The following is a 121,896-nucleotide window of genomic DNA, read 5'->3' on the forward strand; positions in this document are numbered from 1 at the left end:
ACTACAGTTTAAGACCTCAACCATTTTAAATCTCACACCTTCCACTGCCAACTCTACTGCCATTGGCCTCCCATCTTCCTTTGCCCCCTCTTTTCTTCTAAATAACACTTTACTAGATTATTTCACTCTGGCTTCATCTGTCTCTGGTCGGACCCATTGTCAGTAAGACTGAAACCTAGGGGAAAAAAATTCGCTGAAGAAAACAACTCCCCAAAAAAATTAGTATAAAACCTCAAGCAAAAAAAGACTTACTAAAAATTAGAATGGGACAAATGGAAACTAATGACTCCATAAGACACTGGGAAACAATAAAACAAATTCAAAAGAATGGAAAAATAGAAGAAAATCTGAAATTCTCATTGGAAAAAAAAAAACTGACCTGGAAAATAGCTCAAGGAGAAACAACTTAAGAACCATTGGACTGTCTGAAAGCTATGATCAAAAAAAGAGCATGGACACCATATATAGTAAAAGAAATTATCAGGGAGATCTGCCTTGATGTTCTTGAACAAGACGGGAAAATAGAAATTGTAAGAATCTACTGATCACCTCCTGAAAAAGATCCCAAATTTAAAAGTCCAAGGATTATTGTAACCAGATTTCAGATCTCCCCAGCCAAGGAGAAAATGCTTTAATAAAAAATCCACCCAACAATTAAAATGCTATTGAACCACAGTTACGATTACACAGGACTTAATAGCTTCCGTATTAAAAGCCTAGAAGGGAGAATATGATATCTATAAGGCAAAAGATCTAGAACTGTAACCAAAAATCATCTACCTAGCAAAACTGAGCATAATGAATATTTAATGAAATAGAAGACTTCAAGTATCTCTGACAAAAGACCAGAGCTGAAAAGAAAATTTGAAGCCAAAAAAGAAGCATAAAGGCATTAAATGAAGAGAAAATTTAAGGAACTCAGTGGGGTTAAACTAATTACATTCCAACATGGCAAAGTGTTAACCAGGATACTTAAGATATCTATGACAAAAAAGACACTTCAAATATATAAACTACTTAAGAACCTGAGGTACTCAAGGGAATCAGTGATATCAAACTGATTACATTATTACATAGGAAGGTGATAATTAAGATTTTTAAGATATAAGACACTTTAGATACTGAATATACTTAAAAACTTTATCACTATTAGGACAATGAGTAGGAGCATACGTGGAAAGAGATTAGTAAACTGATTCTGAGGGGATAATATAAAAATTAAGGGATAAGAAAAATGAGCACATTGGGAAAAGAGAAAAGGAGAGGAAAATAGGGGCAAATTATCTCTCATGATGAAGTGTGTAAGAGTCAATATAGTTAAGGTGAAATGGGGGGGGTAGAGGGCAATGCTTGAACCTTTCTCATCAGAATAGGCTAATATCCTATATATGCCCTAAAATGGGCATAATATCCACTCTCAGTTGGTGGTAGGAACCATTCTTTCCCTATAGGGAAATAAGAGGGGGAGGGGAATAGGAAAGGTGGGAATGTACAAAAGGGAGGGTGAACTAGGGAGTCAGTAACCAGAAGGAAAAGATTTGTGAATAGGGAAAGGTTGAAAGAAAAGAAAGAAGATAAACAGAAGAAGAATTAGCTAATGGGAAATAAATAGTAATAACTGTGAATGTGAACAGAATGAACTCACCCATAAAACCGAAAAGGATAGCAGAGTGAATTAACAGCTAGAATCTGTGAACTTTAGATTACTCCACCCTACTTAGTCTAATACTCCAGAGGTTCTCCAAATCATAAATCGTGAGATCAGAATGGTAGAAGATATAAATTACCTTGTAATAGCACAGATGGAAGTCCTTCAGCCAAACTCTAGCATTGTGAACTTTAGATAACTCCACCGTACTTAGTCTAACAAAATCAGGAATGTCTATACCCATACTTAAGGATTAAGCATCTAAGAGGATGGCCTTTGATAGACATGTGCTGGCAAATGTGAGATTTAAAATGGTTGAGGTCTTAAACTGTAGTGATTAAAGTAGTGGAAGATATAAATTGTGATAGATATAAGAGAAGGTGAATAAGTTTGACCGCAGAAATATGTTTCACTACAGTGTCTTGGGTTTTAAATCAAATATAAGGTGGTCGCCAGGGAAATATTCCCAATTATTCAAATACCCAAGTCAATTGGGTTTTATAGAGATTTTAATTAACAATACAATGAGTAATCAAAGAAAGAGAGAGTAAGAAAGGAATAAGTATGAAGGGCCTCAAGCCAATATGGCCTAGACCTGAGTCTTAAAAGAGAAATCAGTCAGTTTTTTCACACTCACCACAAGGTCTGACTAAACAAGGATACTAGTGACACCAGGCCAGCGTCCTTCCTCAAAGAGTCTTCCAGCCAGAGATTGTTTCAAAGGGCCTCTCTCAAGAGCCTCCAGAGCTCCTACCCCAGAGGGCCAGAGCCCCTCAGAGGAGCTCCTCAAGGAGCTCTCTTTCAGAATGAGAGTCAGAAATCAAGATCCTTTGCTCTTCTCTGAACTCTTATTTTTAAGGGCAAAATCTCCTCTGTCACCTCCCCTAAGTCTTTACATCTACCAATCACTGTAGATGTTTCTAAAGGACCGCCCATTTTGAATTCACAGCTGAGTAGTTTTAATCTCTTTAGTAAGTCAGGAAAAAATGCTGTGTCGACAAATTTCATTAAGAAAAAACCTCTGAATAAGTTATCACCCTTTTAGGTTTAAGTAGTTTACAAGTTGCCCCACCTTTATAGGTACTTAGTATCCCATTGTATCAATTCTAAAATAGTCATGACTCAAAGAACTTCCTGTCCCTTCCATAAGCATGGATCAAAGTACTTTCATTGTTTAGCAAGCCGTTTTCTGTCCTAAAGCAGTCTTAAGTAGGGTGGAGCAGGAACAGTCCCATAGCTAGGAGCCCCCACACTCAAGTAGAGTTCTTACCATCTGCTAGGGAATTTTTTTAAGTAGAAGATTTCCCAATGAGGGAAACCCCTAACATTCATAAGTTTGAGAAATTTTGAGGTTTACACAAATGACAAATCAGAAACAGCTGACAGACCCCTAGGCTGTCCTAAGTCAAGCTTAAGCTACCATTGGTACAGATGAGACACAGGAAAGTGAAGTAAAACCGTCTATATATTTGGCATGACTTCCTCTCTTGGGGCACTTGGATGGCAGAGAGGTGGCTGGCAGCAGTGTGCTGGACATTTTGACATCTTGGTGTGGCTGCAGCTATTGTCTGATTTGGCAGTGAGTTTTCCTTGATACTATACTGGGAGTAGCTAGTTCAGGTTCAGGCATCTTAGCTGAGCCCTCTTAGAGTTTAGGCTGATTCTTTCTCCTTTACCTTCCAAAACTATCCTCTTAGAGAAAGCCTCTAATCTTCCCCCCGGCACGGCCAGGCGGGAGAAATCCTATACCTTTTCCCTCTCTCTTCTCCTTAATTTCCTTCCTCGATATTAATTAAAATCACCATAAATTTCCAGCTGACTTGGGTATTTTATTTGGGATATCCCCTGGTGACCAAAATTAATTTAGATTAGGTCACAACTCTAAAATTATCCTTACAGTCCCCACAAAAAAAAATCCTTACTTCCCCACAGGAATCTCATTTAAAGCATTTAAAATACACAGAATAAAGGTAAAGGGCTAGTGCAATAATATATTATGCTTCAGCCAAAGTTAAAAAAGCAAGAGTAGCAAGTATGATCTCAGACAAAGCAAAAGTAAAAGCTCATTAATTAAAAGAGTTAAGACACTTTCATCTTGAAAAAAGGTATAATAGACTATGAAGTAATATTAAAACCAAACCTATATGAACCAGACAGCATTCAAATTCCTAAAGAAGAAGCTACATGGGTTACAGGAGGAAACAGACAATAAAACTATATTAGCAAGGAATATTAACTTTCCCCTCTCAGAACTAGATAAATCAAACCAAAAAGGGAACAAGAAAGAAACTAAGGAATAGAATTTTAGTGGCCCAAAGAATCTATATTATCCTATATCCTATATCCCCGACTATTTGAACCTAAGACAAAAGACTACAAATGAATTCTCCTCTGAGGTAAGCAAGGGCACAGAAATCCTCAAATTTACTCCAAGAGCCAAGAGACTCTACAATAACACCCCAATTATTTCAGAAACCCCTACAATATTCATGTGAGTCCATCTGTGGAAATGCAGAGGCAGGAGATGGAAAAACTCACATGCAGAACAGAAAGTATACCAATTTTCTGGAGTGTAGGAATAAATAATAGGAAATATAACATAAAACTGGTGTAGCAAGTGGGCAGCTAGGTGGCTCAGTGGACTGAGAGCCAGGTCCAGTGTGAATCTTAAAATTTCTCAGACTTATGAATGTTAAAAATTCTTAGACTCTACCTTAGAACATTTGGTTAAGACCATTCCCCATTTTAAACAATGAAGGTACTTGATCAGGAATGTGAGAACTCTAACATTACTCCACCCGTACTTAAGCATACTTTAGGGGAAGATAAAGTTGTGAACTCCTTACTGAACAATGAAAAAGTACTTAACCCATACTTATAGTGAGGCAAAAACCCTAAGCTAGGTCTATTTTTAGATCTAATACTAAAAGGTGCTAAGTACCTATAAAGGTCAGGCAACTTGCAAACTTGCAAGGGACAAGCTTAAGACACAAAAGAGGTGTGAAGTTTTAGTCTACCCAGAGAAGTTGAGAACTAAAGAAGGTGTGAATTAAGAATGGTCTGTCCTTTGGAAAACGTCTACTGTGATTGGTAGATGTGAGAGCTATGGGGAGGTGACATAGGAGAAAATTCTCTTTAAAAGGAGGTCAGAAAGGCCTCTGAGTTCAGCTTGCCAAAGCTGAATTGGAGGGCTCGGTGGCTGAACTTAGTGGAGCTCAGGAGCTGAACTGGTGGGTCTCTCTGAACACTAGAATTTTGCTTGGGACAAATCTTGTGGTGAGTGAATTAAAGACTGACTGGTCTCTCTTAAGGCTTAAGCCTAGGCTGGCCTAGGCTTTTTCCTACTATTCCCTCTTACTCTGTTTCTCTCCCTTTCTTTAATTCCTTCATTTGTATTAATTAAAATCTCCATAAAACCCAGCTGACTTGGGTATTTCATATTTGGGAATTTTTCCCATGGCGACCACTTTATTTTTGATTTAACGCAAGACACTGTCTTGAAACCATATTTTCTCAGTCACAGTTTAAGGCAACCGCTCTTTTGTCGCTAACACCAGAGAGTAGAGGTCCTGGATTCAAATTTGACCTCAGATACTTCTAGCTGTGTGACCCTGGGCATGTCACTAAACCCCCATTTACCTAGCCCTTATCACTCTTCTGCCTTGGAACCAATACACAGTATTGATATCAAGATGAAAAGTGAGGGTCTAAAAAAAATTGGAGTAGAAAAATAGGTGGGAGATTGGGAAAGAACTTAAATGTCAAATGGAGGAACTTGTGTTTTTTCTTAGAGGCTTCAGGGAGTCATTGAAGCTTCTTGAGCAGGGGAATAATGGTTAGATCTGTACTTTAAGAATAACAATTTGTCATCTGTGTGGATTTCTATGATGACTTCCTGCGTAGAGGTAGGCAGATGAATTCTCCTATATTACTCCAACAAAAACCGAAAAATCACACCAGGACAAATGATGGCCAAGAAATCCAAAGAAAAGTCAAGTCACCAGGCACTTATTAAGTACTGATTATGTACCAGAAACTATGCTAAGTGCTAGGAATACAAAGGCAGGCAAAAAAACCCAAACCCCCAAAAACTTATTCTGCAGGAGCTGACAGTCTAATAGAGGAAACAACCTGAAAACGCTATGTAGAAATAAGACAGAGTGGAGATAATCTAGGGCCGAGGACACTATGATTGAGGAGGACTGGGAAAGAGTTCTTGCAAAGGCGAGATTTTAGCTGAAATTTGGAAGAAGCCAGGGAAGCCGGGAAGCAGAGGTAGAAATGGAACGTTCCAAGCATGGCAGATACCCAGCGAAAATGACAAAATAAAAATAAGTGGCCTTGTCTACCCCAGAATTGTGTGAAACACCAGAAAGAATCAAAAGAAAAGCCAGTGCCAGTATAGACAAAGTCACTTTGTCATTTTCACTGCTTACAAAAATATCTAGAAGAAATAAAGCAAGAGATTAAAAATGAAATAAAGGATCTGGAGGAATGAATGAGGAGAATAAACAGCTTAGAAACTGGGTAAACTACCCAAGCAAGAGACTCCCTGAAAACTAGTATAATCCAGATAGAAATCGACAACTCCATAAGACAGCAGGAATATTAGAGCAAAATAAAAAGATTGAGGGGGGTATCTGGGTAGCTCAGTGGATTGAGAACCAGGCCTAGAGAGAGGAGGTCCTGGGTTCAAATCTGGCCTCAGACACTTCCCAGCTGTGTGACCCTGGGCAAGTCACTTGACCCCCATTGCCTAGCCCTTACCGCTCTTCTGCCTTGGAGCCAATCCACAGTATTGACTCCAAAATGGAAGGTAAGGGTTTTTATTAAAAATAAAATAAATAAAAAGATTGAAAATTTTAAGAAAACAATATGGTATCAAAAACAACTTACCTGAAAAAGTAGCTTAATAAAAGATAATTTAAGAATCTTTGGACTCCCTGAAAACCATGTATTTAGAGAATATTACTTACTTCTTGTCAGATGATTGTTCAGAATGTTCAGAAATATGTAAGTTAACATTTTAGACATGGTCACACTATAAATTTGTTTTGCTTGATTATGGTTTTTTTGTTATAAGGTTTCCCTCCATTTTAAAATGGGGTTGGGCAACTCTAGCAATAAAAAAAGAGTTCACTTGAAATCTTTTTTTTAAACCCTCACCCATCATGGAGTCAATACTGTGTATTGGCTCCAAGGTAGAAGAGTGGTCAGGGCTAGGCAATGGGGGTCAAGTGACTTGCCCAGGGTCACACAGCTAGGAAGTGTCTGAGGCCACATTTGAACCCAGGACCTCCTCTCTCTAGGCCTGGCTCTCACTCCACTGAGCTACCCAGCTGCCCCCTTGAAATATTTTAATGCACAAAAGAGAATAGGAGGAAATTTCAAGGAGGATGCCTTTGCAAAGTAACATTGAATTTATTACATACTTTTTATTTAAAAAACAAGTGATTATTGATTGAGAGCAATTAGTACACCAAGATTAGCTTTTAAAAAAGAATCTTACCACTTTTTAAATAGATTCATTTTTATACACAATCTTTTTTGTACTCTGCTTGCATATATGTAAGTGCTTTGTGTTTGAATTCTGAAAAAAAATTCAACTAAAAAAATTTGACAGCTGTATTTGGAAAGGTGAGAAAGTGAAGGCAGAGGGACCGGTTAGGAGGCTCTTGTTACAGCTCAGGATAGAGGTGATGAGGACCTGAAATAGGGTGGTAGCTGCACAAATTGAGGAAAGGACTGATGAGAGATACATGGTGCTGGTAGAGTCCATAGGACTTAGAAACTAAATATGGGAATTAAGGAAGAGGGAAGAATTGAGGATTATATCAAGGTTCCATGACCTAAAAATGGTGGTTCCTGCAAGAAAAACGGGGTAGACAGGGGGTAGCTGGGTAGCTCAGTGAATTGAGAGCCAGGTCTAGAGACAGAAGGTCCTGGGTTCAAATCTGGCCTCAGACACTTCCCAGCTGTGTGACCCTGGGTAAGTCACTTGACCCCCATTGCCTAGCCCTGACCACTCTTCTGCCTTGGAGCCAATACACAGTATTGACTCCAAGACAGAAAGTGAGGGTTAAAAAAAAAGAAAGAAAAAGAAAAACAGGGTAGACAGGAAGAGGAGTAAGTTTAGAGATTAAAGATAAAGAATTCTATTTTGGATACACTGATTTTGAGAGGCCTCTGGGGCATCTAGATGGAGATGCCAAAAGGCAACTGGTTATGAGGGATGGAGAATGATAAGATCTAGATATGCAGCTTTGGGAATCATCTGGGTAGAGATACCTGAACCCATGAGAGCTGATATGATCCTAAGAAAGAATAGAGGGAGAGAAGAAGGGGCTCAGGAAGGAGTTCCGGGGTACATCCATTTATAGGTAATAAGACATGAATGATGCTCTGGCAAAGGGGATAAAAAGGAGAGGCAAAATAAAAACCTGCAAGGTAGGTGCCATTATGATCCCCATTTTGTAGTTGAGAAAATTGAGGTTAGGTGACTTTCCCAAGGTCACACAGCAAGTATCTGGAGCTAGATTTTAACTCAGGTCTTCATGACTAGAAGCCCGGGACACTATTTGCTTTTCTGAAGGCCAGTTTGCAAAGGATCAAGAAGTGAGTAGAATGTAAAGAAATAAAGTAAAATGAATATAAACAAATTTCCCCCCTGAGAGTGGCCATGAAAGGAGAAGATATAGTTTGAGGGGATAGCAGGGCTGAGTGAACATTTTTGGTGTCTTTCCCATTGCCTCAAGGATAAGATAAAAAATCCTTAAGTTGGCACGAAAGATTCCCCACCGTTTATCTAGAGCCTATTTTTCTAGCATTATTTCTAGTGAGGGTAGTATGGTATAGAGGAAAGACTTCCACCTGGAGTCAGAAGACCTAGGTTCAAATTCTGGATCCACCATTACTCTCTGTGACATTGGATGAATCTTAGAAAGCAATTATTAAACCCTTATAATGTGCAAAACACGGTGCAGGCCACTGGGAAAAGACAGTCCCTGCCCTCAGGGAGCTCCCTTTCGGATGGGTCATATACACAGATGGAAGACGGAGAGGTCCCGTGGTCCTTGGGGGGAACCAGCAAGTTGGCCATGAAATAAGATAATGTCTTTTATGCCACTTTTGACAAATTTGGTCTCCGATTCTGCCTTCAGCATCTATATACGGAAGCGGCTGCCGGGCTTCAGCTCCATAAGGTTGCTTCCTAGAAAGATAGTGTTGGGGTTCAGGGGTCCGAGGGAAGACGGTGGTCGTTGTCTGGCTTGGCACACGCGAGCTTCCGTCTCTCCCTTCTCTGGAATCACAGAATGTGAGCCTCGGGAGGGACTTTGATGGCCCGGCAAAGCCAGCACTTCATTCTGCCTTTGGACCGCTCCGTTTGTCAGGGAGGTTTTTGTGGTCTTGTTTTGTTCTTGGGGTGTCCAAGAAGGCTGGGCTGTCTCCTGGCCTGTCAGGGGCTTCTCCCTCTGAACCAGCAGGCAGCGAGGAGGCAATGGCCGGTGTAACGGGCCCGTGTTGGGAGTGCTCAGCTGATGTCATTCCCACATGGACTTTGGAACATGTGTAGACATTCTGTAACTAGTTCTGGTCTGCTAACCTCATGATGAAGAGGAGCCTCTTCAACTGGCTGCAGCTTCCTAGACAGAACTGGGGAGATATTTAAAATGGATCCATCGACCTCGTCTTTCTTCAGCCCCCTTCTTTCTGCCTTCTCACCTGCTGGTGGCAGTGAGGAAAGTGTTTGAAGGGTGGATGCCAAGAGCTCTCCCCAGCCCCTGTTCGTCTGTTGTCCATGAACTGGTCTTGGTTCTGTGGAAGAATATTAAAAAAGTCCTTTTTTCAGTTCACTGAAAATAGTCAGAAATAAGGCCTCCCCACCCCAGGAACCTTCTTTGCCTCTATTGTTTAATTTTTGGTAAAGGTTGGGGCTTTGAGCGTGTTTCAAGAGGAAAAGAGGCTGAGTCGGGAGTGGAGACCGTTCTGGGCTTTGCAGCCAGCGCTGAGGCCCAGCAACATTGGAGAGGCTGGCCACGCTTCCTTAACGTTTGCTTAATAGCGAGGACAAATTCAGACCCGAATGTAGCAGGACTGAAACTGCGTTAAGTTTGGGCCCGCTCGCTCAGAGGCCATGGTGGTACAGGAACTGGTGGGCCCAGAAATGACGGTTCCAACTTCTGTTCTTGCTCTATCTTTGGGGTAATTGATTCAAAATGGCCCTAGGTGACCCTGGGCAAGTCACTTGACCCCCATTGCCTAGCCCTTACCACTCTTCTGCCTTGGAGCCAATACACAGTATTGACTCCAAGATGGAAGGTAAGGGTTTAAAAAAAAAATGGCCCTAGGATGCAAGGAACTGATGGCGACCAATGGGGGACCACATCGAGGTATGGGCTCCAGCAAAGAACATTAGAGAAGAGACATCCTGGCCCCTTCGGGCTTCTAGATCCTTTCCCTGGAACTCTGAGGGAAGAGACGTCGTCAGCTAGCTCTGGAAGGGTGAGACCACAGAGCTTAATAGACTGGCATCCAGGCTAAATTTGATGCTTGGCAGCTTCCATCCATTGATCCTGGTTTTGCTCTCTGGCAAAATGGAACAGATCGAATCCCTCCACAAGAGAGAAAACACTGAAGGCAGCATCAGTTCCATCAACCAAATCTCATATATGATGGACTTTCAAAGCCCTTCTGATAACAACACTCTAGGATCAGGTCTGACTAAAGCAAACACTGTTGTTGCTTTTCCCTAGAAGCTATATCCCACCCCCTTAATGCAGCCCAAGATTGCATTTGTTTTTGTGGCTGCCACAGCCCATAACTGACACATACTGATTTTGTAGTCTATTAAAATCCTCAAAGGGACAGCCGCATAGCTCAATGGATGGAGAGCCAGGCCTAGAGACGGGCAGTCCTGGGTTCAAATTTGACCTCTGACACTTCCCACCTGTGTGACCCTGGAGAAGTCATTTCACCCCCGTTGCCTAGCCCTTATCACTCTTCTGCCTTGGAACCAATACCCAGTAGTGATTCTAAGATGGAAGGTGAGAATTTAGAAGAAAAGAACCTATCCAGTGGTCAGACACTTCCCAGTTGTGTGACCCTGGGCAAGTCATTTCACCCCCGTTGCCTAGCCCTGACCACTCTTTTGCCTTGGAGCCAATACACAGTATTGAGTCTAAGACAAGTGTTTTTAAAAATCCCCTCAAGTCGTTTCCTGAACAACTGCTATCTCTCCATGTCTCCCCATCTTCTATTTCTGAAGCTGCTTTAATTTTAATTTTACTTTATTGCATCCAAGTGCAAGACTTTTAAATATATCTTTAACTTCATCTCATTCAATTCAGCCCAAGGCCAGTCAAGTTTCTTTTGGAACTGGATTCTGTCAGGCACGGTGTTGGCTGTCCCTCCTGGCTTTGTTATCTGCAAATCTGGTAGGCCCATCCTCTGTACTTTTGTCCAAGTTAGTGGCAAACATGTGTAAATCTTGAAATCTCTCAGAATTGTGAATGTTAAAAATTTCCCCATCAGGGAATTCTTAATTGGAACAAATTCCCTACTGAGAAACATTCCCCATTTTGATGTGAGAACTCACCAGGATCAGAAATGGGAGGACCTCTACTCCAACCGTACTTAAGACTGCTTTAGGGGAGAAAAACTCCTTGCTAAACAAAGAAAGTACTTGGATCCATGCTTATGATGAGGTAGGGAGTTCTTTGAGCCAGGCCTGCTTTTTAGAATTGATACAATGGGATGCTAGGTACCTAAAAGGGTCGGGCAAGTTTTCTCTTGATGACATTAGTTGACTCAGCTGTGTTTTCTCTCATTCAGACTTACTGAGGAGATTGGTCTACAGAGCAGCATTTTTTCTGATTCAGACTTACTGAGGAGATTGGTTGACTTAGCAGGAATTTAGATGGGCAGTCCTTTGGAAAGCATCTACAGTGATTGGTAGATGTAGGGACTTAGGGGAGGTGACATGGGAGAAAAGCCCCTATATAAGAAAAAGCAGAATCTCTTGAATAGATATCCTTTTGGAGAAATCCTTTGAAGGATCTCTGATGAGGACCGCTTGGGAAGAATCTCTTGAGAGAGGCTCTGGAGAAGGGAAGCTCTTGGAGGACAATCTCTAAGGAGGTCTTGCTGGAGCTCCTCTGAGGGGACTCTGTCCCTCTGGAGGCTCTGGAGAGAGGCCCTTTGGAACAGTCTCTGGCTGGAAGGCTCTCTGGTGAAGTCAGCTGATATGGAGCTGGCCTGGTGTTACTAGAATCCTTGTTTAGTCAGACCTTGTGGTGAGTGTTAAAAAACTGACTGATTTCTCTCTTAAGACTCAGGTCTAGGCCATATTGTCTTGAGGCCCTTCATGCTTATTCCTTTCTTACTCTCTCTCTCCTTCTTTGATTACTCATTGTATTGTTAATTAAAATCTCTATAAAACCCAGTTGACTTGGGTATTTGAATAATTGGGAATATTTCCCTGGCGACCACCTTATATTTGATTTAAAAACCAAGACACTGTAGTGAAACATATTTCTGTGGTCAAATTTACTCACCCTCTCTTTTATCTATCACAATTTATATCTTCCACTATTTTAATCACTACAGTTTAAGACCTCAACCATTTTAAATCTCACACATGTTAAACAGCACAGGATCAAGTATAGATTCCCAGGATTCTCCACTGGAGATTTCTGGCAGTGCTGACATAGAATAATAATTGTGCTTGGAATCCAGCTATCCAACCAAGTCTGCCTCCATCTGAATGTCATCGTCTAACCCATATTTCGACATCTTCTCCCCAACTATGAAGCTTTGCTGAAATCCAGGTAAACTCCACCTATGGCTTCCTTTCCAAAAAAGGAAATGAGGTCGTATAGCAAGATGGGCTTTTTTTTTTCTTTTCCAATATTTACAGGTTACATGTAGAAACAATTTTTGACAATTGTTTTTTGACATTTGAGAATTCAAGTTTTCTCACTTCACTTTGCATCGCTTCATATAAATGTCTCTCCGGGTTTTTCTGAGCTCGTCCTGTCCATTGTTCCTTAGGTAGCGCAGCAGTATTCCATGACCACATTTCTCAAATGATGGAAAACCCCTTCGTTTCCTGTTCTTGGTCACTACAAAAAGAGCCGCTAACAATACTTTGGTGCAGTTGGTTCTTTTCCCTTATCTCTGACCTCTGGGATATAGATCCAGGAGTGGTATAGACAGGTCAAAGGGAGCCCTTTGAGCCTGGTTCCATATTGATCTCCAGAATGGTTGTTATCAGATCAGTTATTTTTCCCACATTCCTTCAACATTATCTTCTTTTTTGGTCATGTTAGTCAATCTGATAGGTATGAGATGGTGTCTCAGAGTGGTTTTAATTTGTATTTCTCTAATCCATAGTGATTTGGCACATTTTTTTAATAGGACTATAGCTAGTTTTTTGGTTTGATAGTTGTTTTTTAACTCATACCTTCTGTCTTAAAATCAGTACTATGTATTGGCTCCAAGGCAGAAGAGCAGCAAGGGCTAGGCAATGGAAGTTGTGACTTGCACAGGGTCACAGAGCTTAGAAAGAGTCAGAGGCCAGATTTGAATCTAAGACCTCCTGTCTCTAGGCCTGGCTCTCAATCTACTCAGCCACCCAGCTGCCCCCTGCACTCTAGATTTGATGAAACTAAGCTGGTTCTTTGTAAATCTGTTTTCCTTTCTGGATGTTTGCCATCCATATCTCTAATGATCCATTCTAGAATTTTCCCAGGGATCCAAGTTGTAAAATGGAGATTTGGACCCCAGACTTCAATTCCCAGAAGTCCTTGGTAGTTCCCAGAATTCCCTATAATATCACCCTGAGTCCTCACCTGAGTGCGAGAACACAATTTGTATTTAAATTGACTCTCCGCCTTCTTTGCCCCTCTCCCTGTTTCCACTTCTAAGCACATGCATCTTTCAAGATGTAGTAAGTGAATCTGGCCTCAGACACTTCTCAGCTGTGTGACCCTGGGCAAGTCACTTAACCCCCATTGCCTTAAAAAAAAAAAAAGATGTAGTAAGTGAAATTGAATGGGCTTTTCAGCCCTCCTAGACATGTGCTTTTCTTATTTTGTATTTTCTTTATTTCTTAATCTTTAATAAACCTCATAAAAATACAATACTTTTGGCAGAGAAACTAATTTTAACTGTTGCAAAGTCAAGTTTACCAGTCTACAGTGTGCAGACTGTTTCTTCCCTTGGTAGATGTCAGGCCGTCTGCCCGTTAGTTTGGAGGCGACTCCCATTTTTCATGATGTTGCAGAGATCACCGAAATCACACTTGCTGGGCCCTTCTCAGCCCAGGATGCTCTTCATCGGTGCCAGCCTGTCTCGCTACCTCCTCCCTCGTCTTGTGCACCAACTCCCTGTTCGTCACTTTTTGCACTGTCATTTCCAGTGTAAAAGTCACTCTCCTTTGCAGAGAAAAACAAAATAAGAAGTGATGAGCCCTGCCTTCTTTGTCTGCGTCATCCTCACCCCTTCCAGCCTTTCTCCTTGACTTATGCCGTGATGGGACTCAGTTGAAGGAAAAGGACCCGAAGACTTCCAAGATGCCTTTCATTCCAAGTCTATAAACTCGTGTGCCGCAGGCTGCCTGTGGCCCTGGTGGCGCTGCCACAAAGAACCGCCCCTGCGTGGCTGCTTTTCTGCTTTCTACATGCGAGAAGCAGGTTCTCACTCTATTAACTAAGTAACCAGATGGCGCCACATGGACATCCAGTCAAGGGTTCGTGTCCGATACTATCTGGTGTGCGTGGAGGGGCTTTGCCAAAGGCTGCAGGATCTTCCCTGCTTGCACAGGGCACTGACTCACAAGCTCTTGGACTGCTCCTTATAGAAATGTGGCCGGCCCTGGTTCCATTTTGATCTAGGGATACGGAAGCGCACTGGACATTGCTCCGACATCGTGGCTCATCAGGGCGTCCCCCTAGTCCACACGTGAAATAAGAAGTTTCAGACTTGTGCATTTGTCACTTGAATGGGTACGGGGCCAAAAAAAGCCTTGAAAAAAGACTTCGGAGTGGCCTCATGTACTACTCCCCGCCTCCCCGTAAAATTATAGGAATCTTGGTTTGGCTCTTGCCCCTGCCAGGTGCAGTCTGACCGCCGTTTCCCAACGCACAGGCACAATGTGGTCACACACTATTGTACAAGGAAATAAGATGCTGGTTAAGAGTTAATTGGTGCGGGTTCAAATCTGGCCTCAGACACTTCCCAGCTGGGTGACCCTGGGCAAGTCACTTAACCCCCATGGCCTAGCTTTTACCCTTCTTCTGCCTTCGAACCAATGCACAGTATTGAGTCCAAGACGGAAGGGAAGGGTTTTAAAAAAAGACTAAATTGGCAGAACGTAGCTTTTTTCTTCTGCCCTCCAAATTTGATGGTGGCAAGATTCTTCAAGGAGAAAGGAAGAAAAGACCCAAGGATTTGGGGAAGTGTACACTCCCATCCACTTTTCTTCCTTCTGATGGCTTCCCAGTCAAAGCTTTGGGAAGAAGGCATTACAACATCATACACCTATAGCACCCCCACCTTCATAAATTCCCTGCTTAGGGCGGCTCTCCAAATCGGACACTCCATCTTTCCACTAAGGTGTAAGGCTAAGCTTTCCTAGATGAGGACTTCTCTGATCCCTTCCCCTTAGCTGTTCAATTTTCTTTCCCTTTCTCAAATCGGCTTTTATATTTAGCACCCATTCGATGTCCCCCCCCCCCCAGTAGAATGAAGGACAGGGAGCATCTTTCCCAGTATCCTCAGTATACATAGGAAGCTCTTGATAAATGTTGTGTTGAACTCCTGTGACCTAATCTAAGTCTAGAGATTCCACAGTAACACCACATCACACACTGGATGGTAATTGGGTATTCAAAGGCCACCATAACAGTACTATAAAGCCCCACTGGACCCCACTGGGAACCTAATCTGAACTTAGAGCATAGCAATTATGCTTATGCTCTAAGGGGGCCCATAGTTACATCCCCATGATTCCATCTCCCCCAGTGAACACAGCCAGGGGCCAGAGACTCTATAGCAGTGATGGCAAACCTTTTAGAGACGGAGTGCCCAAACTACAACCCTCATGTTGCGTGCAGCCCCTGAGAGAGGAAGCATTTCCACTGGGCTGCTGCGCAGAGACAGGGTCATGTGTGAAATGCCCTCAGGTGCACAGAGAGATGGGAAGGGAGCAGCCCCCTCCAGCACACTCAGGCACTCATGCCATAGGTTTGCCAACACACCCCTATAAGTGGCAGTCTTTTGGCCTGGTATCAGCCAGGAAGAGTAGCGTTTGTTTTCTCTTTTTCTCCTACCATAGTATTTGGGGTCCAGGCTTTTCATTCCCCCACCATTATTACTGACAAGGTGATTAAAGGTGAGACTAGACTGTTAATGAATGGTTCAGAATTAAGGGTCTTTTCTCAAAACTGAGGCTACTCTGTTCTAAAAAGTAAGACTGGGACAAAGATGGGGCACATGGTTAGCTCTAGATCTGCTCTCTAGTCCTGTGGTCTTGTAATGTTAGCTCAATTCAGAATAAAAATCTGGGAATGTGCTTTTCAGAGCCCCTAATAATTCTAGGTTTCCTCCCCTGCCCCCCATTCCAAACTTGAACTCTGCCCCAAGTCTGGTTAATGAGTTACCCATCCCCTTACCCGCCCACCAAGGAGCCACTGACCCTAGCTGTGTTCCCCCCAAGTAAATTGGTCATATGCCACCCAACAGGTGGGGAAACTGGGCTTTTGGTTCCATCGATTGCCTTAAGGCTCCCTTCCTCTGAGACTGGTGCCTAGGAGGCAGGCAGAATGCTCCGAACCAGCCGGGTGCTGCTGTCTCGGGTTACCTCCCCTTTGCAAGGTTCAGGAGCCCAGGGGCCAATTTTACGGTTTGATGGAGAAGCTTTTCGTCTAAAAAAGACAAGGGAGCTAGTTCGGGCCTTGTTGGTGCTTCGGCTCTGTGCTTGGCCTCCTCTGGTCACCTATGGCTTAACGGTGAGTGCTCTCCAGGCCTGACCCCCAAGGGGGGAGTTCTTTAGGGCACCTCCATTCGAATGAAGGCATTCCAAGGAATGCTAAAATATTTTCCCATGTCAATTCTGTTTTTCCTTCTTATCCCCTAGCTTCTGTCTTGGTCCCAGAGGCTCCTGGGCAGCCGGCTATCCGGGGCGCTGCTTCGGGCTTCGGTGTACGGGCAGTTTGTGGCTGGGGAGACAGCTGCTGAGGTGCAAGGCTCTGTGCAGAGACTCCAGGGCCTCCGGCTGCGGCCTCTGCTGGCGGTGCCCACTGAGGAGGAGCCAGGGACCCGTCGGGGAGGGTGAGAACACGGGGCGCCGGTGGGGGCCAGAGGGAGAAGCTTTGGGGGTGCCAAAGCCAAGAGGGCCTGCAGGACGTCGGCCACTCGGGTTCTCTCTTGGTCTGCAGAGAGGCCTGGTATGAGGAGAACCTCGACGCGATGCTGCACTGTGTGGACCTGTCCTGTGGGCCCCCCGGCTCGCCCCCGCCGCGGCCAGCCCTCATGCAGCTCAAAGTGACAGCCCTGACCAGCGCCCGACTCTGTGTAAGAGACCCCAGGTGGGGCAGAGCTTGGGGGCGGGCCTGAATTCGAGTGCTGAACGATGCCCCCCCCCTGCCCATTTCAGAGAGAACTGAGCCTCCGGCTCCAGGAGCCCGGGACGGCCGGGGAGCTGCGACCCGAGAGGCTGGCCACCGCCATGGAGCGCGGCCAGGTGAGGCTCCCCAACGCCTGCTCTCCCCAGAGGGTTCAGAGTCTCCCTGAAGGCCCTGAAGCCACGCTCTGCTCTCCCTCAGGACCTTTCCATTTCCAGCCTCAGCCCCGAGCAGAACCAGCACCTCCGAGCCTCGCTGAACCGCTTCCACCGCATTGCCCAGGTGAGGTCTGACCCGAGCCTCGGCGGGCCCTGGGCTCCCCTCCTCCATCCCCTAGCCCCCCGTGTCTGATCCCCTCCTCCATCCCCTAGCCCCCCCCCCTGTGTCTGGTCCCTTCCTCCATCCCCTAGCCCCCTGTGTCTGGTCTCCTCCTCCATCCCCTAGCCCCCCCATGTCTGGTCCCCTCCTCCATCCCCTAGCCCCCCCCCCCGTGTCTGGTCCCCTCCTCCATCCCCTAGCCCCCCGTGTCTGGTCCCCTCCTCCATCCCCTAGACCCCCCCCCGTGTCTGGTCCCCTCCTCCATCCCCTAGCCCCCCCATGTCTGGTCCCCTCCTCCATCCCCTAGCCCCCCCATGTCTGGTCCCCTCCTCCATCCCCTAGCCCCCCCCCCCCGTGTCTGGTCCCCTCCTCCATCCCCTAGCCCCCCCCCCCCCCGCCCCGTGTCTGGTCCCCTCCGCAGTATGCCCGGGCCCAGGGAGTGAGGCTGCTGGTGGATGCCGAGTACACGTTCCTGAACCCGGCCCTGAGCCTCTTCGTGGCTGCCCTGGCTGTCCGTTGGAACTGCCCCGAGGAAGCCGACGGGGATGGGGCTCCCTGGGTGTGGAACACCTACCAGGCCTATCTGCAGGTAAGCGGAAGCTTGGGGAAAGGGAGCCCCGGAGCCCCTGGGAATGGCTGGGGAAGGGCCCGAGTCTCTTCCGTTCTGCGCCTCAGGACACCTACGAGCGGCTCCATGGGGCAGCAGAGGCGGCAGAGAGGGCCGGCCTGGCCTTTGGCGTGAAGCTGGTTCGTGGGGCGTATCTGGAGACGGAGCGGGCGCTTGCCCAGCAGAGCGGGGCGGCCGATCCTACCCAGCCCAACTACGAGGCCACGAGCCGGAGGTAGGCGAGGGGGGCCCCGCAGAAGGGGGGGCCGAGGCGCCCATTAGGCTTTCCGGGGGCCGGTGACTCGGTCCCTTCCTTCCTGTCCTCCCCCCAGTTACAGCCGGTGCCTGGAGCTGATGCTCGGGCACGTGTGCCGCCGGGGCTCACGGTGTCAGCTCATGGTAGCGTCCCACAATGAAGAGTCCGTGCGCCAGGCCGTCAAGCGGTAAGCCTGGGCCAGAGGAGAGCTGGGCGCTAGCTTCAAGTCCCTTCTTGGAGGGGGTTCAGCTGAAGCCCCTCTGGGGGCTCTTTCCATCGTGCCTCAGAGCCGGAGGGAACAGGAAGTGGGCCTCCCGGGTGGCCCCGTGGGCTCTCCTCAAGAGCTTTCCTTACCTGACCTGACACCAAAACATTTGGCGTGGTGGAGGGAATGCTGGACTGGCACAGGGTCAGGACGAAGCTGGGTACCGATTCTGCCTTAGACACGACTGGAGCTGTGAAACCATGAACAAACCACCGAACTTCTGGGTCCTGAGAACGCGGGCTATAGAAATCCTGCTCTCTGGTTTATCATTAACTTTACATATGGCTTTTTGTGATGAAAAGATGTATTCCATTTAACCCACATTAGGGACTATTTCCAGTGTGAGGCTCTGGGCCAGGCACTGGGATTCAAAGATAAGAATGAATCCGTCTCTGCCTTCAAGGAGCCTGCTGGAGGGAGAGAAAACATGTATGCTAGTTTTGGGGAAACCCTCACCTTCCACTTTAGAAGCAATACTATGTATCAGTTCTAAGGTAGAAAAGCAGTAAGGGCTAGACAATGGGGGTAAAGTGACTTACCCAAGGTAACATATCTAGGAAGTGTCTGAGACTACATTTGAACCCAGGACCTCCCATCTCTATGCCTTGGCTCTCAACCCACTGGACCAGCTGGCTGCCCCCAAATATGTACACTATTAAGGAAATACAAAGCAATATAATTTTTTTTTACCCTTACTTTCTGTCCTAACAATTAGATGGAAGGGCAAGGGGTAGGCAATTGAGGTTAAGTGACCTGTCCAGGGTCATGTAGGAAGCATCTGAGGCCAGATCTGAACCCAGATCCTAACTCCACACCTGGTGCTCTACCCACTGTGCCATCCAGCCACTCCTAAAGCAAGAGAATTTCAGAGGGAAAAGAGAACCACCAAAATGAAAGAATTAAGAAAAGCTTGGTGCAGATGAGGGATCAGGGGAGGGAGTGCATTCCAGGCTTGAGGGCCCGGGCACTGAGGCAAAGGCGTGGAGCACGAGATGGGAGTGTCATCTCTGGGTAACGGCATGCCCACGAGTCTGGAGAGTGGGAGTACTAGGAAAGAAGCCTCGAGAGGAGGGCGGGAGCCAGACTGTGGAGGGCTTTCCGTGGCAGGGGATCACATATCAAGCACAGAGCACTACACACAGCAGGCACTGAAATTTTATTGCAGAGCATTAACTGTTTTCAAATGCCCTAGGATGTCCGATTTGGGGATTCCTCCAGATGGCGCCGTTTGCTTTGGACAGCTGCTGGGCATGTGTGACCATGTCTCCCTTGCCCTGGGTATGTGTTCCTGTCACAGACTAGCCTGTCCTCCATCCCTGCTCTCATGGGCACAATTCTCCCTAACAGCCTCTCTCTTCTCTGTCCACCACTTGAGCCTACCCTTGGTCCGTTAGCTGTGGGAAGGAAGGCCTACGCCATCCCTGGTGTCCTCTCTTACCCAGGGCAGGCTGGTTACTCCATCTACAAGTCTATTCCCTATGGTTCTCTGGAGGAGGTCATTCCCTACCTGCTTCGTCGGGCCCAGGAGAATAGAAGTGTGCTTCAAGGGGCAAGGAGAGAGCAGGAGCTGCTGAGCCAGGAGCTTCTTCGGCGTTGGTCCCGCCGTCCTTAAGACGTCACATGTTCCTCTCTCATTTCTGGCTTTGCCTCTCCCCACCTCCTCCCATAGCTGACATTAAAGGTCTCAAAGAGAAAACCACATCTATCTGTGCTATCTGGACCTGGGCCTAGGAAATGCAGTTTCCTGTTGGTAAACCCTTTGACCCCTGGGCAAGCAACGATGTGTTTCTGGGCCTCAGTTCGGCCAAGAGGATTTCAGGCCGAGACATTCTGTGGAGACCCTGAATTGGGAGGGAGGGTGCCTAGGTCTCTCACAGGGCTGAAAGGAAGGAGTTCATGAAGGGGAAGGTGCCCGACTCCCTAAGCCACTTTGCTGTGGGAGGTCTCTGAAATGGGAGTAGAGGATGAGAAGGTGCCTTGGTATCTGGCACCTGTTAGGTCTGGGGAGGGCAGGGCTACAAGGCTAAGGGAAGCTCGTCTTGGATTTTAAGCTCCTCTTTATGAATGCAGAGCAAACAGAGTCCTTCTATTGGGTGTTTATGGATCGGGGTTCTAAGAGAAAGATTCCTAGAGTCCTACTTTGGGGTCTCTTGCTAAGGAGAGCCTGAAGGGAAAGGTTTTAACTGGGAAGCAGCAAGAAAAAGAATACCTTGGTCTTAGAGCCCGTGGATTCTATGAATGAGGGGTAGGAAATGAGCCCCTCTGAGAATCAACTGGGGAGACAGTTACTGAAAGAGCTCTGTTCTCCTTGAGAGAGGCTGAGGGGAGGACCCTTTTGTGAAGTTTGACTGGTGGAAGAGGGAGGCATCACTCTATAGAGAGATACTCATAGGGATCCCTCTGTTGGGTCTTTGGAAGATACCCCTCAATTTCTGAAATCTTTGACTGGGGAGAGGCTAAAGGGAATCCCAAAGAGTCTCTAGGCAGATGGGTACCTCTGTTGGGAGTACTTGATTGGGGAGGGGGATCCCTCTGTGGGGAAAGCTGAGTTGGAATCCCTTGGTCTATGGGCTAGCTCTCTGGGGGATTATATATGGGTATGGGTTCCTCAGACTATAGGCCTGAAGGAGAGGCTGGGGAAAGGTCCCTCAGTCTATGAGGTCTTGGGGAAAGAAAAGAGGGGCCCCTGTAGAGTCTTGAGTTGCTGAAGTAGAATCCCTTGAGCTATGGGGCTCTGAAGAAGCTAAGGGAGAGTTATTTAAGAGAAGGGAGCCCCAATCTGTAGAGTCTTGAAGGGGGCCCTTTGTTTAGAGTCCTCAGACTAATGGGTCTCTGGGAGGCTTGTTCCTTGGTCTATGGAATCTTGTGGTGGCATGAAGAGAATCCTTTACTTTGTGGAATCTCTAGAGGATTGGGGGGTCCCACAGTATAGATGATCTGAGAAGGTCCTATGGTCTCTAGTAGATTCATTCCATCTGGAGGATGGAGGAAAGAGCTCTTAAGCTTATGAGGTCTATGGAGGAAGTCTCCTGGTGTGTGGAATCTGGATGGGGGGGTTCCTTAATGTAATGTCTGGGAAGATACTTTGGTCTCTGAGGGTGTGAAGACGATCCCTTGGTTTCTAGATTGTGCAAGGTTGGTTCCCAAGTCTGTAGTGTCTGTTGGTCTCTGGAATGGGGTCTAAGAGCTATGGAGTTTGAAGGTCTCTGTCTATGGGGTCTGGGAAAGGGTCTGGAGTAAGGTGGGGGATCCTTCAGCCTATGAAGAATCCTTTGTTCTCTGGGGAGTTGTGGAGGGTTTCTTGTTTTCTAGCCCCAAGTCTGTGGGGTAGGCTGAGGAGAGGTCCTAAGTCTATGGAGTTTTGAGAATTCTTCAGTCTGGGATGTGAGAGGCCTCACCATATATGAAATAGGGTGAAGGGCTCCCTCAGTCTGTGGGGATCGCTCAAGCTCTACAGTAGAGGGGTCCCTTGGTCTGTTGGGGGCCTTTCAGTCTTTGCAGTGGGATAGGAAGGTCCTCAGGATGAGTTGGGGTGACTGGGGAGTCTCTCGGTGTCTAGAGTAAGGTGAAGAGAATCCTTACTCTCTTAGGCAGAGTGAGGTGGAGTCCCTTAGTCTAGTCCCTCAGTCTTGCCCTTCAGTTTCTAGGGTGGAGGGGGTTCCTTTGGTCTGTGAGGTGAGATGAGGGGATCTCTCAAGTCTGTGGAATCTGTAGAGGGGTCCTACAGCCTCTGAGGAACGTCCCTTAAGTTTCTGGGGTGAGGGGAGTCCCTCAGTCTATAGGCTAGAGGAGGGAGTCTGTGAAGCAGGCTGAAAAGGGTCCCTCAGTCTCTGAGGTCTGTGTTTGGGGTGTCACTCAGTCTGAGGTGGAATTTTGTATTCTGGGAGTGGGGACAGTTGAGTGTTCCTCAGTTTATGGGCTAAAGTGAGGAGAGTCCTTCAGTCTCTAAAGGGGATGAGGAGATCCTTTAGTCTGTGAGGTCTGAGGGGGCTCCTCAGGAGTCTAGAGGGGATGAGGAGAGGCCAATTAGTCTGTGAGATCTGAGGGTGAAGTTTCAGTCTTGGAGGTGGGATAAGGAGGGTCCTTGAGTTTCTAAGAAGGGTGAGGGAGGGTTGCTCTTTTCTATAATGGAGAGGGGCCCCTCAGTCTGAGGGGCAGATTGAGAAAGGTCTCTTGAGGGGCAGATTGAGAAAGGTCTCTCAGTTTCCCTCAGTTGGTGAAATTTCTGGGAGATCCTCATTTTGTGTTCTATGGGAAGTCCTTCAGTCTCTGGGGGAGCAGGGTGAAAGAGGTACCTTGGTTTGGGGGTTCTGAGAACCCTCAGACCCTGGGTTAGGTAAGGAAAGGTCCCTCAGGCTCCAGGTGTGAGAGGAATCCTTAAGTTTCTGTAGGAATGAGCTAGCACTGCAGTGACCCCTTAGTCTTCTCTGAGCCTTGGGGTGAAGGCGGCTCTCAAGCTCTAAGGGGGGAGGGCCGAGGTCAGTCTCTGGGAGTGTGAGGGAGGTCTCTCGAGGAGAAGGCTGTCAGTCCGAGGTCTGAGGGGAGGGGGGACTCGTTTCAAAGGAGGATGAAAGATCTCTCGGCCTCTAAAGGGGGGGTCCCCTTTCAGTCTCTGGGAAGTGAGGGAGGACGGTGGAGGGAGTCAGTCTCTGAGGGTGGAGAGGGGTCCGTCTGGTGCGGGGGCTGGGGAAGTCTCTCAGTCTCGGATGGGGGTGGTGGAGAGGGTCCCAGTCTCCGGAGGCTGTGAGGGGGGTGTCCCTCCAGTCTCTAGGTGGGGGGGTCCCGCCAGTCCCTGGAGGGTTGGGGGAGGTCTCAGTCTTTTCTTTCAGTCTGGAGGTGAGGGAGGAGGTCCCTCAGGTCTCCCGGCAGAGCCCCTCAATCGGCAGGGAAGCTCTCTTCGCTCTTCTGAGTTTCGGCCTCTCTCTGTCCGCCGCGACCCTGGCGCCCCTGACGTCACTAACGGTTCCCAACCGCTCCCGGCGCTCTCGCACCCCTGACGTTTTCCCGCTTTCAGGCCCACGAACCGCTCGGACTGCGCAGGTGCCTTAAAGCGGTACGGCGCGGTGGGGGAGGGGAGGGGAGGTTGAAGGGTCGGCGCCGGATCTCGTGCGCATGCGCTCCTCCTTCTCCCGCCCACAGTCCTTGCCAACGAGCCGGGTATCCAAACTCGGGTCGGGGCACCTACCAAACGGTCTCTGTTCGAGGCTGTTCCCCCCAATCCCTCCTACGCCTGTCCCCCCTCCTTGCTCCTCCCTTAGTTCCTCCTCTCCGTCCCCCTCTTCTAATCCACCCCATCTCCCCCAATCAAGCCTGTAACCCCGCCGCCCTCCCCCAGAGCCCCTTCATGCCCGCAGCCCCCTCACTTCTTCTCCCTCCTACTGTGCCCCCCCAGCCCTCTGCTGACCGGCCATCCCCATGGGGCTTCTGCCCTGCCCCTCTCAGGCCCTCCCCCCTGTCCCCAGCCTGGCCCTAGGCTGACCAGTGGGCAGCCCCCTCATGCCCCCCCTCCCCCCTCAGTGCCCTATCAAGCTGGGTTCCCTGAGTGAGCAGGACAGCCCCCTGGCCCAGCTACACCGCCTGGCCATTGCTGGGGGACCCTGCTGGCGGCTGGCCCGACTTCTCAAAAAAGGTGACTCTTGGGGGCGGCCAGCACGGCTCCCCGCGGGGCCGGGCTCAGGGGGTGCACGGAGGCCAAGCATCCTCAGCATGGTGGGCAGTTCCTCCCCCTCCTCCTTTGCCCCCAGGGGTACAGGTGGATGGAGAAAACTCCTCGGGTCAGACCAGCCTCTTCCTGTCAGCATTGCTGGGCCGGGCCGCTTTTGTCAAACTTCTTCTCCGCTTTGGAGCAGACCCCAACCAGTGAGTTCCTCTTCTGGGAGGCCCCCTCCAAGAGTCCCAGCTGGCTCCCCTCTCCGCCAGTTCCCTCCCTGCCCGGTGTCTCTCCCCCACTGCCTCAGTTTCCCTCTCTGTCTCTTCCCCACAGCCGATGCTTGGATGGAAGTACCCCAGTCCACGCAGGAGCTTTCTCTGGCCACTGCCAGGTCATGCTCTGGCTGCTGGAGGCTGGAGGAGACCTGAGGCTGCATGACCAGCAGGGCTGGACGGCGGAGGACTGGGCCCAGCAGGCTGGAGCAGAGAGCTGGGAAGTGAGCGCGCGGGCGGGGTGGCTTTAGGGAGGGGGCGGACACCGAAGTGGGGATGGGGGGGCCTCTGGAGAGGCCGGACTTCACACCAAGAATCCCACGTGGAGACAAATGACCGAAGAGCAGAGAGCGGGCCCAGGCCAGCCTCTTGACACGTCCGCGATGGGGGCAGGGACAGAGGGCCGCCCAGATGTCGGTGGTGCGGGGAGCTCCCGGACCTCCGCGGCGGCCTCTGCTTGTAGAAGCGATGCCAGAGCTGCCCGGACGAGGCAGAAGCGGCTCTTAAGACCCAGAGTTCAGAGTAGGGGGAGGGAGTTTGCACACTAGGAGGCCCAGCCCCAAGCGCCCCCTTTGGCACCCGAAAGTCTGCCAGTCCCACGGGCTTGGCGCCGCTGAACCCGCCTCTTTGCCCTGCCTGCCCCGCGCCGCACCCTCTAGGTCTTGGAGCTGCTTCGAGAATGCCGAGCCAGAATGGCGCTGCTGGCCCAGGGGGGTGAGACTGCACTGGCTTCGTCCTTGGGGGAGCTGTGGGGGTTCCGGGCTGGATCCCTGGGAAGCCAACACCCGACCCTGCCTTCCCAGCTCCTGCCTCAGGCTGAAGGGTAATAGCCGATGCTGCTTATTCCTTCACCTGCCCTCCCCGGACCCATCTCCCTTTACCCCTGGGGGAACGAGCAGCTGCTGGGTGCTGACCTCCCTCCCGCCCGCCCCCAGGTCCCTGTGGCCCCAGCACGTCCAGAGGTCTCCCCAGGTCCCAGGACTGGGCTTTGGCCAGGTAAGGAGGAGAAGGAAGGGGAGAGGCTGGCAGCCTCCAAGCGGGCCCGGCTCAATGGGCTTCTCCCCTTGTCCCCCCAGCTGAGCAGTCTGAGGCCTCTGGGGCTGACCTCTGGGGTGCCCCTGGTTGATCCTGAGGAGCTGCTGCCCGCGCAGGGGGAGCCTGATCGGACCTATGAGTGCGGCACCCACACCATCATGGTCAAGTGAGCGCTGAAAGGCCCCTCGGTGCAGCTCCCTTCTAGCCAGCCTCCCCTGCAGCCTCATTCCCCAGCCATGTACCTCCCCAGGCCCCGCCCCCCGCCTCCCCAGAAGCCCCCCCCATCCCCCCACCTCCCCAGAAGCCCCCCCATCCCCCCACCTCCCCAGAAGCCCCCCGTCCCCCCACCTCCCCAGAAGCCCCCCATCCCCCGCCTCCCCAGAAGCCCCCCCGTCCCCCCTGCCTCCTCAGAAGCCCCCCCATCCCCCCACCTCCCCAGAAGCCCCCCCATCCCCCCACCTCCCCAGAAGCCCCCCGTCCCCCCACCTCCCCAGAAGCCCCCCATCCCCCGCCTCCCCAGAAGCCCCCCGTCCCCCCACCTCCCCAGAAGCCCCCCATCCCCCCACCTCCCCAGAAGCCCCCCATCCCCCGCCTCCCCAGAAGCCCCCCCGTCCCCCCTGCCTCCTCAGAAGCCCCCCCATCCCCCCACCTCCCCAGAAGCCCCCCGTCCCCCCACCTCCCCAGAAGCCCCCCATCCCCCGCCTCCCCAGAAGCCCCCCCGTCCCCCCTGCCTCCTCAGAACCCCCGCCTCCCCAGAAGCCCCCCGTCCCCGGCCTCCCCAGAAGCCCCCCATCCCCCGCCTCCCCAGAAGCCCCCCCCCCGTCCCCCGCCTCCCCAGAAGCCCCCCGTCCCCCTCCCGGGCCCCTTCTTGTTCCCTGATCTTGCTCTTGCGTCCCCAAGCCTCCTGTGGAGGGGACACCCAGTGACTGTTCGGAAACTGAAGCCGCCCCCGGCCCCGGCGCTCGCAGACCTGCTCTTGTCCGACCTGAAGCACTGCAGGTACTGCTTGGGTTGGGAGCCGCCTCGGCGGGTCCCTGAACGTCTGAGTGCCGCCTGTGCCAGGCGCTGGGCTGAGCCCGGGATTTCAGAGAGGCACGAGAGCTCCTGCCTTGGGGAGCTCCCAGTCCGGCCCAAGGGGGGCCGCAGGAGGTGGGGGTGCGGGGGGGGGGGCCGGGCCCTGGGGAGCCACACCCGTCCTCCTGCCTCCCACAGCCTCCTTCACCATCCAAACTTGCTGCTGCTCATGGCCCTGAGCCCCTCCCCCGACCTCTCTGGCCTCTGCCTCCTGTTTGAGCCCATCCAGGAGGGCTCCCTGCACCTAGTGCTGCACCCCCCAGGGGTGAGTAATCGCGGCTCCCCGGGGCCCTTCCCTGGTGTCACTGAGGGGGCCGGCGGGGCCGGGCTGCCCGGCTGCCTCTGGGCGGTGCTTTGGGGCTCCTCGGCGGGACGCCCGTGGCACGGGGATGACAGGAGAGCCGGGTTCAAGTTCCGGTGCGGCCGCTGGTGGCCGGGCGAGGGGGACGGCGGGAGCTCTCGTGTTGCTCGGAGCCGACGCGCCGACGCTGCCCTCTCTCCCCAGCAGGACGCGGCCTGCCCCAGGATCCCCCCCGGCTTCTCCCCGGGGCAGCTGCTGCTGCAGGTGCTGGAGGCCCTGCTCTACCTCCAAGGCCAGGCCCGGGCCCACGGCGGCCTCAGCTCCCACGCCGTCCAGCTGGTCCGGCCGGGGCTGGCCAAAGTCAGCAACCTGGAGCACGGGCGAGCCCTGCCCCGGCCCCAGTGAGTGACCCCCGGGCCCTGTTCCCCACCGCCCGCCTCTGCCTGCCGGCCAGCCCGGCTCAGCCCGTGCCCCTCTGCTCCGCAGGCCGGAGAGAGCGTTCCCCTGGGGGGGCCCGAGCCCGGGGCCCCCTCCGCCCGCCGAGCTGTACCCCTGGTTGCCGCTGGAGCTGATTCGCGGCGAGGCCCCCGCCCTGACTTCGGACTTCTACAGCTTCTGTATCCTGGCCCAGGAGGTCTTCACTGGTCAGTGCTGGGTACCTCGTGCCCCAAGAGCCCTGCCCGACCTCCCCGGGCCGGGCCCGCCCTAACCAGAGCCTTCCTCCCCTTCCCCCCGCCCGCCTGCCTGTGCGCCACAGGAAACCTGCCCTGGGCCGGACAGGAAGGGCTGCAGGTCAAGGCGAAGCTGGAGTCCGGGGAGGGGCCGCCTCTGGAGGCCCAGGTGCCCCCGGCCTACCAGTCCCTGGTCAAGGCCGGCCTGGGGCTGTGGGCTCGAGACCGCAAGGGCAGCCTGCAGGATGCCCGCTACAAGCTGAGGGTGGCCTTGGCTCAGGTATGCGCCGGAATGGGGGAGGAGGCTGGGGGGGCCGGCCCTGCCGGCCGCTGATGGCCGTCTCCTCCCCAGGAGTCCACGCTCAAGGAAGCTTCTCTGGGGACCGTGGGCAGCCCTTCCTCGGAGACCAAGAGCCTGGCGCCGCCGCCGGCTAAGGAGGGGCCCGTGGGCAGGGGGTGCGACCCCCCCCCGGGCTGTCGGCATCTGCCTGGCCCCCCGCGCACGGAGAAGCTCTCGGAGGTGCATCCCAAGGTCACCAGCACCCCCAGGCCTCTGTCCCCCAAGATGGTCCCCAGCCCCAAGCCATCGGAGGTAATGGGGGTGTTGGTGGGAGGGAGACCCAGGCAGGGGGACTTGGCCAGGGCCATAGAGCTGGCCCCGTGTCCCTCTGTTTCCTCTCCAGGCCCTGAAGTCCCCAGGGAGCAGTGGGGCCTGGGAGAACACCTGGAGCTCCCCAGCCCTGGACTCGGGCAGCAGCCTGACCCTGGGCAGCAGCCTGAGCCTCACGTCCCAGCCCGAGGAAGAGTCGTCGGCGGAGGGCAGGAAGCCCGCCTGTCCTGAGGTAGGAGGGCCCCCTGCCTGCCTGCCCTGGCCTCCCCTCCTTCCCTCTGCTGCCGCCTGCCAACTGCCCCAGCATTGACCTGGGCCCTCCCCCTCCCCTCGTCAGAAGCCGTCGCTGCTGACCAGTCTCCGAGAGTCGGCCTGCCTGCTGGGCCAGGCCCAGGGCTCCCTGGAGAGGCTGGAGAGAAGGTTCTCGGCCAGGATTCGGACCCTGCAGGAGCTGCTGGGAGACAACCCCGAGGCCCCAGCCTCCCAGTCCGCCGGCCCCCAGAGTAAGTGAGGAGGGGAGCGAGGACCAAGGCCTTCCTCCTCCTCAGTGATTGAGGACCTTCCCCTTGTCCCCAGGTGGCCCCAGTCTTCAGGAGTGCATAGACCTTGCGGCCCGGGCCCGAAGCCTGGACAGACAGGAGGGTCAGACCCAGGTAGGGATCTGGGGGCCAGGTGCAAGGAGGCTGGGATCAGAATGGGTCCGTGTCCTCCGTGCTCCTTTCCTCCTGGGGCTCGTGGGCCTCGAATGGCCTTAGAAAGAGCTGGCGCTTGTCTGGAGGCTCCCTCAGACAAAGGAATGAAGAGGCCGCCCTCCCCCTTCCCCTCCTGTGCTCAGTGCCCCAAGATAGGACTACCAGGTGTTTGGGGATTAGGAACAATGACTGCCTCGGTGGGGCTTAAAGGTGAGCAGCGCACAGATCCAGCCTGGGGTCCACACGGGATGGCATCGGGGCCCTCCCTACGCTCCCTCGTGGGATCTCGGGATGCAGAGAAAGAAGGGGCAGCGGGAGGCCCCACAGCCTGAGGGGGCTGCCTTGCCAGAGTTCTCCCTGTAGCGCAGGGCGTATGGACTTGAGGCGCAGCCTTTGTCCCTCCCTTCCTTGCCAGGTGCAGGTCCCTGAGCTAGCCAAGGGAGGCCCCTTCACCAGCCTGCAGAAGTAAGTAGTTGGCAGTCCCTTCTCCAGCCCCTAAGCATTTGAGGGGTCTCCACGGTGACACCAGCCTTTTCTGTTGTCCCCCCTCCCCTAGGCTAGACCTGCTGGAAGAGATCATCACAGAACTACAGGGTGAGGTGGGGGGATGAGGTGAGGGCTGCTGGGAGTTCCTGAGGCCCTGAAGGGCAGGCCAGGGGAAGGTGGCTCAGCCGTGGCATCTCTGGTTCTGTCCCTCAGGGCCCCCCAAGCCAAGGAGCTGAGAGTGGAAGATGCAGAACCCAGTCGGTGTCAGCTCTGACCCAACCCAATAAAGCTTCCCCAGCCAGCTTCTTCCTGTCTCACTATGAACACATGCCACACTCAGATCATCTTTACTTTTATTTCTGTTCAGTGTTTATTTAGTACACGACTGTCAGGCTTGGGGCTCGGCCGGGACACGCACACACCCACAGGCACCCCTCAAGCCCCTCATCTTGGGCGCACACATACAGGGAGGGCAGCGGGACATGCTGGGGGATCCCTGGAGGTTGGGGGAGATGAAGTGTTTGCATGTTCAGTCTCCCCCAGATTAGTGCAAGAAACCCCAGGGCGGGAGGACTGGGGGGGGGACAGAGAGAAGCTACGGGTTATAGGTTATGAGATCACGTTGGAACCAGTTTACAAAGTTAGAAACTTGAGGAATTGGGAAAAATTACAAAATGGATGGAGAATTGAATTGGGGCCCCAGGGCCAGTGATGGCAGTAGGGTCCGACTCTCGGTGGGACCTTGGTCATCAACAGGCACACCCAGCTGGGGCCCCGGGATTTCCATTCACCAACTCGAGGGGCCATTTTACAAAAGACTGATTGGGAGACTCAGCAGTAGCTGTGAGTTTGGCCCTTAGCATGGAGGGACCAGCTTGGGGGCAGGTAGGAAGGTGGGGGGCCAGCCCCCTCTCCGTGTCCATCCCCCACATTGCCATATTGGATTCCATGAGGACCCTCCCCTCCTTTCCCATAGGACTGGGTGGGTGTCCGGTAGAGGAGGAGGGGATCCGGAGGCCCCCAGGGTCGAGGGGGCCGTGGCCCCCAAGGTGAGCGCTGCTTGTGGGGGAGTCGTGGGGCAGGGGGACCAGGGTCAGAGCGACTTCGGGGGTGGGCAGGAGGGGAGGAAGAACAAGAGGAGGAGGTAGGGGAGGGCCCACTCCCACCCAAGGGCAGGTTGACATAGACGGGTTCCAGATGGGCTGGGTGACGCCGGGACTCTTGGGGGTGGTAGCAGAGGCGGCCGTGTTGGGAAAAAGGCTGCAGGGCTGGGGAGTATGGCTGAGGTGGGGGTGGGGGGTAGCAGAAGAGGAAGTCAGGGGGACCCTGAGGTGGTGACTGTTCCCGAATCCCATAGGAAGTACTAAGCCCCTCAGGGGCCTGGTGGAAGGGAGCCCAAGGCCGAGGCAGGCCTGGGTAGGGAGGCCCCTCGCCCCCACTGATCTCATAGTACAGGTTTTCCCCCTTGTCAGGGGGTAGGGAGGGACCATGTGGGGTCCTCCGGGTAGGGGGTGGGGGACCAGACCGGAAGGAAGGAATACCCAAGGAATGAAGCGGTGGTTTGGGGGGGCCAGAGAAGGGTGAGGGGCGCTCCTTGGGGCTGGGGGAGGTCACAGCAAAGAAGGAGGCAGGCACCTGTGAAGCAGAAGGCTTTGTTGGGGAAGGCCCAGTCACTGCGAACCTACCATACCACTCCCAATACATTACTAGAAAGGCAGGGGACTTGGGCAGAGCTAGTCCCCTCCCTCTCCACTGTGTCTCCCCACCCCTCTGCCCAGCAGCCCAATAGGAGAGCTTCCTCCCTCCCCTGTGTGTGGGGTGGCACGGCACACAGTCTCTTAAAAGGTTCACCATCACTGGCCTTCATTTGGCCAAACCCCAGAGAGCTAAGGGCAGGGACTACTTGTCCTCACTGACCTGAGCAGGAGCTCTTCGTTCCCTCCGTGGAGGACCAGAAATTTGTGTGCGCAGCAAGCCCCCATCACTTTGCTGCCGCTGCAAGGAGGTGGAGGGCCCTGGTGCTGGGTGGCTGGGGTTTACCATGGAGTAGAGGGGCCCGGGGGCCCCCACCCCTGGAGTTTCCCCACCCCCTTCCAAGGACAGGGAACGTCGAAATGGGGAGCGAGGTAGGGGTGGCACTGTACCCCCCATCTCCTGTTGGCGCTGACGCTGGGCTGCCCTCTGAGCCCGCTCAGCCAAAGCAAGGGCCATCAGACGAGCCGGATTCTTGGGGGGTGGAGGGGGGGCCCCTCCAGGGCGAAGGAGAGACAAGGGAACGGGCAGCGGAGGGGACTCAAACCCAGGCACAGGACCTGTTTGGAGAGGAGGAGAGGGGGAGGCCTTAGAATGGTGGAGCTGCTGCTTGGTCTCCAAGGGAGGCTCAGATGCTGGGGTTCCTGGGGCCAGGTGGGAGGTTTCTTACTTACTCAGTGAGCCTTGAAGGTCTCTCTGGCTGGTTAAGGACAATTTACTCCGGATTTCCCTCTGGCAGCTGTCACTCAACTCTGTCTCAGCACTGCGCAGCAGTAGAGGGATGAGCTGGGGAGCAGGGGTGGCAGGTGGAGGGGAAGGGGTGGCTGGGGCACCCCCTCCCAGCAGCTCCAGTACAGCAGGGGGTACCGAGACAGCCACAGGTTCAGAGATATCCAGGGCAGTGGGTGGGGCAGGGCTTGCAGGGCCTCGAGGAGACCGAGCCGGGGGAGTGGCTTTGTGGATGAAAGAGCCTGTAGGTGCTGGGGGGGCAGGACTGGCAGGGGGGGCTGGGTCCCCAGGGGTAGGGCTACTGCATCGGAAAGTGAGGGGATCAAAGTCGAGGCCCCTCAGCCCCTCCAGACACCTAGGGGGACTGAAGTCCAGGTCATCCCCATCATCCAGCCAGGCTGAAACACGGTGTGGAGGGGACCCCACCAGCTCTCCACTCCCCACAGAGGAGGTGGTGGTGGAGGAGGCTGAAGAGGTGCTAGAAGAGAGGCTCTCACAGGAGCCAGCCAGGCCTGGAGCCACAGGGAAGGCATCACTGCTGGAGCGGGGCCGGCGCAGCCGGTGCAGCCTCTGGAGGCCTGCAGGGAGCCGAGAGGAAGGAGGCTGCTGAGGCCAGATTGGTCTGGAGGCCGCTGGCTCTGGCCCTCTTGTATGGCTGGGCCGCCGCCAGGCTATAGCATCCCCAGAGCCCCAATCTCTCTGGGAGCCCACTGTCTGTCTCCTCTTTCTACCTCAATGTCCCGTGTGCAAGTGGGACCCAATGCCACTCCCTGCCAAGCCTGCCCCTCTGCCCGACTTCTCAGCCCCTACATGAAACTACCCCATTAGGTGGCGGCGGCATCGCTTCGGTAAGGTCTGTCCCTTCCCCTCAGCATTGACTCCCCAACCCCAAGTCTCCAGTGATGAACTATTGGGCTAACCTAGGGTGATCCCTGGGGCCGATCCCTTCACCTGAGCGGCCCAGAGCAGCCAGGGAGCAGCCTTCTGCGCCCCGTGCGAGGAATGAACTCATCTTTGCCTTTCGGCTCCCCTCCTTCTTGTCCTCCACCGTGAGCTCGGGCAGCTCTCTCAGCAGTAAAGCCTGACCTGCTCCTGGCCCTGTTCTCTGAAAGTGCCTTGGCTGGCTCCCCCCTTGGCCTCCTGCTGTGGTCGGTCGGCTCTCCGTGCCCACCCAGGCCTACTCCTTACTTCCAGGACAATGGAAGCTCCTTAAAGTAGGGGCTGCTGGGCCATTTTTTCAAATCACTGCCCAGCACACTTCAAAGAATTGTAGAACGGAGTCAAATAGACTCTTTTGGCCTGGGGGTAGACAACCTGTTCCACCCCACCCAACGGTATAAACAAGGAAACTGGGTCCCAGCCTGTGGTCACCGGTTAGCACTTGGCAGAGAAGGCTTGAAGCCCAAACAGCTGACCGTCTCCTCCTCAGTTGACCCTTGCCTGGCTCCCCAGGGCCTGTGGCTCTGCCCCTCTAGGCCTTTTCCGATTTCCATTGCTAAGCCTCCTCTCTGCTCCTGCTCCTGCTCTCCCCTACACCAGGGATCAGCTCTTTCCCCACCAAGGCTTGACCACAATTCCCTTCTGCTGGGAGGTCTGTGGGGGCACAGCTGGAGTCTGGGGAGCCACTCTACCTCTCGCTGGCTGTGTGGTGGACAGCTCTGAGGGCCTCCCCCAGGAGCCTCAGGGCCTTGGTCTGGAGGACCTCTGGACTTCCTCCCCGCTCTGAGGACCCTCCCTCCAGCTCAGCCCCGTCTGGTTGGAACACTAGGTCTGACGTTATCTGCTCTGCTTGAGGGTTCGGAGTGCAGGGAGACACTTAATAAACACTGGCTGAACTGCATTAGATTGGAAGATGCTCTAATTCCCTTCCCTCCTTCCTTCCCTGCACACTGTGACCCCCAGGGAGGCCACCCCCAGGGCATCCTCACCAGCTCCACTGGCCTGGGACGACAGTGACTCCTCACTCTTGGCTGATCGAAGTGGGGTGGTTTCTGCTGGGCCACCTGGATTTCCAGAAAGGGCAGGAAAAGTGTTGGCTGCAAAGGCCCCAAACTACCCTTCCCGCCCGCCCACCTTGGGCCCATGTAGCCGCTCACCTTGGGGTGGCTGGGACCCTTGGCCAGCTCCACGCCAGGGCAAGGGCTTCTTTCGGACTGAGGAGGGGCCCCTGCCCAGGGCAAAGAAGGTCTTCCAGCTGCTGCCACCTGGTTTCCGCCACTTCTCTCCAATGACCCCCTTCCTCCTAGATGGGGCACAGGGTGAGACAGGATGGTGTCTGGGCCAGGGCCCCTCTTCCCCTTTCCTTGCCGCCCTCCCCCGTTCTCCCCCCTCTCCCCAACACCCTGTTACTCACCGGTCTTCAGGTGGAGGAGCAGCCTTGGCCCCCTGTCCAGACAGCCGACCCTGTGACCGAGCCTGAGCCTCCTCTAGGGACAGGAGGCGGGTGGAGGGTCCACTGGTCACCAGGGACTTGGGCCTGGAGAGGAGACAACGACCTGGGGAGTGGGGGAGGAGAGTCTGTCAGCCTATCGAGCTGGCCCATCTCCCCTGCAGGCAAAGCCAAGCACAACCCCCCACCGCCCCCGGGAGCCCTGGCAGGCCAAGCCCCCGGCCAGGGATCAGCAAGGCAGGGACCCTGGGATTGGGGAGGGGAGTGGCGGGGTAGGGCCTGGGGCCTGGGACGGAAGGGAGGGGAGGAGTAGGGGCATCAGCAGCAGGCGAGGAGGAGGCAGAGGCGGCGGCAGCTGCAGGAGGAAAGCCGTCTCAGTTACCTCGGGAGGGCCCGGCCGATGATCCGTGTTCCTCGGGGGTCCGGGGTTTGTGGGGCAGGGACGGGAATGAGAGAAGGGGGTGTGGCAGGGGTTTCTTGGGGGAAAGTGAGCTCTAAAATGGCTCTAAAGCCAACAGAGCTGGGAATACCCGGGAGCATGCCTGTGGTCCTATGGGCACCCCTCCCAGGTGCCACCAGTCCCAAGGGGGCCCTGAGGGAGCTATGGATGGGGTGGGGGGTGGAGATGCAGCATCCGGGACCAGTGGGGGATCCTGAGTCGAGGAGCTGAAATGAGAAGGAGGCTAGGGGGAGGGGACAGGGTTCTGGGGTCCCTGGGGAAACTGAGCTGGAGGCTGCCCCACTCAGGGCAGTGACCCTGAGGCCCTGCCCTCCCCCAGCCCAGCCCAGCCCATCGCTTGCCATCCCAGCCCCTAGGAGCTTCCATCCATCTCCAGGAGGATCGGGACACAAGCAGCAGGCAGCAGGCGTACCTGCGGGATCTAGGCCTGCCGAGGCAAATGTGTCACTGAATAAAACATCCACGTGGCTGAGAAGAAACTCCACGACGACAGATTGGACTCGCACCTCTCGGAAGGCAGCTGCCCCCCCAAGCCCTACGGACTCCAGCTCCATGGACCTGCAGAGATGGGGCACGAATGCAAGGGTTGGGGGCTCCCTCAGGTGACTCTGGAGGCCTGGAAGGCGAGGAGCCAGGCCCAGCACCACGCAGAGCGGGCCTTGCCTCTGGGGCGTTCCGCTTCCTGGCTCGCCTCCCCTACTCACCGAAGCAGGTTGGGGGCCCACACGATGGCTAGGTTCCGGGCATGCATGCTGGTGTCCGCACTGTGCTGGGCCATCCGGGAGAGGTGTCGAAGCAGGTACTCCAGGGTCCTGGAGGCGAGGCAGGAGTGGAGCATGGCACCCTTCCCCGGCCCCGCCTGACAGCTTCCTGTTCCCCACTCCCTGCGCCTCTGCTACCATACCGGTAATGAGGTGGGGGCAGTTGCTGGATGACATCGTGAACCCGAACTAGCCGCTCCTCTTCTCCAGGCACAGACATGGCCTCCTAGGGGAACAGGGTGAAGGAGGAGGGTGGGCAAAGGCTGGGGCTTCACCTCTGGGTCTCCCTGGCTGCCTCCTTTAGACTTACACTGAATTTTCCATAGAGTTGGTAGGTGAGCAGGGGGTTAGGCAGCTCCCGGAAGTAGAGTTTGCAAAGGGAAGAGACGCTGTGGATGTCTTGGAGGAAGGCTGGTCCACTCAGCTCTGGGATCCTCTCACTATCAAATTCGTGCCTGAGACCCCACAGGCAGGGGTGGAGAAGACATCAGAGCTCCCAAAGCCTCTTTTCATTTCGGGGCCCGGCCTCCACGTGCTCTCCTCCCTCTTCTCCCCACCACTCCCTGGGGGGTACCGCCCTCTCCACCTGGAGCTCACCCTTCCTCCTTCCCTAGCCTCTGGCCGCCCTACCTTAGTTTCTGGATATTGGAAGAAACACCTGAGAGCCTGTAGATTCCGTCGACAACCCCGTGGGCCTCGATGAACTCTGAGCAGCAGCGAAGGACTTGGGGAACTTTTAGAAAGGACGATGGGTCAGGGCAGAAGAATGAAAAGTGTAGAAGGGCGGGACCAGGGGGAGGAACAAGCACATGCTGAGGGATGCCCCTAAATGGCTAAGGCCCAGGTAGTCTTTCTAGTGTTTTCATTTCTAGGCTATTGACTATAAGACACGTTTAGAGACAGCCATGTGTAACCGAGAGTGTGCTGGGCTCAGAATTAGATGGATTTGAATCCCACTTTTGGCACTTACTAGCGACCATGCATAGCAAGTCACTCACTGCCACTAAGCCTCAGTTTTCTCATCTGTAAAAAGGGGATAATTAATACCTATAGTACCTACTTCATAGGACTGTTGCGAACTTCAAAGAAGATACTGTAAAGGGCTTTGCAAAACTATATAACTATAAGAAATGCGAGCTATTATAAATGCACACGTAGGGAGAGAATGCTAGGAATCCCCTTTAGAGGACTGGGAGGTGTGGGAAGCTAAGGAGTGACCCAGCAAGGTTGGGCCAGGGCCAGGGCCTCACCATCTTGGCCAGAGTTGCTGAGATGCTCCCCAAGATCACAGCCAAAGACACGCTGCCGAAGGATGCCCCGTTGCCTTAGTCGCTGACGAGATGGGCGAGAACGAATGAAAGAACGGAGGAGGCCTGCAAGCTTTCCTCGGGGCCGGGGCACTGCTTGGTGGTGGTAGTAGTGGGAAAGAGAGGGTATTCAATGTAGGGGAGAGGCACAGCCAAAGAGGGGAGGGTAGTCTGGGATAAGTCAAGGGGATGATATCTGAAGGCGTTACCTGACGTTAGAGAGGGAGGGCCCTCCCTTAAGGGAGCTGGGATGCTGGATGTAGGGCCATCGGGATCTGTGGGGGGAAACCAGTAGGAATGGCTCAAGACCCCTTCCCTAACCCTTTCCATGGAGACAGGCCTCTCCCCTGGCACAGCCCACTTTTTGTTACCAGCTTTGACTCCCAGGCCCGGTCGTTCGGTAAACAGCTCTACACACTCACTAGGGAAGAAGCCAACCTAAGGGGAAGGGTCGAAAGCCAAAGGTCAGATGGTTTGAGTGCCTCTCAAGGTCCTCGGCCTCTTAGGTTCTCCCCTGCCCATTCTTCCTACCTGGAATCCATGTTTCCCACGCCACCAGCTTCGGTCCTCTGCGGGCGGCATGTCAATCACAGAGACTATGTCACCAACCTGAGAATGGGGAGCAGTGGGAGTCAGTGAAGGGGGGAAATCCAGCACAACCCCTGCAGCCCTTTCCTTGACCAATGCATTACCTCAAAGGACAGTTCATCTGGGGCCTGGGCTGTGTATCGCTTGATCACATGTGCTGCTGCCACCGCGGGAATGTTCAGGGAGGCCTCCTCGCTGAGGAGCAGCCGCCGGCCATGGTTATCCAGCTGGAGGAAGGGCACAGGGGAGTGGAGGTGGCATCCCTCATTGGAGACACAACACCCACAAGCCTTTTCCCTCCTCCGCTTCTGTAGCCATTTCCCAAGCTGCTTCTGATACACATATGCCATCCCTCTGCCAGGACCTGGCCATGGAGATGCCGCCCCCACCCCAAGCCCTTCTCCAGTGCAGCTTGCATGCTCTTCAGGATCCAGTGACAGGCAAAGAACCAGCTCCCACCTGCCCCCGCCCTGTTCGGCCCTTATTTGCTCTCATCGCCAGCCTGGATGCTTGTCCTGGCTTTTCTCCCCTCCTTGATCTATTTCCTCTCCTCTCTCATTCCCTGCCTCTCCTATCCCCCCCTTTTCTCTCTTGTCTCCTTCCCCTCCTCTCTGACCCTTGCTCATTTGAGCTCTCTCCCTCTCTCCCCCCCCTTACTTCCATCCAGGTAAGCACAGGGCCACAGTTGAGGTTACTGTCCACCAGTCCCGAGAGGGTTTCCAGATACTGTAGCAGCAGTGGCACCAGCAGCTGGATGGGGAAGGAGGTGGGGGAGGGATTAGGCGGAACCAAGATGCCTCTTAGCCAGATCTCCCTCCCCTTCATTCCTCGCTGCTGAAATGCCACTTGATCCTCCAGGTTTGGGGGTAGATGGCAGGGGAGAGGCTGGGGCATTACCTGGTTCCGAGAACCCTCTGGAGCTGGAGGCAGCTCTGGAAGGCGGGAGAAGCGGCGGTCAAAGATGCACCGGTGAAGATGGCTATCCAGGGAGCGGAAATCCTCATAGCTTCGGAGAACAGGCCAGGAACGGCCCTGGGGAAACAGCGAGTCAAGCAGGGTGAAAGTGGCAGTTTGTACTCCTAACTTTAGGCTGGAGAAGGATCATGGGTCAAAGTCGGGAGCGCTTGGGAGCAAGCTAGGCTATTGTCAGGGTAGGGCGGAGGGACAAAATGTGGAATCAAAGGTCTTACCTGACAGGTCACCTGGACCCCAAACACCAGCTCATTATCACTAGGGAGGTTGGAGCCTTCTCGATCTGGCGATAGCAGGAGCTGAAGGGGAAGGCCCAGGACATGTGGCTCTTCCAACACTATCCCCCACCCCACATATAACACAACAGGGAAAAGGCCGCGCAGTTGGAGATGGGGTGGGGATCTCATGCTGCCATGCCCAGACGGGGCGGGCTCCAAGTACCTGAATGTGGCCAAAATCGACATTCTCATAGTGGAAGTGGGCACAGTCAGCCAGTCGGGGGAAAGGGCCACGAGGGGTGGAGTTCCTAGGGGTTTAAGTCACAGGTCACCCTGAGTATCTTGGCCCAGGCCCCAAAGCTGAACTCAGAGCTGGAGGGTCCCAGAAGTGGAGAGAGCTGCTGCCAGAGCTCAAGAGGTGCCCTCACCGCCTCTGATTCCAAGCAGCACCCCTCTCTTCCTACCTCTTGCCAGGCTTCCCTTTTACGTTAGAACCCCCTGACGGGGGCAGGGGCGGTACAGGCCCCTCCCCTGGACCATCCAGGTTATCTGTGCTTCTGGCCTGTGGGAAGAGAAAGATGCCTGAGGAATGCCTACCCCTAGCTAAAGCACCACTAGAACCTGGACCCCCAGAGAAGGCCCAGGTGATATTTCTTGACCAGTAAAGACAGAGAACAAGACAAGGTGGCCAAACCTGGGGCTGTGACAGTACTTAAAAAAAGATGCCAAATAGTACGAGTGTGAGTAAAGGCAGGGCCAGAACATTGGAAAGCCTGGGAAGGCGGAATGGGGGAAGAGACTGTAGACATAACAGCAATAGCAATGAACATTTACTTGGTGCTTCCTCTGCGCTGGGCACTGCACTAAGTGCTTTACAAATCTTATCTCATCTGATCTTCACACCAACCCTGGGAGTGTGTGGAGCTATTATCCCCATTTTACAGATGAGGAAATAGACTGCTCCAAACTTTTCCTGCCATCATCCAGCCAATGAATGTCTGCGCAGGATTCCAGGGTTCTAGCCACTGCACCACCAACCCTCTCCCTCCAGCAGATGGGATAGGAAGAAAGGACGGGAAAGAGGTATAGGGAAGGAGGGGGTATTGGAAGCTGGCAGATCAGGAAGAAAAATGCTGGAGAGTTACAGTCAAGATAGGAGATATTGGGCTGGGATGGGAAGAGGAGCACAGGCCCAGGCAGAGCAACAGGAATGAGACCACGATAGGGACAGGACAAACATGAAGAACGCCCAGACCCAGAGGGGCTGAAAGGGAAGGGGTCAGAGGGCTAGAGCTGGGTCAGACGAGCTGGGGATAGAGAAGGGAGGGATGGACTAAGTAGGCTAGAAGTGAGTAGGGAAAAGGCTAGGGACAGGAACAGGCTGCTGTGTGGTGAGAGATGAAAGGGCCTGGGCTGGGGATAAGGAAGGATGTAGTTGGCCTGAAGTGACTGGGGGTCAGGCTGAAGAGAGGCCAAGGTGGGCTGAAGAGGAAAAATGAGACCAGGGTGAAGGGCAGTCAAGGAGGAGGAAGAGTTGAGAGGAGGATGGCTGAGGAGGAAGACATGTCAGATTTAGTGAAGGATAGTCAGGCTGATAGGACAGAAATAGATTGGGCTGAGAGGGAGATGACTACGAAAAGGAGGAGGGAAAGCTGATAAGGAGGAGGGAGACCCTTTGAAAGGGAGGAGAGCTGATAAGAGGGAGGAGGAAGAGAAGGAGGGAGAGCTGATGAGAGGGAGGAGGGAGAATTGATGAGAGGGAGGAAGGAGAACTGGTAAGAGGGAGGAAGGAGAGCTGGTAGAGAAGGGACAGCTAATGAGAGGGAGGAGGCAGAGCTGATGAAAGGGAGGAGGGAGAGCTTGTAAGAAGGAAGGAGAGAGAGCTGATAAGAGGGGGGAGGGAGAGCTGATGAGAGGGAGGAGGGAAACCTGGTGATAAGGGATGGAGAATTGATGAGAGGGAGGAGGAAGAGCTGATGAGAGGGAGGAGGGAGAGCTGATGAGAAGGAGGAGGGAGAGCTGGTAGAGGAGAAGGGACAGCTAATGAGAGGGAGGAGGCAGAGCTAATGAGAGGGAGGAGGGAGAACTGATGAAAGGGAGGAGGGAGAACTGATGAGAGGGAGGAGGGAGAGCTGATGAGAGGGAGGAGGCAGAGCTGATGAGAGGGAGGAGGCAGAGCTGATGAGGAGGGAGGAGGGAGAGCTGATGAGAGGGAGGAGGGAGAGCTGATGAGGAGGAGAGAGAGCTGATGAGAAGGAGGAGGCAGAGCTGATGAGAGGGAGGAGGCAGAGCTGATGAGAGGGAGGAGGGAGGATTGATGAGAGGGAGGAGGGAGGATTGATGAGAGGGAGGAGGGAGGGAGAGCTGGTAAGAAGGAAGGAGGGAGAGCTGATAAGAGGGAGGAGGGAGAACTGATAAGAGGGAGGAGGGAAAGCTGATGAGAGGGAGGAGGGAGAGCTGATGAGAGGGAGGAGGCAGAGCTGATGAGAGGGAGGAGAGAGAGCTGATGAGAAGGAGGAGGTAGAGCTGATGAGAGGGAGGAGGGAGAGCTGATGAGAAGAAGGGAGAGCTGATGAGAGGGAGGAGGGAGAGCTGATGAGAGGGAGGAGGGAGGATTGATGAGAAGGAGGGAGGAGGGAAAGCTGGTGAGAAGGAGGGAGAATTGATGAGAGGGAGGAGGGAGGGAGAGCTGGTAAGAAGGAGGGAGAGCTGGAGAGGAGGGAGGAGGGAGAGCTGATGAAATGGAGGAGGGAGAACTGATGAGAGGGAGGAGGGAGAGCTGGAGAGAAGGAGGGAGGAGAGTTGATGAGAGGGAAGAGGGAGAGTTGGTGAGAGAGAGGAAGGAGGGCTGGTGAGATGATGTAAATACTTGCTGAGAGGGAGGACGACTTATTGAGAGGTGGGAGACCTTATGAGAGGGAGGAGGAATTGCTGATGAGAGGTATGATGGAATGATTTGCTGAGAGGGAGGATGGAGAGCTGATAAAAAGGAGGAGGGAGACCTATTGAGAGGGAGGAGAGATACCTGGAGAGAGGCAAGATGGAATGACTCCTTGGGAGGGAGGAGGGAGATCTATTGAGTGGAAGAAGGGAGAGCTGGTGAGAGGACAGACGTTCATTAGGGAGGGGAGATACCTGGGGAATGAGGGAGATCTGGGCCCTGGGTGGGGTGGGGGTGGCAGTGGGGAGGCTGAAGGCCTGGGCCCAGTCCGGAGCCGCCCAGGCCTGCCCCGCCCCCGCCACCCCCATCCCTCTCTCATTCCCTCCCAGACAGACGACCGCCCCCGCCCAGCTCACCACCATGACCCGCCGCGCCACTACTGCTGCCGACACCCTGTGACCTGGGGCGGGCGAGGGGCCCAGAGGGGACCCGGCCGCGTTCTTCCTCTTCTTGCTCAGGCCGGGGCCTCCTCCGCCACCACCGCCGCCGCCGCCGCCGCCATGGCGACACAATGGGGCGAGGGGCGCGCGGGCTGAAGCCACGCCCCTAACGTCCCCAACGGCCCGGGTGCGCGCGGAGGGTGGGAACTTGGAGGACACCAGCCAACCAGAGGGAAAAAAGTGCCCCGCCCTCGCCTCCCTAGCTCCTTATTGGCCTCGGTCCCATTAGGCACCACCCACCCACTCAGGCCACGCCTCTAGGGTCCGCGCGCCGCACCCCTCCCAGCTGTCTGTCAAACAAAGCGGCTCTTGTGGTAGAGGAGCCGGCCAGGGTCCTCTCGACTTCCCCGACTTTCCCGAGGGCAGCATGGAGCTTGGTTGGGGGAGCGCCAGCTCCGAGTCAGGGGACTGGGCTCAGAATCAAAGCTGGCTAGTGAGCACTTAGGTGACCCTGGACTGCTCACTGAACTTCTGGGCCTCTGTTTTCCCATCTTTAAAATGGGAAGATCAGTGGTCATCTCTACAAAATGGCCCCTCTCCTAACTAAATCTAACCTACACCCCCAGCTGGCTGGTGGCCCTGCCTCTAAGTGTCCCCCAACCTGCTTCACTTCCCTTGCTTGGGGGGCCCTCTTTCCCTCCTCTTCCCTGGGGGTAGGTGGGCTGGGGCAAGGCAAAGGCATCCAGGCTTTTGGCTCCTAGGACCCCGAGGACAGGTGCACAGACTGGGCCCCTCACCCCAGGCTATGTACCCTCCCTCCCTTCAACAAAGTGACTGAAACAATTTATCGAACATTTATTGCTTAATCCTAAATCTGTTGGAGGAGTCCTTGGGAGGGCCCCAACATTGGGGCTGGCTGGGAACCAGAGGCCAAGTTCTCCAGGTCCATGTGCTGGGACAGACGCTTGTCAACCTCCCTGGGGGGTAGAAGGCAGAGTTTAGAGGCAGGGCCAGAGGGTGTGAGGATCTGGGGGGTCGGAGGAGGGCAGGACGGGGAAGGAGGGTCACCTCAAGCACTGTTTTAGCTCTGCACGCCTGGCCCGAAGCACCTGCAGCAGGGCATCCTCTTCAAATTCTGTCCCATCCGAGTCTGGCAGAGACAGGGGCAGGGACTGACCTAGGGCGCTCTGGGGACGTCGTGATAACCCAGCCCAACTCCCAACCCTCCCACAAACTCTCACCTTCCGCAGCTTCCAGTAACCCAGAAGCCAAAGCTAGCAGCTCCTGGGGTGGAGGGGTCTCAGCGGGGGAGTGGGGAGCCTCAGTGGGAGAAGGGGGGGCCTCAGGTGAGGGGCGGTCCTCAGAGGGTCCTGGGAAGAGATGAGTAGCCACTACCTGCTCTAGGGTCCCTCTCAGCAATGGCCCTGGCCCTGGTTCTGGCACGGGAGCCTGGCTTTTGGTGTGTAGGTTTCCGGCCTTTCTGGGCTTTCGGTCCTGTCTCTTAGACACTGAGGGGCCCCTAGAGCCTGGAAGAGGGGTCCCAGACTGGGATTGTTTGCAACCCCTTTCTGGGGAGCCAGAGTAGAGATGGAAAGGACTCAGACAAGTCGGGAGGGAATCTGGGACTGAGGGCAGGGGGCATGGCTGGGGACTACCAAGGGAAACTGAGGAGTTTACTTCATGTGGACAAAGGACAGCAGGGCTCTGCCAAGGCCCACAGAAGGGGACTGAGGGGCCCTGCTGGGATCCACAGGGGGGGACTGAGGGGCCCTGATGTAGCCCACAGAGGGGGACTGAGGGGCCCTGCTGGGATCCACAGAGGGGGACTGAGGGGCCCTGCTGGGGCCCACAGAGGGGGACTGAGGGGCCCTGATGTAGCCCACAGAGGGGGACTGAGGGGCCCTGCTGGGGCCCACAGAGGGGGGCTGAGGGGCCCTGATGAAGCCCACAGAGGGGGGCTGAGGGGCCCTGATGAAGCCCACAGAGGGGGGCTGAGGGGCCCTGCTGGGGTCCAAAGAAGGGAACTGGGGGACTCTGCTGGGATACATAAAGGGACTGTGCGGGGCTTGGATGAGGGCTGCTGAGAGGGGCTGGGGGACTTGGTTGGAGATGGCTGGAGGGGACCAGAGGATTTAGCTGGTTGGCCAGGGCAGGTCTCGGGGCATCTAGCTGCTGAGGCTGACCACGGGTCCTGGCCGTGGGGACCTAGAGGAATATACAAAGAACTCGGATGAGACAGTATTCTTCCTCCCTTTGATGCTCCTAGCCCCAGGATCTCCCAGGCCTCCTCCTCGCTCCATACCAGGGCCCTGTTGGGGGGCCAGGACTGTGTCTTGGACCCATCTACACACTCCTCTTGGGCCAGCTCGAGCTTCCTCCGGAGACGCCACTGGAAGAGGATGTCCTCCTCTGGGCGGGCCACAGATGGGGGTGGGCCCTGAGGCCTTGTCAATGGGGCTGTGAGAGAGAACTCAGGCTGAGGCCAGGCTCTGTGGCTATGTCCCATAGGACTCCTGGGGTTGGGGGAAGAGTGTCAGCCTCACCTGGGCCCCTGGTGAGGCTCGGACCTAGTCCAGGGTCAGGGGGGAAGGGTGATGATGGGGAGGAGAGGCCCTCTGAGCTAACTTGGATGGAGGCCACTGGATTACTGGTGCTGCTGCTGCTGCTGTTGCTGCAGGACGAAATCTCACTGGGGAAGGGGGGAAATGAGAGAGGAGGCTTAGAGGAAGTCTGGGAAGCTAAAGAAAGAAAGTGGGGAGATGGTATGATGGAGGGATGGGGGGGTCAATTCAACAAGCTTTTATTTGTTGTTGTTGTGTCCAATTCATTGTGATCTCATCTGGGATTTTCTTGGCAAAGATGCTAGAGGAGTTTGCCATTTCCTTCTCCAACTCATTTTACAGATAAGGAAACTGAGGCCAAAAAGGTTAAGTGACTTGTCTAGGGTCACACAGTAAGTGTCTAAAGCTGGGTTTGGATTCCGTTATTCCTGGCTCTAAGCCCAGCACTCTATTCACTGAGCCACTTCTTTGCCCTAGCCTACTAATACTTGCCCAACCCTGCCTTAGGCTCTTTATTTTTAATTTATTTTTTAAGCCCTTATTTTCTGTCCTAGTAACAACTCGGGTAACAAGACAAGAGAAACAAGGGCTAGGTAAATGGAGTTAAATGACTTGCCCAGGGTCACACAGCTGGGAAATGTCTGAGACTAGATTTGAGCTCAGGACCTCCCATCTCCAGGGCTGGTGCACTATCCATTGAGCTACCTAGCTGCCCCTTACCATCCTTACCCTTAAAAAGGCTTACATTCTAATTTGGTGGGGGTAGAGGCCAGGCATAGCATTGACACAGGGAAGTAATGACAAAGTAACAATAGCTAACACTTATATAGAACTTTAACACTTGCAAAGCACATTATCAATACTGTCACCACACACCATGAGGTAAGCTCTATTATCCCCATTTTACAGATGGGGAAACTGAGGCAGATAGCAATTAACTGAGGTAGGTTTTAAACTCAGTCTTCTTGATTCCAGCCTATTGTTCTATCTACTGTAGCCCTTGCAGCCTAGCAAATCAAAGTAATTTCAAGAGTGGTAGGGATGGGAGGGATCAGGAAAAACTTCCTATAGGTGATGCCACCAGAGCCAGGTTGTAAAGGAAAGCAGAAAATCTAGCAGTTAGACTATTGGGGCAGAAGATGGAAGGCTATGTACACACGGCTGCCACAGGTACAGTACGCCTGGAATGGAAAGGGAGAAAGACCAGGAGAAATATGGGGGCCAAATTGTACATGGCAGTGTTAAATGCCAGACTAGGGACTTTGATTTTGATCATAAGGCAAGAGAAAATCATTATGGCTTTGGGGGAAGGGAGGTGGGAGAGAGAGATAGGGGGAACTTGTAAGTAGGAAAGAGAGTCACCTCCGAAGGAGAAGTTGGCCTGCCCTGTCCTGGAGGTTCAGGGTCTCGAGGTCCAACGAGGCTGCCTCTGAGGCTTCCAAAGGAGAAATATGGCCCTGAGTCAGAGAAAGGAGGAAAGGGCTGATGGCTTGAGTCCCAGCAGAGCCATTGTCCCTCTCCCATTTCCCAGGGGGTTTGCTAGGGAAGGAAATCCAGAGGCCTGGTGGCCAGGTTGTCCCCACATGCTATGTATGCTGGGCAGAACCCTGAAATGAGAGGCAAGAAACCCAGGCCCTTGTTCCAAAGCCATCGTACTCTGGGACTTTGGGTAAATCGCTTCTTCCCTCCAATCTATCTCTTCACTGGCATAGAGGAATGACAGATCCCTCGCCTCCCACCTTCCCCTCTGGAGGAAGCACTTTGAGGAGCCCTTGCTATTACTGTGCCCTCAACCATCAATTACCTGGTGAGTGCCTGACATGCAAGTGTCCATCCTCAGTGCTCTTCCCTTCTGGGGCAGAGTCTGGTCTGGGCTGGCTGGGTAGAGGTCCCTTCTTCTGGGCTCCTCACCTGAAAGAATACAATCACCAGGTTCCCTCCCAACTCTGGGGGAGATGCCCAGATCTAGACCTGCCAGTCCCACCCCATTTCTAAGAATACAGGTCAGCTTCCAGCCCCAGCTTCTCAGGAGGGGGACTGGCAGTACCCAAGGAAGGGCCAGGGGCAGGTACCTGCTGAGGAATCAGGGTGGCCCACAGGTGAGGGTTTCAGCCACCAGAAGTCAGCAGCTGTGGGACCTGCTGACTGTCGCTCCTGGCGGCTGGTGGGCTGAGCCTGCCGGAAGCGAGCCATGTACCTGTCACAGGGGAAGTAAAAGGAGAGAATCCCAGGGTCAGTCTGGGGCGGCTCTTTTTCTCTCATTCCCTTAAAAATGAATCCTATCTCCCAGCTTCTGGTTCTTCTACTTACTTGGCAACCACCGAGTCTCCTAATTGGTCTGTCTGTCCTTCAGGGGTAAGAGATGGGGGTGAGAGACTTGTTGAGGGCCACGACTCATCAAAGTCTGGGGACTTGGGAGTTGGAGGAGAGGGTGGGGGGCTGAGTTGATGTGGTTGTGATGGGCTTAGGACCTGGAGAAGGAGAAGAAAAACTGAAGATCCAAGGCCTTCTCCCAGACCTTCCTCCTCCATCCCCAGGACCCCAAACCAGTTTCTTAGAAAGTGAGAGATTCTGACCCCTCCTGCCCCAGGCCTAGTAATCGGTAACCCCTCCATTCTAGTCTAGGCCCCCATCACTAGGGGGAGTTCCTGAATTCCTGCAGGCTCATTTGTCCATTTCTGAAAAGAAGCGAATCCTTGCTTCTCCCAGGTGGAAAGGTGGAAAACAACATCCCTCATCTTTACAGAGCTTTTAAGTTTATGATCTCAGGCCTCAGTCTGGAAGTTCAACTAAGATCAATAAGGCCAATCACTTCATTCACAGAGGAGGAGTCAAGAGGTGACTTGATCAAGGTCACACAGGGAAGGCTATGATCTGAACCCAGGTCCTTTGAACTCAATTCCAGTCCTTTCCACTATATATATTCTATCTTTCAACACAGAGCCTTTTCCACAGGACATCCCAAGAGTCCCCTTATTAGGTTATCTTCAGTCCCATTTTACAGAGGGGTAGCATCACACTCTTAAGTTTGAAGGTGGCTTATTGGCTTGCCCAAGGGTTCACACAGCTGATATCAAAACCTCAAACCAAAGTATGTCTCCTGACTACAAGGTTCATTACCCTTGGGGCTTCAGAAATGAGCAAAGACAGGCAGTTGTCCCCTGGTGTAAAGACCATTCCAAGGGCCTCAAGCAAAGCCTTCACTGGGCCTGGTTCTTCCTCTGTAAAAGGCAGGGTTGGGCCAGATCCCTAAATCTCTAGTTCCAAATCCTATGAACCTCCTACTTGCCATCTGATCTAAGCATTGGAGGCCATCTGGATACAACTCCATAATTCAACTTCCCAAACATTTATTCAGCACCTCTTATGTGGAAAGCTTTGTGTGAAGCTGGACATACCTAGGAGGGTACATTTGTTCACTTAAACAAGGAGGTGATGGACTGCCACTTTTAGAGAAAGCTGACAGCAGGCTCTTCATCTGTAGAATTTTTCTTACAAGCATTTGTACTTGCCTTCCCTCATGCCCAGGCACTTCTTCCCTTCTCATCCCGATTCCCAGCTTCCTTCAAGTCTCAGCTAAAGTGTATGTAGTCTTCTGCAAGCCACTTTTCCTAGGCCTTCCCTTTACATTCTCTCCAAGTGTCCTATCTTTGGTTTGCTTGTACCTAGTTATTTGCACGCTGCCTCCAGGTCAGACAGAGAGCTGCTGGAGAGCAGGGCCCGATTTTTGGCACTTAATAAATGCGTGTGGTTGATTGGTGGTGAAAGAGGGCATCTGGCCTGGGATCTCACACCCCATTCAACCCCAATCCTAAACCTTAAAACACTACGGAAGTGGGAGGCCTTCTGAGAATTCTCCCCTCTTCCAGGGCCGAGTCCCAGGGGAGGGTGATCTCATGGCCGAGACCCCTTTGGAGCCACCGGTTCTTCTTCAGAAACGTAGGCCCTCGCGGGTCGGGTGACCTGCAGAGGATGCGCCTGGGCTGTCCAGGACGTTCAGGCAACGCCACCAAATCTTTAGAGACAGGGTAGGAGGCCCGGGCCGGGAGGGGCCGCTCTGAAGGGGAAGGGCCTGGAAGCTGGCACGCCCCGCGGACGTCTCCTCACCGAGGTAAAGGCCCCGCCTCCGCGGCCTCGGCCTTGCTCAAGCGCCGGGGACGGGTGATAATAGCTCCGTCTACTCGGAGGCGTAGCCTTGCTGGGGCTGCCCCGGAAGGAAAACACAGCCAGGCTAGAAAGGGAATGAAGTGGGAAGAGTTAGGCAGGCAGAGCGGACTACGATTCCCAGGTCGCTTCAGTGTCTCGCGGAAACAGTAGTTCCCGCCTGAGGAAGCGCGCTCCCGCAGGGCTCTGAAGCCCGGTCCTCACCTGTGGTCCATGCCTCCACCGACACCTCCTCGAACCTCCTTTCCCTTCTCCCGCCTCGAAGCTGGCGCTGCCCGTCGCTAAGCAACGCCCCCTCAGACACGCCCCCCTCGCCAGATACACTGGGGCGGGAAAAGGAGCAGCTCGGACGCTCTCCAACCGCCTCGCGATGCCTCACCCAGATGCGCTTGCGCAGGCGGCACCTTCGTCCATTCGCGGGTTTTATGTGGGGGCGGGACTATGGAAGAAGGCCACACCATTCTATTGGCTACTTTTATTTTATAGGCCGAGAAAGGTGCTGGATTGGCTCGGGTGGGGCGTCGGAGATATTTTTTGACCAGGGATGGGCTGTAGGCACAGAAGAGGTGGGGTCTTAGCAGGAAGATTCCACCCTACTCAGGGCTGCCTTTTTGGGGGAGGGGGCCCTCGAGGGGTCACTAAATTTCTGCCGGATTCCAACAGCAGTGCAGGCGGCGAGGCAGGGTGCAGGACAAGGCCCCCCAGGGAGCGCGCACCATAGTCCACGAGTCTGGTACCCCAGACCACGTACTTACCCATGCTTCTGGTCCCCCCCCCCCCCCCCCGGGCTTCCTTATTGACCTCCCGGCACCCCCAGCTTCCCCCTCCTTATCTCAGTTAGGGCCACAAAGAGGATTCAGAGCTGGAGGCTCGTTGCTCCTATTTCCCCGGGGGATAAACTGAGGCCCAGAAGGAGGAGGCAGAGCTTAGCAGGCTATACCAGCCCGGGGCTAGGAGCTCCCCGAACTGACCCCAAGCCTCCCTCCCCACCTTTGTCTCCTCTGCACCAGCTGATCCCTTCTGGAGCCAGGCGTTTTTTGGCTCCCAGGTCCGTGCCCCACAGGTGGCAGGGATCATCAGCCTGGCTATTTCTGGCCCAGGAGGGGGGCTCTGGTGCCCATGCTTGTCCCAGATGCCCCCTGGCCCCCAGCCGAGGGGCACAGGCTGTCCTGGCCTCCCTCTCCTGGGGCCGTGACTCACCCACCAGATTAGCTGGTGACAACATTGAGCACCTGGGCAGTGGGCACCTGGAGACTCCTTGCCCCCAGAGCCTCTTGTGTTTCCTGGGAGGCACTTGGAGGGTGGGTTGCTTTAGTAGCTCCCTTCTTCAGAGGTGGCCCCTCCCTTCCTAGGCTGAGCCCGGCAGAGGTCCTGAGGCATGGGAAGGACTTCCTCAAAGCCCAATTATCTCTAAGGGGGATCACACATTCCCAGGGCAGGATGTCAGTCAGGGGGCTACAGAACTACCTCACCTGGGGCGGCCCCCCAAAACTTGGGCTTTGAGGCGCTGGGGACCCTTTTAGCACCTACCCCCTAGTTATTATGGGCCAGGAGGAAGCAGGGCCCTTGGTCTTCAGGGGATAGGAGCAGTGGCAGGTACCATGATCCTGGATGGAGAGGATGCCCCCCCCACCAAATGCCAGACCCATGGCCTCAGTCCAGCCCCAGCCCAGGGAGGCAGGCAGGCCCCAAATGGAAATAGGACCAGCCAGCAGGCTGCTGCGTCACTGCCCAGATCTGCCTCTGGGCCAAGAGGTGGGAGATTTAAAGGGGCAGGGGCCCTGTTGGGGGGCAGGGGGCTGCCAAACGGCCATTGTTCCCCACCCCCACCCCAGCCAGTCGACTTCAGTACCAAGCTGCTCTCTGCCAGCTGTGGGTCAGACCCTGCCCAAGCGCTAGGCAGCGTTTGCCCTTTCCTCCCACCACTGTCACACACCCACAGCCCCCTCCCTCTGTTCCAGCCAGACCTCACAATCCTTAAGGGAAGGACTCGGGTGGGGGGGTGGGGAAGGGGGCCTCCATTATCCAAGATCTGTGGGCACAAAGAGCTGCTTCCATGCCTCATCTGGCTGGGTCTCCTGTCCCCTCCCCTTCGGGCAGGCAGAACTCTCCAGAATCCTGGCCCAGGGGGAGGGGAGGAGAGGGGCGGGGAATCGGGGGCCTGGTATAAAGGGATCAGGTCTGGTGCCCGCTGGGGACTTGCTGCGGCACAACTGGACCATGGAGATCCCCGTGCCCATCCAGCCTTCCTGGCTGCGTCGCCCAGCCCCCGTGGGATTCCCTGGCCTGGCTGCCCCCACCAGACTCTTTGACCAGCGCTTTGGGGAGGGTCTGCTGGAGGCTGAGCTGGCAGCACTCTGCCCTCAGGCCCTAGCCCCTTACTACCTTCGGGCACCTAGTGTGGCACTTCCCACGGATCCTGGCCCTGGAGAGGTAGGGCCCTCTCCTGAGCTGGGGGAGGGGGTCTTTCTACAGAACAGGGAGGTGGAGGGTTCCCTTCCTTTGCCAAAGGGCTCTGCCAATCTGGGCCTTCCCCACTTCCCCAGGCCAGTCCTTTAGCCATCGCCCCTCCCTGTGCCCCGGGGCCCTCTGCAGACAAGGAGTGGCCCATGGGCATCTCCCCTGCCCTCCAGGTGACCCTGGCTAAGGGGCACTTCTCGGTGCTGCTGGACGTGAAACACTTCTCGCCAGAGGAGATCACCGTCAAGGTGGTGGGGGACCACATGGAAGTCCACGCCCGCCACGAGGAGCGCCCGGTATGTTGGGGGGCTGGCAAGTGAGGGGGAGGGAGGCCCAGGGGCCGGCACTAAGGGGCTCCTCTCCCTCAGGATGAGCACGGCTTCATCTCCAGGGAGTTCCACCGCAGATATCGGCTGCCCGAGGGTGTGGACCCAGCCGCAGTGACCTCAGGCCTGTCCCCAGAGGGCATCCTGTCCATCCAGGCAGCAGCCCCTGGGACCCCCACGGCAGAGAGAACTGTGCCCATTGCCCAGGGGCCACAGGCTGGGGCTAAGTAGGAGGGGCTCCCTTCTCCCAAGAAATGGAGCTGGCGGTGCCCCCCTCTAAACCTGCTCCCCACTGACCCTCCAGTTCCTTCCCTTTCCCCCTCCCACCCCCTCTCTCCTTCTGGACGATCTGAGCTTTGTCCTTCCTGTAACTCCCTCCCCCTCCTGTGCCACAGGCTCCAGGGAGGCCTCGACCTCAGGACCCAATAAACACGCTGGGCCTCGCCAAGGGCTGGTGTCAGCTGTGTGGGCACGGGCTGGGGAGAGAAGAGGCAGAGAGGCTGCGGGAAGAGGGCACTTTTATTGGGGGGTCCATCAAGGGGAGGGTCACTGGCGCTCATACATCTCCCGGAGAATCTTCATGCTCTCAGAGTACCGAAGCTGGTTCCGGTGGGAGGCCTCCTTCCACCTGGGGGATGACAGGCTCTCAGGGCCAGTTCGGGGGGCCGGTGGGGGCTCGAGGGGAGGAGGGGGGGGCGCATACCTCTGTCTGATGCGTTTCCAGCGCTCCATGTTGCGGTAGATGAGGGAGGACATGGTTGGGGCTGTCTCAGGGGGCTGTGCAGAGAGAGGGAGGCAGAGGTGACCCTTTACCACAGCCTCCCCAGGGCCTGGCCTGTCTCCTCCCCCAGAATTCCCCAGGGCGAGCAGTCTACTCACTGGGTCCTCAGAGGCCTCCTGGCCCTCTGGCCGAAGCGGGGAGGGGATTCTGGGGCTGGGGGCTTCCCCGGGAGGGCAGGGGGCTGTGGGGGGCGGCAGCTTGTAGACATCTCGGCTCTTCCCGTTGCTGACCTCTCCCTTGGGGGAGAATGGGCAGGTAAGGCTGTGTGGGGAGGGGGAGACCCCCTTCCCCCACACCCTGACCGCTCTCACCTCCTCATCCTCCGGCCGGGGAGGTGGGGGAGGGCTGGGAGAACGCTCGGGCTCCCGGACAGAGGGGCAGTTCCTCATCCAGGCTCGGCAGATGGGGTACAGGGGTGTGTTCTCACTGAACTGGGCCAGGTCCACGCTCCGGTCAAACAGCTTGATGGTGTAAGTGTCTGGTGGATAAAGGGTAAGGCTGGGCAGGAAGCCCATCCCCCATTCTGGCCCCCTTTACAGAGGAGGACACTGAGCCCAGGAAGGCCAAGGAACTCAGATTTCCTGACCCCCAAGTCTCCCCATCCACACTCACTGGGTCTCTGCTGTCCCCCCTCCGAGAGCCCGTCCTCCATCTCCTTCCTCTTCTTCCTCCGGTGATGGGGGAACCTGGCAGAGGGCCTGGGGGCACAGGGATGCAGAACCCATTGGCCGGGTCCCTTAAGGAAGGGAGAGGGGAGGGGGCGGGGCGGGGGGGGGGGGGCAGGAGGGGGCCGGCCGGGCCCAGGGTCTGCTCACCGTTTGCCAGCTGCCGAGATAGAGCAATCCCTGGGGGGAGAAAGATCGTGTCACCCTGGCCTGCCCGGTCCCCGGCGCTGCCCGAGGCCCTCCCCAGCCCGGGACCTACTTGCTGTGGGCATCCGAGGGCGTTTTCCCGGCCTCTTCCTCCAGCTGCTCCCTTGGGGAGGACAATTACAGAAGCTCGGACCCGGATGGGGCTGCTCCGGCTCCGAGTCGCCCCCCCCTTCGGCGGCTTCCCCGCCGTCCTCCCCAGAGCCCCTGCCCTGCACCCTCACCGGTCCACATCGCTCTTCTCCAGCAAACACTGCAGGACGGCATCCAAGTGGTTCCTGGCCTTGGACATCTCCAGCTCTGGGGGGTTGGGGAGGGGAAGTCAGCGCCGGGCCAAGCCCCCACCCCCCGCAAAGCGCAACCAGGCTCCGCCCCCTGCAGAGCGCAGCCGGGCTCTGCCCCCCAACCCCCACCCCGCTTCAAATCGCAGCCAGGCTCTGCCCCTCCCCCTGCTCGCGTGCTCCCTCCTCCCCGCCGTGCTTAGGCCCCTCCTCGAAGCCGGAGTCCCCTTAGCCTCCCCGGGGCCCAGCTTTGAGCAGATACGTCCGGAGGCTGCCCTTGAGGTGCTGCGCTGGGAGGATGGCGAGTCTGAGGGTCGAGGCTTCGGCCTTCACAGGACTCGGCTCTCTCTAGGCTAGGCGCCTCCAGGAAATCTCCTTCCCCGCCACTGCTTTCTCCTCTCGGCCCTCCCCTCATGACGGCTCCCCCACGGCTTCGTCCACCACCACCACCCCCTCCTCCAGGCAGCCCTCCTAAATGGTTTCCTTCTCCCCTATCCCCCCCCATTGCTTCTTCCATCGCCGCCCCTCCCCCTAGCCTCTGGCTAGCCCTCCCAAATTGCTTCCTCCAATTCTTCTCCTCCTCCACTCATCCCTCCCCCACAGCTTCCTTCTTACTCCCACCCCCCAGCCCGGAGTTCTCTGGGCAGCCCTCCTAGATAGTTTTCTACAACTCTTCCTCCTCCTCTCGGCCCTTCCCTATTGCTCCCAGGTTCTCAATACTCCTCGTTGCTTAATTCTCGCCTTCTCCATTCTCCCCGAATTGCTCCCTCCTCCTCCTTCTCCTCCAGGCAGGCTTCCAAGATTGCTCCCTCTTCCCGAGGGGAAGAGGGCAGTGTCTCTGAAAGCCTTCCTTGACCTCTTACCTCCCACCTTCTGACCTGGCCGTACCTGACTTCTCCACTTTCACTTTCACGGGAAACATCGCTCCGGCTCGGGCGTCGGTTCCGATAGGGGCAGCTGGGGACCCAGGAGTACTCCGGGGCGGGGACGGGGGCAGGGGTCAAGGGTCAGTCCGGGAGGTCGGGGGTCAGAGCTGGGGCTAGCCACGAGTCCGATCCAATGTCAGGTTTGGGAGGGGAGCTTCTTTTAGCCCAAGGCGTCCCACCTTCCCGGCCCAGGACGTGGGGACCAGCCCCGGACGGACAGCTCCTCACCTCCGCCTACCACCACCGTAGCTGCTTAGCTCCCCGGGTCTGGTCCCACTGCCTGTTGCTTCCATTGGGCAATGGGGTCGCTCGTCTACGGAATGGACCAATCAGAAGCCACTAACGGCCACCTCCCGCCCAAAGCCCCACCCCTGAACCTTTCTTCCGGAAACCAACTAACGTCCCCCGGCCGGGCCGCGCGGCGCCTCATGGGAGGTGTAGTTCGTGCCCCGACCTTCCTTTCACGCGTCCCTGGGCCTGGCCGCGCGAGGCACTATGGGAGGTGCAGGCTGAGGCTGCCGCTCTGGCTCTTGGGACTTGTAGTGCCAACGGCTTAAAGGGACTCCCAAACGAAAGGGGAAAAGGGAAACGGGACATCGAAGCGGGTCGGCCCTTTAAACAAGCGGGCACCTCGGAGTTGACTTCACTAGTCTGAGCGCATCTTAGAGCTGTGGAAAGTGAGATTTGTACTCCCATTCTGCTGCCAAAGAAGGTCGGTTGTGAACTGAATCCACGTCTTCAGTTAGCTGAAAGAAGTCTTAAGAAATCGACCCCTACTCAAACCAGCTGTGGTTCCCAGCTACCCAGACCGGGCATTATCTAGCCCTCCATCACCTTGCCCAGCTCACTTTCCGGAATCATCCCCCCCACCCCCCCCCCCCAACTCTAGTCAGGCCAAACTGAACAGCTGTTCCCAGAATTCAGCACTCCCTGTTTAAATCCCTTAAATCCCTGAGCTTCAGTTTCCTTCTTTGCAAAAGGAAAGGGGGAGGTAATGAGGTGACCTTTCAGGTCCCTTCCAGCTTAAAGCTCTGACCCTCTGCTCTCCCATGGCCCATCCCCTATTCCTGGAAGTCAGCCTCTTTCCTTTCTACTTCGCAGAAGCTTTGACTGTTCTCCCTTCTAGGCTCACCTCAAAAGCCACTTCCTACATGAAGCCTCCCTGGACTATCTCTCACATACTCCTTTCCAGTAAAATGTTAATTCCTGAAGTGAGAGTAGATCCCTGCCTTGTAGTGTCTTGGACAGAGGTGACTAGAACACAAATTTCTCTTTTGTATTTACATACATTTATATATTTTCTGTAGCACCTAAGTGATGAAGTGGATAGAGTACTTGGCATAGCTGCAAAGACTTGAATTCAAATCTGACCTCAGACACCAGCTGTATGACTGTGGGCCAGTCACTTCATGCTGTTTGCCTCAGTTTTTCTAGCTGCAAAGCTAGAGAATATATGTTTGCATATTCCTTTACCCTAGTACGATAACCATAAGCATAAACATTATCAAAGGCAAATCCAGGAGTTGAAATGGGAATGTACATTTGCAGACAGTTTACTTGAAATTTCAACCTCATCTCTCAGCCCAAAATGTCCCACCTTCCTGGCCAGCCTGGGTCATCATGGGTAGAAGCTTCTCAGCACTGAGGTTCTTCAGACATGCTAGGTAACCTCTTGTACAGGGATGCAGTTCAGCCTCAGCTTTGAGATTCCATGATTCTAGGCTGTGATCTCTCAGAGATTTAAGTGCCTGAATCTGTGAAACATGGAGCCCCCACTCCTTCCAGAAAAAAAAAAGAGGGCATAGGGATCAGCAGTACTCATGAAATATCCTTTTTTTGTTGTTTTTATTTGGGAGTGGAGGCTACAGGGAGGAGTGGAGAAAAGGAATGGGAAATTGGTCTGGGATAGATGGTTTGGGGGGCCAGCATGGCCAAACAAAAGGCTGGAGGGCATGGAGGATGTAAGATGTTCCCCATTTCTGGAAGTGATCCTGGCCCAGTGCTGGAAGTAAGGCAGGGTGAGAAGGGGGCTGGGCCATGAGCTGGCAAGGGGAGGGAGCTGATCAGGGTATTCCCAGGGGGATGGTGAAGGACAGATAATCGCCTATGGCTCCCCAACGGGCTCGGTTGATCTGAAAGATGGTGATCCAGGAGGTCAACGCCACTAGCCAAAAGACCAGTCCAAGGGCTGAACGCCAGACGTCTGGAAAGGAAGGAATGAAGAGAGGAAGATAAGGCAAAAACCAGGCTTGGGCCTGCCAGGAATTTACCCCTTGCACCACCACCCCCGCCTCCAGCTTTCTGAGTTGAATCTTCCTTCAAAGTGGATGAGAGACCCCTGCCCTGGGGACTTACAGCCCTTGATTTGTCCCTGCTCCTCGTAGGCGGGTGCCAGGAAGGCCTCTCGGAAGAACCACAGAACGTTGACCAGCCAAAGAAAGGGCAGGAGTGCAAAGCCTCCTGTGGGGTATGGGGAGAGGGGGACATTAGTTCGGCCACTCCCTCCAGAGGGGCGTTAAAGGACCTCAAGGGTTAGCCCAGCCCCGCACCACTGCCCGCGCTCCCCCAACCTCGGCATCGACCGGTGGGGGCGCCCCACCCCTCACCTAGGTAGTATTTGCGGCAGAGATTCAGCTTCTCCTCATTGGACACCCGCTCCAAGTTCATCCTGGGTCCGGGGTGGAGGGAGCGCTGCAGGGAAAAGGAGACGAATTCCCCGCTATCGTACTAGAGCCCAGGTTAGGATAAATCCCTCCAAGTCGCGACTGGCTGGGGTCTCAATTCGACGATAGGAAGGGCCCCCCCAACACCCAAACCCGGGTGTAGAAGCGGGGTGGAGTATGGGGGGGCAGTACCTGAGCTCATCCGCCGCAGCTTCTTCCTCTTTCCTCAGTGCGCATGCGCCTCGTGCCGCCGCGGCCTCTGGGGTTTGTAGTCTTATCGCCAGCACGCATGCGTCAGACAACTTCGGGTCCTGCTCCCTGCCCTCCCGGGGAGCTGTCTCTGTTATGCTCATGGCCTAAGTCGCTCCTGCCTCCCAGCGGACTACAACTCCCAGGAATCCAGGCCACAGAACTAGTCCCGGAAGTTGCTTATTACCACCGGAAGTGACGTATGAAGCAGACTGGTGGAGGGAGCGGGCGAAAATGGCTGAATATTTAGCTTCTATTTTCGGGACAGAAAAGGACAAGTGAGAATCGATGATGGTGATAGGAGGGGCAGTCGTGCTGGGGACCCAGACACTGGAGTCCCCAGGGGAAAGGCTGCAAGGGGTCTCATTTGTCAGAGTCCTGGGGGGAGGGAGGATAGGTCCCCCTCGGTCGGAGCGGGATGGCAGGTCCCATTTGGGAAAGGGGGTGGTAGGTCCCACTTGACAGGTCCTGGGGGATGGGTGGCAGGTGCCGCTTGGAGGGGAGGGGTGGCAGGTCCCACTGCTGGGGCAGGGATAGCAGGGCCCCTCCCACCCATTTACCCCCTATTTTCACACTTCTTTCAGGGTTAACTGCTCTTTTTACTTTAAGATTGGGGCTTGCAGGCACGGGGACAGGTGCTCTCGGCTCCACAACAAACCCACGTTCAGTCAGGTGAGGCGTGTGTCCCACCACAGCCTTGCCCGCTTCATTAACTCACCCTCTTCCCCCTGCCTTGGCCTGTGCTTTGTTGGAGGCCTGCCCTTAGGGCTCCAGCCTGACCCCCTCTTTCCCACCTCAGACCATCGTGCTGCTCAACTTGTACCGGAACCCACAGAACACGGCCCAGACAGCCGATGGATCCCACTGTGAGGCTGGGGCCAGGGGATGGGCATCCGGGGCTGAGGACACCCAGGAGGGGCGGGGAGGGGGAGGGAGGAGCCAGGGAAGGGCAGAGGTCCGCTGCCCCCCATGAGCCTTCTTTTCATCCCCACCTTCCTCAGGCCATGTCAGCGATGTGGAGGTGCAGGAGCATTATGACAGCTTCTTTGAGGTGAGGGAGCCGGCCAGGGGCGGAGGGGCCGGGCTCAGCCCCCCCACCCGGGCCTAACCCCCCGCCCCATCCCAGGAGGTGTTCACGGAGCTGCAGGAGAAGTATGGGGAGATCGAGGAGATGAACGTCTGTGATAACTTGGGGGACCACCTCGTGGGGAACGTCTATGTCAAGGTGCTTGAGCCCCTCTCCCTGCCCTCCCGGGGATCCCGGCCCCCCCAGGCCCCAGAGGCCTCAGGGTGCTGACTGTCCCCGGTCTTCCTGTACCCCCAGTTCCGCAGGGAAGAGGATGCAGAGCGGGCCGTGACGGAACTCAACAACCGTTGGTTCAATGGGCAGGCCGTGCAAGCTGAGCTCTCGCCTGTCACGGACTTCAGGGAGTCCTGCTGTCGTCAATATGAAATGGGGTGCGGGATTGTCCCAGAGAGGTGGGGTGGGGGCAGAGGGGCCATTCCCCTGGGCAAGGCTAGGTGGGGGCAGGGCCCTGATCCCCCGCCCATTGTCTGATGCCACAGCGAATGCACTCGAGGCGGCTTCTGCAACTTCATGCATCTTCGGCCAATCTCCCGGGACCTTCGACGGCAGCTGTATGGCCGGGGCCCAAGAAGAAGGTATTTGGCAGGGAGTGAGCCTGCCTCCCCGGGATATGGGGACAGGCCAAGGGCTGCTGCTGCCGCTTGAAGGGGCTGCCATCTCCTTTCCTTGACCCTCAATCTCGTCCTTTCCTCAGGGGCCCGTCACCCACGAGAGCGGGGGGCGGACACCGCCCTCGAGAAAGGAACCGCAGACGATCTCCGGACCATCGCCACGGGCGCTTCTGAGACCCCCTACTCCAGCCCCAGCGACGTTCCCCCAGGACCACCACCATTGTGCTTGCCTCCCCTTTCCCTCCTTTGGGGCTTTGGGGACCCTCCGCTGCCCTAAAAGAACACGGGAAGAGCAGGAACCAACTCCCTCCCTCCCCCCAATAAAATGTGTCTGCTTTTAGTCTCTTTGCAATTGGAGTGGTGAGACGCCCGCACCGTTAGCAGGCAGAGACTGAGATGGCAGAGGAAGGTGGGGATGGGAAGTGTGTGAAGCAGGGTTTCGAGGTGCTACGGATGGGGGTTAGAGCTAGCTGGAGGCATCTAGCCCCACCACACCCCTGCCCCATCTTACCAAGGCTTGGAAAAGTAACCCAAGATGCAAGCTTGGGCTCACCCCGAGGTTGATGACGAAGTCCGCCCGGAAAGGGAAGTTAGGGGAAGGACTGGGGCTCTTGGAACAAGACAGCAGGACCAGCTTCAGGTGCCAAGGTGTGGGGCGAGGAAGTTCTTGGATCCCCTTAGGGGGTGAGGGTGGAGGAGTAGAGGTCCATGTGGCCAGATCTGGGAAGGGGAAGGGCCCCTTGTAGTTAGGGAGACTCCCGAGGCAAGTTTCAGGGAGAGGAAGTAGGGACGGGACTGGCGACACCGAGGCAGGAAGTGGGGGGCCAAGTTCTGGGGGGTGGAGAGGGCTGGAGCTGGGGTCCCAGAGGGATTCTGAGCTGGGAGTCCAGAAGCCTGGATTTTGAGGAGGGGGTAGAGCGAAGACCTTTAAGAACAGAAGTGAAATGAGGTCCCCGGTGGTGGGGGCGAGTAGACAGTGTGTTGTTCCTCTGGCTTGGCCAACTACCAGCTGGGTGGAGGGCGGAAACTCCACTGAGGTTTTCTCAGGAAGCCCCAAGTTAAACTTGCATGGGGGTGGGGATGCCACCGTGCCCACAGGCCCTGCCCTTCTCCATGCGGCTCCACCTTCTACTCTGGGGGTCCACATTCATGTCCTGGGCCTTGGGGGCCGTGCCAGTGTCCAGGTACTGCGGCCGCCTGGAGTTCTGGGATCAGGACTTGGGATGCTGCCGACGCTGCCTAGAGCGCTTTGGCCCCCCCAGCTGCCAGGGTGAGGAATGGACAGCACGGGCTGGGGTGGGCTGGGTGTTGGTGGAGGCAGGGGCTGGGCACTAGGCTGCAGCACTCTCCCTCTCCATCAGACTCTGAGTTCAGCCGGCATTGTGGAATCACAGACCGTGGGGACCACCTGGTTTTGCCCTTTACTCTGTGCCCACCGGGGCTATGCAATAAGGAGTGGGCGGAACAGTGCAGTCCATGCCAGGAGCACCCTCAGCCCCCAGCAGCCAGGGCCAGTCATTATCAAGCCCTCTGTGCCAAGGTAAGTCCTGGCTGGTGTGGGGAACCCTGGGTTGGGGGCCTGGGGAGCCCCCATAACCCTTTCCTGCTGCCGAAGGTGCCCATACCCCCCCGGAAACCGTGCCCAGCGAACAGAAGCACACCTGAGCCGTCCTCGTCCGCTCCAGGCCCCAGCCCCAGGAATGGCTTCCAGGGGTCCTCTACACCCGCCGGGTCCCTAGTGACTCACCCACCCGACTGTAAGTACCGCGCCAGCACCTAGGCCCTGCCTGGGGGAGGCCTGTATGCCACAGGCCTATTTCCGCCTCTGCAGGGAGCCCGGTCTGGCACGTGGTGGGCATCACGGCCCTGCTCCTGGTGGGAGGCCTGCTCATTTCGGCCATCTTGCAGATGTTCCTAGGGAGGGCTGAGAGCAGGGGGAAGGTGGCAGGAGCAGGGGAGGCCTGTGAGTTCTCCCGGAGAGAAGAGTCAGGTGAGTCCCTAAGGAGGGCAGGGTGGGGGTGGGGATCCTGCCTCAGGGGCCTCTTTTCACAGCTCTCTTTGCCCTCAGTGCCAGCCACTTTGGCACACCAGCCCCTCTCGCGCCTTCTGGATGAGCTTGAGGTTCTGGAAGAGCTGGTCATCCTGTTGGACCCTGAACCGGGACCCCGTGGGGGCTCTGCCTGGGGAACTACCCGGCACTTGGCCGCCCGCTACGGCCTCCCCGCCTCCTGGGCCACATTCGCCTACTCCTTGCGGCCTGCACGTTCCCCACTTCGTGCCCTGCTGGAGACAGTGACGGCTCGGGACCCCACAGCCCAGCTGGGTCAGCTGGCTGAGCACCTGGGCCAGCTGGGGCGTGGCGATGCCCTGGGGGTGCTGTACAAGCTTAGGTGAGGCCGTTGGGCTAGTGCCATCCCAGTCTCCTTGGGAGCTTCCTGCCTCAGTGTCCCAACAAGAATAAATCTTGCTGTTTCCACACACGTGGCCTCTGATATGGTCATTGGGACCCAGGACTACCATCAGCCTGGCCAATTGCCAAACAAAGGGAAGGATGTGGGGGTGGGGGCATCGCAGGGAGGCCCTGGCACCACCGCTCCTGGCATGTCAAGACACGAGGGTGCCTGGGTCCTCGCCCATTTGCTTCCTGTCTAGTGTGTCGTTTGAGGGCAAGAATCAGACAGGATCCCCCCAAGGGGGCTCTGCAGTGCCTCACCCCATCAGCCCACCCAGATTCAGAAGCTCGGATCCAAACATTGACGGACTTTATTGTGGGGGGGGAGTCCCCCCTGGGACCCCACCTCTTAAATAAAAAAGTGCATAGAAAAGAAGGGATTTAGAAACCTTTGTACAATATTATCTACATCCTGGACCCTGCAGGCAGGTGATAACTGGAAGAGGGCAGGCAGGGCTCCCTGGGGACACGTGCTGAGGTCGGGGAGGGGGAGGAGGGGGTCCCCTTAGGGCCAGGCCAGGGGTGAACAGCTTGGGCTTGGTGGGGGGGAGGGGGCAGGTCAGTTGAGGAAGCGGCGACAGCGCTTGGCCCCACAGTTACAGGGAAGCTTGTTGCTGGCATCCTCGATGGGGAACTTGTAGTCGTAGGTGAGCTCCTCCCCCCGGAGGATGCGCCGGAGAGCAAAGATGACAATGTGCTTCTGGCCCTCCACATGGATCACGCGAGAGAAGCAGTTGGGCTCACACGAGTGGTTGATGAAGCGCGCCGCATTGCCGTGCATGGTTGCGTCCACCACATCGAAGTCATCCATTCGGAACATGTAGCAGCCAATGCCCTACAGAGAGCGGGCAGGAGCTGTGCTCAGGGCCCTCCCCCCGCGTGCCCGACCGGAACAAGGGACGCGCGTGCCGGCACCTACCTTCCCGTCGTAGTACTTCTCCCGCTTGTCGGTGAGCACCGACCGGATCACTATGCCCGAGTACTCGATGACCATCTCGCCAGCATCGATGTTGCGTTTACAGAACAGGCCCCGGCCGTGGATGGCGGATCTGTGTGGGGAGGGCACGCCTGGACTTCAGGGGATGTCCCTCCTCCTGGGGGAACCCCCAGAAACCACCGCCTCCCCCCCTCACCTGTAGACCCCTACAGCCTCTTTGGATGTCTTCTTAAGGTGGCGGAAGCGCATAGCCATGGGCAGCTCCAGACTGGTGGCACGCCTGGAGCAGGGAAAAGCATCAGGCTGGGGACCCCCCCCCCAACCCCATCCTGGACCCAGGCCCTGGCCTCTCCGGTACCTGGTAGACCTGAGCTGCACCTCATCCTCCTCCTCGTCACAGGCAGCCCCCTCAGGCAGCACTCGGTGCTGGGATGCCAGGAAATTGAACATGTCGAAGGTGCATTTCCTGGAGAGAAAGGGGCCACCGCCGCCTCAGACCACCCTCAATGGCCACAAGAGCAGCCCATTCTTCCCGTGGCCTAGGTAGCCCCAAGATCCAGGTACTCCCCCTTCTCACCGGAGGTAGACTTCTGCCCGGGCGGCACCATGGGGGTTCAGGGGAGGCTCTTCCTGCCCCTCTCCCTGCTGGTGGTAGCGGAACTTGTAGTGATGGCAGCGCTGGGCCCCTGGCAACTGCTCGGCCAGGAAGATCACAGCATCGTGGTGGATCCCCAAGAGCCGAGCACCGCTCATCCCTGGGTTAAGGGGGGGCCGCATCACAAGAGGCTCACACTCTGCCCACCTCACCAGCTCCCCCTCCCTGCCCCAGGCCCTGAGTCTAGCTCACCACTGAAGGAGAGATGCCGGAGCCGGGCGTGACCCCGCGCCTCCTGGACCTTCTCAATCAGGGTCCTCCAGGCCCCTGTGAAGATGAGACAGTGAGCTGGGGATCCCTGCCTGCTTGGATTCCCCCTTATTCCCCGCACCATCCAGCTCACCCTCCAGGCTCTCGGCCTCAACGCTGAAGCCATCTTCACTGCTGATCTCGAAGCGCAGGTGGGGCCCTGTCCGCTTGGGCCCCTGATTCTCTTTGTCATCAGGGGACGGAGGGTCATCCTCTGAACTTGATGCCTCACCTGCCCCCGCGAGGAAAAGGAGGTGCCCAGTCAGGTTTCCCCCAACATCCTTTGGATCCTGCTCCTCGCCATCCACAGGACAGAGGCCCAGCGTAGTCCAAAGCTCCCGAGCCTTCTCTGCCACCCTCGGTGCCTTGCTATGCACCCCATTCCCTGAGAAGGGATCTGGCCCCGCCGCCCCCTCCAGGTGTGCTCTACCTGAGTAGTGGTGCCACTGGGGCTCAAGCAGCAGGTCTGGGGGGCCATCAGAGACCCTGGCGAGGCCACAGTCTGGCAGTGGTAGCAGGGGGGGCCGATCAGGAAGGGTACTGTGGGAAGGAGGGAGAGCCGGTCACAGCAGGCAGGGGCCCAGGTCAAGGTTCTTGGGAAGTGAGAGGAAGGGAGGTCACTCACGTGGGACTTTCTCCCCTACTGGGCTCCCCTGGGGCATCCAGATCAAGGACTCCCCGCACGGTGGGTGTTTTCATCCGTACTCTGCTCAATCTAATTAAGAAGAATGCGTGGATTGGAAGAGGGGCCCTGATGCCAGTAGTTTCCCTCCCCCCATTCCCTAACACCCCCACCCCAAGATACCTCCCCAAAGTCCCTTCTTGCCCCGTTACCACTCACCCACTGCCCAAGGCCCCCACTGATTGGGGGGTACTCTCGGGGGACTCCCCCTCCCCATCCAGCCGGGGGGCCTTGTTTGGGGGGGGTGCTGAGGGGCTGCGGCCAGCGAAGGTTGACACCCTCTTGACTCGAATGGCTGGGCGGGGGGGGCTGGGGGGCCCACTGCTCAGCACCAGGGTCAGCGATGGGGGAGGTGGGGGTGGGGGTCGCACCACCCCCACCACAGGCAGCACACTCAGCAGTGGCCCAGGCGGGAGACCCCAGGCTGGGGCAGCTGTAGGAGGGGTCGGCGGGGGCCGTTTGGGCAGAGGTGGGGCTGGCTCGCTCTCCCCGGCCATTTTCACAAACACCTGCCCCAGTTTGTTGACCAGAATGATCTTTGAAGTGGCAGTTTTGGGGGGCTCGGGAGCGGGGCTGAGGCTTAGCACACGAACTCCAGGGGCCCCAGGAAGCCAGGCAAACGTCCGGGGAGGATCAGTGGGGGTGGGGAGCGGGGCTGGGGGAGCCTGGCTGCCATTAGCCAGTGAAGGGGGTGGGAGGGGGGGTTCTTCGCCAGGGCCAGCCCCTCCCTCACCCGCTCCACCTAGGTTCTTTAGCACAAACTCCACAATTTCGGAAGGAAGGTCCTCGGGGGGCCTCGCCCCATCCCCTCCTCCCCCCCCAACTCCTACCCCACCCACCCCTGGCCCTGAAGGAGGGGCTTCCTGGCCCCGGGGCTGTTGGACGGCCTCAGCTTCACTGTCCGTGCCATCGTCCACTCCATCCAGCTGTTCAATTCGGGGAGTCCCAGGTATGGGACCAGGTGGTGGAATAGGACCAGGCACCACAGTGGGAGGGAAGTGAATGTAGTGGGCAGCAGGGCCAGCCTCCTCCTCTGAACTGTCCCCTGGCCCCCCCCGGCTGCCCCCCCCAACCCCCTCCGCCACAATCTCCTCCTCCTGGAAGGGTTCGGAGCCAAGGAGGCTGGCCGCAAAGTCCAAGTCGGCCGCGCTCAGCCCTGGTACCACCTCCATGTCTTCAAAGTCAGGGCCCAAGTCCTCAGGAGGAGGGGGTGGGGAGGAGGCTGGGCCGGGGGGAGCCAGCTCCCCTGAGGTAGGCATGAGGGCCTCGAGGGCTGAGGTAGGAGGGGGCACCCTGAGCTGAGGAGTGGGCCTGGAGGGAGGAGAGGCCCGTCGGGGTGGCAGCCGGGAAGCCAGGGGGCTGGGACGGCGGGAGCGTCTTGGGGGAGCTGGGAAGTCTGGATCACCAACTGTCGGGATGTGGTGAGACAGAGATGATGGACTTCCTGTAAGGGAAGAGAAGACGCTGGGGCGGGCTCCAGGCTCCAGTCTGGAGCATCAGCCCAGCTCCCTCTTCCTCCCTGAGCCACTTGTCCACCTCCATGTCCCCCCCCAGCCGGTGCCCCTCACTAACGGCAGCTTAGTTCATACTCACCCGGGGAGGGGAGTGGCCAGCAGGAGACCCCCCCCAGGGGCCTTCGGGAAGGTGAGTAGTTGGGCACTTTGATTCTAGCCCCTGAGACGGATCGGGGGACTGGGGAAGGGGCAATGCTCTGTTCTGGAGGGGGTGGTAAGGGGCCTGTGTTCTGGGCAAGGGAGGACCGCTCAGGACCCAGGGAAACTGCGTCAGGCCCCATTTTGGGGGACTCGGCTCCAGGCAGCTCTGAAACAGCAGAACAGAAAACATGAGGAGAAGAGAAAATGGGTCTACTGAAGGGGAAAAACGTGTCCTGTCTATCCATTCCTTCTGCATCCATGAGCATTGTGGCCCTTTCTTCTCCGTGTGCCATCTCAGGGTCTGATTTCCATCTGCCTAAATGCTCCTGTCTCCTCTCCCAACAAGAAGATTCGTTCTCCCGGTCTCCAGACTCGGCTTTTCTCCTCACATGTTTTTCCCTTAAAGAACTTCAGCATATCCCAGTTACATAGGAAACTCTAGACTCTGCACCCTCAGATCCAACCTCTATTCACCTCCACCAAGCTCAAGGGTCCAAAACCTTCCTCCCTTTAATGTACCCTTTTTCTTGGGGGGTCTCACCATCCTCCCAATAACCCGGGCCTGACAACCAGGTGTCCTCTGATTGGTCCTTTCTCTCAGAATTCTGCCAATTATGCCTCAAGGTCTCTCTTGCATCCATCCCTTTTCTAGCACCAAAGCTACCATCACCCTGTCTGGCCAGGACTCTGACCCTTAGACAATCTTTCCTCTTCTCTTCTAAGCCATCTCAAGCAGCACCAAATGGACAATCTCTCTAAAGTACGGCTTTCATCACATTCTCTTCTTACTCAAGTCCCAGGCTTCTTCCTAAATTGCACGACACAAGCTAGATATTCCTGATTCTGGCCCCTTCCTACCTTTCCAGACTTACTTCTTGCTCCTTCCCAACACCCCTTTTCTGTTCTGGCCAAATTGTCTTTGGCTGCTAAAAGTATTTCTGCCTCTGCTTAGGACAGTTCCTCTCCACTTGAAGGCAGCTTACTCCAGCCTATTTCCATCCTCCAAGATCTGGCTCGTGAGAACACATTACTGTACAGTGTCTGCCGAGCTTGCCTCTGACATCAGATGGTCAGTGAGAAAAACCATGGCTTCCTATCCATCTGCAAAGTGAATGACACCAAGACCCTGGAAGCCAGTAGGCACCCAATGGCGGGAGGGCAGGATGACTTATACACCCAAGATGTGTGGCAGGTTACCTGAAATGGGGATAGGGCTATGCACAATGGTCCTATTCTCCTCTGCTGCCCCTATGTGGTCAGGTTCCTCCCGAGGGCCCCGGGGTCGATACTCTAGGATCCGGCACCGATACCAGCAGCGCCGACGGGCATCCACTGTGCTCCAGTACAGACGTGAACACCTGAGAGGTGATGAGGAGAGGCGTGACTAGAAGAACTCAAGGTTTCCCCTTTCTCCCACCCCCCACTCCAGTCCATCAGGGCCTCTCACTGGTAGCCAATGGGAAAGAGTCTTCCCTCGCAGTCAGACAGGTCAGACAGCGTCCCCAAGGAATCAATTCGGATAGAGCCTGAGAAAAGGAGGGAGAATGACAAAGAAAATGACTCCTGAGAATGGGGTGGATGAGGGGTGTCTTCCTAGTGAACACAAAAGAGCATGGGAAATAAAGGGAATGGAAAGGGTGGATGTCTCACCAATGAGCACATTGATGGCATCTGGTTCTAATCCTGTCAAAAACTTTCGCTTGAAACTGATGCCCTCAAAATCCACATAAACTCGGCGGAGAACATCAAAGCCATCAGGAGTCACAATCTCCTAAGGGGGAGGGAGAGGAAAGGGTCAGTGAAGTTAAGGGTCAACAAACTATGCTACATACAGAGGTTTAACAGATACAGACTCGATCTGAGGGTTATCTGATCTTTGGGCAGTGAGGGAGGAGCATCACAGCTTCACTGAGTAGCAGTTACAGGCCACCCTTATATATGCACTCAAGGGAGGCAATTTAAAAGAGGAAGGGGTCAGGTCGGGTGGAACATAATACAAAAGGCTCTGGGGGAAGTGACAAAAGAGGGATACCAAGGATTTGCCCCTACCCCGATGGCCACAGTCCCACCTTGCCATCCAGGAGGTCCGTGTGTTTTTGGCAAAAAACCTTCTTGTCATCCTGGAAGATACAGCAGCTGGCTCGGGCACACATGAAGTGGAAATTGCTAAGGCAAGAGGACAAGCAGCAGCCCACAGTGGCCCCAGGCTTCAGGCACAGTTCACACCTCTGGAAGGAGAGATTGGGGTTTCATGGAAAACTCATACCACTAGGTCTAACCCTAATCCCTTTTCCCCACAAATCACTCCTGAAAATGAGAACCCCTGACCTCAAGATAATGGTTAACAGTTATATAGCATTTTGCAACTTGCAAACCATTTCTTTTCATTCTAAATCTGAATAACCCCATGAAATATATAGGTATTTTTGTTTTTTAGACATGGAAACAAGCTTGGAACCACTGAATGGCATGCCCATGGCTGGTGGTAGGGTCCCAGTGCCTCACCATCTGCCGGCCCCGGGCTACAGCTGCATGAACATTCTTAAGGGAGCCATCATTCTCCTCAAACACTTCTGCTGACCAGATGGCACAATTGACGTGTGTCCACTCATTTTGTCCAATGTATAAGAGCCTTCCAGCCTCCTAGGGGAAGAGGGGAAAAGGAAAGGGATGGGATCCCAGGAAAGAGGATCATAAAGGAGGAAGAGGGGAAAGAGTTCCAGGGTGGACAGGGGGTTGCTTTGCACCTGGCTTACAATTAGGAACTGAGCAATCCCCACCCATGTCCCCACTTTTTTTTTACCTTGGAGTCAGCATCTCCATACTTGAGACAGAGGGCACACTGACGTGGATCCTCTAAATGGGGATCCAAAGCTAGTTCCTTGGCTTGGGTAGCTATGAAGTGAATAATGCCAACAGGCTGAGGTTCTAGTTTCTTGACCTTGTTCCCTTTAGCCCCGACCCTACGAACCCACCCTCCCTTACCTGGAACGGCACCTCCTCCAGGTGGATGTACAGATCCTGGGCTCTCAGACTCTTGTTGTCTCCACTGAGCATAGATGTGATCCGCAGATGGGGGAAGAACTGCATTGGGGAGGACACCACTGTAGAGAGCAGGGAAGATAATCACTCAAGAGACTTTGGCTGCCCAGGTCCAGTAGGAGAACCCTGCAAGTTTCCCCTCTCCTCTACCCTAGGTAGGCCTCAAAGTCCTGCTCACTTGGGTAGCCGGGTACTCCGTCTCCAGTACTTGGGATCATGCGCATCAAACCAACTGAAGGCAGACTCTAGTAGCTAAGAAAAGGGGACAAAGGAAAAGAGAGGGGATCAGAAAGGTGCTTGGAACACAAGCAGAAAAGATGGAAAACCCCTTCCCCTGGCCAACACTTTCCCCAAGGTCCTCCTCACCTTCAAGAGGAGTCCTTTGGCCTGCCCAACAGCCCGGCGCTCAGGGGCATCTCCTTCTTCCATGTGTCTCATCAGGATACTGACCACATCCTCCATGAAGCTGTGCTATAAGAGAGTGAGGTGGTCGTCAAGGAAGGTTCTTGCTTTAATCCTCATCCACCCCAAGCCTCTGGACCCCCTAAACTCACTCCCCGTGTCGTACCACAGAGCTGTAATGTCCATCTTCAAAGAGTTGGCTTATAGCTCGAAGGTCACAGGGTCCTCGGTGCAATTGTTCTCCATCCTGTCCACACTGCAACAATGCATGAAGTGAGCACATGCCTCCAGGGGGTTCCCCTCACTCACCCAGAGAGGCCCTCTCCAATACCTGGGTGCAGTGCAGCAGGGGTCCAGTCACCTTGGCACTCAGTAAGCCCTGCAGTACCTGGTGTAGTCCCCCACGAAGAGCCCCATCCAGGGCTTCCCTCCATCGAGGAGGAGCTGTTCCAGCACATGGCCCACATGTATATAGCACCGAGTCTGGCAGCCCAGACAAAATCTCATAGCCCTCATCTGAAATTGGGCAGGAATAAGGATGGAAGGTTAGGAAATATCTCTAACAGTACAGCTCCCAACAGCCATCAGGAGTAAAACACTGGAGGCTGGGGGAAGTTGTGCCCAGGGAGCTCATGGGATCTGGAGTCCACTCACCCTGAAGGGGAAGGGGACTGGGGATCGTCAGAGAGAGCAGGGCTGGGGTCCAGGGTGGTCCCCCCACCCACCTGAGAGGCCCTCGCACTTGGCATGCACCCAGTGGTCACACTGTGCACACTGCATCATCTTGCTCTCATAGTCATTATCCTCATAGCAGCGTGTACAAATTGGGCAGAAGTTTCCTGTGGAAGAGATGGGGGGGGGGGGGGGAGAGGGAGGGGAGGGATGCGTGGTCAGCAGGGACCCTCTCTTTCCATAAGCTCTGAGTCTCCACTCCTAGAACACTTTCCCCCTCTCCCCCTATTTGCAAGGTAGACCTGACTACCCAGGACCCATCTCTTCTCCTGAGGGCCCCTCTACCCACTCCACTCCTCTCCTTAAAAGATGAGGTCAAAGCTCCAACAAAGACTGCCCAAACCCAGCTCTAGGGGCTCTCTACCTTTCTCGTAAAGCTGGGTACAGCCAGGGCAAAGACTACAATCTCCTGACCACTCGCTGTCCCAGTTCTTTCCTGGAGCCGCTCCACAACTTTTACAGCGAACACAGGCTGAGCAGATCTACGAGTTAAGAGTAGGAACAGAAGCAAATGTTACAGGGGCAGGTCCAGAGTAGGATGGGAGGAAGATGAGCACAAAGTTGTAGGTTGGTTGAAAAGTCAAGTTGGAAAGATCTGAGGGCAACAGACAAGGAAGGACAAGGGGTCAGGACATCTCACCCAGTGGCGCCTTTTCCGAGTGGCACGGGTTGGGTAACTAGGCCCCAGACAGGCAGGGTGGTAGGCATGGCGGCAGCGCTCACACTCCAAGAGGTGCTATCAGGTTTTAAGATGAGAAAAGTTAGAGTCCGTGATCTGGCCACAGATGGCCCAGGCTCACACCCCTCCCAATGTCCCAAATTCTCGAACCTTAGTGCTACGGCCCTTACGCCCACAGACATGGCAAAACTTGCACCGGCGGCAGCACCAGGTGTCATGGTGCTGGGGCAAGGGCCGCTCTGCCTCCTCCAAGCAGAATGGGTGGAAAGGGTCACAGCACACCTGGCAAAACACCAGCTGAAGAGGGAGAAGAGTATTTTATTGTAGAAGTAGGAGCCCATAAACTCAAGAAAGACTAAGGGAATTTGGGGGATTGAGGAAAGTGCAGCAGACACAAGCAAGGGCAATGATTTGGAGGGCATAGTGGTTGTTAGAGGGGAAGAATGGTCTCAGACCTCATGTAAGCCTTTGCTGGCACATAGCAGACACACGAGGGGGGGACCCCCAGGCACAGAAGTGAGCACGCTCAGACCACCCATCAGCCACACATTTTCCAGGTCACAGTCCTCCTGGAAGGAGGAAGGGGTGATTGCAATCAGAGATAGAGACCTTTGCTGTCCCATTCCCCTTTAATAGCCCCAGTTCTGCATCAGTCCTAACCCTCCTGATGCCTTATGGCTTATACTCTATAAATCTGCCTGACGCTTTTACCTCATGAATTTTGCTCAAAATATATGTCATTCTACCCCCACCCACCCTTGTGCTTCTCATTCCAGCATGGTCAGGAGTTGGGACAAAATACAAAGCTAAAACTTCCTGTCCCTCTATCTCTCAGCAACATCTAACTCCAAAAACCTGAACCCACCACTACCCAGCCCAATCTGATGCCCACTTTCAACCCGCACCAAAACCACAGTCCCTCCTCTACCTTGAAATCCACACGGACTCGGTGGATACCATCAGGAGACTTTTGCTTTCCAGTCCAGCCATTGGGGAAGGAGGCAAAGGGTCCAGGAGCAGAAGTGTCCTGGGGAGGGGGTGGGAGGGAGATGGGCCTGGAGGCAAGGCAAGGACAAGACAAGGGGGGGAGGGGATTCTGGCTGCACCCTATTTTTCCAACCCAAGCTCCATTTCTTCCCTAAGGAATTCTTAGAAAAGGCTTCAATTGAGGCTACCCTCCCCAAACTCCCATGTCCAAACTCAAGTGGCAGCAGCTTTGATGCTCCCCTGTCCTTCCCCCACTCTTACCCAAATTCTATACTTTCTTTGGAGCCCAGCTTGACTCCATTCCAAACAGTTCTCTTTCAGCCATACCGAGACTGTTCATTGTGGTACAGGCAGACACCAGGATTTCTGTGCGTGTGTGCGTGCGTGCGTGCGTGCGTGTGTATGTATGATCCTGTTCCACTGCTGCTCCTAGCCCTTTCCTTTCCCTTTGACCTTGGACTAGAGTTGGGCACAAAAGAGCTTTCAAAAACTCTTGTTCATTCTGATGGTGTGATAGGAGATGGAGCTGACCTTTTCTAGACGCCTCCGAGCCTTAAGCTGCACCACAGGTTGCAAAGTGGCCTTCCTGGGCCGGCTCTGCTCTTCAGGCTCCAGCAGGGGCAACTCTGGATAAGGGAAGGAATGAGATCTGCCCTTCACAGAGCCTGTTGTTCTCTCTCAAAACCTCCTGCCCTCCCCAGATAACCAGGGAAACCTAGGTGTCTAATATGGTGTACTCTTTACTTCCAATTAAGTCACACACTTCATGCTTGTCCTAAAGTTTGATAAGTTAAGGGGAACGTTAAGTCTTTTCTCTGTAAGTGCCCAGAAAAAGTTCCACCTATTAAAGGCCAGGGAGTTAGGGAAAACCAGAATAGAGGAAGGTAATGGGCTCTCACCATTTTCTCGAGGGGTTCGACGGCGGGAAGCTGGGGGGACACCTGGGTCTGAGTCATCTGAGTCTTCAAAAATGTCATAGGAAGGCCGCTGTTTGACGCAGCGACGGGCTGACTTGCGCTGCAGGAGGGGATCCTGCTCTTCAGACCCAGGGGGGGCCACTGCCTCTTCCCGGGGCCCCCCACCTCCTGACCCCCGACGAGGCCCAGGAGGCCCAGGAGAGGCTTCCAGGGATTCGTCTGAATCCCAGGGCAACAGTGTCTTCACCATTGTGCGGCCTGTCAGGACAGGGGGGGAAATGGTGTGGAGGATAAGAAGTACAAGTATGTGGGAGCCCAAGTAGTTGACCAAAAAAGAAAGGAGACAGAAGGGAATAATTGGAAAAGGGAAGGTATGAGGGGATAAGAGAAAGGAACTAGAACTGGGGCCAGGATAAGAGAAGGAAAATAATGTGGCCTCCCTACCTTAGCTCCCTTAGTCATACCTCTGCCAAGGAGTATTATGGGTATGGGGACTCTGGGGGGTGGGGGTGGAGTTGGCACAGTCTTTCTAGCAGGATAACATTACCTTTCTTAGCCAGGCGCTCCATCTTTCGGGCCTCAATCTTATCACACTTCCGGTACCTGGGAAGGGGAGTGGCCCATTACTGGGGGGGAGGGGACCAGAGGTCTGGTGGGAAAGGGAGGGGAGGGCAACCTAAAGGGATGCTAACCCTGAAGTCCTGAATAAGGATAAAAATACTGAATGATAACAGAGCTGAATCTCCATCTCAGTTGGCCCACAGGATCTGGCCTAAGAAGCCTTCAGACAATGCTTGGGCAGAGAGAGGGGAGAAGGAACCTCAGGTGATTCCAAAATGTTGGGGAGGGAGGGACCAGGATAATATATAAGGAATATGGGAGTAGTTCTAGAGTAACTCACACACAGCACTGTTTTTTCGTGTTTGGGCCTCCAAACTTGGGTTTATCCAAGCAATTGACACAGGACCCACAGTCCTGCAGTCTCAGACAGCCTCGGCAACGTCCGCATCTTGCCATTCGCATCTTCTTGCCTTGGTGGGAAGGCAAGGATCGCCTTGGGGCATGTGACAGAGTCCCCCCAGTTCCTGTGGGACCTGAGCTTCCACTCAGGCCTGCTGGTTCCACCTTTCCTCTTCGAGACCGTGATGAGATACCTTCAGTCTCAGATGCTGATGATGTATCTGTCGTGGTAGGAAGTGAGATCAGCTAGACTGTCCCCCCACACACACTCAAGGCTTCCTTTTCTACCCAGTGTTCCCTGTCCCACATAATGTACACCAACACTTAGACCCCAGCATCCTCACCATCGGCGGCAAGGTCATGACGCTCCCGAAGGGGCAGGGCACTGAGTCGAGGGACATCTTCGGGCACCATGGCTCGGGCCTGGCCCAGTGCCACAGCAGCATGGCGACAAACATGTTTGATTCGAGGGCCCTGCACTGGAGACTCAGGACCCTAGAATAAGCAGGTGAAACAATGGTCACTTTCTGGGATTCTCCAGAACCAGACAAAGCAGGGATGAAAAGGGTTTTCTTTCCCTCCTCTGTTGAATCAGTCCCTCAGTTATCCCATACCGGGGGTCTCTCTTTCTTGGCTTCCAGCAACTCATCCTCAGACTTGACAGCCCCTCTGTCAGGACTCTGTTTGACAGCCCTCACAGACTCTTCCACCTTCATTCCAGGGCTTGGCTGGGGGAAAGAGACAGGATGAGGAAAGATAGGGACAGACCAACAGTGGGGGGAGAAATAGGGATAAAGGTTAGTTGTAAAGAAATCCTGAAACTGAGGTGGCAAGAGATGGAGACAAGGGAATGGGTGGCCCCTGGCTGGCTAGAAGGGAATAGAAAAAGGTCTATTCTCACCGGAGCTGGGGGGGCCACCTTCTGTTGGTGCTGTTGCTGATCGATCTTAAACAGCTGTACTTTAGCCTTCTTGAGAAGACTGAACATCTTCTCTTCCACCCCTGAGAGTGGAAGAGAAATTGTTCCCCGGGCACAAAGGCTCTGTTCATCAGGGGGTGGTGGCTGTGGTGGTAGCTGCTGTGGCTGAGGTGATGGCTGTTGTTGCTGCTGCTGTTGCTGCTGCCCATTGCTGGGGACCAGTGAACCCTGAGGGCTCTCAGCCTTTGTGGGTGTGGTTGCTGAAGGGGTGAAGCAGGGCAAGCTGAGGTGATTGGTTCGACTGCCTGTTCGAGACTCAGGCTCCAAGATAGGTTCTTCGGCTGGGGGAGGCTCTGGCTCAGGAGGATCAGGGGCCCCAGTCAGAGGTGCGGTCAGCACAGATTCATAGATCTTCAAGTGAGCTTCACTAGGAGTGAACTGGGGAGCTCGAAGCAGAAGGGGCCTCCGGGATGGGGTGGTGGGTGCCGGGGGAGGGGCTGGTGGAGGAGCTGGAGGTGGAGGTGGGGCAAGCTCCAAACTCAGTGATGTCCATCGGAATGTGGGCTCCCTCAGAATAGACCGTCTCTTTTCAGGAAGAGGGGTTGGTGGGGGTGTTGGTGAGCGGGGAGGTGGAGAAGGGGTAGGGGTAGGGGTAGGGGTAGGAGCTGGAGCTGGGGCTGGGGCTGGGACTGGGGCTGGAGCTGGTTCCTGGGGGGCTGGTGGAGAGACTTCCACAGGTGGCCGAGGAGGGGGCGAGGCCTCAGTCCTTGGAGGTCGAGGGACCTCTTCATCCATGAAGCGTCTTGGGGTCTTGATAAGACGAGAAGATCGGGCACTCACCACTGGCATGATAAACTGGCGGATATTTTTCAGGAAAGTGGTCCCCTTGGGGGGTGCTGTAGGACTTTCTTCAGGAGGTCCTGCAGGGGGGACAGGGGTAGGGGGGGAACCACCCTCTGGCCCTGCTCGGGCTGCCTCCCGCTCAGCTCGCTGGGTAGGGGTCAAGGGGGGTCGGCCTCTTTTTCGGGATCTAGTAGTTGTGGCCATGGGAGGTGGTGTATCTCCTTCTTCCTCTGGGGCTGGAGGAGGTGGAGGGGGGGGAGGAGGGGGAGGGGAAGGAGGGGGAGGGGGAGGAGAAGGAGGAGGAGGTGGTGAAGGTGGTTTTTCTTCTTCTTCCTTGGTCACCTTTTTCTCTTCTTCATCTTTTTCTTCTTCTTCCTCCTGCTGTTGCCACTTCTGATGTCGCCCCCCTCCTCGGCTAGACCCACCTCTACCTGGAGGGACCCCTCGATGCCCTCCCCCCCTCCGACGGCCACGGCCGCGACCTCGTCCTGGCTCAGATCCCAAGGTCAATTGTCCCATCTTCATCTTTTTGGCCTTAGAGACGAACTTGAGGAGGAGGGGGAGCCTTCCCCGGCCTCGGCCCCTACCTCCCCGGCCCCCTCGACCAGATTCCCCTCTTTTGTGGCTGGTAGAACCAGAGGCGGGGGCCTCTCGACATCTCCAGGCCCCAGCTCGTCGATTTCCTGGGACTGCAGGGGCTGCTGGCTTAGGAGCTGATGTTGCTGCTACCACTGCTGGCAGCTTCTTCTTTTTAGAAGAACCTGGTGGCCGGCCTCGAGGCCGACGAGGGGTGGGAGATTCAGAGCCACGGATCCGGGGGGCTGGTGGGGCCTGGGCCCGCTGAAGCAGCTCGGCCAGTACCTGCACCATCCGCTCTTTGCCAGTCTCACCCCGTCTCCTGGACGGGGCCTTCTGGGAAGGAAAGACTGCTTCAGCTGGGCGGGGAGGTGGAGGGGGGATTGTCCTGTGTTTTCTGGCCCGGCCTCTGGGGGTTCCACCTGTTGGAAGAGTGGTTGTATAGGGAGATGGATAAGAAATGAGGGAGTGGGAGCTGGTAGGTAACTGGGACAAGTTACAGAGATAGTTCTCTAGAGAGTTGGTAAAGTCTCTGCCCCTCACTCACCTCGCTGGGACCGGAGCGCAGAGCGCAGGGAACTGGGGGCAACATCTTCATCTGAGTGGAACCCTCGAAATTCTTCCTAATGGAGGGGATCAAGGGATGAGGGGAGTTAAGTCAGTGCCAATGAAAGAACCCTTCTCCACATGACCCCTGCATTAGGCTGGGCTCCACTTTCATCTTCACCAGTCTCCAATCAGTAGAAATTAGGAAAAGCAAAGCAGTCTCCAAGAAAGGCTTTTCCCTCCTCCCCTGGGCTCCCACTCCTCAATTCATGGTCCCCACCCTCCACATCAGAAAGGACTGGAGACCAATAGAACTTGTTTGAACAAGCCTAACCAACCACCAGAGCTTATCCTAGCATTTGGCCACAAGAGGCTCTTTGGCCCAGAAGACCTAATGAGGTACCCAGCACCCAAGACCCTCAATGACAAGAAAAGATACCAATCTCAATCAGCACAGCCTCAATTTTCTCTCACTCTCCAATAAAGTTGGGGTCCAGACCACAAGTAGCTCAAAAGAGAGGAATACCCCACAGCCCCTCAGGCTAAACATTACAATCAACTAAAAGCTTTGCAATCCCCTCAGGCTAGAAAGCAGCACCAGTCCCAAATAGCACCACCGAACGAAGTCCAGTAGATGGAAGGAGGGGGAGGGGGTGGGATCTAAACCTAGCCAAGCCTTCAAGACATCATACTTCCTGGTTGTCACTTTACATCTCCAAATCCAATTCTCTGGGAGGAGTCTCCTTTATTCCTTCCTCTCCACCCCAAACTAGAAGGTAGGGAAACTGAGGTACTAAGAAAACCTATTTGGCCAAGGTCACATGGCAAGCCGAAGGGCTACAACAGATGGGGATCCTAGGCTCTCCTCGACCTGAGGTTCCACCCACTAAAGCCATGCTGCTTTTCCAGCTACCATAGATTGGGCATCCCAACACATCCTATCCTACTATCTGCACACCGCCCCCCCCCCCAACTCCATGAGCTAACAAGACACTGTCCACACATACTTTGCGCTACAGTTTGCTCCAGCTTCCAAGAGGGCAGCAAGTCTCCCTCCCCTCACCCCGCCCCCCACTGGCTGGGCCCCTGGCTGAGGCTCTGAACCTCGGTCCTGGTCACTCAGCCCACTCTTCCCCAGGCAGGGCAGAGCAGAGCAGGGTAGGGCAGGGCAGGCCGCCCCCCCCAGCCCCCGCCCAGCTCCAGAGAAGGCCCCAGTTCTCCCCAAGGGGCGCTGCCGGCCCCTCTGCCCCCACAGCCTGCTCACCTCCTCCTCCTCGTTCTCCTCGTCACTGCTCTCCTCCTCCTCCTCCTCCTCCTCCTGCTGCCCCTGGCTCTGTTCCGGCTCTTCCTGCAGGCCGGCTCGGCCCCGGCTTCGGCCGCGTCCGCGGCCCCGACCCCGTCGGGGATGCAGCCCCTTCCATAAGCGGCGGAGCCGGCGCAGGCCCCGGCGGAGGCCGAGCAGGCGGCGCAGGGCCGTGTCCTCGCCGGGTTCCGCTCCTCCAGAACCGGCCGCGCCGCCGCCGCCTCGCCGCAGGACCACCCGGGCCCGCTCCCCGCCGCCGCCCCGCCCGCAGCGGCCCCCGCCCCCGCCGGGGCCCCGTGGCCGGCCCGGGAAGCGGCCCCGCGCCGAGCCAGGCCCCGGGCAACCGCCGCCGCCCGCCTCCGCCGCCATCTTGGCACCGTGAGAGGGGCCGGGGAGGCGGGGGGAGGGGCGGCCCGGGCGCAGGGCCGGGGGGAGGGGAGGGGGCGGGGCGGCCCGCGGCGCACGACAATAATAAGCGCCACAGCGCCCCGACCCGGCCGGCGGGAAGCGGCGCGCCCAGCCCAGCCCCACCACCTCCACCAGCACAAGCACCTCCACCTCCACCTCCACCTCCACCACCACCACCACGGGGTACCTCGCGAGCTGGAGGCTGCCGCGCCGCCCGGCCCTTCCTACTCCCCGCCTAGCCGACAGCGGCCTGGAGTCTCAGGGAGGAGCAAAAGCAGCGCGGCCCGGGGGCCGCCGGGAAATGTAGTCCCGCCGCCTCACCGCTTCTGTTAGCCACGGAGAGGAGCGGGGGCGGAGAGTGGCCGGCTACGTGCTCCCGAGCAGAGCACTAGAGGGCACGAGGTAGGCCGACGGGGGGCTCGGAGGCCGCCGGTAAATGTGGTCCTTCCTCCCCACCAGCGCCATTGTTCTCTCCGGCTCCAGCTCAGTACCGTGGACTACAGCTCCCAGGGGGCAGTGTGGCCCAGAGGGAAGAAAAGAAGGGCGGAGCGATAAAGCTCACGGAGAGCGAGCGGCCTCGGGTCTGCGGAGGGAAGGATTGGGGAGAGCGTCAGAACAGCTTGCGCCCTTAGGCTCGGCGGCTCGGCCCAGCTGATTCAGGTGGGGGAGCGCAGCGCCCAAGGGGCGTCTGCCAGTCGTGCCTAGCCCGCTGCACGCTTTGGAAGAGGAAAATGAATGATAATCCCAAAGCCGGAGCCGGAGACTCCGGGCGTCTTCCCACCTCGCTACTTCCATTGCCTCCGGGGAAGCCGCGTGGGTGAGCCCTAACCCAATCTCCCAGGAAAACCACCGAGGAGCTGGGTAGGCAGGGGAAGAGGCGCGAGGGGGAAACCTCCACCCCCCACCCCCCACCCCGACGTCCGAACGCTGGTGGGGCAGGAAGCCTCGGATGGGACCGAAAAGTGCACACGCTTTTCTTCCTCGGGGGAAAGCCGAGCTGCGCTAGCTTTATTGCGGTCTGTGTAGAGGCAGGCTCCAGAGAGCTGGCACCTGCCTGCCTTCACTTGATGGCCGAGCTAGTGCCAGCCTAGAGGTATAGCTTCTAAGAAGCAATTCCTAAAACACCAGGAGGACCAAGACGCGGACACTAATACTCCGCTGCCCACGCGGCAGGCTCGAAGTGTCTACACCTCCCTTCCAGGGTCTGGTCCGCCTTTCAAATCCCTGCTCCTCATTTAAGTTGCAAGATCCTGTTCTCAGGTGGCAGAAGAAAGAGATGGAGAAGGGGAGGAAGAGGAGGTGGAAGTGGGGGAGGCAGTGATATGGGGATAATTAGAAGATGAGGGAGAAGGTCTGGAGGAAGAATAGAGGAAAGTGGAACGGATGGTCCATCCAGGTGGCAGTTGTCCCGGTGGATGGCTCCGCATGTGGGCCTGCATAGTGGTCAAGCTGGGGCAGCCAGCCTGGCACAGGGGGCAGCGGTAAGGGGCTGTGCCATGTGTCCTTAGGTGCTTGGTCATGGCAGAGAAGTCCCGGGAACGCTGGGGGCAGAGGCGGCAAGAGAAAGGCTTCTCCCCTAGGGAAGGTGGAGGAAGGACAGGTGAAGGAAGTGCTCACTTTTGTCGGGAGGAAAGTTATTCGAACACTCAGACTAATCTACAGTTCTGCTGATAGCAAGCAAGGAGTGGAAAAGGGAATCGACCACCTGGGGTGGGTTGGAGGCAGAAAGTGCCACCGGGTTCGACAATCTAATGGCTCTGTCCCCCTCCCCCCAGTGTAGAGGGGAATGGTGGGGACAGATTCTTGGGGAAGGCATGGATTCCCCAGAGGCAAGACATCCAAGTACCTGTGTGGGCCCTGTAGTGAGTCTCCATCTGATGCTTGAGGGAGAACTTCTTTCCACAGCCAGGACAGGGACAGGGCCGAGGCCCTGAGGGGAGTGGTCGGGAAGCCCGAGGGGGGCCACCAACTCTGCTAACACAGTTCCCATAGGGTGAGGGAGAGCCTCCTGGCAAGGTACAGAGAGAGAGTCAGGCTAGCTGGCTAAGCACCCCACAGAGTCACCGAGGGAAAGCCAGGCTGGGCTGTGAGAGATTCAGTGGAGCACCCTGGCTGACCAGCAGGTGGTGCTGTGGGCGCCTGCTGCCTGGCTCCTACTCACCTTCACTGCTTCCCTGGTCAGAAATGTTCCTCTCATTAGAACTGGGCTGAGCTGGCCCTGATTGGAGGGATCCTGGTCAGAACAGAGGGGGATAGAGGGGACTGCTCAAACCCACCCAAGGGGCTTGGCCTGGAGATAAGATAATAAGAAAGAGAAGCCCAGCCCATGCTGGGGAATGAATGGAACTTACCTGGGCAAGAGATGGAAGATTTGTGGAATCCCAGATTGTCCAAAAGGCTGCGGCCCCAGAGAGCAGTTGGGGGACTCGGGGAGAGGAGGCTCCTGGGGGGTGAGGGGAGGGAGAACCAAAGCCTCCTTAGTACCCTGCTCTTTTGGAGAGCCCAGGTCAACCTGGCCTCTCCAGAGGGTACTTGCTCTGGTGGTTGATTCCTGCCCTGCCCTTAGTGCAGATGAAAAGTGACTGTTCTTCCACCATACAGAAGTGATCTCAGAGCCACTCCCCTCCCAATTACTCAGGGTCCCATCCCAAGAGCCTCCCTCTCCTGTTCTCCTTACCCAAACTCACCTCAGTTCCTGAGGCCACACTTTTCTCCAGGCTTCAGGGACGGGGGTGCTATGAAAGAAGGGGGTGCCATGCCTTGGGGACAGCTGCAGGATGCCCCCAAGGACAGGCTGGTTCTCCTGGCACCAGGACCTGGTCATGGTGCTCCCTTTCAGTGAAGCTGACTGAGGTATGGGGACAAGGGGCCCCCTTAGACATCCTTCTGAAGTCCTCAAAACTCTCACTTAACCCTTGGGGAGAGGTTTCTGATGAGGCCACTAGGGCCTCTTCCAGCTTCTCTCCCCCTCCCCCTCATTCTGCAGTAAATTCTTTTAGTTCTTTTGGCTCTACCGCCTCTAATCTGCTGCTTTTCTCACAACATCTGAGTAGATGTGATTGACCTCTGCCAATCATCAGGGGGCTTTCCCAATTCCAACTTCTTTAAGCCATCCTTCCCTCCTCTTGCCTCTCCAATAGATTCTTCTGGCTTTTCCTGATAATTGGCTCAGTCTCTGAAGTCCCTCTTCAGTTTCCTCCCCAAGAACCCTCTTGTACTCTCCTTCAAGGGTCTCTACTCACCAGGCCCGGGCTGCCTCCTGGAGAGCACCCAACTCCCCAGGCCTCAGTTCTTGGGTCTTACTAAGTAAAGTGCAAAAATGGCCAAAGGTGAGAGGGCTGATCCCTTCAATTAATGGCCATCTCCTCTGCCCCAGCTACTGGCTTACACCTGCCGCCACCAGGCTGTGGGCTGGGAATGCCTGTATCCCTACATTGATCACAGCATCACAAAATGCTGGCCTTAGACTAGCTGGTACTAGTTGATCAACACCACGGGGACTGTGCAACTGCACAGAAGGCAAGGGCAGTGCATCTTGTCCAAATAATGGTCTCAGAGACTTCTGGGGAGAGGCAGCAAGGTGGGGCCCATGTAAAGGAAGAACAGCATGGCCTCCAGTCTTATAGAGGGAGAAAGGTCAAATGAGGGAGTTGTTGGACTAGAGTCCTTGACCCTGGGTTTTGAGTGATTGGAAAAGAGAAGAGCTAATTCTATGACATACTAAAATAGGAGTTGAAAGAGCACTAAAGCAGGGTGGAAGCCAAATCTAACTGAGGGTCTTTGGGTTCAGGAGACCCTAGGCCCCAGAGCTCCCTCAGTAGAATAGTCTTCCTGGTCTGAGGAAGGATTAAGATCTCAGAAGGACCTGGTGGGTCACAGAGTGGAGAGTCCAGCAATACTAAACGAGAGTTGGGCTCTTAGGGATCTGAGAGCTCCTCAGCCCTTCACAGATCCAGAAGCATGGCTAGCAGAGTCACTGGATGTTCCCTTAAGAAGTTGAATGATAGGTAGAAAGGATTCAGTACCCAGAGTGACAAATGGAATCAGGGACAAGATCAAGGATTCAGTGGGAATGAAATTATACCGCCTACATGAAAAGCCCTGGGTAAAAGAGAGAGAAAACCTGCAGAGACAAAATAATCCTCATGGAAAGGAGGTTAGAGAATATTGTGTAGTACACAAAGGTTACAGAGCCAGGATGGCTAATACGGGGTTTCGAAGCAGGGATATAATGTGGAGTGGGAAGGAAAGCTCCAGCTAGGAAAAGTAGACCACTTACCAACTGTAGCTTCCAAGATAGTTCAGGGCCTCTGAACTACTGTTTTTAGGGCTCCCACTCCCCAGACCTCAATTCCTATTAGTTCTACCCACCCCCTTGAGGCCCCCTTAGTGGATCTTCCCTCCCAATGGGTACTTTTATACCCCTTCCTATACCCAAGCAACTAAGTAGCCTGTCCTCAGTTCTGTTTTAGGATCACCCATGTTACTTCTGAGCTCTTTTTCCTGGGGCCAACCATTTGATGGGTAGCTGACTCTGGGATAGAAAAGTAGAGGCTATTTAAACCTCTAGTCCAGAAGGGAAAAGGATATGGGTTCAAAGGAGTATAAACAAAGCAAATACAAAAATGACCTCTTCCCTCCTGCTACTTTTGATCTTCATTTGATTGGTAGGAAGGTTCCCTTTTGCCTAAACCATGATAGCCAATTGGTGGAGAGTAGGGGTGGCTAGGTAGTATGACAAGGTATTCACCAAATTCTGAAGGGGGCAGGGGAAGCACCAGGGTGACTGGGAATGTTGTCTCTGAGCAGGGAGACATTTCTTTGAAATAAAGGCACAGGGCTTCTTTAACTTTCTGCCCAAAAGGATGGATGCCCAGAAGATTTCTCCCCTTCTCACATTTTGGTACTCTGATTTAGGATGAAGAGGAGATATTGTGAAACACAACTTTCTTATCCTTTTACATCTCCCTCTTTACCACAAACCCCTCAGCTCCTAGGATCCCTATCTCCTAGTTAATTTTTTTTTTTGCCAATTGCTCCTTTTTTCTTAGCACACAGTGGGGAATGGCCTTAAGTCACCCCGCCCCCAAAAAATTCTTTGAGAATAGACTATTTGTTTTGCCCTTATAGCCTTAACACCTAGCACAGAAGTATCTTGTAGACAGAAGATGTTGAATTAGGGCTGGAAGGCACCTTAGAGATGATCTAGATCAGTCTCTTTTTTAAGTCTTCTAGTTTTCTGCTCCCTTCTAAGATAAGTGGATTTATCTTCTAGTAGTCATAAGTAATTAAACTGGAATGTGCCATTGGTAGAGAAGATGGAGATGGGCAGGTGGAATGAGTGGGAGAGAAAAGTAGTGGCTGTGAGTCAGTTGAGGGAGAATGTGAGTCAGAATGAAAAGGAAAATGCAAATAGGCTAGCTGCCCCTCCCTTGAACCTCTAAAGATTTTCCATTTCTGTTCTTTTGACTCTTTACAACCTAAGCTCATGGACACAGAGACCAAAATAAAGACATCCTCACAGAAAGCTAAAAATATACTGACCCATGCCCAATGAGTCCATATACATCTGTGCACACATAGAGAAATCTCTCCAATATCTGCCAAATATATGGGAAGAGAGCAATCAAGAAAGGGAAGGGGACAGATAGATGACTGATAAGTTTGGGAAAAGGACTGGGCAGATGATGTTTGATAGTGTAATTACCCCAACTCATGTGCCAGTGACTCAGACCCTTTTGTGATTTGCCCTTTGATTAGCTGGAAGATTTAGGGGCTCTCCTCAAAAGGAAGAATCCTCTACAAATCAAACCTGGGGGAGAAATAATGATCACACTTGAATCCTAGGATGCCCCATAGGTCAGAAGTGTAGCAAAGGAGGAAGGAGCAAGAATGTAAGACTTCAGAGAACAAGAAATTCTATTCTGGTAAAGACCTATGTCTTACTGGACAACTGAGTGGTGCAGTGGATAGTATGCCAGGTCTGGAGTCAGGAAGACATTTCCCTGAGTTCAAATATGGCCGCAGATACTAGTTGTGTGATGCTGAGCAAGTCACTTAACCCTGTTTGCCTCAGTTTTCTCACCTGCAAAATGAGCTGGAAAACAAAATGGCAAAACTACTGCAATGTGTTTGCTAAGAAAATTCCAAAAGTGGTCATAGAGCTTTGAAAAGAGATGAGGTCTGGGTATGTAAACTGGAGAGAAGTCACATGAATAGAGAGGATAATTGTATCCACATTGGCTGATGTCTTTGAGAGGAGGAACAGAAGAAGATCCCAGACATTGTCTTGGAGTTCAACTAAATAGAAGGGTAGGCAGGCAAGGATGAGATGATCCTGCAAAGGAGACTGAGAAGGGTCAATCAGAGAAGTAGAGAGAAAGCTGGATCAAAAAAATCCCAGGTAAGAGTACCCCAGGAGGATGAGGAAGTGATAAAGTGTCAAATGGAAAGGTCAAGCAGGAAAAAGACTGAGAAAAGGGCATTGGATTTAGCAACTAAGAAGTTGGTTAGTTTACTTGGACAAAGCTATTTCATTCAAGAAGCAGAGTCAGTAGCCAGTCTGTGAAGAAATAACAAGGCCCCCAAAAAGAGATGAAAGACACCTCCTCAACTCTATTGTAGAGCTGGGAGGTACACAGGAATAGAACACTGTATATATTTTCAAGGGGGTGGGGCAGCCATTATATATGCTTTCTCTCTGGGAAGGGGGAAAGACAACATACATTTGGGCAGTATAAAAAAACTATATGTATATATATTTTTTGTTTAAAAAAAGGCTATTACAATAGTCCAGGCAAGAAGTGATGAGAACATGAATTGAGGATGGTTATTAGAGAGGAGCTTTTTGAAAGATGTGTAGGAAAAAAAAATCAAAGACTCTGGCAATGGATTGTATACATAACAAAATTCTCTGACAAAGGTCTAATTTCTCAAATATCTAAAGAACTAATTCAAATGTACAAGAAATCAAGCCATTCCCCATTGACAAAAATGATTGAAAAGGCAGTTTTCAGATAAAGAAATCCAAACTGTCAATAAAAGGTGTTCTAAATCCCTCCTGATAGAGAAATGCAAATCAAAACAACCCTGAGGTACCACTTCCCACCTAGCAGATTGGCCAATATGACAGCAAAGAAAAGTAATAAATGTTGGAGGGAATGTGGCAAAATTGGGTTACTAATACATTGCTGATAAAGTTGTGAATTGATTCAGCCATTCTGGAAGGCAATATGAAACTATGGGCCATACTACTGCTGGGTTTGTACCCCAAAGAGATAAAAAAAAATGTACAAAAATATAGCCACACTATTTGTGGTGGCAAAAAAATTGGAAACTGAGGGGATGTCTCTTGATTGGGGAACGGCTGAACAAATTGTGGTATATGATGGTGATAGAATACTATTGTGCTATAAGGAATGATGAACTACTTGATTTCTATAAGAACTGGAAAGACCTCCATGAACTGAACAAGCAGAACCAGGAGAACATTGTACACAGAAAGTGAAACATTGTGGAACAACTGAATGTAATAGACTTTGCTACTAACACCAATGCAATGATCCAGGGCAGTCTCAAGAGACTTTGAAAGAATGCTGTCCTTATGGAGAGAAAGAATTGTGGGAGTAGAAATGCAGAAGAAAAAATGATTTATCACTTGTTCATAAGAGTATATGATTTGGGGTTTTGGTTTTAAAAGATTATTGCCAAAATTAATAATATGGAAATAAGTTTTGAGTGATAATCCATGTCTAACCCAGTAGAATTGCTTGTCAGCTCCAGGAGGGGGAAGGTAAAAGGAGAAGAGAACACAAATTGTATAACCATGGAAAAATACTTTTAAAAAAATAATTTTTTAAAAGTGAGAAGCAGAGAATGATACTGAAGTTTTGACCTGGGTGACTGGAAGGATGATAGCAACTCCAACAGTAATAGGGAAGTTTAGAAGAAGAGCTGGTTTGGTGAAAAATATGTTTTGTTTTTGGATATTTTGAGTTTGAGATGCTACAGAACATTCAGTTCATAATATACAAAGGGAGCTGGTGATATGGGACTGAAGCTAGGGAGATTTGGGCTAGATATATCTAGAAATCATCTGCACAGACAAATACTCATGTGAGGTAAGACTATAAAGAGAAGGGAACCTGGGACAGTCTTGGAGGATACACATAAACAATGTAACATAATAGATAAAAATTTAGCAAAGGGAAAATGAGATGCTTAAAGTTCTGAGGATTTTACTACTCCAACTAGGACAAGCCCCTTGCACTGGTCTTCTTAGGGGTGGTATCCCCATATGTCCCCCAGGGTCCTTTGTTTCTCACCCTGAAGCCACACTAAGGCCCTTCTAGCCTCTGCCAGGTTGGGCTGTGACAGTGGCAGAAAACTGTGTCTTTGAAGGGATAAGTAAGGCTTCTAGTTTTCCCTAAAAATTCTCACTTCCCCCACATATTGACTCAACAAGAATTTAGCCCCTGCTGCTATCTTAGAAGAAATCAGAAAATCATGGGTTTTGAGAGCCTAATCCAGCTAGAAGAGCTAAGGAGATAAGGGCCTAGGATTGGCCACAAATTATTTCTCAGTCATTTTTCATAGTTTGAAATAGTTTAGATGAGCTTGAGCCAAAAGAAATTCAACAGGAGGGTGCCATATGCACTTTAAGTGCAAGTTCTGTCATGGGGTTCCAGTACATTGAGATCATACCTATAAGAGCCCAGACTTCTAAAGAAACACAGTCAAAATAATTCCCTTTGAGTACAACCTGGTTTAACCCAGCAACATAAAGTATATCTATTACAAGGACTACCCTAGTTAAGTTTATAGAGACCCATCATCAGGATGGCAAAGGGATAAAGAACATACAAAACAGGTATCAAGTTCCCTACTGCTGTCTTCTCTCAACACAAGTTCACAGACCCAAAATTACAAAGCAGATATGGCTCTCCTTATCTAATGACTTTTTTTGTCTGTCCTTTTGCTGGTTCTTCATCCTGGTCACTCTTACTAATTGTAGGTGTGTCCCCTGAGGCTCTGACCTAGACCCTCTTTTTTCTTTTCCCTCTATACTCTCACTTGGTTATCTCACCAATTCCCATAGCTTCAATGATCTCTATGCAGATAATTCATAGATCGGCCATCATAGCTAGCCCTAGGCCCCAGTCACTTTGGTGTTATTCCTCAACTCCTCATTCTCACTCAATTTCATCCATCTAATACTTTGCCAATTCTTGTCATTTCTAACTTTACAACATCTCTAATGTATAGACCCTTCTCTCTGTTATGATTAAAATTATTTTTTTCATTTTTTATTTAATTTAGAATATTTTTCAATGGTTACATGATTTGTGTCCCTTACGTTCCCTTCTCCCCACCCCCCTCCTGGAGCTGATGAGCAATTCCACTGGGTTTTATATGTATCACTGTTCAAAACCTATTTCCCTATTATCATTATTTGCACAGGAATGATCATTTAAAGTCAACAGAGGATTAAAATGATCTTGAGCTGGGGAAGCTAGGTGGTTCAGTGGATCAAGAGCCAGGCCCAGAGACTGGAGGTCCTGGGTTCAAATCCGGATTCAGACACTTCCCAGCTGTGACTCTTGACAAATCACTTAATCCCCACTGCCTAGCCCTTACCACTCTTCTGCCTTAGAACCAATACACAATATTGATTCTAAGATGGAAGATAAGGGTTAGAAACAATTATGTCGGGAGACTGATTTGGGATAAGAAATATTAGTTTATTGAATATATCTATTTCTTGGTTAGGCCAGCATCACAACCAGTAAAATGACAGAGATAGGTATTTGGCCCTCCCTCCCGAATAATCACAGACCTGGAATCCTGGTAAGGAAGCTTAACAAATAGAATTTTAGGAGCTCATTATTCAGCCCTCCCTTTAATTTCCCAAGACCTCTCTAATTGGCAAATAGCTAATTAAGAGGTGTTCCATCAAACATCTACCCCTCCCCATCCCCACTTAATGGGGATGCATAGGAAAAGAATCCTTTCCTCCTTCATTTATTAACCAAATTCTGTTGAAAGGGAAGGCATTCTTTGGGATTTCTAAGGATAAAGAAAATGCAAAAGGCAGTAGACTGGATGGAACCTCTGATCCTAGATTCCAGACACAGGAATACACAGTAATTCGCCCTAATACACAGGAATACAGGAATTGGGGGCCCTGATATAAAATTTAATACAGTATTTGAAACATAAATTCTCACATCTCCATTCGAATTGCCACCACTCTTGTTCAGGCCCTCTCAGCTGAACTATTGCAGTATCTTTTTAGTGGATCTTCCCTGACTCATCTTTATTACAATTGATCTTCAACTCAATTGCAATATGATTTTTCTAAATCAAGGGTTCTTAACATTTTTGTTTCGAGAAACTTTTTGGCAATCTGATAAATCCAGGATAATGTTTTTAAATGCATTAAGTACATACAATTTTAAAAATATGATATTGAAATGGTTATCAAAATATAGAAATACCCACACCAGTTTTCAAAACCAAGTATCCCTGTTTTAAATCATATATGGGCCATCTCAGCTCCTTTGATGAGCTCCAGTGACACCCTAGTTTAAGGATCAGATATAAAGTGCTCTTTTTGGCATTTCAAGTACTTCATAATCTGGCTTACCTTTTCAATCTTCTTAAAATTTACCTTCCTTCCTTTAAGATCCTGTTACACTGGCCTATTTTCAATTCCTTGAACTGGAGAGATATTCCACCTTTGTGAGTTTTCACTAGCTGTCCCCCATGACTGGAATGATCTGTTCCATGAACTCCTCATTCCGCTTCCCTGGCTTCCTTCAAGATTGGGTTCAACTCTCACCTTCTACATGGGCTCTTTCCCTGTTCTGCCCTATTCCCCCATGCTGGTAGCTTTCCCTTCTCAAATGACCTTCCATCTCCTTTGTATATAATTTATACATACTATTTCTGTACTTGTCTTCCTCTTTAGCATGAGTTCCTTGAAGAACAGAATTGGTTTTGCCTTTCTTTTTATCCCTAACCCTTGGCAAAAGAGCCTGGCTTCCTTTATGTCTGGGCTAAAGTCCCATCTTCTATAGAAAGCTTTTCCCAATTCTTCATCTTAGTGATTTCCCTGGGAGACTATCCCCAATTTGTCCTGTATATGTTCTCTTTATACATAGCTCTCTGTTCCATTACACTGTGAGATATGGGTGTGTATAGATGTATTTTAACAACAACAATATAAAGAAAAATGACTGAAATATTTAAGGATTATGATCAAGTTAACCATCCATAATTTCAGAATACAAGTGATGAAGTAAGATGAAGCATGACTTTCTGACAGAAAGGTGAGAGGTTCAAGACTCAGAATGAGACCCAAATTATTGTATATGACCAATGTGGGAATTTGTTTTGCTTACCTAGGCGTTACAAGGGTTTTTGTTTTCAGTTGGGAAAAAGGAGGTGAGAGGGAAAGGGATGATAGAGATATGACTCCATCCCCCTCACACACACACACACACACACACACACACACACATCCCTACCCCCCCCAAAAAAAAACAGAGAGAGAAAAGAACAAAAAAGCCAGAAAGAATTACAAAGAAGATTAGCTTTGAAAGTGACATAGCACAGAGCAGCTAGGTGGCTCTGGATTGAGAGTCAGGTCTAGAAACAGGAAGTCCTTGGTTCAAATGTGGCCTCAAATCCTTTTTAGAGGTGTGATCCTGGGTAAGTTCACATAACCTCCATTGCCTAGCCCTTGCAACTCTTCTGCCTTGGAACATATGGAAGATAATGTTTTTTTTATTTTTAAAAAATGAGACACGTCAAATTTATTATATGCTTAGAAAAGCATATTCTATGCAAAAGAGATTCAGTTTCATATACAAGTCTCTCTCTTTCACTCTACAATTAATATGGGAAGGCTTGTTTTATTTGGTGTTCATTAAGTTCATAGTAATAATAGATACCTATGTGATATGGTAAAAAGGACACTGAAAACCCAACCCTGCCTATTTACAGTATTGCTTTAAGGATTAGATACCCTATGATACTCTACTTGATATTATAAATTCCTTAATAACTAACCATATAAATATATGATAGTATTCTTATTGCTATGCTTCTTTAAGTAAATAGCATCTTCTCAATCAGAAATAAGTTCTCAAATCTTCATCTCTCTTCACTACATATACAAGATTTCTAGACATGGCTACTACCCTAGTTTAGTCTCTTAAGCTTCTTACCTGGATTATTTACTGCAATAACCTAATTGGTGTCCTCATAATTCTTTATATCAAAGCTAAAATGATTTTCCTAAGACACAAGTCTGACCATGTTATTCCTCTGCTCTAATCCTATTTCTGTCACCTATGAAACTTCATCCTGGCCTCCTAAGATCACCACAATCTGGCTCTAACATACCTAATCACATAGTCAGCCCTCAATATTCTCACATTTCCAACTTCAACATCCAAGTGATTTTGTTAGTAGCCTCATTTTCACTTTTGCCCTGGCAACAAGCAGATTCCCAGCTGTAACAGTAGAGAAAGAAATGAAAGGTGCAGCAATAGGAGGAGGAAAATATTAATCAAAATGTTGGTGAATCAGCTCTAGAAGATGCAAAAGGAACAATCTCAGGGGTACAATGAAGACATTGAAAAGATGGAAAAGTGGCAAAGTCTGTGAGGAATCAGAGCTTGTACAGTCAAGCAAGAGTGCCAGCTCGGGGCCGCTCAGAGTGGTGGAGGAAGCCCACTCTGGCCCCTGGAGGGAGCTCTGACAGGGAGTTGGGTACTCATTCCAGGCATGTGTGTGTTTTTATCAGGGAATAGTTCAAGCTCAAAGATGAAAGACAGACTGGACATGGCTAGCCCTGCCTCTTCCAGCCCTCTCTAGTGTTGTTTCTTCCCACCCCTGCATTTTATGGCTTATTTCATGGTTACTGTGTTAGGTAAATTATGCACTGTAATAAAGAACTATATGCAGAAAAGTGTATTTTGTATTAGAAATGCTAGCAATAGCAGTAAGAGAGAAAAAAAGTAAATTCAAAGAATCAGAATGTGCAAAGAGTTAATTATCTTTTTGCAGTTGACATGATGGTATATATGGAAAATCCTAGTAATTTTAACAAAGTAGCAGGATATAAAATAAGCCTACAAAAATCATCAGCATTTCTGTATATTCAAAGACCTGAAAGAAGAGATATATACCCCATTTAAAATAACCATTGATAGAATAAAATACATGGGAATATATTTGCCAAAACAAACCCAGGAACCACATGTACTTAATTATAAAACACTTTTTATACAAGTAAAGTCAGATGTAAACAACTGGAAATATTAATTGTTCATGGGAGGGCAGAGCCAATATAATTAAAATGATAACCCTACCTGAACTAATCTACTTATCTAATGCCATCCCAATTAAATTACAAAAAAAATACTGCAGTAGAAAAAAAATAAAACTAATTTGGAAGGTCAAAAAAGTCAAGAATATCAAATTTAATTAATAAAAAAAAGTAAAGAAAAGAGGCATACCAGTACTAGATTTTAAACTATCATTAAGCAGTAATTGTCAAAACTATTTGGTACTAAGAAATAGTCAGATTTTTAGTGGAACAGAACAAGCATATAACAAACAACAGTAAAAAGATTATAGTAATTTTGTATTTGACAAAAGTAAAGATCCAAGTTTTGAGGAGAAGAATTGACTATTTGGTAAAAATTGTTGGGAAAACTGGAGAGCAGTTTGGCAAAACTGCTTTGATTGATAAAGACCAATATCTTCTACCATTTACCAAGATAAGATCAAAATAGATATAGTAGCTATAAAGGGAGATATAAGCAAATTAGAATAGGGAACATATTACAAGGCTTATGGAATAGGAGAGGTATTTGTGAATAAACTAGAGATGAGAGCATTATGAGATGTAAAATGGATATTTTAAATTATATTTTAAAAGGTCTGTACAATAAGTACAAAAGTAGAGAAACTGGGGGGAAATTTTATCAACAGCTTCTGGTATAGAGGTCTCATTTCAAATATAGAGAAAAATCTGTCAAGTTTATAAGAACAGAAGCTACCTCATGGGAAATATGTTAATATGTATTGCATAAAAATACTGGTATAACTTTTAATAGACTACTTACTACCTCTGGGAGGGATAGAATCTGAGTCACAAAATGTCAGAAGACAACTGTAAAAAGTTGTTTATGTAATTTTTTTTAAAGGCTAAAAATTAAGAACATATAGCATTAATTTACTCCAAATCATTTTTACAATGTTAAAACATTTCCAATATTTTCAATTTCAACTAAGTTTTGAATATTTTTTTCCTTAAAAAAAGATTAAGCTGTTTCCCAATTAATAAATTGTCAAAATATATGGACAGCCTTTGGATGAAGAAATCAAAACCATATATATATATATCAGTCACCTGAAAAAAAGGTACATAAAAACAACTTTGAGTTGTCACCTCACATCTATCAGATTGGCTAAAATGATAAAAGGGAAAATAATGACAAATGTTGGAGGGGATATGAAAAAATGGGGACACTAAAATGGTGGAACTGTGGACTGATCCAGCCATTTTGGAGAGCAATCTAGAATCATGCCCAGAAAAGTTATAAAACCATACATATTCTTAGACCCAGCTGTACCACTGTGGGTCTGTTTCCCAGGGTGATCAGGAAAAAAGGTAAAGAACCTATATGTTCTAAAATATTTATAGCAGCTCTCTTTGTGGTAGCAAAGAACTGGAAATTGAGGATTCAATTGGGGAATGACTGAACAAGTTATGGCATATGAATGTGATGGAATACTACTGTGCTGGAAGAAATGATGAACAAACAGGTTCGTTTGTTTTTTTTAAGGGAAAAGACCTACATGAAATTATGAAAAGCAAAATGAATAAACCCAAGAGAACATTCTATACATTTACAGAATTAATTTGTAAAGAATAACTTGTGAATGTCTACCTCTAGAGAAAGAACTGATTGATAGAAAAATGAAACATGTTTATACATATACTTTTTTTTTGGTCAAATGAGGTCTTCTCTAGTGCAGAGAGGGGAGATATCTGATAATTTTAATGTAACCAAAAAAACAAATAAAGTTCTCAAAAAATTGACAACAGACTATCAGATGGGAAGTCCTGGTGTTCAAATCTGGACTCTGGTACTTCTAGCGTGTGACCCTGGACAAGTCACTTAACCCCTATTGTGTAGCCTTTACCACTCTTCTGCCTTGGAATCAATACATGGTATTAATTCTAAGACAGAAGGTAAGGGTTTAAAAAAAAAAAGACTATTAGTAACTTTAGAGGGAACTGTTTTTGGTTGAGTGATGAAGTTAAAAGTCAGAATGCAAAGTGCTGAAGAGTGATTGAGAAGATGGGGAAGAAGCAAAAATAAATCGTGTTTTATAGGAGTTTGGCTAATGAGGACAAGATATAGGATGTTAGCTTGAGGAGACTATAGGGTCTACTGAAAGTTTTTTTTTTTTTTTCACAGCGGGGAAGAATAGTAAGAAAGGAACCTGTGGATATGGGTGATTCTACAAGGCTGGAGTCCCTAATATCTAGGCCCCATAAACCACCTCAAAACCCATGTCTATATGGAATAAACCTGCAAAAACATTGTTCCTGAGGGCAATCACAGAATCTTACTGTTGGATTTTAAAGGGCATATAGACTAACCCATATCTGAACAGGGATCCTCTCGACGATATCACCAACCAATGTGATAACCAGTGATCTTTAAAGCCCAGCCTGAAGATCTCCAATGGTAAGGTCCCTGTTATTTTATAAAGTATCCCATTTCAATTTTGGATAGCTCTAATTATCAGGAAGTTTTCCTTACATGGAACCTAATTTTTCTTTGTGCAACTGAATTCTCCATATCTGCTCATTTTATTTTGTGATAGTATTCGATTATATTTCAATACACCAAAATTAATGTTTTGTGGCTTGCTCTATCCCCCGAATTCATCCCTTAATAGCTAGCTTCTTATAGCAGACCACATTTCACAGCTGTAGAAATCAACCAACCAACCAAAAGCAACAAGCTTCTAAGTTCTTACCAGGAAGGAGCCACTGCCTCTGCCTTCTAACAAAGAGGCAGCATGTAAATAAATGCATATATATATTCTCTAATATGTACACATACACAGGGGAAATGGAAGGTAATCTAAGAGAGAAGGGACTATGAGCAAGGGGGATTGGAAAAGGTCTCCTGAAAAAGGAGAGATTCTGGAAGCAAGGCCCTGCAACCAGACTAACAGTCATTCCCTGTGGATGACCCCAAGAGAACTCTATGGAGACTGGGCTTCATAAGGAGGCCCCAAACAACATGGCCTTCTGAGGTGGTTCACACAATAATGGGCCTTGTCAGATTTCCCAAGATATGAGGCCTTGAGGAGCAACCCCCTGGGAAATATTGGTAGGGCTAGGAGGCCTAGGAAGAGGCTCCTCATAAATCCTGGAAGATATCCCCCAACAGGGGCAGTCTTTGAGGCTCCTCCCTCTCTAAAGAGCCCCCCACACTGGGAGTCTTTGGGGCCTCCCCCACAACAAGGCCTAGAAAGGTGCTACTTTTCTGCAGGGGTCCTCAAGGTGTCTCCACACCTCTAACACAAGGTCAAGGAGAAGCCCTCCATCCCCCACAACTGGGGGCATGTAAAGATTCCCACAATTCCCTGTGAAAAATTCCCACAAGATTCCCTGTGAAATATCTCCCACTTTGGGGATCCCTGAGGCATCCCTTCAGCAGGGATCTAGGAAGCACCCCACACACATTGGGGTTCCCTGAGGAGCCCCCACATTGGCACTTTTCCTATGAGCTCCCCTCTTTGGGGCACCATAAGACACCCCCAGGCTATGAGCACCCCTGCTTTGGGGTCCCCTGAGTCATCCCCTTCAGTCCACACGAGCTCTTCGAGGTGCCCCTACTTTTTTCTTTGAACCCCCCACTTTGGGACTCCCTGAGGTGCTACCCCAGGCCCAAAAGCCACCCCCACAGTGAGGTCCACTGAGGCAACCCCCCAGGACTAGGAACCTGCCCCACATCGAGGCTCCACCACAGGCACGCAGGGAAGAAGAAACGTCAAACCTCGAGCCCTCACCGCTCCTGCCTCGCCTCCTCTGGCCTCTTTCCCTCTCCTTAGCCTGGCCGCTCCCCGACCGGCCTCCGCTGGCCCCTCTGCAGCCGCCCTGCCACGCTCTATTAACGGCCCTCACCGTTGGCCACTTTCCCGCCTTTTCATCTAGCGCGCTCCCGGCGGTTGGTGGGGAGCGAGGGGGAGGGGGTTGGGGAGGGGGAGGGGCGATCCATGACATCACCTGAGAGCTCGCCCGGGATAGGCTGGCTGGTTAGGGCGGGGGCCATGGGGAAGTGCCGGCTCTCTGAGTTCCAAGGTGGTTTTCCCACTCGTTGAGAAGACTCCTGTGTGATTGGCGGAGGAGCTTGCACCTCGGACCACGTGGAGGAGAGAAGGAGGGAAAGAAGCAAGAGGAGGAAGCTCCCGCTGCAGCCCGAGCCTCCGCTCCCTATTGGCTGGGGCTAGTCGGAGGCAGTTAGCACACCACCCTCCAGTCACAGGGCCGATGGCCAGGGAGATGAGCAGTTGGTGGGCCTTGACCTCTGAGGCCCTTCCCTCACTTTCGGGGACAGAGGGGAGGGAAAGCCAGGTAGAGCCGCCCAGAGCTGGGCAGAAGAGGGGGCAGATGGGAAGGAAAGTCAGGGATTTCAGATCCAGAGCCCATCTAAGCCACCCCTCTCATTTGGCTGACAGATGGGGAAACTGAGGCCCTGGTGGGTTCAGCACCCCAGCGATCATTGATTTAGAGCTGGAAGGGACTTCGGAGCCGATTTAGGTCACTCCTCTCGTTTGACTGACAAACAGGGAATCTGATGTCCAAGGTTACCTAAGTAGGAGGCATCAAAGGCAGGATTTGAACCCAGGGCTTCCAAGTGACCATCCAGGGCTCTAAGAACCCTGTCATGCAATGTGTCTTGCTTGGACAGTCCAGAGGGCCAGTTTTAACAGAGAATTCAGGAGGGACATCACTGATAGAAAAAACTTCATTAACTCAAGCAGAGCATGAATTCTATATTTTCCCCATATCCATAGCCTTCTAGCAGACCTAGCTCCATAAGAAACACCCCAGGTCTGGTTCGGTGGAAAAGCTGGAGTCTAGAAAGCTCCAGATTTGGGAGTCCCACCTCTAACTGTCTGACAAGGACTGATCTCTTGTTTCCCCAACTTAGCTCTAAGGGGCAGGCCACACTTTCTGGTTTTATCTGCCTGATTGTGGATAGAGTGGCATAAGAGGTAGCCCAATGGGGTGGGAAAAAGCTCCACTGCTGTTTGGTGTTAGAAGCCCTGGCTTCAAATTCTGACCCTGCTATTTACTCTGCATGACCTAAGTTGATGATGGGACTAGAGTATCATTCCATAAAATCTTCATTGAATGGGCAAGTTTTGAGGATGAACTACCCAAAAGGAGGGAAGAAGAGTGGTAGCAAGGATGAAGACATTCTGTTTGAGAAAGTGGAAACAAACCCAACAAGTGTCTCAGGATCCAGGATCCTGGATCCATGACTTATTCTGATCAAGGCAACCTGGTGTGATGGGAAAAGCACTACACTTGGAGTTCAGAAGAATTTGGGTTTCAAATCATCTCGATTCTATTCATGATCTCAATGTATGTGGGCACTTAACCTTATCTCCTCATCTGTAAAATGGGATTATTTGATAGTGGTACTACCAAAGTGGGCAGGGTTGTTTTGAGGCTCGAATGAGAACAGAAGTCTATGGTTAGGAAAACCCTGAATACAGAAACTCTGATCATTTATACTGGATGGAACTGCAGCCAGGTTCTGCTCCCATAGGGTTCTTGGTTCAAGGTCCGTTAGGCTTGAGCAGGGGCATTCTTGGAAGATTGTAGTTGGGTCAGTTAGTGGTTAGTGCCACAAAGGTGTGATTTGCCCACTTGGCTCATTCCTTCTTTTTTCTTCTTTGCCCTTTGGTCTCTCCCCCTTTCAGTGGAATACTTTGGTCATCGTTGCTAGCTTTGTTTCCTCTCCTATGCTCTCAGTGCTTTGACTTAAGCCAAAAGGTTCAGCCTTTTGAACTGGTTCCTTTGACATTTTGTGGGAAATTTTTGAGTCCTATTCCAACTAACCTGGGTTTCAGAAAGAAAAAAGAACCAACAAGATTCTTGCTGAGCCTTTCAACCAAGGAAACCAATTCCAATGAGTTAAGAGATTTGTCACGATTAGTGAGATGCTAGTGTCTGGTAGCCCATTTCACAAGAAGTGTCCAACAGATACTGTAACTCCCATCTTCCATGTAAGCTGATTATTCTGTTCTTATTCCAGAAAATGAGGGTGGGGGGCTTCTTATTAGGATTCCTCTCCTTCAAGGCTCTTATTTTTCCCTCTGCATCCAGTCTGAGCAACAGTTGTCTGCCCTTCCCTCCTACCATATCACACACTGGGTCCCTAGCTACGACTGCTTCTCTTACCTTTGCTCCACACTCCTTTCTCATTCATTTTATCTCATCTCCAGTAGCAGAGCTCCTAACGGGATCCAGAAATAGACAAACCTGTTTTGCCTGTTGAGGGTGGGTAGAAATAGCTCGTCTAAAGCACGATTTTTCTCAGCCCAACTCTTGGGTATGAACATGTCCAAGAAGGGAATGTGGCCAGACTAGAACCCAAAAGGAAGTATGGATGGATGAGGGCAAAGATGAAACTACTCCTCCCTTCCCCCAGACTGCTTGCTCTCTTCAGCCCCTTTTGGAGCCTTCTAGCCAGAACAAACCAGCTCCAGATGGGAAAAACAAAAACCAAAAAATTTTATTTTACACAAAATATGTGCAGGTAGGCAAGGAAAGATTGCAACCATTACTGGGAACCAGAATGCCTGAGATAGAGGAAGAAAGGGAATATCATAGAAGCAGGAAGGGGGAATTATTTGGGGAAGAAGGAAAAGAAAACTGGGAACAAACAGAAGATGCTAGAGTCTGAGTGAAGAGCCCACAAAACCATCTGTGGGGCATGGGTGGTCCCAGTGGGAAGGGATAGGCAAAGAGAAAATACTACTTCTGGGGAAGAGGGATGCACTTCTGGGTGAGTCTCAGAGTATCGTATAATAGTACATGGCCAACAGCATCACAGGGAGCTGAGAAAAGAGAAAAGAGAGAAGGGTGAGGAACATCCCTTTACAATCATACTATTTGTCTGCCCAGGGTTTCTAGACTAGAAAGTCCAGGAACTTGTAGTTCTTTAGACCAGGCAGCCACCCCCTGATGCCAGGAGTTAAAACCCTGTTGCTCCCCACACTGGGATGTTGAGGTATGTGTGTGTGGGGGGGTTATCTCCCTGTCTGCTACCTTGTCCCCAGCCCTAGGGCATCTCATGGAGTGATGGAAAGAACTGAGCTTTTATAACAATAAAAATGTATAGAAAACTTGTGATCTTGGGCTGAGGGAAATGGGGAAATAGAATTGGTTCTAATTCCCCCCAATTTCTTAAGTACTCCCTCTTAGCACCCTTCATCATGGCCTGGTGGCTTCAGAACTCTCACCGTCCACATAAGAATGGCGAATCCAAACCAAGAGATCCCCCATGTGTAGCTATCAATGGCATGACCAATATGCTCAAAGCAGCCCTGCAAAGGGAAGGTAGAATGATGGGGAGGTTGAAAGAAGGAATAGTGGGGTGAAAGGCAATGTCTGTTGGTACCTTGGTGAAGAGGTAGTCTTGGTGGCCAAGCCGACATCCATCCTCATTGAGAGGATTGAAGTTGGCATCTCTACGGCAACACAGTGGGGGCCAAGGAAACACAACCTCAGGGGTGGCCTCTCGGAAGGCTGATGTGAAGTTCACCCAGTCTAGGGGCCCTGAGGTACCACAGCATTGTTGCTGGAAAGACAGGTAAGGGAAACGGGAAGATGGAAATGGGGGAGAATGAGACATTCCTCTTCCAAACTGCCCGTCTTGGCTCTGGGTTTCTCCCTTTAGCTACCCATTGTCTTCACTAACCCTAGTATTTGTCATTCACTTCCCAGCTTGTGGATCCTCACATTACCCTCACTTTATCTGGCCCACCTCTCTGTCCTCTGGGTGCCTGGGCTTCCAGTTCTCTAAGGTCACTCTCACCTCAATCATGACTCGGTCCCAGAAACGAGTTAGTTCCTGGCCCTGGCTAGTTGGGGCATTGTAGTATGTCAGCATCTGCTTGGTAATAAGTGCTGGGTTTGACACCACCTGTAGTAAGGAAGAAGAGCCAGAGATTGTGTCCTTCCCTAGAACCAGGAGGAGAAGAAGACCCTCAGAAAGCTAATACCAATCAGTCCCACTCCAGCCTTTCTGGGGGTTTTAGCCTTCTTCATGTCCTAGATCCTTTGGGCAGTCTGATAAAACCTAGAAAAACCCTTTTCTCCTAGAATCATGTTATTAAATGCATAAAATAAAATCCAGAAGATTATAATGGAAACCAGTTATAATTACAATAATTACCATAATATTTTCAAATACAAGTTCCCAGAATCCTTGTTCTACAATGCAGTGATCTGGGACAATCCTGAAAGACTTATGATGGGGGATGCTATCCACCTCCAGAGAAAGAACTGTTGGAGTCGCCTTTCACATCAGTGTATTTATGGTTTTATGAGGGAGTCTTGATTTTGTACGAGTGTGTTCTTACAAGGGCAACCAATATAGACATGTGTGATAATAAAAATAAAATTTTAGAAAAGAAGAAAAACGAATCCTTGCTCTAGCCCCATATCTCCAAACTCCTCATCCACAGGCATCTTCTGCCACCTTTCCTCCACCCTTAATTCCCAAGTGCTCACGTAGTCTCTGTGGGTATAGGATGTGATACTGGAGGCACACTCAAACACATAGACAATCAGCATTAATAGCAGGTACTAGAGAGGAAAGAGAAGAGGGTTAAATAGGGAGGGATAGGATCTGTGGGGGGAGTGGGGTTTAAGAGTATGATGGGATGATTTAGTCCAAAAGGGAACGGATTCCCATAAGAGTGGTTAATTGGGGTGCAAGCAGGAAATTGTGGTTCCTGGGTTTTTGGAAATAATCCAATTGGAAGGGATGGGAAGGACCTAGCAAGAGGCCATTTTCACTGTCACCCATTTCCCTCTCCACCGCGCCCCAGCCCACTCCTGACCGTGAGAAGCATTCCTCGGCTGTGGCACAGTACTGCTCCGATACCAAAGCTGGCAACCACAAAAAAGGAGAAGCCGGTGAAAATGGCAATCCAGGCTCCTGCAAAGACGTCATCCTTGCCAGAAACTCCGAGCAGAGGGTAGACCCGGTACTGATCTGCTGTCACCCAAACAGTCTCCGCAAACAGGGCCAAGCCTGACATCTGGACCAAGGCACTAGTCAAGGTGGGGCACACACAGCCTCTCCCCACCATCGGGCCCTTCAGCCCAGCTTCAAGCATCTTTCACCCAGACAGTCTCCTTGCCACTGCCAGTCCCTTGCAATCCTCCGCGCCCTTCAACTGGAACCAATTCAACAATTATTACCTGCAAGGCTTAATGCTCTGGAGCATCTCCTAGTTCCCTCTCCTGATACCCACTGAAACGTTTTGCATTATCTTCCTTATTTTTAATATGTTCAGACCATATTTGAGCAGCCCCATTCTCCCCATATTTGCGTGACCACGATCTCATATCAACAGCAGATAAAGCAACCAGTTAAATGGTTTTATTTCCCCCATCTAACTCAATAATCTTGTTCCCCCATTTACATGAACTCAAATCCCTTGCCAGGGATTTCAGCCCTGCCAAAAAAAGGGTCTGGGCTGATGGGAGCAGGGCAGAGGGACAGTGCAAACCCCTTGCTTCTCACTCTTAAGGTACCATGTCCCCACTAACCTCTGGGCCCAACCTATCCCCTCTGTTTCTCAGAACCAACTCCTTTGACAAGCTACAACTTCATTTTTCTGCACTATAGCCCCAAGCCCAACCTGCTGGGAGAAGACCCTGGGAAAGGTCAAGGGGATGGGATCCATTTACCAGGATGATGATGTTTCCAAGGACCAGTAAGCCCACCACAGTTGGGGATCCTTTTTCTCCTGCCATGACTCCCTGTAACACAAGTGGAATTCCAAGGACCCCAGCTCCATCTTTGCTGCTCAGTCTTCTCCCTGGTCCCTCCAATCCAGTTATTTCTATCCCCACTAACCCAGGACTCAGATCCTTAATCTGCTCCCCATTTGCCCCCCTGCTCCTTGCTCTTCTCTTACCTCTTGTTGGCCCTGGAGATTGTCGGTTAACCTTTGCTGGGACCCCAAGGCAGCTTTTTATATCACTCCGAGGAGTGTGTGTGTATGTGTGGCCACACCCTGAATTCCCTTTCCTTTGGGCAGATTGGGGCAGAGTGCAGGATGCCCGAGTTTTCTCAGGGGTTTAAGGAAACTGAAATTTCTGGTGTACCAAAGACAATGGGGACAGGTGAGGAGTTAGCTGAAAAGGGGGGTTCTGTGTGCAGAGGGGAGAGATGAAGGGTTTAAATTCCAAGGGAGCACGTCAGAACAAGAGAATCTTTTTCAGGGACAGGGAAGCCAAGTGGAGAGAAGAGATGGACCTCTTTGTAGGGTCTGTTAAGAAGGAACCATGGGCTTTGGGGGTGCTGAGGCCCCATTCTCTCCTTCTTTCTCCCCACACACTTTTCGGAGACCTGAAATTCTTGTCTGTACAGTTTGGGGCAGGATCCCTGGGAATTCAGTGAACTGCCATAAGATAGGAGGAAGGTGGCCCTTGGGGAAGGGGTCAAGTTCCTCATAAAGACCCAGCGTGTTAGCAGCTTAGTAGGTGGGAAGGACAACTGGCTGTAATGATTAGGCCATTTCTAACTCTGTACCGGCTCATAGCTGACCACCAGAGTTCAGGCTCACGTTGTCTCCCACCTGAACTTCCTGCCTCCAGTCTCTCCATTTTTCCAATCTATCTTTCCCATAACAGCCCAAATCACTTTCTTTTCTTTTTTTAAACTCTTACTTCCTGTCTTAGAAACAAGTCCGAGATAGCAGGGCAAGGGTTAGACAATCAAGAGTAAGTGACTAGGCCAGGGTCACCCAGCTAGGAAGTGTCTAAGGCAGGTCCTTCTGACTCCAGCTCTGGTGCTTTATCCCCTGAGCCACCCTGATGCTCCTAGAATATAAGAATATAAGTCAATACACAGTATTGACTCCAAGATAGAAGGGAAGGGTTAAAAAAAAAAATCTTGGAGTTCTTTTTGATAGACTCGAGATCTCTTGCTGTGAATGGCTTGTGAGCTCTCACGTGGACTATTCCTGTGTCAGGAAACATCCCTGAGCGGAAATAGTGAGGCTGCAGCATTATCTAGTTCTTTGTTCTCTTGTTCTAACTTTATTGCTGTCTGGGAGTCACTACTGGTTTGGTTTGTTATTTGAGTTTTATTTGCCTCAGTTTCCCTGCTTTGTTGTTTCAAGCTATTCTGTATTTGGTCAACTGTTTCCTTTAGGGTCATTTTAGGAGTTCTCAATTCGTTTTCCTTTTGGGTTAGGCCTCCACTTGACTTTATCATTTGTATTGCCTTAAGAAGTAACCAGGGGGCAGCTGGGTAGCTCAGTGGATTAAGAGCCAGTCCTAGAGACAGGAGGTCCTAGGTTCAAATCTGGCCTCAGCCACTTCCTAGCTGTGTGACCCTGAGCAAGTCCCTTGACCCCCATTGCCTAGCCCTTACCACTCTTCTGCCTTGGAGCCAATACACAGTATTGACTCCAAGACAGAAGGTAAGGGTTTAAAAAAAAAAAGAAGTAACCAATAAGCTTGGTAAACAGAGCAGCCTAGGAATACTATCACTGGTGCATAGGATAGCATTTTCCCTATGAAGAGATTCATTAACTTTGCATTCCTTTGCATAGTTAGAATAAAATGACAGTTTTCTGGTATTTCAACCAATAAAATAGTATGATGTATGTGTATATATATATATATATATATATATATATGTATATATATATCCTGTATTGTCATTTTCCCTCTTTATAAAGTATTCACTTTTGATTAATTTTTTTTTTTCAGAATTGGAAATTCTGTACTGTTCCTTTTAAAAAAATCCTCAGGATTCAACGTCTAGGTGATTGACACCTGCTGGTTATTAAGCAGATTTCACCAACATTCTTTTTTGTAGTTTGAAAAAATGGCCGCTCAACAGTTCCAGTAATCTACTCCCAGACAGGCTTCAGAGTGTCCCACAGGCCAAGATTTGTTTGAAAGCTAAAAGTTGGCTTTTTGGCCTAAAAATCCACCCAAATTTTCTATAACCTTGCCTATGCTGGCTCTGCCAACTGAAATATGTAAATTGTTTGTGTTAAAAGGTTTTTGTGTTAAAAGGTTCAGTGCTGAACCCGGTTTTAGCTGGTAACAGTCTGTAAACCCAGATGGTAGTCCTCACCTGCAGTAGGATGGTTTGATGCAATCTGACTGTTTTTTGATGATATAAAACAGTAAATTGGTTTATTTGCTTTCTTTGACTCAGGAAAGGATGGAGGATCAAGGAAAAGGTGACCCTAACTCTTTCCCCTCGAAATCTCCCAAAATCTACAGACCTCTCATGGAGTTGTCTTCTTGATCTTGATACTGCCTCAATTACACTCTCTGACCTTTCAAAAAAAAACCCTATCTAACTTCCTAATCTAACTGGTCCTCAAATTCAATATTTGACGAGTTATAGTTCATCAGTTGGTAACTGAGGAATTTGCCCTCTTGGGGCTGAGCCAAAATGGCTGCACCTTCACTCTCACAGACAGGTCACTGGGCTCTGGTAGGGTTCTTCTTAGTTGGTTCAAAATCCCTTATGGCACTGGATCTCAGGAACTAAATTAGACTATAGTGAAGACAAGGTGGATAGGATATCTCACTCGATGATTCGATGACTGGATCACAGAAAACAGGAACCAATGGCTTCCAAAGGAAGTTAGGTAACCTTCTTCTTGGTCTGACCAACGGCAGGAAGTGGTCTCTTCAAAACCCTTGAAGACACAGAAATATTTTCCCCTAACTGCTTCCTTTTATATCTTCCTCATACTCTGGAATCTCTCTTTCAGTTCAGTGCATGTGCCAGCCCTCTCTCTGCAAAGTCCTACACCAGACTTTTGCAAAAGCTACTACCTGTCTTTTCTCTCTTACAACACCCATTCTGTTTTCAGTTCTTTGCTACAAGAAGACTGCCTGCCTCCTGACCTCCATCCTTCAGGATTCAGCTCCAATCCCACCTTCAGAAAGAGGCTTTTCCAGTAAGGCCTTCCTTCTCAGGTCACCTTGCATTTGCCCTCTATATCTCTTGTATGGACAAGTGTTGTTTATGTGTTTTCTTCCCCTTTAGATTGTGAGCGCCTTGAAGGCAAGGATCTTGTTTTTGCTTTTTCCTGTATACTCTGGGCTTAGCAGTGTCAGGCACATAGTAAATGCTTGTTGACTAACTATTCTTGTGCACACGGGACTTTTCCCCTTTCTTCGATCTCTTTGGGATATTGCTCTAGTAGTGTCATAATTTGGTCTGAGTATGTGCACAATTCAATCACTTTTTTGGCATAGGTTCACACTAGAACTCAGAATGGTTGGAACAACTCACAGTACCACCAGGAGAGCATTAGAATAGTAGATTTAGTAGACAGGTGGAGTCAAAGAGAAGAAGATTAAAGATAAAGAGAAGTTTGTTGCTTAGGGAACAGGCATTCCACAGGGCAAAATGGAAGGATTGGGTGGTGTTTCCTTACAACTGGGAGCAGGAGGGTTAAAGGGGATGGGAATAAGGAATCAGGTTGGGGGTGGATGGGGAATATGGCTGGGGTGATGACCTATAGGAATTCAGAATCACTCCAATGACTGATATGACCAGGTGTGAGAATAGTCACACTGGAAGCAAGTAGATGGGAAGCAGCCAGTCAGATGAGAGATCCTGCTTCCTTTTTCTTCTCTCCAAAGTGTAGAGATTAGATAAGAAATCCTCTGCTCATTTATATATAAGGGGAACTCATAATGTTTGGTATTGACTCAATGGAGTAGAAAGGGAAGGGATTCCAGGAGGAAGGAATAGTAGGAGCCAAGATCCAACAATAGGATTGAGTCCTTTGGCCCTTTGCTGGAGGCATGGATAAAGTAAGAGTTGGTGATTTGCAATCTTCTTCTCTCCTTTCCACTAGATTATAAATTCTTGGAGGGCATAGATTATGTTTTCTCAATTGGACTTCTTTTTCAATAGGAGGTCTTTAGGAAATAGTCATTCAATTGGTGGAGGGCTTTGAAGCTTGGGCAGAATATCATTGATTTCATAAATTAAAATATGTTCAATATTAATATATTAGAATAATCTATTACTAGGTGGCACAGTGGCTAATGTTGAGCTTGGAATCAAGAAGACCAGAGTTCAAATCCTGACCTCAGATATTTACTAGCTATAGGATCATGGGCAAATTATGTAACCTTTGTCTGCTAGTTTCCTCATTTGTAAAATGCAAATAAGAGTAGCAACTATCTCCCAGGGTTGTTGTGAGGATAATATTAGATTTCAGAAATGTTCTATAAACCTCAAGACACTCTATAAATTGCTAGCTATTATTATTATTGAGACTATAAGTTTCAGGGCTGGGAGTGAGCTGTATTGGTAGAGGGAGTTTTTTTGCATTAGTGAAATCAGATGTCCAGGGCTTGTTCTCCCTATTTACAAAATGCTCTAAATATATCATCCCATTTGATACTCAAAAAACTCCTGGAATATAGATATGGTTATTCCCACTTTATAGAGCATCACAGAACTACTAGGTGTCAGAATCTACATTTGAATCTAATTACTACACCTAAAGACAGGAAGGCCACATAGGCTAGGATCGCAGGCATTAAGCAATAAGGGCCTGACTAGAGGAGCAACAGTAGAGAAGGAATTGTTAAAAGTGACTCCAGATTCCATGTGAACTGGAAGAACCTCCAGGAATTGATGTAGAGTGAAAGGAGCAGAACCAGAACATTGTACACAGACTGACGCTGTGGCACAATCGAATGTAATGGACATCTCTACTAGCAGCAATGCAACGATCCAGGACAATTCTGAGGGATTTACAAGAAAGAACACTATTCATATCCAGAGAAAGAACTGGGGGAGCGGAAACACAGGAGAAAAACAGCTGCCTGATCACATGGGCCGATTTGGGATGTTGACTCTAAATGATCGCCCTGGTGCAAATATCAATAATATGGAAACAGGTCTTGGTCAATGACACGTGTAAAACCCAGTGGAATTGTGCATTGGCTATGGGGGTGGGGGGGGGGAGGAGGGGAGGGAGAGAACATGAATCATGTAACAATGGAAAAATTTTCTTAATTAATCAATTAAATAAAATAAAAAATTTAATTTTAAAAAATTAAACTTTAAAAAGTGACTGAGACTAGAGATAGGAGGTCCTGGGTTCAAATTTGACTTCAGATACTTCCTAGCTATGTGACCCTGGGCAAAAATCACTTAATCTCTATTGCCTGGCCCTTAGTACTTTTCTGCCTTAGTATTGATTCTAAGATAGAAGATAAGGGTTTAAAAAAATAAGTGACTCCAAAGTTTCCAATCAGGAAGTCTAGCAGATTGGGGCTGACAATGACCAGAGCTGGGCTGATGGGGAAGCTGTGTTCCAGAGGAGAATACTGAGGTAAGAAGAAAGAATACAGAAGTTCCAGGGTGGCCAGTTTTTTCTGGAAGGAGAGACATGGCCCAGCACGGACATCAAACTCAGGACTCAGCATGAAACTCCTCTCATTTTGGGAGGTACCTACCAGCCAAGGAAGCTGTACTGTGGTGTCCTAATTCTGGATTTGGAGGAGAAGCATGATGTGCAAGAGACGGAGGCGGGAGTGCTACGTGCCTAGGCCAAGGAAGAGAGGGACTTGCCCCCCTCGTCTCTGGAAGGGATCCCCATCCTGTTCTGATTCCTTAGAAAAAGTCATCCTGTCACAGCCTGGTTTACTTTATTTATTGGACAAGCTCAGCCGGTTTATGAAGTGGCAAGACCATAGGCCTTTGCAGACACACCTATGGGCCCAAAGCATCGATCGCTATCTGGAGAGTCAGCCGAAGGTCATGGGGCCTTCAGTTAGTCTCATACCAACTCCCCTTGGAGGTTGAAGGGCAAGTAGTCCTGCCCCTGCCCAGGGAGGTCCTCAGGCACCAGGTCATAAACCCTCCCGGGCTCTTCATAGGCGCCACGGGGCCATTCTCCCTGGGAACAGCGAAAGGAAGATGGAGAACAGGAAGGGAGAACAAAACTCAGGGGAGTGCGCACCCCCTCAGTCTGGCCAGCATCCTCACCATTTGTGCTCCTATGTAGGGAGCTCCCCAGGCACCAGGCAGGGGGTAGAGCCTTTCCACTTCATCATACAAGGGGCCGGGGCCTGCCACTTCTTCATATTCGTGACCTGGCCAGAGACCTGGAATGGGCACAAGTCAGAGGAGGCAGCTGATTAGGAAGTCCTCCGTCCTAATCCGGGAAAGGATTGGAAGAAATACGGGGGTGGGGATGGCAGAGGGAAAGGCAGGGTGAGCAGGGGGGCCTGAACATTTACCTCGATATTGGGGTTCCTCTTCAAGAGTAGGGAGGAGCTGGGGGTTGAAGTCCTTCATGGAATGGTAATAGGGTTCCATCTCTGCCGAACTCTCCTATTTCCACCCAAAAAACCCCAGCCCCCCAGTTCATCCTTAGTCAGAGCTATTGGGGTCTCAAGGAATGCCCTTTTCTCTTTATTATGGAAGAGCCCCTTCTCCATTCCATCCCCACTCCAGGTGCCCCCAGATGGGGTCCTGGGTGCACAAAGCATGGCAAAAGACTTAGTTTCCCTCTCCCAGCCTTCTCTTGCTGCTCTCTTATTGCTGTCTAGGAAGGGTTCTGAGCCATTCATTCTCTTAAAGGGGCTACCTCCTGTTTGCTTTTTATTTTTATTTTTTAACCCTTACCTTCCATCTTAGAATCAATACTGTGTATTGGTTCCAAGGCAGAAGAGTGGCAAGGGCTAGGCAATGGGGGTCAAGTGACTTGCCCAGGGTCACACATCTAGGAAGTATCTAACCACTGGATAGTTTATTTTATTCTTTTAAACCCTTATTTTCCATCTTAGACTCAATACTGTGTAATGGCTCCAAGGCAGAAGAGTGGTCAGGGCTAGGCAATGGGGGTGAAGTGACTTGCCCAGGGTCACCCAGCTGGGAAGTGTCTGAGGCCACATTTGAACCCAGGACCTCCCGTCTCTGGGCCTGGCTCTTAATCCACTGAGCTACCCAGCTGCCCCCTATTTGCTTTTTAAAAGAAGGGTCCTAATAATGGAATCCCGGACACTAGGGACACACGGATGGGGGGGGGGGGGAATATTCAGAAGTGGGGTTGGTGAGGGAGGGCTTTCCTAAACCCATTCAAATCATAGAAGCCACTAGAGATGAAGTGGATAGAGCACTGGACCGGGAGTTCAGAAGACCTGAGTTCCAGTCCCACCTCAGCCACGTCTAAGCTGTGTGGTCCTGGACAAGTCACTTAACCCTGTTTGTCTCCACTTCTCCATGTGTAAAACAGGAATAATAATAGCACCCAGCACCCAGGGCTGTGGTGAGGATCCTGCGGGAGAGTACGGGTCAAGTGTTCCGTCCACACTACAGTCCTCCACAAATAAATGCTGGCTGTTATTCTCCAAGTAGGTCTCGGACGCATCTCCTCCCTGGGCTTCCCGGCATCCCGCCCACTTCCCCCCCGCCAGTCTCACGGTGGTACTCGGGGCGTTCCGGCCACTCGATCTGCTCTCCTCGTATTCGTTCCCAGCTCGAGCCTCCGACCTGCCAGGGGGGCGGAGAGGGTCCGACGGTCAGCTTCTCCCTTCCTGCCCGGACCACAGCTATTCCCACCCTTGTCCATCCCGCGCTCCGCCTCCCGTTCCCGCGTCTCTCCCATCAGCCAGGAGCCGTCTCGCTGCCGCTGCCCGAGAGCTTCCTCGCTCACCCTTCCTCCGGCTTTTCCTCTTTGGCTCCTGGGGGCAGAACGAGCGCGAGGGAGTTAGCGGGGGCCCAGGCGGGCCCATCTTTGCAGGGAGCCACCCTCCCTCGGTACCCGTCGGCGCCCTCCGCTCCTCCCGGGTGCCTCCGAGGGCGCGTCCTTACCCTCCGCGGAGCGCCTCCCGCATTTCCGCCTCCAGAAGACGTAGCCGAGGCAGGAGGCATTGCCGAGGACCAGCAGAGCCCCCAGGGCAAAGAGTGCCGGGAGCAGGAGTCCCGGAGGCCATTCTGGGGGCAGGAGAACGAGGGACCTCAGGAGGGGAAAGAGGAGGGACTTCCGCTCTCCCCGCCGAACTCCTCCCGGGCGGTCCGCGTCTGCCCCATCCCTCTGACCACACTCACATTCCGCCATTCATTCAGCGTTAGGCAGTCAGTCAACAAACATTTATTACGCTGAGGACGGACACGAAGACAAAACCAGGCTCTACCCTCCATGAGTACCATCTAATCGTTAAGAACAGCTTTCTACGGATTAGTCAGAGTGCTGGATTTGGCCTCAGAGAACTGAGTTCCAATGACCCAGGGCAAACCGTTTCGCCTCTCCAGCCTCAGTTTCCTAATCTGTGAAATGAAGGGATTAGACCTGATGATCCCTAAGGTCTGTCTTGGTCTTAATCGTTGATTCTGTTATCCCTAGTCAGAAACGTGCAGTGGCTCCCCATGTCTTGTAGGATCAAGAATCCGCCATCGGAAGCTCTTCCTTTCCAGTCTTACCTCCCGTCTCTGCCCTCTGGACAGGGGAATCTGGCCAGCATGGCTGTGCCTGACCCATTTTGGTCAGTCTTTAGTAATCTTTTTTTTTTTTCGTTAAGCCCTTACCTTCTATCTTAGAACCGATCCTGTGTATTTTTGGAGTTTCCTGGAGAAGTTTGGCATTTCCTTCTCCAGTTCATTTTATAGATGAGAAACGGAGGCAAACCAAGTCAAAGGACTTGTCCAGGGTCACACAGCTAGTAAGTGACTGAGACAGGATTTGAATTCTGCAAGATTTGAATTCAGCACTCTCCGCTGTGCCACCTAGCTGCCCCATGCTGGATTATGCTGCACATTGTTCTGTAGGGTTTGCAAATCACTTCACACAATCTTGTCTCCTCAGCTGCTGCTAAGGTTTCCCAAGGGGAGGACCCCATCTTGCTTTTCTCTGAACCCCTCACAGTGCCTCAAAAAGGGTGGGTGCCAAGGACTACTGGGCAAACATGTGATGAATTAAATTCAGTGAAGAAGGGAAGGAGAAGCTAAAAGGACTGCGGAGAGGGAGGAGCAGAAAGCTGAGTTGATGGGTCAAGGGGATGGCGGTAAGGAGAGAGGAACCAGATTATGTGGACGTCTTTCCTTGGCACTAATAATATTATTATTATTAATAATAATAATAATAATAATAATAATAATAATAATAATGGCGATTGGTTCCAGGAAATCCTCACCAGGCTCCGTTGGGGACGGGTCTTCTGTCTCCTCAGATGGCTGGTCCATACCTAGTAAAAGAAGATGAGCGTGCTGGATTAATTCCAGGATACCAGAATGCCCCCTATATGAACAGTGTTTACCCTCTTCTAGCTAACCTTTGAATGGAATCTATCATACCTGTGACTCTCTAAAGCAGGATTAAGGACCAGTTTATTTTTTCGGAAGTCTTTATTAATCTTTTTTTTTTTAATTTAACCCTTACCCTATTGTTTATTTTTTTTAAAAAGCACTTTTATCTTCTTATGACCCTGAGTATTGGTTCCACGTAGGGTTAGGTGACTTGCCCAGGGTCACACCGCTAGGAAGTGTCTGAGGCCAGATTTAAACCGAGGACTCCCCATCTCCAACCTGGTGCTCTCCGCTGAGCCGCCTAGGCTGCCCCTAGTACCTACTCTAAACTCCTCTACAATCTTTCCCAAGGCACCTATGGTGGTGACCGGCAGCCGGACTCCTCGGTCAGCAAGGTCGCTGTCCCCCAGGGCATTGGTGGCCAGTAGGGAGAAATGATACAGGGTGAAAGGCCGAAGACCCTCCACAGTGAAGGTTGTGGCTCGAGGTGGGAAGACATCCACATACAGGTGTCCTGGTGTCTCTGGAGCCTCATACCTGCAGGGATCATGGGAAATCTGTAGGCGACTGAGACACTCGCCCTCCCCAGTCTCTTAGCCGCCGTTCCCCTACCTGACACGGAACCTCTGCTCCAGACCCCCGTCGAAGCCTGCTTTCCATGCCAAGCCCACAGAGTGATGGGTGATATTCATGACTCTGAGGTCTTTTGGAGGGTCTGGGCGACCTGTCAAGGGAGGAGAGGAAAGAAAAGCGGGATACTCAGCGCTAGTTACCCCTCTCGACGTCAGTGCCCATTTCCTGCCTGGGCACGTGCAGGTCTAGCTTTCATTGACCGACTTTAACTTTTTTTTAACTTTTGAAGATTGAACTTACAAAATCAAAAAATTAAAAGAGGGACAAGGCAGGGGGAGGCCACAGCAGGGTTTTCTGAAAGGGCTACACCTCTCCTTCAACGTTTAAACCCTCTTAGCTCACTAGAAATAGCTTTTGAGTGGCCAAAATTCCACTTTAGGAATATAGATACTTCATGAAGTGAGGTATGCCATCCTGAAGGCCTTGGAGCAAGAGATTTCTCAAGATTTGGGGTTCGAAACTACTTTTGTGTCCTGGACCCTCAGCGACGCTGGTGGGCTTCTTCTCAGAATCATGTTTGTAGGCATATAATACTTAGGAAGACAAAGGAAAGCTGTTATGGTGAAATAAACCGTTTTTCCTGCCATTCACATTCCTGGACCTCCTACAGTCTCGGGGGTCCACAGCCCCTCAGTGAAGGGCTCACACGCTAGAAAAGGACTTGCTTGTACAAAAGTGTAAGCAGCTCTTTGTGTAGTGCAAAGACCTGGAAACTGAGGGGCTGCTCGTCAAACCTTCATGAATGGCTGAACAAGTTGGGGTATATGGTTGTGATGGAATACTATTGTGCCATAAGAGATGACAGACAAGATGAGTTCAGAAAAGCCTGGGAAGACTTCTATGAACTGATACAAAGTGGAGTGAGCAGAACCAGGAGAACATTGTTCACAGTAACAGCAATTTTGTACCATGATCAGCTGTGAAGGACTAAGCCATTATCCACAAAGCAAGGTACCAAGATAACCCCAAGGGACTCTGGGTAAAAAATGCTACCCACAGCCACAGCCAAAGAAGGACCTGTTGGAGTGTTATTATTGGTCAAAGCATGCCATTTTTTTCACTTTATTCCCTTCACAAGTTTTTTTTTTAATTGTATGCACAATATGTGTCTCTTGTCATGGCATGAAGAATAGAGAAATATGTATAGCTTGAAAGAATAGGTATAACCTATAACAGACTATTTGCTGCCTTGGGGAAAGAGGGAAAGAATCTGAATCACAAAATGTCAGAAAACATATTGTTTTTGTATGTAACTGAACAAATAAAAGAAAGTTAAAAAACATAACTCTTGCCCTGGAGGTCCTGCCCTCTCCCCCTCCTCCCCATCCCAAGCCGTACTGATGCTGACGATCTGGATGTCCGTGTGGTCAGTGCCCAGGTTGTTGGTGGCTGTGCAGGTGAAGAGGGCATAGTCTTGGGCAGCTGTGACATTGGCAATGGTGAGGACACTGCTATGAACTGGTCCCTGGTGATAGGTGTGCTCGGTGTATCTGAGAGAAATGGGTAGACGAGGAATGAAGTGAGGTCCAGGGATGGAGACTGGGCAGGGTTGGAGGCTAGAGGAGGCTCGGATCCCGAGATACGGGGCAGGAGCTAAGGGAATGGCAGGAGAGTTTAGGATCCGTGGAGTGGGCAGGGTGTCAGGGCATGGGAAGACATCTCCATCGTAGAGAGGCTATATTCCCAGAGGACAAGATGTGCCATTTTCTTCTCCAACTCCTTTTCCAGATGAGGAAACGGAGGCAGAGCAAAGTGACTGCCCCAGGGTCACCCAGCTAGTAAGTAGGTATCTGAGGCCAGATTTAAAGTCTTCCTGACTGCGCCCAGGGCGTTGATCTATTGTGCCACTCAGCTGCCCTTCCAGGGCATCCAGGAGTGGCATGGTGAGAGACTGTGGGTGAGCTTAGGAGGCACGGGGAGAGCCGAGGATGGGTGGATGAGTCGTCTGCTGTCAGGGAAGGGGGCTGACCTGGGGTCTTGGAGGTCCAGGGGAACCCCATTCTTGGCCCAGGTGAAGACGACATCAGGGACGCCGCGTGCCCGGCAATGTAACGTCGCTGAGCTGGCCCTGTCCCCGGCGGCAGCCACCTTCGTGAGGGGCTGAGGGTGTTCCACCTCAGGAGCAACTTGAGGGAGGCAAGGAGGAGTGGGTATAAGGGGGAGAATTCCTCCACCCACGGGGCCCAGGGGGCTTCTCTAAGCTCCGCGGTGGAGTCACTGGAAGGTCCAGGGACTCAGTGAGGGATCCCCTAATTTGGGAGGGCGGCTACCTACACCTCACAACCAGCTGCGAGACGGCCCGGGCAGGAGGCGCCACCCCATTGTCCACGATGCACTGGTAGGGCCCGGCCTGCTCCAAGGTGGCCTGACGGATCTGAAGGCGCCCCGTCAATCCTTGGGATGTTTGTTCCGCGTCCCCCAGGCCTTGTTCTTCCTCTCCCTTCAGGGACACAGATCAGATTGAGAAACCCATGGCAGAGGGAGGGGCAGCCCAGCCCAGCGCCTCCCTCCCCCTCTGCCTTTCTGCCCCCTCCCAGCAGCACCCAGAGCAACCTTAGCGAAGTCTAGGAAAGTCCCTGCAATCCCCTAAACGGAGGCTTCAGGCGAAATCCTGCCCGTTTTCTGAGGTCATGTAAATGTCTTCCCTTAGCTGGGGGGGTTCACGTCTGGGGGTGGCAGGGCAGGAGCCCCTGGAACAGTAATCCCAGGGCACTCGGGGAAAGGAGCAAGGCTGTGGAGTGGAGGCTGGGCTTGGGGGAGGCGTAGGGGGGTCCCTCACCAGCCTCTCCCACTGAAACATGTCTGGAAGGACAGGGTTGGCATCAACGACGCAAAGAATCTCAGCTGATCCGCCTACATCCACCTCGGTGACATCCCGGATGGTCCGGATGGTGGGGGGGTCTGGGGAGGGAACAGAGGCAAGGGGCAGGTGACACGGCCTGGGGGCACGCGGAGGCCAAGGGGAAGTCCAGCCTGAGGAGGGTCTCACAGTGGATGTCCAGCCTGATGATGGTCTCGTTGACGCCCTCTGCGTTCTGACAAAGCAGCCGGTAGTCCCCGCTGTCTCCCTTTGTCAAGTTCCACAGTTTCAGGGCTCCTCCAGGGAGGATCCGGTGTCTGGGCCCCCCATCTGGGCAGTGAAGGGATGCAACAGTCAGAAAGGAAGTTGTCCCTTCCCAGAACCCTCTGGGCCCACAGTCTCTCGTCCAAGGTCTTCTCTCGCTCGTCAGGTACCTGGACTCAGCTTGCTTCCCTGGAAGCTCCAGTTGAAGAACTCTGGGGCCGGGTTGGCCGACACAGAGATGGGGAACAGTGCTCCCCCGTGCTCCTGGGCTTCCACTTTGAGGACCTGATCGTCCAGGAACTGGGGAGGGTCTGCGTGGACAGGGAAAGTGATTGGGACCTGAGTGTGGAGCCCTGGGGAGGGGAGGGGAGTCAGCCACCCAGCGGGCCTCCTTCCCGAGGCCTGGGCTGAGCTTGGCGCACTTAGCGGGTCTGGTGATGGGATCAGGGCTGGGTCAGGGCCCACAGAGCACGCACAGAGAACCTGGAGCCGATAGAAGGCGCTCACGGTCTCTCGAAGCTCAGGGCTGTGAGCCTTGCAGATGACTCGGCGCAGGTGGTCCTGGGAAGACACGTGCAGGAAGACGCTCCCCGAGGCCTCGGAGCCCCTGAACCGCAGCGACGGCCTGTGCTTGAAGGGCACTCCTGGGAGCCTGGGAAGGAGGGCGACACGCGGGGCTGTTGGGAGCCCGGGCCACGGCTCTGGGGGCTGGGATCCCTCAGGCCCAGCCAAGGCGCCCTCACCTCTCTCCTTCCTTTTCCCAGGACAGGTTGGCCGGGGGGTTGCTGCTGAGGCTGACGCACGTGAGCTTCACCGAGTCTCCAGGGCGCAGAACGGTCGTATTGGCCGAGATGGTCACGTTGATGGGAGGGACTGCCGCCACAAGGGAAGGATGAAAATGCTCTCTCCACCTGGAGCTTTGCAGAACCTTCCGTCCAGCCCCCGTCCCCCTTCTCCCAGGGGGGAGTCTCCGAAGCCCCCTCCCTTCCCCAGAGGACCAGGGTGACGCCTCACACTGCACGTGGAACTTGGTGGAAGCCGAGGCTTGCTCGTTAGTGGCCTTGCAGTTGGACGTGGTCTTACAGGTGTAGACGGCCTGGTTGTCACTAGGGTCCAGCTTCAGCACCAGCTCTCTCGTGAAGGTGTTTCCCGACTTCTCCACTCCGCCCCGAGACCTCTGCTCCGCGGCTGACTTGGGTTCTACCACGGGCTTCTTGTCCTTGAAATCCGTGCCCGCCCCCAGAGTCCCTTGGCGCCAGCAGCCACAGGGAAGGCTTCCTCCTCCCCCCATCCCGCCAGGTGGGATTCCTCAGCCCCCCCTCTCCACCCACCCTTCCTTCTGAACTGCTCCAGGTCCAAATTCCTCCCTTTCAGCATTTTTGCTCTCCCCCTGCTTAGGCGAAATCCCAGAATCCCCCACCAGCTCATCATACACGTGGCCTCCCAGCACAGAGAGCCCCACATGCCTGGCATTTTCCACCCCGCTTTACAGACACACCTGCTTCCCTGGGAAGGAATTTCTGCCTTTCAGGAATCCTCAAAGCCCTGCCTGAGCCCCAGTTTTCCGCACTCACCTTGCACCAGGAGAGAGAGGGCTCCGGGTTGCCCCCCGTGGCCAGACACAGGAGTCGAATGTAGTTTCCTGCTCGAAAAATTTCCCCCTCCGGGAAACTCTCGATCCAGAGTCTTTGGATGGGATCTGGAGGGTGGTAGGGAAGGGCCATCAGCCTTTTTTCTTTCCCTCTTCTCCCTGCACTTAAGCCATGGGGTCTAGGAAAGGGTCTCCCGGGGAAATGTCTTCCGGGAGTAGCCTGGACTATTGAAATAGTCCCTCAGTTGTTCTCGGGGTCTCTAGCTTCCTAGTCTCCAACCCATGCAGCTGGAAAATGGGCTTAAGAAAGCGTGGACCTGATGATGCAGGTCACTCCTCTGCTCCAGAAGCTTCAGTGATTCCCCATTCCCTCTAGAGACACCCTTCCTGCTCTGGCTTTGTTTTTCCAGGCCAGTTGATGCATTTCTCCTCTTCACACAACATTCCACCCAGCTAGCTTACTTGGCAGACGGGACACATAATATTCCGTCTCCGGGAGCCGCCGTTTCCAGGAAGCCTTGCATTATGCCAAGATGCTCCGAGATCACCTTTCCATATTTTCCCATTTGCTGAGGCCCTCCTACCCAGTCACTATGTATTTATTTGGTTATCTAGTCTATGAGTCTTTTTTTTTTCCTTTAAGCCCTCACCTTCCATCTTGGAGTCAATACTGTGTATTGGCTCCAAGATAGAAGAGCGGCAAGGGCTAGGCAACGGGGGTCAAGTGACTTGCCCAGGGTCACCCAGCTGGGAAGTGTCTGAGGTCAAATTTGAACCCAGGACCTCCCATCTCTGGGCCTGGCTCTCCATCTACCGAGCCACTTCACTGCTCACTCTAGTCTTTGAATCTTATCAATCTCAACCAGTTTCCCCAGTCCCCACAGAGGGCTGTCCTGGATCCCTGTTGTATTTATATTCACAGAACCCCGTTGTAAGCCTGGGACATAATTAGGTGCTTCATAAAAGCATGTCTGGGGCAGCTAGGTGGCTCAATGAGAGCCAGGGCTAGAGATGGGAGGTCCTGGGTTCAAATATGGCCTCAGGTGCTTCAGCTACAGGAAGGGCGGGGGGAGGGGAGGGAGGAATAAAATATGATTTTTGTAACCAAGGGATATAAAATAAAAAAATTAAAAAAGAATTTGGCCTCAGGAATGTGACCCTGGGTAAGTCATTTAGCCCTCGTTGCATGGCCGCATTGATTCTAAGAGCCAAGGTAAGTGTTTAAAGAAAATAAAAGCGTATCTGTGGATGGGGCGGTCGAGGAGTGCTCTAGGGACTCACATTTCACATTGAGGGTGACGGATTTCTTGAGCGTCTCCTTGGCAAAAGCCTCACTAAAGGCCTCACAGGTCAGCGGGAGCCCATTGTCTGCCCTCCTCACGGTGTGGGTCACATTGGACATGGTCACTCGGCCGCCGTGCAAGCCCTGAGGATGCGATCAGAAGCTCTGTTTGGGCCTCCCGCCCCCAGGACCTCCTGAAGGGGGCCCCAGTGTCTGATTCCTCCCCAGGCCAGGCGCCCGGCCCGAGCCCTCAGCACTCACATCGGTGACGGTCACGTCTGTGGGCACCAGCTCCCGCCACCCCAGCCACCAGCGCAGCAGGACTTCGGGGTTGCTGGGCTTGGTGTAACAGGAAAAGGACGTCGTCTTGTTTTCTTCTAGGCTGGTGGAGCCCAAGATGATGATGGAGCTGGGGGGGACTGGCAGGGGGAGACAGAGCCGGGCCAGGGCGGCTGGCTGGGCGTTCTCCCCTTCAGGGCCCTGCCACCCCGATGGTGCCCCCTCAGCCACCAGCTGCCTTCCCAGCCACTCCCTGGCTGCCCCTCCCGGTTGCCCCCACCATATCTTTAGGCCCTCGATGGACAGAGGATGCCCGTGACCTTCTCCCCGCTTACAAGGAAGCCTGGTGTCTATCTCCCTCCCCAAGGCCCATCTTCCCAGAATTCCCAGTCACGGCTCTGGGGCTGAGGCGTCAGCAAGAAAGCAGTGACTGGGAGACTCTGGGGCGGAATCGCAGAGGCAGCTCCCAGCATCCCTTGCTCCTCACAGGTGATGTGCAGGGCGATGGAGTGTTCTTGAACCTCGGGGGACACGCTGTTCTGGGCCTCGCAGCTGAGCTGGGCCCCGTTGTCCTCCGGCTGAATGGTCAGCGGCAGGAGGCTTCGGGCCAGGGCCTGCTTGTGGTCAGTCTCCCAGACGCTGGAGATCACCTTTCCGTTCTGGCGCGGGGAGAGGGAATGGTATGGAAGAAGTGGACGGAAAGCCTCATTTTCCCAGATCCCTCCACGGTCTCCCAGCTTACCTTGAGCCACTGTAGTGTGGCCAGAGGGTTTCCCCCTTGTGACACACAGAGCAGCTCCAAATTCTGTCCCGCTTTAGCTTTCCCTTCCAGCTGGCCCGGCCACTTGATGACGGGAGGGCCGGGGGGAACTGGGGAGAACAGGGGGGCCAGGAGACATTCAGCAAGCCCCGGAAGTCCTCCGGGAGACCCAAGACTTGGCTTCCTCTACATCCCACCCGACCTCCCCCGGCCCTCCCCTTCCCGCCCTGTGTTGGGCCCTGACTCACACAGAACGTTCATCGTGAAAGAAGATTTCGAGGGCACCTTCGTGGCTGGGTGGGTCACTTCACAGACCAGGAGTTTCCCGTTGTCGGAGGGCCTGGGAGTCACCCTAGGCAGAGAGGGAGTCCAAGGTGGGCCAGGGAGGAGCCTAGCCTGGGAGGAAGAGTAGGGCTCTTCTTCGGGGATCTGCGGGGCCTCCCCTCCCACCTTACCTGACCGTCGCCTCGGTGGTGACGAATTTCTCGTGGGATCCAGGATTTGTGTAGGGGAAGACGTCTGGAAGCAGCCAGTTGTCTGGGTAGCAAGAAGAAGGGGGAAAGGGAGAGAGACGCACACGGAGCTAGACCCAGAATTAGGGAGAAGGGGGAACCGAGTCTCCCCGAGATCCAAGCTTCCTCGGTTTTGCCTCTCTCGCTCTGCCCTCCGTCTCCATCTTCTGGGGTCCTCCCTCCTGAGGAGCCTGCTAAGGCCTCTCCCCCACGATCCCAGCCCAAACTCATGCTCTTGACACCCAAACCCCCTTCTTCCTGCCTCCTCCAAGTCATCCAGGCAGGGAAGTCATCTGAGCCGGGCCTTCCTCGCCTCCCACATCCAATCCATCCCAGCGCCTGTTGACTCTATCTCAGCACCGCACCCTCCTCTCCAGGCCCGTCACCCCCACACAGCATAAGTGCAAGCTCAGGACTTCCTGGCCCTGCCTGGAGTCTCCCACCAGCCTCCTCGCTTCTATCCTGGCCTCTAGTCCCTGCCTCCCTCCAGGCCATCCTTTAGCTTTACTTGGTTGGCTCTGATTCCTTCTTTTATTCCCGACACTTCTCAGAGGATAAAGTCCCAATTCTGTGACCCGACGCCGAGTCCCTCCTATGGCTTTCTTCCCCTGCGCTCTGGCCAAATGAGTCTTTCTTGCTTTCTTTACACCTCTTTTCTCCTCGTACAATTGCCTATAACTCGGAGTGCCCGTCTGAGCCAAATCTAGTCTCTGCCCACTTCCCAGTGGCCAGTCACATCCACCTCCATCAGGCTGTCTTCCCTGATTCTTCCAAGAGGAAGTCTGTGCTTCCTTCTCTGAGCTTCCAGAGGAGTTCAGACCTCCAAATGCCCTTTCCCAATGCATCCCGGGTTAGAGGAAGGGAGGGCAGGGAAGACACTTTCACTCAGCACCTTCTAGGCTCAGAAGTCGCTTCATTTGGCCGTCCCTTCTCTTTCCTGCTATAAAATAACTTGGACAGAAATGCCAGGACACAGACAGGGCCTGGACTCCTGATGTCTGGATAGAGGCCCCTCCTGGATAAGGAGCTTTCCCATGTTGGGGAGGTCCTTGTGGGGGAGACTTTAACCGGGGTATCCAGCAGAGGACAGAGGGGGTTGGCAACTTGCCCAGGGGCATACAGCTGGAATGTGTCAATGAGCTGGAGAAGGAAGTGGCAAACCTGGCTCTGTGACCCTGGGCAAGTCACTTTACCCTGTTTGCCTCAGTTTCCTCATCTGTCAAATGAGCTGGAGAAGGAAGTGGCAAATTAGTATCTTTGCCAAGAAAATTCCAAATGGGGTCAGAAGAGTCGGACACAACTGAAATGGCTGAACGACCACAAAATATTGGTCTCACCACAAGTCTCGGTCATATACACCCACTCACCCTGGTGAAAGGAGATCTCAGCCTCTGGTTTAGAGTCACTGGAGGTGCAGGTGACGGAATACTCCTCTCCAGCAACCCAGGTGACCGAGCTCCCAACCTCAGGATTCATTTGTATCGTCTTGGGAGGTACTGAAGGAGGAGGAGGGTCAGAGAGCAGAGAATCTTACTCCAGTCAGCGAGAATCACCCCAAGATAGAAGCCGGAGCCCCCAAAGCTTGTAAAGAATGGGGTGACTGATATGTGGGTCCCCAAGAAGGTTTACCCCAGAATCCGGCTAAGGAGGCTCTTCGGATGACCAGGGGCTTGTCTCTGGGCTCCCGGGGCTGAGCTCAGGGTGGTGCCGAGGGAAGGGAGGAAGACTGCTAAGATCTCCTACCTAGCACGGTGACGCTGATCCGAGGAGACACGAGCTCGGGGCTGCTCTCGGCCCGGCTCACCTGGCACTCAAACTCCGCATCGTCACTGATGTCGACCTTGGAAATGTGGAGGTGGAACTCGCCTGTCCAGAGAAATTCGGTGCGCTGAGGCTCGGGCTAGCCAGAGGAATGTTCTGTGCACGGCGGCGATGGTCTGCCCTCCAGCATCCCAGGAAGCTCCTGGAGTGGTACCCGGCCCCACGTCTTCCTCTGACGTGCAGTCAAGGAAGTCATCATCAGGCTTCCCCTTGGAGGCTGCCAGGGGGGACTTCTGAGGTCCCGATTTCCTCTTCGAAGGTGACCACTGTGGGACGTGGCTCCCGGGGGCCGTCCTGGGCCCCTGGAGGCCGAACAGAACTCACCTTGACTGGGGTCCCCTGTCATGTGGTATCTGGGGAATCCTGGGATCCGGGGGTCGGGACCCAACCCGAAGCCATCTTTCACCCACTGCACGTGCCCTTGTCGGGCTCGGACGCCGCACTTCAGCAGGACGTCCTCCCCCGTGACGGCCGTCACATTGTCTGGCAGCAACCAGAAGTCCTGCTGGGGTGGGGTCTGCAGCCAGACTTTGGGGAAGAGAGAAGTCATTGGACAAGGGACACGGCCCCCAGGGGCGCGGGGGGGGGGGGGGGCGGCCGAGTCTCTCTTACCTGCCCCGAGCAGTCGGAGGAAGATTCCGGTGCGCAGCGCTCCCCTGGCCATCGTCCTCTCTGCTCCCGGCTCTAGCCCGTCCCTCACTCCCACTCAGCTCCCTGCTCTGGGGCGTCTCGGAGACTCGGAGACCCTCGGAGCCGTGAGGGGCCTCTAGTCTAACCCCATCGTTGGGTCCCGAGAGCGAAGGGGCCCGTGCAACATCGCCCAGCCAGGTCTGCTCGCTCCCAGGGCTCTCCGGATATCTCTGGCTCTCCCCTCCTTATTGCCTCCTGGGCTGGGGGCAGAGCCCAGGACCAGGAATCCCCCCTCGTCAGCACATGCCAGAGACATTCCTCAGCCCAACAACCCTCCACTCCCAGGAACAGCCAACTCGGCTCCCTGCCACCTCCCTCATCCCGCCATCTTGGCAGGCCTTAACTGGGCTTGTCCCCCAGGGACCGAGTGGGGTTCTCCCAGCTCGGAGTCAGGCGGTAGAGTGGATAAAGGCTTGGAGATGGCATCAGGAAGACCCGAGTTTGAATTCTGCCTCATTTATTGCCTGGGTGACTCTAGGCAAGTCACTGTGATCAGATGTTCCCATCCTTAAAATAGATACAAGAAGAGGTAACTAGATGGCTCAGAACTGGAGTTGGAAGGTCCTGGGTTCAAATCTAATCTCAGACACTTTTTAACTGTATGACTCTGGGCAAGTCACTTAACCCCAACTGCCTAGTCCTTTACTGTTCACATAAGTGATACTAAGGCAGAAAGTAAGGGTTTAAAAATAAGATAAAATGGTTACAATGAGAGTTCTTCACAAGTTTGT

The 121,896-nt window shown here is 52.8% G+C and overlaps 13 protein-coding genes and 1 long non-coding RNA gene across 40 annotated transcripts; 5 read left to right on the forward strand and 9 right to left on the reverse strand.

Moving 5' to 3' along the window:
• Positions 1-7,042: 7,042 nt before the first annotated feature.
• LOC130458738 (uncharacterized) lies at positions 7,043-23,659 on the reverse strand. 2 transcript variants are annotated; one of them, XR_008918140.1, is made up of 6 exons: positions 23,013-23,659; positions 20,225-22,272; positions 18,807-18,907; positions 14,484-14,812; positions 13,498-14,082; positions 7,043-9,463 (listed from the first exon to the last, which is right to left on the reverse strand). It is a non-coding gene; the product is annotated as an uncharacterized LOC130458738 (long non-coding RNA). The 2 variants fall into 2 exon arrangements; XR_008918139.1 differs by having other exon boundaries at positions 20,225-22,385.
• On the forward strand, positions 16,340-20,413 carry PRODH2 (proline dehydrogenase 2). Of its 2 annotated transcripts, none has more exons than XM_056825313.1 (10): positions 16,340-16,656; positions 16,785-16,978; positions 17,086-17,221; positions 17,304-17,390; positions 17,473-17,553; positions 18,011-18,178; positions 18,265-18,431; positions 18,529-18,639; positions 19,910-19,995; positions 20,165-20,413. In XM_056825313.1, the coding sequence occupies exons 1-10, from the start codon at positions 16,471-16,473 to the stop codon at positions 20,248-20,250; spliced, it is 1,302 nt and encodes a 433-aa protein (XP_056681291.1). In that variant the 5' UTR covers positions 16,340-16,470; the 3' UTR covers positions 20,251-20,413. The 2 variants fall into 2 exon arrangements, with proteins under 2 accessions (XP_056681291.1, XP_007491923.2); XM_007491861.2 differs by having other exon boundaries at positions 16,343-16,656; positions 20,160-20,413.
• Positions 23,631-29,847, forward strand: LOC130458731 (inactive serine/threonine-protein kinase TEX14-like). Of its 6 annotated transcripts, none has more exons than XR_008918134.1 (19): positions 23,778-23,874; positions 24,235-24,346; positions 24,462-24,576; positions 24,701-24,863; positions 25,299-25,462; positions 25,575-25,635; positions 25,716-25,840; positions 26,575-26,673; positions 26,887-27,013; positions 27,254-27,450; positions 27,536-27,693; positions 27,807-28,000; positions 28,073-28,312; positions 28,404-28,562; positions 28,668-28,833; positions 28,879-28,983; positions 29,438-29,487; positions 29,579-29,616; positions 29,722-29,847. XR_008918134.1 is itself a non-coding variant. In XM_056825290.1 (19 exons), exons 1-19 carry the CDS (start codon positions 23,830-23,832, stop codon positions 29,742-29,744), a joined length of 2,313 nt encoding a protein of 770 aa, XP_056681268.1. In that variant the 5' UTR covers positions 23,778-23,829; the 3' UTR covers positions 29,745-29,847. The 6 variants fall into 6 exon arrangements, 5 of the variants coding, with proteins under 5 accessions (XP_056681272.1, XP_056681271.1, XP_056681268.1 ...); XM_056825290.1 differs by having other exon boundaries at positions 28,907-28,983; XM_056825291.1 differs by having other exon boundaries at positions 27,257-27,450; positions 28,907-28,983.
• Positions 29,848-29,854: 7 nt separating this feature from the next.
• ARHGAP33 (Rho GTPase activating protein 33) lies at positions 29,855-42,260 on the reverse strand. 4 transcript variants are annotated; one of them, XR_008918132.1, is made up of 23 exons: positions 41,982-42,193; positions 39,149-39,246; positions 38,908-38,992; positions 38,685-38,765; positions 38,392-38,526; positions 38,152-38,244; positions 37,599-37,721; positions 37,438-37,515; positions 37,278-37,344; positions 37,116-37,181; positions 36,850-37,002; positions 36,230-36,332; positions 35,910-36,054; positions 35,743-35,825; positions 35,543-35,650; positions 35,251-35,396; positions 34,343-34,484; positions 34,086-34,231; positions 33,918-33,992; positions 31,935-32,567; positions 31,653-31,820; positions 31,426-31,503; positions 31,007-31,143 (listed from the first exon to the last, which is right to left on the reverse strand). XR_008918132.1 is itself a non-coding variant. In XM_056825283.1 (22 exons), the coding sequence occupies exons 1-22, from the start codon at positions 41,985-41,987 to the stop codon at positions 30,340-30,342; spliced, it is 3,765 nt and encodes a 1,254-aa protein (XP_056681261.1). In that variant the 5' UTR covers positions 41,988-42,260; the 3' UTR covers positions 29,855-30,339. The 4 variants fall into 4 exon arrangements, 3 of the variants coding, with proteins under 3 accessions (XP_056681261.1, XP_056681260.1, XP_056681262.1); XM_056825283.1 differs by having other exon boundaries at positions 29,855-31,143; positions 31,426-31,820; positions 41,982-42,260; XM_056825282.1 differs by having other exon boundaries at positions 29,855-31,143; positions 31,426-31,820; positions 36,850-36,999; positions 41,982-42,195.
• Positions 42,261-42,845: 585 nt separating this feature from the next.
• Positions 42,846-49,137, reverse strand: PROSER3 (proline and serine rich 3). Of its 2 annotated transcripts, XM_056825296.1 has the most exons (11): positions 48,935-49,137; positions 48,674-48,797; positions 46,877-47,037; positions 46,639-46,763; positions 46,371-46,477; positions 45,929-46,023; positions 44,549-44,694; positions 44,308-44,462; positions 43,247-44,210; positions 43,074-43,155; positions 42,846-42,982 (listed from the first exon to the last, which is right to left on the reverse strand). In XM_056825296.1, exons 1-11 carry the CDS (start codon positions 48,943-48,945, stop codon positions 42,874-42,876), a joined length of 2,079 nt encoding a protein of 692 aa, XP_056681274.1. In that variant the 5' UTR covers positions 48,946-49,137; the 3' UTR covers positions 42,846-42,873. The 2 variants fall into 2 exon arrangements, with proteins under 2 accessions (XP_056681274.1, XP_056681275.1); XM_056825297.1 differs by lacking the exon at positions 48,935-49,137 and having other exon boundaries at positions 47,965-48,793.
• Positions 49,138-50,909: 1,772 nt separating this feature from the next.
• On the forward strand, positions 50,910-51,964 carry HSPB6 (heat shock protein family B (small) member 6). Of its 2 annotated transcripts, none has more exons than XM_056825337.1 (3): positions 50,910-51,163; positions 51,277-51,486; positions 51,559-51,964. In XM_056825337.1, the coding sequence occupies exons 1-3, from the start codon at positions 50,951-50,953 to the stop codon at positions 51,745-51,747; spliced, it is 612 nt and encodes a 203-aa protein (XP_056681315.1). In that variant the 5' UTR covers positions 50,910-50,950; the 3' UTR covers positions 51,748-51,964. The 2 variants fall into 2 exon arrangements, with proteins under 2 accessions (XP_056681315.1, XP_007491966.2); XM_007491904.2 differs by having other exon boundaries at positions 50,911-51,163; positions 51,364-51,486.
• A 53-nt stretch (positions 51,965-52,017) lies between these two features.
• Positions 52,018-54,747, reverse strand: LIN37 (lin-37 DREAM MuvB core complex component). 5 transcript variants are annotated; one of them, XM_001364081.4, is made up of 9 exons: positions 54,336-54,740; positions 53,391-53,466; positions 53,222-53,272; positions 53,113-53,142; positions 52,910-52,995; positions 52,609-52,775; positions 52,396-52,533; positions 52,220-52,293; positions 52,018-52,144 (listed from the first exon to the last, which is right to left on the reverse strand). In XM_001364081.4, the coding sequence occupies exons 1-9, from the start codon at positions 54,367-54,369 to the stop codon at positions 52,063-52,065; spliced, it is 738 nt and encodes a 245-aa protein (XP_001364118.1). In that variant the 5' UTR covers positions 54,370-54,740; the 3' UTR covers positions 52,018-52,062. The 5 variants fall into 5 exon arrangements, with proteins under 5 accessions (XP_001364118.1, XP_007491919.1, XP_056681307.1 ...); XM_007491857.3 differs by having other exon boundaries at positions 54,189-54,740; XM_056825329.1 differs by having other exon boundaries at positions 52,018-52,293; positions 54,189-54,747.
• A 1,454-nt stretch (positions 54,748-56,201) lies between these two features.
• On the reverse strand, positions 56,202-57,340 carry PSENEN (presenilin enhancer, gamma-secretase subunit). The gene is made up of 4 exons (XM_001370148.3): positions 57,229-57,340; positions 56,980-57,064; positions 56,729-56,833; positions 56,202-56,576 (listed from the first exon to the last, which is right to left on the reverse strand). Exons 2-4 carry the CDS (start codon positions 57,038-57,040, stop codon positions 56,437-56,439), a joined length of 306 nt encoding a protein of 101 aa, XP_001370185.1. The 5' UTR covers positions 57,041-57,064; positions 57,229-57,340; the 3' UTR covers positions 56,202-56,436.
• Positions 57,341-57,450: 110 nt separating this feature from the next.
• Positions 57,451-59,323, forward strand: U2AF1L4 (U2 small nuclear RNA auxiliary factor 1 like 4). The gene is made up of 8 exons (XM_001363924.4): positions 57,451-57,563; positions 57,870-57,957; positions 58,085-58,151; positions 58,287-58,336; positions 58,412-58,510; positions 58,610-58,743; positions 58,852-58,947; positions 59,067-59,323. The coding sequence occupies exons 1-8, from the start codon at positions 57,520-57,522 to the stop codon at positions 59,155-59,157; spliced, it is 669 nt and encodes a 222-aa protein (XP_001363961.1). The 5' UTR covers positions 57,451-57,519; the 3' UTR covers positions 59,158-59,323.
• Positions 59,324-59,457: 134 nt separating this feature from the next.
• IGFLR1 (IGF like family receptor 1) lies at positions 59,458-61,461 on the forward strand. 4 transcript variants are annotated; one of them, XM_056825321.1, is made up of 6 exons: positions 59,458-59,631; positions 60,082-60,253; positions 60,345-60,523; positions 60,599-60,740; positions 60,815-60,973; positions 61,052-61,461. In XM_056825321.1, exons 2-6 carry the CDS (start codon positions 60,097-60,099, stop codon positions 61,375-61,377), a joined length of 963 nt encoding a protein of 320 aa, XP_056681299.1. In that variant the 5' UTR covers positions 59,458-59,631; positions 60,082-60,096; the 3' UTR covers positions 61,378-61,461. The 4 variants fall into 4 exon arrangements, with proteins under 4 accessions (XP_056681299.1, XP_056681298.1, XP_007491918.1 ...); XM_056825320.1 differs by having other exon boundaries at positions 59,458-60,253; XM_007491856.2 differs by having other exon boundaries at positions 60,345-60,740.
• Positions 61,462-61,728: 267 nt separating this feature from the next.
• Positions 61,729-77,903, reverse strand: KMT2B (lysine methyltransferase 2B). The gene is made up of 37 exons (XM_056825277.1): positions 77,481-77,903; positions 76,218-76,293; positions 74,234-76,092; positions 73,947-74,060; positions 73,677-73,827; positions 73,274-73,553; positions 72,920-72,975; positions 72,355-72,630; positions 71,987-72,081; positions 71,397-71,495; positions 70,924-71,037; positions 70,619-70,765; positions 70,430-70,525; positions 70,154-70,271; positions 69,783-69,896; positions 69,389-69,573; positions 69,224-69,313; positions 69,022-69,126; positions 68,834-68,907; positions 68,599-68,717; positions 68,417-68,508; positions 68,119-68,256; positions 67,683-67,841; positions 67,264-67,384; positions 67,061-67,139; positions 66,811-66,971; positions 65,552-65,779; positions 64,118-65,402; positions 63,902-63,991; positions 63,707-63,816; positions 63,371-63,508; positions 63,220-63,294; positions 62,950-63,127; positions 62,731-62,838; positions 62,569-62,652; positions 62,355-62,484; positions 61,729-62,270 (listed from the first exon to the last, which is right to left on the reverse strand). The coding sequence occupies exons 1-37, from the start codon at positions 77,886-77,888 to the stop codon at positions 61,995-61,997; spliced, it is 8,028 nt and encodes a 2,675-aa protein (XP_056681255.1). The 5' UTR covers positions 77,889-77,903; the 3' UTR covers positions 61,729-61,994.
• A 50-nt stretch (positions 77,904-77,953) lies between these two features.
• Positions 77,954-95,265, reverse strand: ZBTB32 (zinc finger and BTB domain containing 32). 3 transcript variants are annotated; one of them, XM_056825327.1, is made up of 6 exons: positions 95,024-95,265; positions 80,615-80,662; positions 80,279-80,370; positions 80,089-80,160; positions 79,774-79,935; positions 77,954-78,510 (listed from the first exon to the last, which is right to left on the reverse strand). In XM_056825327.1, exons 1-6 carry the CDS (start codon positions 95,248-95,250, stop codon positions 78,425-78,427), a joined length of 687 nt encoding a protein of 228 aa, XP_056681305.1. In that variant the 5' UTR covers positions 95,251-95,265; the 3' UTR covers positions 77,954-78,424. The 3 variants fall into 3 exon arrangements, with proteins under 3 accessions (XP_056681305.1, XP_056681303.1, XP_056681304.1); XM_056825325.1 differs by lacking the exon at positions 77,954-78,510 and adding an exon at positions 78,900-79,503; XM_056825326.1 differs by lacking the exons at positions 77,954-78,510; positions 80,615-80,662 and adding an exon at positions 78,900-79,503.
• Positions 95,266-97,749: 2,484 nt separating this feature from the next.
• On the reverse strand, positions 97,750-106,787 carry UPK1A (uroplakin 1A). 4 transcript variants are annotated; one of them, XM_001370061.4, is made up of 7 exons: positions 100,966-106,787; positions 100,110-100,310; positions 99,778-99,852; positions 99,080-99,187; positions 98,663-98,842; positions 98,505-98,588; positions 97,750-98,099 (listed from the first exon to the last, which is right to left on the reverse strand). In XM_001370061.4, the coding sequence occupies exons 1-7, from the start codon at positions 101,029-101,031 to the stop codon at positions 98,055-98,057; spliced, it is 759 nt and encodes a 252-aa protein (XP_001370098.1). In that variant the 5' UTR covers positions 101,032-106,787; the 3' UTR covers positions 97,750-98,054. The 4 variants fall into 4 exon arrangements, with proteins under 4 accessions (XP_001370098.1, XP_056681309.1, XP_056681308.1 ...); XM_056825331.1 differs by having other exon boundaries at positions 98,505-98,842; XM_056825330.1 differs by having other exon boundaries at positions 98,505-98,842; positions 100,110-100,448.
• Positions 106,788-106,915: 128 nt separating this feature from the next.
• Positions 106,916-121,337, reverse strand: NPHS1 (NPHS1 adhesion molecule, nephrin). 3 transcript variants are annotated; one of them, XM_007491851.2, is made up of 29 exons: positions 121,088-121,333; positions 120,800-121,003; positions 120,398-120,520; positions 120,022-120,150; positions 118,598-118,679; positions 118,391-118,494; positions 118,125-118,252; positions 117,870-118,041; positions 117,365-117,522; positions 117,103-117,247; positions 115,805-115,929; positions 115,245-115,449; positions 114,974-115,103; positions 114,707-114,882; positions 114,401-114,541; positions 114,156-114,296; positions 113,946-114,067; positions 113,441-113,606; positions 113,136-113,292; positions 112,505-112,656; positions 111,146-111,257; positions 110,889-111,070; positions 110,422-110,472; positions 109,103-109,225; positions 108,945-108,972; positions 108,712-108,781; positions 107,527-107,620; positions 107,273-107,391; positions 106,916-107,183 (listed from the first exon to the last, which is right to left on the reverse strand). In XM_007491851.2, exons 1-29 carry the CDS (start codon positions 121,137-121,139, stop codon positions 107,064-107,066), a joined length of 3,711 nt encoding a protein of 1,236 aa, XP_007491913.2. In that variant the 5' UTR covers positions 121,140-121,333; the 3' UTR covers positions 106,916-107,063. The 3 variants fall into 3 exon arrangements, 2 of the variants coding, with proteins under 2 accessions (XP_007491913.2, XP_056681264.1); XM_056825286.1 differs by lacking the exon at positions 107,527-107,620 and having other exon boundaries at positions 107,045-107,183; positions 121,088-121,335; XR_008918133.1 differs by lacking the exons at positions 106,916-107,183; positions 108,945-108,972 and having other exon boundaries at positions 121,088-121,337.
• Between the last annotated feature and the right edge of the window lie 559 nt (positions 121,338-121,896).

The sequence above is a fragment of the Monodelphis domestica genome, chromosome 4, assembly GCF_027887165.1.
Source record: "Monodelphis domestica isolate mMonDom1 chromosome 4, mMonDom1.pri, whole genome shotgun sequence".
NCBI lineage: Eukaryota > Metazoa > Chordata > Mammalia > Didelphimorphia > Didelphidae > Monodelphis > Monodelphis domestica.

What these genes read in the sequence shown, in the direction of transcription:
- UPK1A (XM_056825330.1), bottom strand. Translation starts at nt 100,388, where the DNA reads ATGCTTGAAGCTGGGCTGAAGGGCCCGATGGTGGGGAGAGGCTGTGTG. An exon ending in GCCGAGGAATGCTTCTCACG is followed by an intron (nt 99,853 to 100,109) that starts GTCAGGAGTGGG and finishes TTTCCTCTCTAG; the next exon opens with TACCTGCTATTAATGCTGAT. An exon ending in CCTATACCCACAGAGACTAC is followed by an intron (nt 99,188 to 99,777) that starts GTGAGCACTTGG and finishes TCCTTACTACAG; the next exon opens with GTGGTGTCAAACCCAGCACT.
- PROSER3 (XM_056825296.1), bottom strand. An exon ending in GAGGCGGGGCCTTTACCTCG is followed by an intron (nt 47,038 to 48,673) that starts GTGAGGAGACGT and finishes CTCCTTCTCCAG; the next exon opens with GTCCTAAGCCCATCACAACC. An exon ending in GCATGTCAGGCACTCACCAG is followed by an intron (nt 46,024 to 46,370) that starts GTAATTGATGGT and finishes TCTCTGACTCAG; the next exon opens with GGCCATATTTCTCCTTTGGA.
- U2AF1L4 (XM_001363924.4), top strand. Translation starts at nt 57,520, where the DNA reads ATGGCTGAATATTTAGCTTCTATTTTCGGGACAGAAAAGGACAA. An exon ending in TTCGGGACAGAAAAGGACAA is followed by an intron (nt 57,564 to 57,869) that starts GTGAGAATCGAT and finishes CACTTCTTTCAG; the next exon opens with GGTTAACTGCTCTTTTTACT. An exon ending in TGTCGTCAATATGAAATGGG is followed by an intron (nt 58,744 to 58,851) that starts GTGCGGGATTGT and finishes CTGATGCCACAG; the next exon opens with CGAATGCACTCGAGGCGGCT.
- HSPB6 (XM_056825337.1), top strand. Translation starts at nt 50,951, where the DNA reads ATGGAGATCCCCGTGCCCATCCAGCCTTCCTGGCTGCGTCGCCCAGCC. An exon ending in CGGATCCTGGCCCTGGAGAG is followed by an intron (nt 51,164 to 51,276) that starts GTAGGGCCCTCT and finishes CCACTTCCCCAG; the next exon opens with GCCAGTCCTTTAGCCATCGC. An exon ending in CCCGCCACGAGGAGCGCCCG is followed by an intron (nt 51,487 to 51,558) that starts GTATGTTGGGGG and finishes CCTCTCCCTCAG; the next exon opens with GATGAGCACGGCTTCATCTC.
- PSENEN (XM_001370148.3), bottom strand. Translation starts at nt 57,040, where the DNA reads ATGAACTTGGAGCGGGTGTCCAATGAGGAGAAGCTGAATCTCTGCCGC. An exon ending in CTGCCGCAAATACTACCTAG is followed by an intron (nt 56,834 to 56,979) that starts GTGAGGGGTGGG and finishes CATACCCCACAG; the next exon opens with GAGGCTTTGCACTCCTGCCC. An exon ending in GCAGGGACAAATCAAGGGCT is followed by an intron (nt 56,577 to 56,728) that starts GTAAGTCCCCAG and finishes CTTCCTTTCCAG; the next exon opens with ACGTCTGGCGTTCAGCCCTT.
- NPHS1 (XM_007491851.2), bottom strand. Translation starts at nt 121,139, where the DNA reads ATGGCCAGGGGAGCGCTGCGCACCGGAATCTTCCTCCGACTGCTCGGG. An exon ending in ACCACCGAGGCGACGGTCAG is followed by an intron (nt 118,495 to 118,597) that starts GTAAGGTGGGAG and finishes CTCTCTGCCTAG; the next exon opens with GGTGACTCCCAGGCCCTCCG. An exon ending in CACCAAGTTCCACGTGCAGT is followed by an intron (nt 115,104 to 115,244) that starts GTGAGGCGTCAC and finishes TTGTGGCGGCAG; the next exon opens with TCCCTCCCATCAACGTGACC.
- LIN37 (XM_056825328.1), bottom strand. Translation starts at nt 54,369, where the DNA reads ATGTTTCCCGTGAAAGTGAAAGTGGAGAAGTCAG. An exon ending in CCCTCGGATGCCCACAGCAA is followed by an intron (nt 53,143 to 53,221) that starts GTAGGTCCCGGG and finishes TTCTCCCCCCAG; the next exon opens with GGATTGCTCTATCTCGGCAG. An exon ending in ATCTCGGCAGCTGGCAAACG is followed by an intron (nt 52,996 to 53,112) that starts GTGAGCAGACCC and finishes CTGTGCCCCCAG; the next exon opens with GCCCTCTGCCAGGTTCCCCC.
- IGFLR1 (XM_056825319.1), top strand. Translation starts at nt 60,052, where the DNA reads ATGGGGGTGGGGATGCCACCGTGCCCACAGGCCCTGCCCTTCTCCATG. An exon ending in TGGCCCCCCCAGCTGCCAGG is followed by an intron (nt 60,254 to 60,344) that starts GTGAGGAATGGA and finishes CCTCTCCATCAG; the next exon opens with ACTCTGAGTTCAGCCGGCAT. An exon ending in CTCCCGGAGAGAAGAGTCAG is followed by an intron (nt 60,974 to 61,051) that starts GTGAGTCCCTAA and finishes CTTTGCCCTCAG; the next exon opens with TGCCAGCCACTTTGGCACAC.
- ZBTB32 (XM_056825325.1), bottom strand. Translation starts at nt 95,250, where the DNA reads ATGTCATGGATCGCCCCTCCCCCTCCCCAACCCCCTCCCCCTCGCTCC. An exon ending in GTGTGGCCTCAGGAACTGAG is followed by an intron (nt 80,371 to 80,614) that starts GTGAGTTTGGGT and finishes CTCACCCCCCAG; the next exon opens with GAGCCTCCTCTCCCCGAGTC. An exon ending in ATCTTCCATCTCTTGCCCAG is followed by an intron (nt 80,161 to 80,278) that starts GTAAGTTCCATT and finishes TGTTCTGACCAG; the next exon opens with GATCCCTCCAATCAGGGCCA.
- LOC130458731 (XM_056825290.1), top strand. Translation starts at nt 23,830, where the DNA reads ATGCGCTCCTCCTTCTCCCGCCCACAGTCCTTGCCAACGAGCCGG. An exon ending in TAGTGCTGCACCCCCCAGGG is followed by an intron (nt 27,014 to 27,253) that starts GTGAGTAATCGC and finishes CTCTCTCCCCAG; the next exon opens with CAGGACGCGGCCTGCCCCAG. An exon ending in GGCCCAGGAGGTCTTCACTG is followed by an intron (nt 27,694 to 27,806) that starts GTCAGTGCTGGG and finishes TGTGCGCCACAG; the next exon opens with GAAACCTGCCCTGGGCCGGA.
- KMT2B (XM_056825277.1), bottom strand. Translation starts at nt 77,888, where the DNA reads ATGGCGGCGGAGGCGGGCGGCGGCGGTTGCCCGGGGCCTGGCTCGGCG. An exon ending in TGGAGGAGGTGCCGTTCCAG is followed by an intron (nt 68,509 to 68,598) that starts GTAAGGGAGGGT and finishes TTCACTTCATAG; the next exon opens with CTACCCAAGCCAAGGAACTA. An exon ending in TGCCATCAATGTGCTCATTG is followed by an intron (nt 67,140 to 67,263) that starts GTGAGACATCCA and finishes TCCTTTTCTCAG; the next exon opens with GCTCTATCCGAATTGATTCC.
- ARHGAP33 (XM_056825283.1), bottom strand. An exon ending in CTGTGCTTACCTGGATGGAA is followed by an intron (nt 37,722 to 38,151) that starts GTAAGGGGGGGG and finishes CCCTTCCTCCAG; the next exon opens with CTGGATAACCATGGCCGGCG. An exon ending in CAGCAACTCTGGCCAAGATG is followed by an intron (nt 36,333 to 36,849) that starts GTGAGGCCCTGG and finishes CCTTTCTAAAAG; the next exon opens with TTCCCCAAGTCCTTCGCTGC.
- PRODH2 (XM_007491861.2), top strand. Translation starts at nt 16,471, where the DNA reads ATGCTCCGAACCAGCCGGGTGCTGCTGTCTCGGGTTACCTCCCCTTTG. An exon ending in GCTTCCACCGCATTGCCCAG is followed by an intron (nt 17,554 to 18,010) that starts GTGAGGTCTGAC and finishes TCCCCTCCGCAG; the next exon opens with TATGCCCGGGCCCAGGGAGT. An exon ending in CCATGTCTCCCTTGCCCTGG is followed by an intron (nt 19,996 to 20,159) that starts GTATGTGTTCCT and finishes TCTCTTACCCAG; the next exon opens with GGCAGGCTGGTTACTCCATC.